The sequence below is a fragment of the Mercenaria mercenaria genome, chromosome 4 (assembly GCF_021730395.1).
Source record: "Mercenaria mercenaria strain notata chromosome 4, MADL_Memer_1, whole genome shotgun sequence".
Classification (NCBI taxonomy): Eukaryota; Metazoa; Mollusca; class Bivalvia; order Venerida; family Veneridae; genus Mercenaria; species Mercenaria mercenaria.
Window position 1 is genome coordinate 45,885,874 of NC_069364.1, and position 144,179 is coordinate 46,030,052.

Genomic DNA, 144,179 nt, shown 5'->3' on the forward strand with positions numbered 1-144,179 from the left:
CTGTGTTTCTACAGATTGTGTTATCATTTCACGAAGATATTTCCAACTTGTTGCTTTCATATATCTTTCAGAAATTAAATTAATTCCGTGTATATTAAAAATTAAACGCGGAACCCACAAAAATAATTTAGTTACAATTACCCTACCTGCATCAGCAGCATTAACACTGTAAATTAATTTATCATCATTTGTTAATTGTAATATAATCTGGATTTGACTTGGGGGTAACATGTTTTGTTCCAAACTTTGAAAAAATGAATAATTATTTAGCGGAATTTTAGCATTTACCTCATTACCACCCTGGATTAATCCTTTTCTAATAGCAAAACCTTTATTAAATCCGATTTGATCATCCCTAATCTCAGCACTATCGGTATTATCTAAATAAATAAATTCGTTTGTTCCAGTTGATCCTGCATAATCCTTAAATAGTTCAACTAAATGTTTTACATTTATTACCTTATATAAATTATTACAATCACAGACAATTTTTCCATTTTGTTTAATTATTAGCTGATCAATTATTGAAGCTGCGTTATTAATTAAAGCAATTTGATCATCACCACCATAATTATTACCATTAGCAAGTTTATTAACTTTAAAACTTACTTCAAAATAACCATTAAACCAATCAAACTGTGAACTTCTATCATTAATTGTAAAGTGATACCCACGTTTTTGTTGTTTAACATTATTTTTCGTCGTAATCATCAGCAGCAGCAGCATCATCACCATCATCATCATTTAATTATCATCCTCATCATCCAACAATCATAATTATAATGATTATCTTCTCTTCTTCATTATTATTAGCTTGATTTTTCGAAGGAAAAACGTAGAGCTATTGCACTTGATAGAGACAAATATCTATGTTACTATCAAAGCATTAACTATCAAAGTCTACACCAGAAGAATCAATCCACGTAACTCTTATTTGAATTTTGATAGACTTATGCCCCTTTTTGAACATCGATTGTTCTTTTTGTTTTTTTTTGTTTTGTTTTTTGGCAAAGCTCTGATTCACTGAGAAAAGTCGAGCGTGCTGTCTTACGGACAGCTCATGTTATCATGTATTTTCTTATAGTATAATAGATGCATGTGTAAAGCTTTGCAGACGATGACAATTGTTTGTAAGCCTAAGGCGAGATATATGTACGCTATGTGTATTTCTCCCTCGATCATTGCTGATAAAAATATGGCGATCCTAACTCAAATGTCAAAATAAACAATATATATTATACTTATTTAAGTAAGTATACAAAGTGTTGTAACTGATATTTATAAAACCAATTATATTTATGTTTTAATATTTGGTAGCTTGTAAAAACTGGAAGTTTTAAATAATTTGAGATATGGTCTTTTCTATAATACTAGCTTGAATATTTTAATATACGTGTACAAAAAAGGACAGATTTGCGAATCTAAGACAAGCTGAACGCCATTGTCACCTGCTTGAGGACGGGTCATTATTAGATTGTTTGGTCGACGATGACTTCGGAATAGATCTGAATTATCAAACCACAGCTAGCATTTGTGAACCGATTTTCTTAAAATTCAGTATATGACCAAAATGTATTTGACTAGTCGGCCAGCAGGGTGTCTGTGTCTCGATTGTAAAAGTAGTTTCGCCGAGGTACCATTTAATAATGCGCTATCTATCAAGTTTGTATAATTTCCCACCGGCGGAAAACCCTAATGATGTTCATGACGATAAACACAGACTGATACGGGTTAAACCAACTAATTGCAAATCTCAAATGGCACATAGATTATGCATGGCATCTGCCTAGATATAGTGTGTAAATTTCAGAACAGTGTCTGACCGGGTGATCCTTGTAATGTGTTTTAGAGCAGGAAACGATTTATTTAATAATTTTTTTGTTCGAGAAATAACCTTAGAATCTCAAAAAAGCAAAGTCAAACAAAAATGCTGTAATTTTGCATGTATATGTGCTTGTATCGATGGCAATAACTCGTCCACCCTTTCGATATTCTACACCTTCCTAATCAAACTCAAGTCTGAAAGAAAATATTACAAAATGATAGATCTGGATTCAATTCCAGTTATTATATTCTCACTTGAATCTTAAATATATTTTTCTGTTATGCTTATATTAATTATAAGTCTTGCATAATAACTATAGTTTCTCTAGGCTTCCATAGGAAGTTTAGAAATTAGACATCAGGTCCCCGTTTGTGTCTATATTACTAAATTCCTATATTGCAATTATGAAACTGATTATTCTGAGTTCATGCGTACTAGTTGAACGGAAGAATATGATCGGCAAATTCTTGCATTGCACATTCTTATTAGATTATATATAGTTTTAGTGAATGATTCATATTTCTGAAAATTAGTATAATTATGTAGAGTAAAACAATAAAATCTTAATATGTAAATTGAAGATCGTCAACACTCAAGTGAAAGATATTCCATGCAGGATATGTGTTAAAGTTTATCAGAACTATCAAACAGTTCAACCAGTGTCAAATCGAAAGATTACTACAAATTTTATAATGAAAAAGTCTGTTTCATTTAAACACGGCAATCTCTCTTACGTTAGAATGACGTTAACATGCGGTGATGTCAATGTTTTCGTTGCGACCAAGGATGAGCGCTACTGTATTTTATCTACTATTTTAAATTCAGAGCTTACTATAATCGAAATAATTCATATCAAAAGAGCGTTTTAAATTTTTTTATTCACTCGGGCGGTAATACGTCGAACAAATAATTTCACTTGGACTGCGCCCTCGTGAAATTATTACGCCCGACGTACACCCGTCGTGCATAAAAAGTGTTAAAACACTCTTTTGCTATTAATTATTTCTTATTCTAAGATGACTAACAATGCTTTAATCATCACAACGATATTATGTTGACGTCACGTCAACGTGATATTAGCGCCATGTACGCATCAAGAAATAGCGCTTTCAAATTTCATGAAATATTTTACTTAATAACATGTTTTAAACGAAATGTCACATTGCACAAATGTGTTGATTAATTTACACAAATACTGAGTTAGATATTCGCTTTGCTGAATATTTCGCAATAATTTTCGCCCGAACTGAACTCTGCTGCAAGACGTATTACCATTTCCGGTCCTGGCGTGTATAAACAAAGACCTACTATTGGCGCCATGCTTGCGCGAAAAAACAGTTCCATCATATTTGATATAACTTTTTCATAAAGAACATATTAGAATCGAAATAACTTATAGCAAAACAGTGTTTTATCACTATTTATACACTCTGGCGGTTATACGTCGTCCGTAATAAATTATTACGCTCAACATATAACAGCCCATCGTGTATAAATAGTGGTAAAGCACTGGTTTGCTATAAATTATTTCTTAAATGATTCTTCGTCATACAAACGTTTTCTATATAGGACATATCAGAGTCAAAATCATATTTAACAAAAATGGTGTTACATTTAACTGGTACACTCTGGCCCGCATATTATTCATAAGACTTTTACACACTCCCGCTCTGTTCTGATATCATTATAACTTCATAATGTTGATGTCACATCGACTTCTTTTTTGGGGCCATATATACGACAAGAACTAGTGATTCTCTGTTTTATTTACTTCTTTATACTTAAATCGAAACAATATATAGACCTTTTTACCCAAGCTAAGGTAACTATGCCAATTCCACAGATGTTTTGATTTTTTTCGCGCATGCGCTCTTTACGAGTGGCAAACAACTCTCAAAGATAAGAAAACCTACACAAAATCATCATTTTATTACGAATTGTTTTGCCACTATAAGGTTTATTTCAGTCAAGTAATTTATTATACAGTATGCTTTGATTAAAGACATGTATGTTTTTAATCATATCTTATCTGAAAAGCCTGCTTTGTTCATATTTTCGTCAGAAAAAAAAACAAGCATTTCCAGTCCATTTCTTCACATCATACTAATATAAAACTTGTTCCTTACTTTTAAAAATGTCATATTTTTCCATCATATCTATTTTTCCCACAACTCGTTGTTGTATATATTTTTCTCCGACCTGGAAGATATCTACATACTTGGGGGTCGCGGCTCCATGTCACCGAAGTTGCTGTTTTAAGTGATCTACCGGAAATCGTTACGTAACTATTATGCAAATGACATGATAAAACATAGATCATCGTGGTAATAAAGATCCTTTCAGGGGCGTCCCCTAATTAGAGCGGATCATAAAATGTACTGAAGCATATACGATGGCTTTTGATGTGATGTACTTTAATGCATTCGGTACGAAATCGCGTTGTCGCGTGTTGGCGAGGCGACAATTTAAGTGACACGAACAGGATTCCGTAATTCGTAATTCGGTAATCAATGCCATAATATAAGAACGCACTTGGATTAATATATCACGTGGCGGAGCCGTTTTGTGAATCAAAAATAAACATTTAACGAGGTACCTAGTATTTTAAGTTCTATAAGAATATATTTTGGAACTTTAATGGACATTTTCATTTAAAATTATAAAAGTGTAGTAACAAAAAATCTAGATTCGTAAGATATGAATTAAATCCAGGACTATAACAGGACTACACACTGAAGGAAAACACCTTAATATAAATCTCTAATTATTTTATTTCTTATGTTTACATGCTAGATCATTTTCATATCGAAAATGTGTCGTGAGCAGAAGTCATTATTCGTAATTCAATAGAATAATTATGATAAACTTGAATTCCGCAAAGAATAGAACAGATAAAGAATGGAAATGTAGAACGCCCTTCCCCGCTACACGCACCATCTGTATTTAATCTGACCGCGTCCTAACCAATTCGATAGTGTCATATAAAAACTTTTAAATTCGAAGAATCAAAAGAAATAAAAAATAACAGTTTTAAAATGATTGTTATTTTATTTATGATTTTTATTTATTTATTTTATTTTTTTTCTCTGAATTTCGGAATGAATTTATCAGTATGATTGAATAGGCTGAACTTTGTTACTTTCAACCTCGACATTAAATTATTTTTTAAGAATCATGTAAGCTTATTGCGACAGGTTGTAAGTTATGTGAGATCGTGTAAGGAAATAGAACAAAAACTTTATTAATTCATGGAAAATACCATTTGTTCTCATTTTTTCTTAACCTGAATTTGTCGAGAACAACCTTGCTGAAAACAATGTTTATTAATCCAAAACCATCAAAGCTAGATAATGCGCATTAGTTAAATTTATCAGCTGTGAGTTTGCAAAAAGTACATACATTTTTCTTTGTCTTTTAGTGGACATTTACTATAAAACAAATTCATTATTGATCGAATATATTGAAATACAGTATAACTCTAACGTAATTTATATTATGCAGTCATATCTTTTTGCCCTACGTAGATTGCGCATGCGCGAAAATTGTTTCCCGTTGCTAAGGAATTAGTACGGAGTAAAAAGGTCTATAGCGGACTTACCTGTTTTTTAATATGTTTAAACACTTAATCCATTATACACCACCTAAAATAATTGGCTTGTGTACGAAAGGACGGTGAAGTGACTTCACACCTAAAACCTCTCACTTCAAACTTCATACTTCACATTTCTTACTTCAAATTTTCACACTTCATATTTCTCGCATCACAATTCAGACTTAGACTTCAGACTTCAGACTGCGTACTTCGCGCTTCATAGATAAAACTTCGCGTTACTTGACGGCATTATGCTTATTGTGTATTGGCATATATGTGTATCTAAAATTTTAACATAGTATATGATAGAAATGAATCTTTACTTACAGCACTGTCTAAAACAAAAGCTCCAAATAAGTTTTTGTATGAAATGCAAATGAAGAAAAAAGGGAAACAAAAATTAAAAAATGAAGCCAAATGGGAAGATGTTTTAGATAAAGAAGAAATAAAATGGAAAAATATATACCGACAAGTATTCAAATCAACAATAGACTCAACTGAGAAGTTTTCAATACAAATATATTCACCGTCTTTTTTCCACTAATAAGTATCTGTTAAAGGTAAAACTAAGCAATTCAAGTCTATGCAATTTGTATTTTGTAACATGCATGTAGAAAGTCAAGAGCATTTATTTTGGGAATGCCAATATGCTCAACATATGTGGAATAGATTAACTGATTACCTAAGTGCCTTAAACATCTCAGCATACTTTAATCTAGAAATAATCAGTTTTGGTCATTTAGTAAGCGGACAAAATAGAAATGTAATAAACTTTCTGATCTTTTTAATGAAATCCTATATTTTTCAGGTGAAAAATAGAAAACTCTTACCTGTCTTTGACAATTTTATTTTATATTTGAAACTTCGAATTAAAATAGAACAGGAAATAGCCACAATACATAACAAAATAGAACAACACAGGCAAAAATGGTCAGTTTTTGATAGTATTGGAGAAATAATATGAACTGTCTTTTAATAACATTTTGTATTAGCTAAAAAATGCATTTTTTTTTCTATCAATAACAGTAAACAAATTCTATCGAGAACATCCAAATCTTCATTTTCTTTATTTTTTTCATTCTATTCCTTTCTCTCCTTTAATAATTATTGGGTTTTTTTTTACTCTCCTCCTTTTTTTATCACATTTTTCCAATAATATAGACATATATAATAAAAATAAAATGAATATTTGAAGATTAATTAAGAAAGTATTTTGTTTATATCAATATAGAAAAGAAATAAACTGTCACTAATGTACTTGTTGTAAATGTGCTGTATGTATTGGAAATAAAAATATATTACAAAAAAAAAAAAAAACATTTATCATTCAATTTAATATTTAGATGAAAGTGTTAAAAATTAATCATTTTTTTATTTTGGAAAAACAACTGAACTGTTTCTTTGACATTCTGAGAAGGTGAGCGGCAAATGTGCTATACATTCGACATGATGTTAGGGTCAGCGCCTGCTCCCTGCGAATACAAAATGCGAAGGTATGACGGTACGATGATAATAACACGGCAGTAAGATGGCGATTACATGACAGTTCGATGGCAATAGCACGACAGTACGATGGCGATAACACGACAGTACGATGGCGATAACACGGCAGTACGATGGCGATTATACGACAGCTCGATGACGATAACACGACAGCTCGATGACGATAACACGATAGTACGATGGCGATAGCACGACAGTAAGATGGTGAAGCGCGTCAGTACGATGGTAACACTCCGTTGTTCTGTCGCGCTTCGCCATCGTATTGTCACGCTTCGCCGTCATAGTGTTGTGCTCCGCCTTCGCATTGTCGCGCTTTATCATAGTAGTGTCACCATCGTACTGTCGTGTTTCGCTACCGTATTGTCGCGCTTTGCCATTCAAATCATACTGTAGCCTTCCTTTTCAAGCATGCTCAAAAGAATTCACGTCAGATGGGATTTAGTTACTAATAAGATCTACTTTTTTTTTAAATATTATTTTCCCGTTTCAATTAAAACTTAAGCATCAGGGTCGGTCGGATAAATGGAAACAGTCAACAGTATTCTGGACCTAATTAACACCTTTGTATAAATCTACCCAAAAGCTTTGATTTAAGCAAAATTCAAACAATTCTTATATTTATTTATTATTTTAAGCTGACACACAAAAATATTAAATGGTATGATATATTTTAAATCAAAATGCTAGAAGATATTCATTTGAGAGACGGGGATTTTCATTTGATAAACATCCAGATGATATTCGTTTGAATAACAGCTGCCGGGTGATATCAACAATGCATGTACGTATACTGTATAGATATGAAATAAAATGTTTCAGGGTCATATTACTATACGGTTCAAAGTACACATTTAAGTATGACTCTTATTAATTAGTATTATCATATTGTTTTGTTTTTTTTCAGTACCGTAAAATCCCGATATAATGCTTTCAGGAGCAGCATCAGTTCATTTTTTGTTGATGTTTTACATCTTTATTCTTTATCATAGTCTCTTCACTGCACATCAATATACAACACAGATCATAACAAACATTTTATCAGTGTACATGTACAATGTCGTTCATATATGAATTATAAGAGAGTACAACAGATAAAATTGATTTCTACTATAAAAAGCCCTACACAATTTTAAAACATACTCATATTTACTATTACCGGTATTATCATTAATTAAAACTCTATCCTTATTATATAAAATCTAGGAATTAAACATAAAAGTACTTAAGCAGTGGTATTTAAAAGTTTAAAACAGTCTTATTTACAGTGATCAAGAGATGGAATAATTGTTTGCAGACAATCCTAAATATCTATATTAGTACATATAAAAAGAACAGCTATTATTATTTCTGATGTTAAACATTCTTTAATAATTATATCTTTTAAATATATTTTAAGAAGAGCTGTCCGTAAGAGCTGCTAGTTCATATATAACATGTTCAAGACTATTGAACTATATACAGTTGTTTTAAATTGTTTAAATTCGCAATTAATAGGTCCGCATTTCAATCACCGACGTAACAATACATGCATTTTCTCTACAAATCATTACAGAATTTAACAGGAGTACTCGGGAACGGCAAGACCTTGGAATTTCTAGCCAAAACGCGTGAATCGATAGTATTTCTCAATCGTAACAACATTTCGACCGCAGGTTGTTTGAGACATATGTAAGAATTCTATCCGAGTGCGCAGACATATCACATCTATGACAAGTGAAATGTTCTAAACTTCTCAGTTCATTAACTTTTCATTAGAATTTATTACTGTAAAGCATAAAATGTCTAAATGCAAAAGATAATCGCTACCAAATCACGTGAGAAACCTGTACCATATTTCGCCGCGTTTAATACAATGATCATTATCTTTATATTTGACAAGTGTTCTTACACCTTCTCGAAAGCGTGATATGTGATCGGCTGTATGAGTAGATTTATTGGTAGTGGAAGTGCTGTCTAATGGCCATTAGCTTGCCATTAGGCAGAGTCTTAATTGCTATCTCGGTCAATCAGAGAACTGCTCGAACCCCAAAAAGCAGTTAAAGTTAAAATGACCAGTTACTATCAGTATTATTATTTATTTATATATTTTCCATGGATCAGATTCAAACGCTAATATTTATGAGAAAAAAAAAATCTATAGTATATATCAATAGATATTTTCTACATGGACTTTATGTATAATGCATGAATTTATCATGGGAATAGAAGATAATTCATTCAAAGTAATGCTCATAAAGTTATTTATTATTAAAGATAAAATGTGAGGGAAGATAATTATAATCCAATAATGAACCGTTCGACCAGCCGATAACTTGCATTATGTAGTTCGTCCATTCTTTAAAATTATTCACGATGATATACAAATCTAGTATCGTTAAAATAATTATGATCCTTACATCTTTTCAATAACTGAATTATACTTTTTAAAACATTTATAAATGTTATCACTAAGTCTGCTAACTTAAAAGACGTTTTGTTGCCAGACAGTTGTCAAAATTAAAAAGAAAAAGAATGGTAATACTCAGCGTTATGTATGTTATGTATGACAAATTTAAATAATATGACCCATGCTATTAGAAAACTTACATAGTTTTATCAAATTTAATAAATTCATTTAAATTTACATTCAAACTTCATCGGGTTGCATTTTAGATTTTCGCGTAAAAAACACAACATCAATATAATCAGATTATACATCGACAGAAACATTCTGCTATAGATGAAATGCCACCAGAATTCAAGTAAGTTACAAACTCGTATTATGTATAATATACAAGTACATTATTATACAGTGATATGTATCTTAAAACAAAATATTTTAAATGAATAATACCAAGCAGTTCTTATGTATCAGTATATATTGAATGTTTAGAATGGCATAGTTCTATTAAATGCTTGCACTGGATAAGATGAAAAAGATTTTCATGTGGTATTTCTTTCTTTTGTTCATGAAACCTGGCACCGTTGCATTGAACTGAACATTGGGATTTTTTTTTAAAAATCCTAATGATCACAAGATGTCATTCAGTGGGTTCTTGTTCAGTATAAAAGAAAATGGTATTTCTTTGTATTTACCTCACTGTCAGGTTAGGTCTCGATTCACTATTATTTTACTGTACTTATAGGTCAGATAGAGTACATAGGCTTGTTAAAGTTGTAGCTTATTCAATCATAATATATCTATAACTGGGTGCAATAGAGAAGGTGTTATTCGCAAGACTCCTGATCCGTAGGCTAAAAATGATATCAATCCGGGTGCAGGCCAAAACGTACTCGAATCAAAATGTAACAAAGAGGTAGAATGTACCCCCTTCCAAAAGAGAAACTGAAATGTAAACCTATTGATTTTAAGACAAAATGCATACAAGCATTTAAAATCAAGTTCAAATTCAATGATCTGACATCTCATCCTGTATGAAATTTTACAGCTGTAAAAGACCTGTATTTTTGTTCAAAATTACAGTCATGATTATTTCAAATTTACACCTGTAGATTTCATTATCAACATTGATTTTACAGCTGTAGATTTTAATTTACAGCTGTCAAACGACTGTAAAACAGTTCGAATTATGCAAATGAGATACAGCTGTAAAAAATCTTACAGCTGTAAAATGAAAAAGTTACAGCTGTAAAAATGAAATAGTTACAGCTGTAAAATGCCTCAAAGTTACAGCTGTAGAAATATTACAGGTGTTGAAAAGAAGACATTATTTTAAGGGACGAAAGCAGAGGTGCAAAAAGTTTTAGGATGAATTGTAATTTTCTAGAAAAGGTAGCAATTACTACAAAAATGGCAAAATAAATGATCTTGTAAGTAAAAAAAAAACAGTAATGAAATATGTTTACAGTATAGCATTTGCAAAATTCAAGAGTAGGATAGTCAAAGTAGATACTGTGCATCAGATCTTGTTTTCTTTCTTTGTCATGAAAACATATGACAATTTTGTAATTATTTCACTTAAACTTATCAGCTTCAAATATAGTGTCAATAGTTAATGCATGTACATATATATGTCCTTTTATAACTATATCAAATAATAATACAGTTGCACTTACTCAATAATGGTTAAAATTCCAATATTTTAGAACATGTGGTTTCTTTGTGAACTTCAGTTAGATATCCCGCCAAATTTAATTAAAGATGGCTGACAGTACTCATGTTTCCCTCCAAAGGAGTTACAGCTGTAAATTTGTGACATGAACATTTTACAGCTGTAACTTTCAACTGTAATTTTTTACAGCTGTATTTTTTGAGAACTGCATGTTTTACACCTGTAAATTTCAATTGTATTTCTGGTCATTTTCCACTTACAGGTCTTTTACAGCTGTAATTTCAAAATACAGTTCATTTACAGACATTTTACAGCTGTAAAACAGTTCCTTTTTTCGTACAGGATAGCAAAGTTACACAGTGTCAGGTATTGCGACTGGGAATTTCTTCAGTTTTCGCTTGCTGAGGCCCTATAAATTCTTTTCAGTGTCAATATCTTCAATCATTTGATATTTTGCATTTAATTATGATGACATTGTATATCACATGCATGTCTTGGTATACACAATGAAATTTGTTAAAACACGTCAGCTAAAAACAATAGTTACCACAATAATTACTGCAGTAGGTTAAACAGTAATAAAACATTTCTTTATTTCTTTCATGATAAACATGACCTCTTCAATGCTAATTCTTTTGTCTTTACATAGAATCACTTTTTGCTCAACCTTTTTTCCACAAAATTTAGGTACAGAAAATATCAAATGAGAAATGAAGGTGTGTAGCATCGCTAAACGGTATAATATAAACGTTATACACCAAAATGCTGCTAAAGGATATAAGATATCCGCTGTTTGTCATAATAACTCCACCTCTTATTTTCATACAAATGTATAAATTCTACTAAACATAAACCTGACGGCTAAATGTCTCGAAAACAACGAAATACTTTAAAAAGGGAACTCCTTGAAAAGTAATAATTTCACTTTAAAACGTAATAAAATGATCCACTAAACTGTTTAAACTACGTAAAATATTTTGGAACACTAACAGTCTTACATTTTGACTCGAAGGTATATACAAATAAAGCTATGCCAGAACTTCATTTAATTTGTTTCTATGATTGTTGTTACTGTTTCTTTCAGTGAGGTTCTCATAGTAGTACAATCGCAATGTACTTTTCCATCCTACTTTTCTCAAAACAGGTATACAAATCCAAACCCAAACTGTACAGTTTAAAACAAAACATCATGTTAATAGGGCAGGTGTTTTAATGGAAACAGTCGGACGAATCCTTGTCAGTTTTAAACATTTACAAATATTATAGATCAGTTCTAAGACAAATGGTAGCTGGAGAATCAATTTTGATTTTGAACTTTCAGGCTTGTTGTCTTCTATCATGATGTCCCATTAAGAATCAGCTGATGTAAATTAATGATACTGACCATCTGATAAGCTTGAAATTTGTTCTAATCGTGGTTTCAGAATTTAAGAACATGTTTAATGATTATAAAACGTTAATCAATGTTGTTTTTGTGTGTCGAAACAAGAATGAATACTAGAGATGCTTTTGAGAAAAGCGCATTTGAGTGTTTTTGGTAAATCAAGGGACATAATTCCGAAGTGCCAATGCCGATTTGGCTAGTTATCGAACTTGGCAGAGCACTTATTGGCAGACACATTTTGTTGAAGTTTGGTGAAGATCGGATAAGAAATGTTCGATTAAGAGTGCGGACACGCTTTGTGACAGACAGACAGACAGACAAACACACAGACTGGAGTAAATCAATATGTCTCCCACACCACTGTGTGGTGGGAGACATAATGATAACTCATAGTTGTTTAACTTTGAGACGTGTTTTATTCAACCCAACTCAACTCAATTCAAATAGTTTACTGCATTAAACTACTGAAATTAAGAGTAAAAAATGTAATCATTTTAGCTCGACTATTCGAAGAATAAGTAGAGCTATCCTACTCACCACGGCGTCGGCGTTGGCGTCGGCGCAACACCTTTGTTAAGGTTTTCGTACCACTCCACATTTTGACATAGTCTATTGAGATAAAGCTTTGAAACTTTCAACACGTGTTTTCCATCACTATGTCCAGTAATAGGCAAGAGCATATAACTCCATCAAGGATTTTGGCTGAATTATGGCCCCTTTTGATGTAGAAATCATGGTTAAGTTTTACGTATCAGTTCATATTTTGACAAAGTCTTTTGAGATAAAGCTCAATACTTGTTTACCACCACCATGTCCAGTTATAGGCAAGAGTACATAACTCCATCAATAATTTTGGCTGAATTATGGCCCCTTTTGACTTAGAAACCTTGGTTAAGTTTTGCGTACCAGTCCACATTTTGACAAAGTCTTTTGAAATAAAGCTTTGAAACTTTCAACACTTGTTTACCATCACCATGTCCAGTTAAAGGCAAGAGTACAAAATATGTTGCTTTCCGGCGAAATTCATATTTCAGGGGCGTAGCTATGCCAAAAAGGAAGTGTAAGCCTCTGTCCTAGGAGGGTTTGGGAGCATGCCCCCTGTAGAATTCTTACATTATAGATACAAAATGGTGCATTTTTTGGTGTATAACAGGACGTTAAAATTTTTCCTGATGAAGTGTAGGTCGGGGGAAACTACTGTATACCTGTGTCAGTATTGCTGGGCCAAAGTGGAAGTGTAAGCCATTGTTCTAGGGGTTAAGGGGCATGTTCACCAGGAAAAATATTAAATTCTGAGTTAATTTCTAGATGCAAAATGTTACGTTTTGGCATTTCCGGTGTATAAATTGTCGATACTGCAGACCAAAACACTACAAAGGGAATGCATGGCCAGTGTATAATAGTGATATATTTTTCGCACTGCCCCTTTTTAAAATTAAATGCGCCAATGTTATATTTAGTACACATATATTTTTCCTTTTTTGTATAAAACTGCATGTACATGTAGTGAAGAAATATCATGAGTACTTTAATATTCAATATATATTTTAACATTATGTACAATAAATAATTATCTAAAGGTCTTTAGAATTTACGTACAGAATATTACATTTTAGCTCGACTTTTCGAAGAAAAAGTAGAGCTATTGCACTCGCCCGGTAGTCGGCGTCGCCGTTGGTTAAAGTTTTTTTATAAAGTCAAATATCTCTGTAACTATTAAAGCTATTGATTTGAAACTTAAAATAGTTGTTTACTATCAAAGTCTACACCAGGAGAAACAGTTTTGATGGAGTTATGCCCCTTTTTTACTAAGAATGTTTGGTTAGAGTTTTTGATAAAGTCAAATATCTCTGTTACTAAGTACTATCAAAGCTATTGACTTGAAACTTAAGATAGTTGTTTACTATCAAAGTCTGATGGAGTTGTGCCCCTTAATAACTTAGAAACGTTTAGTTAAAAGTTTGATAAACGTTTTACTGGCAAAGCTCTAATTCAGGGTCAAGCACTGCGAAAAGTCGCACGCGCTGTCTTATGGACGGCTCTTGTTTATGACTCTACCTAACATTAATTCATAATGCCTATGCTCTTAAGACAATGAAAGCGGCGATCTTAAGTCAGAATGACTGAGAGACCTTCAGCCAGATTGACTAACCTTTATTCAGAATAACTTAGAATAATAATAATTTCAGAATGCCTACATTCTTACGTTAAAATGACTGTGATCACAAGTCAGAATGACTGTAACCTTTATGCAGAATGTGTTTGAATCAAGCTCAGAATGCCTATGCCCTTAAGTGAAAATGACTGCGATCACAAATCAGAATAACTGTAATCTTTGTTCGGAATGAGTTTGAATCAAGTAACTACAATGACAGTGACATTAATTCAGAATTAATCCAGAATGACTATGACAGTAATGCAGAAAGACATACTTTGTCTCAGAATGACTTTAATGAATGACTTATAAAAATGAGACTAAATTTCAGTGCAAAGATAACTCTAACGTTAAGTTTGCTAAATAAAATCGTTTTGACCATACAATAAAAAGGTTTGTAGCAGTTGTCCGTCTAAAGATGAGAAGACAGTGCAAACTGCTTTCAGTGCAAAGAATAACTCTCAGCTAAGTGTTGTAAACGATATTTACCTCCACAAACATGTAATTTCAAAGGAATAATTCAGGAAATCAGACACTGAACTTGTTTAAAAAGAGCCGTGTGATTTTCATTAATCATAAAAACAAATCAGTGTTTTGGCTGTATAAACTTACATTGTGAACATAGTTGAGATGCGTCACACATTTTCGATAGTAAAAATGCATTTCACTGCATTTAAACATTGATAAAAGTATGCAACATTGAGACTAGAATAGAAATAGAAAGCACAGCCGGTGGGTGAGAGTCTATGCTGTTGCCATATGCATATGCAGTAAGTTATACTTTGTAAATAATGTTAAAATTCTTTAGAAATAATGAGCATTTTACCAGAAACACTTGACTATTTATGGGTAAGCTTTATAATTACAGTAATATGTTTTATATTTCAAAAGATTGACTGTAAACATTATGCAGTACTGTTCCTTTAAAGTTTAAAACAATCCTGTGTTTATGTGTTCTAATGTTACATCAGTTTAAGAAATTACAATTATGTAATAAAAAAGTAGTATGTATATTTCCTTTTATCGTAATTTCAGAACTCAAAAATAATTGATTTAGTATCTGAGTTACACTTGAATCTATATGACAAGTTTTATGCTTCAAGTTCTTTTCTGTATATGTATTTCAAATTTATGGTTTACACTTTAAATGTATTTTAATTTATCATGCATATCATGATAACTTTGATTTTTTTTAAATAACTTCACTGATGCTTGAACAGAGTTGATTCAAATTCATGAGCTATGACATTTTAAACTGTATGGTATCACAATGTTTTTGTTTTACACATTCCTTCTTATCATTTCACACATTGTCCAGATTTGACCACTGTCTTAATCTATAGCCCCACTGTTGAGTGTTAATGTCCATTTTATTGACCTGAGGGCTACTGAAAATTACATGCATCATCTTAGCAATCTAGGAGAAATTCCCACTCTACCCTTGTCCTATAACTGTAGCGGAACATTACACTTCGTGATGCAAAAGTGCCAGCAAGCAAATGTGTATTAGAGTTAGATGAACTGACTTTAAAAACAAATTTTAATGTTGAGGGATATTTTTATCATGGAGGTTTATGTTAGTTTAGATCCGGACAAGGTACGTATTACAATTTTACTACTATTCAAATTAACAACTAAGCTTTAATGTCTCGTACCAAGTCATTATTAACGTGATGGGTATAAAAATTATGCTTTGCACATACGCATGCAGGTGCGTAGTCCAAAACAATAGGACAACTATAAAACATCAGATTATCAAATAAGTCATCCCGAAAATCAGATGTGTATGGCAAGCGGATATATGTGAAACTACTTGTTTTCGGGGCCGAATTGTATTTTAAGAGATGGTTGGAAGGTGGTGGTAGTTAAGGTGGGGGATGAGGGACTGGGACTATGTGACTTATGAAATGACATTCTGGGGTTATATAACATCTTAGAAAGCGATTATCACCAGCAACAGATTTGCGTTGGTTTAGTACTATAGCAGTGTAAGCATATATAAAGTGTATGTTGTCACTTGTTACATTTTAGTTAAACATTTTCTCAACATTTTACCCCTTAATTTGACATCTGCATTTGAAACAATGCACTGAAACATCAAAGGAAATGACTCACATCTATTTTTTAATCGAGTCAATATTCAGTGAATTTTTATAGATATGGTAGATTTTCATAATCGTTTCCATTTGTGACTGTGTTTCTATTTAACCATATATATCTATCGTTAACCAGAGTGAAAAGTCGAGACAATGTTTTGTAAAAATCCACATGCAGTCATTTGCAAATGGCATCGTAATTTTCCAACAATGTTTTACCCCTTTCTCTTCAATTACATTCGCTCTATAAAATTTTGTTCATTTTAGAAGCACATAATATATTATTTTCAATCAAATCAATCATGAAATGAGGGACTTCTTTTCGCTCGGATACACTTACTTTGGATAGCGTTGGTCATGTAACTTTACATTATTCCAGGCCATATTCGTTAAGAAAGTGTTGCAGTCCCAAAATGTCCAAGTTTTATTCAACATGCCCTTTAAGACTAATTACCATATCAATACGACCAGCAAATCAATCAGTGGTTATTTTACTAAGTAGTGAATGTATAGAATGATCCAGGTGCGTAGCACGAAGTGTAGTTCATGTGGTAAAAAGTAGTAACCATTTTCTAACACTGTTGACACTAGTATGTCGTGTTTGAATCGAAATAACAAGTTCCCAGTCTGATTTTTCGTTGAATTACCCGAGTGTGTTGTTATTTCTAAAATACAATTTGTTTTCAGCATTCTAAAGATCTCGAAAATAACAAAACACATCAAATTATATAGAAAGTTGCCTTTCTTTTATCTACTTTCTTTTTTTTTTCTTCATATATGAAATGTTTGAAACGCCAATATAAATGCATTGAAAGAAATCTTAGTGGCAATACTTTTATGAACTGGAATATCAAACCGATTTGGTATAGAATTGAAAGCAAAATTCTGGCTTACGAAAGGTCGATGGTTCTACCCAGGTGTCCCCACCCCCTGTTATGAAATACTGCACGGAGGGGCACATGGGGTCTTCCTCCACCATCAAAGCTGCTGGAAAATTGACCTAAGATTGTGCCAGTGCGACGTTAAACCCAACAAAATAAATAACTTTATATGAAGTTATTTTTATAAATTAAATTTTATTCGGTATAATAAAATAAATATCACATGGAAGCGTGTGTGACACTGATATTGTCAACCCTCAAAACAGAATGCCACCACTCGGCATTCGTCTCGTGTGTCATTCTGCCCTGGAGTTGACAATATGATATTTATAAAGCTGAATGGTCACTATTCAGTCTTATCATTAGGTCAAATTACATGATAAATAGCTGAGCGGTCAGCCATTCTGCATTTTGTCCTTAAAAATGACAATAAATCAAATAATGATCTGAAACTTGCCTGATAAACAACTGATAGAGGAATAAGATTTAAGTACTTTTTATGAACATTCCTGCCGAGTATTAATGGTAAGTTTATTGCCTCTGCCCTGTTATCAGTTACATGCTAGATCATTATTGTTTAGAAACATTAGTTTTGCGCGTGGAGTGTATTAACAATTAATGCAATCGAATTAATATTAGCCTACGATGTTTAAAAGGTGCTGCAACAACTGATTTTTTCAAAGAATTATGTCACGTCACTTGCTATAACTTACGCCAGAAGTTAAATAAAAAAAGAGGCCCGTCCAAGTATAATGTTCAATTAAAGGTGTTACGATTACATAATAAATGTATGTCTCTTATTCAAATCCGCAGTTTTCAAGTTTTTACATACCAGTTTTCAGGACGCCAATACCGCCAGAGCATTTTCCAAAACTTTACATGAAATAATTAATATTCGCTTTGAACCCGAGACGACACCAAATCAGATTTTTCTCCAGTCTAAATGTGTTTACTTAAGAAGTAATATCTATGTCCCTATATAGGCACAAGACCACAGTTATTTGCCCTTGGTTGACCGCAATACGGAAGTGGTCACGCGGAAAATAGTTCCTCTGTTTGATGGTGAATATTGGTGAATTTCTGAGTGAAAGACCTGCAATAAATGGCATGATTTAATAGAGGAGATATGAAATAGTAAGTACATGTACAATTTGACAGAATTGATTCAATTTGTCAATGATGTTATAGCTAGTCAAAATACTTGACGTTTAAGATTGCGCATGTGAAAGACCTTATCATGGAGGGTCTGTAAACAGTTTCATCTTGGTCTAGGTGTATTGACCAAGCAGAAATACTGGGAGTAAGACATTGCTATATATAGACGATCGTCCAGCACCTGTGATCATCGAGCTTAACTCGGATTCCAATACATCATGTGACTCGGAGACTGACACAGCTGAAGGGTCGCAAACAGACACAGCAAGTGAAGTTGAAATTATGTGACACGAATTACATTGAAATAAAATTAGCAAAATATATTAGAAATATAGAAAGAATGAAAAAAAGGTAAGTCAAAACACTATCATTAAAATATATAAAATGTTTATTTAAAGAGTCTTTAAAGATTCTTTATTAAAATAAAAAAAATGTATACGAGAAAACAATATGGCCGTCATCTGGGCTTGAACTAGCACCTCGGGGTTTTGAGAGTTCTAACGCTCTACCAATTGCACCAGCGATATAATCACATGCATGGCAAGCAAAACATACATATCAACTTACATGTGCTCTATAGAGATTTTTCAGCCACGTATGGACCGAATACCGATATAACCCAATTAAAAAAGTGTATCATTCCATCACGGCTCAAAACACGCGGTTGAACTATACATTTCAAGTCGCAAAGCAGATTCGGATCTATTCTATCATGTCAAGATTCCGGCGGCACAAATAGCAATACTGCCGATATATACTTACGGGTCATACCGCTTTAAACTATCATTTACTTGTAAGCATATTTATTCAACTGTGAGTTCTAGTAACTCTATCGTAGGAAAATAATATCTAAAACGAACAACCTGTAGTATAATCTCATGTATCGTAAAAGATATGCTTCATTTAATGATAAAAAACACCAGAAACTACATGTAACTGGAATATATCTATATGTTATAATATTAAGATGTCCCTTGACACATTGTAATGTAGATCTTTTAATTTGGAACCCTTCAAAATCAGTGTTTAGTTTCAGTATTCTATCATCAAAATGAGGCGTGTCAAAAAAGTAGAAAAATTCAGAGCGATCAATCACTGTGTTTCATAAACGGCAAACAGAGCCACACGATATTATTTCGGATTTTATAACCGGAAGCTGGATACACACTGGCCATAGCTTTGCAGAAGCGGTGGTTTCAACGCCGCGGCGGTAGAGGATTCGTCGCAGAAGCTGTGGAGATATATGGCCGGCTGACAAAATTTACGCTGTCATCGGTACTTTTAAAAATGAGTTTTTCACGTTTGACTGAAAACAACCAGTGAGACAGGAGCCCACATGTGTACTCTTCCAGCCACAAACACTTGTTCAGTGCTATTCTTTGTCATTAATGTAAACACGTCTGTACAGTGTGACAAGGGACTGCCATTTTTGTAGAATTTCCATCAAAAATGGTAAAATCATGTACAAAGCGACCCCTGAGCATGTTTGCATCAAATGTAAGTATGGCACTGTCAAGTAAAAACTATTTCTCCGTAATCGGTGAATTTTTATTGCAGGCATACAAAATAATCGACCATAAATGATTCCAACGCAGTTGTGCGGTAGGTACAATTGCAACGCATTACGGTGTATCTTGTTTCTTTAATGTTAATTAAGGACTTTTAACTTAACTATACAGCGCTTTTCCCGGGACTTTGATTGGGTATGGGCCATGAAATCACTTTGACATTAGACAACAACATAAACTGAAAGTTTAGAATAAATATAATAGTGAAGTGCACATCCGTAAATACAAAATATCAAGTGACAATATTGATTGTTTGATTAAATGCTGACCACACGCGACTTCTGCATCGTATGATATACCACCTTGACTAAAGTACAATACAATGACTAATGCGTAGCATACCATTACAAAATGCCATTGAGCAGCTGCGTTACAGGAGTAGACTTTTTACAGGGAGGCTGATTTACCTCTTCTTCTACAACATGCTTTTATTTTCAGACGTTTACCACAGGATCTCAAAGTGTCAAGGAAAAAGTTTAGATTTTTTACGTAGTGACAAGATGAGATTATGTGATCGCCCTTTGTTCGTCCGTCGTCCCTCCACTATTTATTGTGAACACGATAGAGACCACATTTTGCAAAAGTTTTTAATCCCTGACAGAGCCAAAATGTGTTAATGTTTACCTTATAAACACGATAGAAGTGACACTTTACTTTCGACTTTAACCACACGTACACACAAATTAAGTCACAATAAGATCTCAGTTCTATTTGAAAACCAGCTAGATTCCACCATAAGTTCTAGAGATACTACCCCTGAAAGGGGCAAATTTTCTATTCTGGCCCTTTCAGCCATAAGAGGTTTCATTTATGTTTTGATTTGATACAAACTTGCATGGAATGTGTATCTTCATAATCTCTAGGTCAGGTTCGAAACTGGGTCATGTGGGGTCAAAAACTAGGTCACCAGGTCAAATCAAAGGAAAAGCTTGTTAACACCGTAGAGGCCACATTCATGGCCTTATCTTCAGTAATGTTTATCTTGATGATTCCAAGGCTAGGTTTATCATTGAAAAATAAACAGAGAAATAGAGTACAAACAACTAACAACAGACAAACAGAAAGCAATGATACAACACATCAAAGACAAAAACTTCATTCTCCTCTGAAAACTGTCACAATGCCAATCAAACATAAGAGACCTTTAACTCCTTGTTCTAGTGCCAAGAGGACGGCAAAGAAACAACTAATTTCAGTTATTCTTATTATAACAACTGAATAGAAATTACAGCTGGTAACATCCATAAATATGTAAAATAAAATGATGAATAATGCTAATAAAATGACAAATGCTTGCAGCATGAGCAGTGTGTTGGAGAATACTCCCCCGCCCCCACCCCAATGCGTCACCAACTTCTATATTATGTTGCCAAAACAAATTAGAAACAACGGTAACCCTATCAATTTCTTCATTTTTTGATAAAAAGGTCTGTTATATGATGTAAAACTCGCATGGGTCAGCATTTTATCAAACAATCGGTATTGTCAGTTGATATTTTGTATACAATAAGGGAAGAGGAAGATGAAGAAAACCTTCTCTTGCGTTCATATGAATAATCATAACTGGGGTGTATTTGGTACGAAAGAACATGTCGTTATTATTTAGCAATAGATTTAGTAACACAACTATGGTTTAAAATTAAACTAACTTTACGTGTATGTATTCAACAGAACGGAAGTGCAAATCTAATGTCAAAGTGATTTCATGGACCTGCCCCAGTCAAAATCTTAGAAAAATGCTGTTTCTTAAATTAAAAGTCCATAATGAACATTAAAGAAACAAGAATCACCGTAATGCGTTGCAACTGTACCCACCGCACACTGCGTTGGAATCATTTTTGGTCAATCATTTCATATGCCTGCAATGAAAATTCACCAGTTACAGAGAAATAGTTGTTGCTTGACAGTGCCATACTTACGATTCGGTGCAAACGTGCTCAAGGGTAGCTTTGTAAAAGATTTTACCATTTTTGATGGGAATTCTACATAAACGGCAATCCCTCGTCACACTGTACAGAAGTGTTTACATTAATGACAAAGAATTGCACTGAGCAAGTGTTTGTGGCTGGAAGAATACATGATTGGGCTCCTGTCTAACCGCCGGTTTTCAGTCAAACGTGAAAAACTCATTGGAAAACTTACCGGTGACAGCGTAAATGTTGTCAGCCGGCCATATTTCTCCACAGCTTCTGCAACTAATCCTCCACCATCGCGGCGTTGGAACCACCGCTTCTGCGTAAGCTATGGCCAGTGTCATAACTTCTTTTGGATAAAATTTTGTTTTCCTATACATAATTTGACATCTAAGTTTTGGATATCCTTAGATCTTTCTATGCACAGAATTGGAAACAATCTGAAATTAAGATATCCATTTCTTTCTGTGGAGAGGCCTGTACGGGGGCGGGGCGGATATGCACTCTCAATCCTTTTCTGTTTGCCATATGATAAAAAGACAATAAACCATGGCTATAGCGTATGTATCATTTTAAACCTGAGTTGTTAGTTTGTTATGCCTACCACGACGAAGTTTATTATCTAAAGAAAAATGAAAAGTGATTTTGTTAAAAGGGATGTGGGGTGATGTTACCCTATCTATGGCTCTACTGAATGTGAAAAATGAAAAGTCATTTTGTTACATGGGACGAGGGGAGATGTTACCCTATCTATGACTGTACTGTCTGTGTTATTTGAAACTCGTTTTTTTTTTAAATTTTATATGCACACCCTGACATTGTATACTATTCAAAGAAAAATGAAAAGTGATTTTTGTGAAAAGGATGTGGGGGAATGTTCCCCTATCTACAGATAAAATGCATGTGACATCTAAAACCCGTGTTGTTAGTTTGTTATGCCTACCACGAGGTAGTTTAATATCCAAAGAAACATGAAAAGTGATTTTGTGAAAAGGGACTTGGGGTGATGTTACCCTGTATATGGCTCTACAGTATGTGAAACATGAAAAGTGATTTTGTTAAATGGGACGTGGGGTGATGTTACCCTATCTATGGCTCTACTGTATGTGAAAAATGAAAAATGATTGTGTTAAATGGGACGTAGGGTGATGTTACCCTATCTATGGCTCTACTGTATGTGAAAAATGAAAAGTGATTTTGTCAAATGGAACGTGGGGGGATGTTACCCTATCTATGGCTCTACTGAATGTTTTATTACACTCTCATTTTGTTAATTTAATATGCACACCCATTGAAAGAAAATTGATAAGGGAGTCTTTTAACGGGATGTGGTTGTGGTGGTGGTGGTGGGGGGTTGTTCCCCTATCTATGGCTCTACTGTATGTGTTATATATCTGTATATTTATTTTTCAATATCACCCTCATAAAAGGACAAATGGGATTTCCTTTTTTATTCTGGAAAGCCTGTTTCGTTTCCCATTTTAACATTTACAGTGTATTTTAACCTGTGAATAAAGACCACCTCCCAATAAAGACCACATTTTCGCTCTCCCAATGGTGGTCTTTGTAGACAGGTTTGACTGTATTTGTGTCGATCCTTGGACGTTAACAGCAGTTCAAGATTTTGAAGGCTCTGGTATATTTGACACTTTAGCCAAAACTAGGCAAACAAAAGATATGTCCATGTTCTGCCGTTAGAGTTGGAAAATAAAGCTTGAGACTGCTTGAAAATTGGCCCTTTGAAGTTGTACAATTGCAATTAGAATATTAGAATAGAAGCTGAAAATCCAGCTGAAGATAAAATTATTAATGTATTTAAAGAAAGCATGTAACACCTATCGGACCTAACAGACCTGTCGGTAATTTAAGTGTTTAGGGATAAACAAAAATAATGTTGATGATGATTTGATAAAAGAGCATACCTTTTTGTCTGACTGTATTTGTGTTGATCCTTGAACGTTAACAGCAGTTCAAGATTTTGAAGGCTCTGGTATATTTGACACTTTAGCCAAAACTAGGAAAACAAAAGATCTGTCCATGTTCTGCCGTTAGTGTTGGAAAAGAAAGCTTGTGACTGCTTGAAAACTGGCCCTTTGAAGTTGTACAATTGCAGTTAGAATAGAAGCTGAAAATCCAGCTAAATATAAAATGATTAATGTATTTAAAGAAAGCATGTAACACCTATCGGACCGACAGAAGTATAGGTCATATGGCGACTTTCCAGCTTTGATAATGGAGGAAGTCTCCAGATGCCCCTCCGTGCATTATTTTATCACACACGGGCTACATTCACCGATCTTCCGTAAACCATATGAATGGCTTTTTCACATGAAGAATACAACGTCTCGAGCAAGGCTCGAACCCAAATCGGTGAGAGGCAAGTGATTCGAAGTCTGAACTGTATTCTACATTAGAGCTACTTCATCATTTACAATACATAACAGTCTATATTGACTTTTATCCTATCTACAAATCAGCAGTAACGAATTAATATTTTAACTGATACCCACCAGAGAAACTATAATAATTTATAATTCGGCTTTTAAGAATCTAAGGTCGAAGTGCGATCTTCTGTGGACTTGACTTTGTATGCATGCTATCCGTTTAAATTTACACTAAATGTTCCTCTTTAAAATATATTAATTCCATCCTGTAATTATAGCCCCATTTCTGAAACGGTCTTAATGACATTGGTAATTAGACAAAATCCAAAGTTAATAAGCACAGATATAAACTGCATTATGAACCTTAAAACATGTGATTAGGCATCAGCAGCTACAATACAATTTATTTTGGCTATTATAGACATTAAATATTGTGCCGATCTGCTCACCGTATCATGGTATAAGCCACATTTCAAAGAATTTGTTTCAGCGCACATGTGATTGTAATTTTGGCACTGGGAACTAAACTGTATTAGGCATTTATTAGTTATGTCATTTTAAGAAATATGAGTGACTTATAGTGTTAGCTAAGCTTTACATTTATCTTAGAGTTATGTAAGAACAAAATTTAAATTGCTACATAGACACACTGTTTAGGCACTACGTATTGATCATTTCTTGAAAATATGCATCTCACCACAGCTAGTTTTATGAATAAGAAACTGAATTGATAATGCGGCTCAAAACTCTGTATTACAGCGTTTACAGAAATGAATGTGTTTTGTTCTTTGTTATATTCATTATATTTTTTTTGAATGGATAGCATCGCCTTCTGGTAAGTTTTAGGCAATATGCAAACAAAATGTTTTTGAGTTGATGAAATTTGACAATTAAAGATTAATTGCTTTAATTATTGTATAATTTATTTAATTAATAATACTTGCCATGATTTTTATTTCTTATCATTTATTATTCTTTATTGTAAACATTTACTGAAATGAAACGGTTAATTGTATAATATGCTTTTTGACTGATTCTTCAGTAAGTTCATCACACGTAGTTTCAGATGAAAAATGAATTATATATCATTTGAAACTTGATAATAACGAAATTGACAATTCTACAATTTTTTTATATATATATATTTCTATTCCTAAAGAGAAGGGGTGATTTACTTCCGTGAAATTAAAAGTCTATATGTGTTCTGACAACACACATTTTAATCCCTTATTGTAGAACACATTAAATGAGGACTAGACCATGTAAGATAACTACAATATAAAGCCTCTGATCATTTGTTTTAGATACGCTTATATGCTTACAAGTTATAGCATAACATTTAACGATAGTTGCGATATTTAACCGTAGTGCGACTTTTTACGGTGTCGCGTAAGTTAGCGTATCTTTTAGGCCGTAAATTCAATGCAGGATTCGTCAGTCCCTCCATGACAAAGCATACATATGTGGGACCGCTTTCATGCCACTCACATATTATTCACTTTATTGAATTAATTCTGCATTGTGGAGAATACACATTTCTTTCCTACAAAATGTACGTAAATACACATGTTTTGATACTTGTAAAAATATAAATATGGTCATTATATGACCTTTTAGTCAAATTTAACGTTTGTTCATTTCTACCATGTTATTTCATAAATATCTGTGCTTGTATCAAGAGTATATTTAGTAGGTCTCGGACAGATGTTGTTTGAAATCGGACCATTGATTTATATAAAGGTATTTCCATGCAGGAACTTTCGGTACGCACGCGCTGTCCAATGTATTCACATTCGTTATAGCACATTCTATCACGACCCGAATTATTTCCATAACAAACAAAGAAAACTGAAACTGTGTATTATATATACACAGTTTGTACGTCAGAATTATTACGTCAAAATATAAGTGCATGTTTAAAAATATAAGTGCACGTGTAAATATATACGTCAACATGTATATATTATACATGTATCGTAAAATATAAATGTATGCTTATATGGACCTGCGCGTGTATACATACATGCACTTGTCATAATGCATATTCGTATAAATCGAGGTGAGATATATTCAGTATTTACGAAAAACAAACAAATTTTCTTTTTATTTTATGCTCACTTTCGTTCAGATGTGCATTTTGCAAGTTTGTAATCTCAGCGTGGGACACAGACGCGCGTAAACAGACATGACGTAAGACGTGTTGTGACGTTAGAAAGATGCACACAACATAAAGTTACATTTTATTTTATATTTTGCTGCAAAGCGTTATGAAATTCTCATTAAGTCAAATAATTTGAATCGACAAATATACTACATAGAACAAAGTGCGACTACAATTTTCATCCTGTTTTAAGCAAATAGTTTAAAACTTATACACCATATATGAGGGGGCGAAGCTATATCTCTCACAGTGTGGAAATATAGATTTCATATTTTCAGAGTGTGAGTGATGAAATATAAAAATATTAAACAGATAGAATACAGTATTTCATTAGTTAGCATAAAAATACGTGGAAGTATAAATCTGTGCACGCACATTTTAGCTGCACTTAAATATACGCGTGTACCTATATATTTACAAGTGTACACGTAAATATACACGTAGACGTATACCAGTAATTTAAGACAGGCATGCGTAATTCTGGGTGTTCATATAGATACTTGTGCAGTATACATTTACCATTGTACGCTTATAATTTTACGCGTGCACGCTTATTTCCGGGTGCTTATATATGTACAAATATGCGTGCATGCGGAAATTTAAACGTGCGCTTGTAATTATAGGTGTACGTATATATACGCGATACACATATGTTTGGACGTGCGCACGTAAATTTATACGTGCACGCGCAATTAAAAGTGCATGTATAATCACACGCGCATATCCATATTAGCATGCATTTACATATTTACGCATGCACGTATATTTTTATACGTGCATGTACATTTTGAAAAGTGCGCACACGCAAAGTAAACTTTCGACCCAAATAGTGCACTATAGTTATGTATGGGGAGTCTCTTAACCTAGCTAGCCTCTCTTGTCATAGGACAAACAACTTAAAGGTAAAAGGCGAAATACGATATATATATATATGATTTTTATTGCCATATGCCTGTGTCATCAACTTCCTATCAATTTTCACAAGTTTGTTTAACTTGTTTTATGACTACTGTGAGTGTACAGTTGTAACTGGCGAGCACTCCAGGAAAATAAATTTGTTTAGTTAATAAAGAACATGCAAAGCTATATTTAACTTTTCGTGTGATAAAAAACAAAGACATGTATCAAACAGGGAATGCCACGTACCAAAGACGCAGCTGCAGCCTCCACAAACGAAACCCACAACATGTAGACGTGCACATCACTCATAAACATACACACACACATACTCGCACACAGGTCAAAATGAACAAACAATGGAACACAGTGGGGCACCGCCTTGGAACGGTCAGTGGCAAAAACACCACTGGGGAGCTTAAACCGGTTTATGGTGCGCACCCAACCTCACTCTTACCCCCACCATGTTCCAAAGATACGGGACAGTGTAAATACAAGTAATCCCCGCCAGGTGAATCTCTAACACACGTAATCGAAACAAAAAGGCATGGCATAAGTCGTGCATTAAATGAGATAATGATTTCGCAAAATAGTCTACAAATGTAGAAATTACCTATATACTCCTAGAAAATTTGTATATTTAGCGTCAAGTTTTGTAACTTTTAGCGGGCCTGAAAATATTGTATCATTTACCGTTAGTTTTCTAACTTTTGGAGAGCCTCGATTTTGTATCATTTAGCATTGGTTGTATCATTTAGCTCAGTTTTATATCATTTAACGTCGATTAAATCGTTTAGCGAAGTTGTATTATTAAGCGTACCCACAACCCTCCCATGCTATGACAGAACGACCGTTTTTGTATTTGCAAAGATGCAATTTGTCATCATTTGTAAGAATATTTGCCATGGCAATAATACGTTACCATGGACTTTCCATGGCAGATTTTTGCCATGGCAACATTAACAAAATTGAGATAAGGTTATAAAAAGTAATTCTACCTGTGCAGATGTCCAGAAAAGAAAACATAATTTTAGAAAATTTTAAGAAAAATAAACATTCTTGCCGTGCCATTGCAGTGCGTTTCGCCGTGAAAAATCGTTTGTGCCATAGTGAATGCACTCTTTCTATACAGATTTACAAAAAAACTGGTACTGATGTGAAATTAATTCATACTACCTTTGAAGCAAGTAAGTAAATACAACAATTTAAAGAAGTTTTCATTTCTGTGAAGAGCGTATAAATATAGACTGAATTTGCCAAATACCGGCAAAAAGAAACCAGCGGTTATTTATTATACAAGTAGACACATATTTATCTTAGAAATCAAGAAAGTATACTATGCAAAGTAATATTCAATGTAAATATACCAAGATCGAGTTCACATTATGGATAATAATTAAATTTTCGACCAATTTGTAGCATGTGTAGGTTACCTTTACATGTTGGTTTACCACTGTGTATATGCCACGAGAAAAAAAAATACATTCCGGCATACACTCTCGGCAGTACCGTGTACTCTTCCTTTGTCTCGAAAGATGCACCAGCCCTTCTGAAAGTAGTTTAAGCATGCCTTCAACTTAAGCCTGACATCGACGAACAGCAAAGACAAATTTTATGATGTCCGCTTAAGTCGATGATAAACTTAGTTGTTGCAAAACTTTGCTAATCGTGAAGTCGTATGTTGTACCTAGTCCAGTTTTGAGTACTGTTGTCTAAGAAAGGTCGAACAGCTTCTTCTAAGGGTGGTAATCCATAAGAGTCAAAGATGTATGTTCTCTAAAGTAAATAGCCAACCTATATTCTCTGATTTTTTTTTCTGAGTCGTGTGTGTTCACCATGTAAGCTTTTATGTCTCTAAGTTGCTTTTTGTACTTTTAGCATGTGTAAATGTTGAGTTCTGCTCAACCCGGGGCTAGAGGGCGTGGACGGTAGCATGCATTTCCACTACCGTCCATGAACAGGCTCAATCAAACCGAGCCTGCAACATTTTTGTTTTGTCGTGTTGAGCGACCTGTGAAGTTTCTACTTTTCTCTATTTTATATGACAGGGTTTCTGCTCTGGGGCACACTTCTCCTTCTCAATATAAACGATTTATCAAAGATATATTAAAGTTCATGGATATTCAGGATTCCAAGCGTCTTTCACTCGTTCTGCTCATATACTCATCCAGCTTCCCCTGGGTCTGATTGATGACGTTCTAATTTCCCCCTTATATCTAACCACATATGTAAGTGCTGTGTGGCGGCCGTAAAAAGGCGCCCCGACTTCATCTCAGTGTTGTTATATTTTCTGGTCCTTCGGGATCATTGATTTCAACTCGTTTAGATTTGAATAAGCCGGTGCTAGGGGGCGAATCAAACCGAGTCTGCAATTTTCACTGTTTGCCTTGTTCTCGGTGCTTCCGAGGGATCTACTTTTCAGATTTTTTTTGTACTTTCTCACTGTCACGGAGTTCCATGAGCTCTAGTTCTGGATACCACTTTTCAATGACATTGTAGAGATTCAGTTAACTAAGAGCTTTTTCATTGTACAACTCCATCTATTCGTCCGTAGATGTGAACAAACACAGATGATGCTGTAACTGACTGGGATGATCTACTTTAGATCCAAAACAGTTCTTATGTACTTCATTGTAGATGACTGTACAAGGTTTCTCGCATATTCTGAAATTTTCTTTTAAATATCGGTTCGTGATACTTTATTGACCTATTGGTAAAGGCATGACCATCCATGTTTAATAACTTTTGATGACTTGTATTAGCCTGTTGATTTTCAAATTCTGTGTACACTATCACGTTGACAACGGTAGGAAGTGCTTGTGCAAGCTAAAGATCTATCCTCAGGTTCCCCGTGTTTATCGGTTGAAGTTGACCTTCTTTGCAACCTTGATCTGCAGTTAGATCGAATCCCCAGAGAGTGTAACTTTTATATTTTGTCAAGGTCAATCTATAAGACCGATTTAGTCCAAGAGCTCCTGTTGTCTGATACAGTAACATGTAGGATTGCATACATTCTCCGACTGGAAGGGTTCGTTGTGAATGGTTTTACCGTCGAAACTGACATCTAGTTTGGAACAAATTAAAATGTCTGAGATCAAATGGATAAGTGCCTTGGTCTCCATTCATATATGCATTCCTCTCACCGTACCAATGAGGATTCGTTTTGGAAGTTGTCAAAGAAACAGGTGATCATCAATTTAAGATCTCTGCCCATCGGGCATCGAAAATGTTTTCACTGTTCTCACGTTGAATACCAACATTTCCTTCGGCGGTGCCCATGAGACAGGAGTTGTTGGCGGCCCTGTTTAACTTGAGGTGTATTTCAATTCCATTGGGGAGGTATTTCTCTTGTAGGAATAAATCCAGATGTAATCTTCCAATGAGTTCACAGGATTTGTTTCCGACAATATGAGCTCTTCGGCGTTTCCATCCTTCATTACCTGCACCTCGTGTATTATCCTACATATTGGTGAAGAAGACCACGATACACATGATACATTTTGATTATGTCGTGGTTTCTTCCAAAAATGCAACTTCACCATAGACTTGCCACTAAAAAATTGAACTGTTTGTCCAGTGTCCCTTATAGTTATACATATTTCATCAAAGCTGATTTTTTAGATTGAGACGTAATGTAAATTGAAAAATTTTCATGAGAATGATTTGGATCTTTCTTGCTTGGTTCAAATGGAATCGCCCCGAATGGATCGGTACCTCAGTATCTCCCAGAAAAGTAAAATCTGCCAGATCAGAATAAATGAAGAAATGATTGGTTCCTACATTCAGTTCAATATCGTAAGGAAAAGAATATTCTTCCTATACTTGGTTCGGATAAACCTACATGAAACACCATGGAATTCTTATGGAAAGTGTCTCCAAGTCAATTTCAGTAATGAGATGTTCTAGGGAAGAACACATCCTGGATTTAATGCATCAACTAAACGTGTACCGAACATTGATTCTCTTACACTTGTTGGAAGTAGGTTTACTAAAATCCTTGTCGAGTTTTGGATGGGTTGTAACAATTTGAAAGTGAGATTCCTCCTTTTTCACATTGCCAATCTGAGCAGGAATGATGAGTTCAACAAAAACCATTTCCCAGTCATATTTATTGGCATGAATGGGTTTCGATAGTTTTTGTCCTGAATTCACTCTTGATAATTTCAGAAAGCATACCCATAGAACTGTCACTTAACACCATCATGTAAAACGAATTAATCGCTGCTGAACAATAGATAGAGTCTGCGACGTAGTTTGTTTTATGAATTTTAAACCCGGGGTTAGTAAAATGTTACCAAGTGTGCTACTGAGAAGGATTAATAGACCCTTGTAACAAAGGTCTAGACCTAGGCTATACAATGCTAATATGTAATGAGGAAAATATTGATAATGAAACACACTGTATGAGAAAATGCAATAATGTTGTGTACCAAAACTGTAAAACAATCCTGTTAAACTATAATTATCATAAAGACTGATATCGTTTCCATCACAGGTAACATAATATTGATGTAGTCAAGCTCACATTCCTGGACTAAAGCTCCTGTCACAACGAACCCTTCCACTCATTGTTGATCAACCAATGAAAACATGTGATTCATCTGCATCATGGTTCTATGCAGGCTACATAAAGGGAGAGCATCCTACGTCCAGCTCGTTTTGGAAGGATGGAAGATATCAAAGATTATTTACCTCAACCAAAAGTCTACTTGAAGAAGTCATGGAGGCAACAAATATCATTGAACCGTATACACAACAGCACCAAAGATGAATACATATACGCTGAATCAATAGCCTGTGTATACATTGGTACCTAAACCACCTAGCAGTCAGGGATAGATTCAGATCACATGCCCTAGTACTTGGCAATACCTACTTAGCTTTGCTTCCTTGCTTAGAAAGGTGTTGATCTGCGTTGCATAGCCATAGCGTTCCTTACATTCTGGATCGGGTTGCCGATACCACCTACTGCTTGGAGTCAACCAGAGTAGATGGGTCGGCGATTTGATGCTGGAATATTGACCGATATTTCGCAGTTACATATGTATTTCACCTCTTAGCAAACAGTGGTCACTTTGCAAATCGATTTATACGTGGCTTGCCTTGCTGTTAGCTGTATGGTACTACCTTGCCTTGCCTTGCATTGCCTAGCCTTTTAATCGACGTGGGTTGTGGGTTCGACCCCTTAACGGAGTGACCCGTGGGGATCGGACTTATGACTTTTGCGTTGTTAGATTGGAATGATTGATGGCGGGGTTCGTTCTCCTTTCGGTCGACCGGATTTTGTCCTTTTAAATGACTTAACACGGCGAAACCTGTTTAGTCACGAGCGGCCAGAAAACTCCACCAACACTTTATTGAATACGATAGGGTTCATGTCATATAAATATTTTCAACTATTTATACTATTGAGAACTTGTTTTTATACTCAAATAAAAAGAGTATACTGAATAACGATTGTTTAGTTTTTATTTTGAGTAATAAAATAAAACTATCGTTTCTCAATTTGATCTTAAAAATGTCCTGGGATAGACAGAATATGTCTTACGACTTACATTGGCGTAACAGAAAATAAAGAGCAAAGCATTTTATGACGTGAAATCCCAACTGCCTGTGGCGGTCGCTCGGTTGCTAGTCCAATGCTCTAACCAATTAGCCAACGAGTCGACTCCCTGCCGTAGTTGGCAGAGATTGAGTTTAATCGTATAGGCTATGCGAAAGCGACCGTCACACACCCCCTCTTCAAAAATGTCATCATTTATGATGACATGTAAGCCATTTTGTCGTAGAAATTGCCATTTTGGCAAGAGCTAAAGTCCGTTTCTCGGATAAGCCCCCATCTTACGATGGTTAAAGCGTAACAAATCAAAGAGCATGGCATTGCGTAAGCGACCGTTACAATACAACCCCTAGAGTCTACCTGACTGCAGAGATTTCACAACTCAAGATATGACATCTATAATAAATAAAAACATACAAAGTGGTTTTTGTCCCGATACGCTAAAAGATGTTCACGTTATTCCATTGTTTTTCAATGAATAAGCAGAATCTAGGTAATAATAGACATATCTCAATTATACCTACCATATCTACGATATTTGAACGGCATACAACTCAACTTCACAGTTGCAATTATATTTCAAAAAGAAAAATATTTTACACAAGAATCAGTCAGGTTTTCGTCCTACTCGTTCATGCCATACTGCTTTTATACATTTACTTGACACATAGTTGAAAGATGTTGACAGTGGTAAATATGTAGGGGTAAGTATTTGTTGATCTTCAAAAAGCATTCGGTCTTGTCGGCCATGAAATATTACTACATAAACAAAAGCTTTATCACTTTACAACTCACTGCAATTATTTGAATCATATTTATCAAAGATACTAGTTAAAATAAGAAATTTTATTCTAAAAATACTGCTTGTAAAGTCAGACGAGTTCCACAAGGCACGATTTAGGAATTTTACTATTTATTCTATATAATGATATCACGCTTATTTCAAACATAATTAATATTGACATGTAGGCTGACGATTGTACTGTGTATAAATCTGACACTGATATTTCAGTTATAGCAGAAGAGCTTCAAAATAATCTTAGCCTCATTAGCACATGGTGCAAAATAAGTAATATGTCATTGAATCCGGGAAAAACTAAATGTCTAAATGTGAGCTTCTAAGTACAATTTGTAAAATGAAACAAGCAAGACATCTTGAAGTGTTTATCACCGATAATCTAAAATGTAACAAGTCAAAATATTTTTGGAATCTATATAGAAAAAAAATTAACGTGGCATACACAAGTTTACAATGTTGTGAATAAACTTAACTTAAAAATTGCACTTTCAAAAAGAATTTCGTACTTTTTGGCCGACGAAATAAAGATGTTATATTATAATGTATATATTATGTCGACCATGGACTATTGCAGTAAGTATTATTCTGATGATATTTTTCAAATCATCAGTTATCATGCATTTCTTGTGACAAATGTTAGCTTTAGAATTTTCTCATATTTATGGATGAGCGAATATGTATGAAAAATAAATTTTATTGATATATATAGTTCTGGTAAAAAAAATTGCAATCTGTTCAAATTGAGTTTTGTTTAGTGTTTTAGCGGTATCACTTGTGCTGTTTTTCTCTTATCCTCTTAATTTGTCACGTTCTCTAAACAAAGTTGTTGTTATTATTATTAAAATATTATATGTTAGTTATTTCACATTTATTTAACAAAATTACTCTATTAAATGGATACTTAAAGTGTTTGAATTTTTATTTTGTATATCATAAATAATTTAATAGTAGGTGTAAATCCTAAGGTACACATAAGCATATGGTAAAGCCAATTTAGTCATAAGTTAGCAGGCTGATCTAGTTTCATACAGGTGTATGTCTTTTACTAGAGCAGATGTAAATTAATGCATATCAACACAGTTTTACCTGATATATGTATTTCAAACTATGTATACGAGTTCATTTGTTTTATTTCCAAAAAAAATTATAGATACAAAGCATTTGTTGTTTTTGAAGTAATCATCAAAACTAGGGATACAAATACGATAACAATAGAAATTTGATCCTATGCTTTTCAATAATTAGAAAAAACAAAATTAATGGTTCAACTGGTATCATAATGTAATATAATGTAGTTTGACAGTGTACGTTTGTGTTCAACTCTGGAGATGTAAATAAGTCTAGTAATCTGCATTTATGCAGTTTTAGTCGAAGATTTATGCAGAATGTTTATCGCTTGGATGAATAAGCTATATTACGATGTTTTCTAGCGTGAAAGGCATTATAGCCGCAGAAATAACATACTATCTAGTGACTATTGATATTTTATATGATGTGAATAAGAAACACAATTGTATTTTGTGAAATAGATATTATCTATTGGGAACGACCAAGCAACCCTATAACCTTGAGAATAATAAAAGCACACAAACCAATATCATTTATGTAATTTTTAAAAGCGCAAAACCATTATTAGATATAAATTCGTTATCATCATAATGTAAAGACCGAGCCAAATTTTCAATATCATTACCTTTGCAGACCAAGAGAAAACAGACACAAGAAGAACGATTATGTGAACAAGTGATTGACAGAAATAGGCTATATCTGTTACCTTCTGATTATATCATAGACAGTATGGACAACGATACACTCTATCATATATTTGACAAGTGAGTATTTAGAAAACACTAAATTTACGACACAAACAACCATACAATTTATTGCATAGAACATTATACAATGCTTATAGCAAGTACAATTAGAAATTACAAAGTAGGCAAAAGGCATTTTACAAGAGCAAAATGTTATCAATATGATTTACATTTTTAACAAATTGGCGAAATAGATCAACTACACTTACAATTGATATAGTCAAAACAGCTGATAGGGCTAATACTTTTCATCAATATAAAAAATAGTTCTATACTTAAAGTGTGCCTCTTCCATAAAATAACTCAATAATTAGAAGCTAAACGGCTCATATTCTCTAAATTTCTCATAATGTTTGAGTGAAAAATAAATTCAGTTTAGTTAGGAGTAAAGTCTTCATGCAATCAATTGTGCGTCAATTGTCGCCGATGTGGTTTTGTATGATTTTGAAAGTGAGTTACTTGTTTTTCAAGGCTGTGTCTATCTGTTTACCGTAATGAATTTGTTTTGTCTGCCTTGTCTATTAATTTCACATTTCAGTGTGTTACGTATATATCTCTATCGTTTGCACATAAATATGCCTTGCAATTAATTGTCAAATGTAAAAATATGTCTTGGTCCAAATAATAAGGAATATAACTTAACAATTCGCCTGAAAGTCATTACAGTGTCACGTGACCAATGGAACACACACCGACTACAAATGAAACACGCATGCATACTACTACAGCTGTAACGCCCGTGCAATACTCAGTTGTTAAACACAGCGAAATTCGCAACCAAATTACAGATATTTGTAGCTCTGAAATCACTGTGTCAAAGGCATGTGTGTGTGTGTGTGTGTGTGTGTGTGTGTGTGTGTGTGTGTGTGTGTGTGTGTCTACGTGTGCGTGCGTTTGCATGTGCGTGAGGATATTTTGGAGGCTGCATTTTTGGAACGTGGCATTCCCTGTTGGATTTTTTACCCTTTTTGGGGACTGCATTCTAAGGTGCCGCAATAGCCTGACTGCAATGACAGACGTGTCCAGTGCTTCCTGTGTACGGCTTCTCAGAAGAGAACTAAGCAGTTGCTGAGAATCGATGTCCTGTGAGCAGACCGACTTTGAGAAGTGTTCAACATGTCTTTCATGATAGAATACTGATAGCCTTAAATTACTACCAGCAATGTTTGATTGTCGTAGGCCAGTTTCACAGCAACTGGTTAGTCTCTGCGTGTGAACATATGGCGTTTAAATTCTGTTTACTGAGCGAAAGGAAAATCATCCCTTTCGCACAACGTTATAAAGAGCAGTGGTCTAGTGTGATTCAAATTTGTCTGGCATGAGGAATAATCATGTAAGGGTCTGGTAACAAAAAGTTCTGTATGAAGCTTACGGAATTCAGCAAAGAGCCTATTGTATTCTGTCAGGGCTGGATAAGTATGGAGAGCATTTTCATGGGCACACAAACCATTGTTTACTATGTCAGTCGAGTAATATTGTTCATGAACCGATGTCGTATCAACTCGGACTTTAACCTCTGTGTGGTCATCTAGGATCACAGGTTCCAGTTCAGTTATCTGCGTACCATTGCACGCCTTAGCCATAACACTTTTAGGTTTTCAATTTGCTATTATGTTGTTAGATTTATGCCCACCACGTTCGCTGTCAATCGGTACTTAAATATAATAAATCTATAGCTGCAGAGCGGTCAGCCATCGCTCTCTCAGATCTTCGTTTTATCTCGAAGTTTTTTAGGAATTATTTCATATTTATTAGAAAGTGTAAAAAGTAAAGTTACAATCTTCAGCAGCTGATTTTCACACACTTTTCCATATATAATTTATATAAAAGTTTAGCAGATTATGAGTTAATCCAGGGTTTTCAGACAGTAAAACAGTACACCTCCGATTTGTACAGCGCGAACATTACTTAATATATAGTTATATCTTCATAAATGTTTGTTTGTAAAACAATCGTTGTTAATAAGATAATGCAAGTAAAATTTCAAGTCGATAAATCAGTACTGAGATATGGGGTTCGTAGTAAACCATTTGGATATCAAAACTAATTAAATGTGGCAGGTATAAAGTTAAATACGAACTATATCATATTAAAAGAATCATTAATGATTTAATAGCTAACATATCATAATTTAACACACACCTTGCCCGTGGCGTCAGGTCCTGACCTCTCGATGCTAAGTACTGTGCTCTACCTTCTGAATGAACTTTTTAAACTGTACATGTACATTTCCCATTATGCTTCACTTTGTTTTATTTTTGTACTTGTAACTCATTGTTTACTGTAAGATTAGAACGTCAAGGGGTCAAATAAGAAAGATTTGATTCCAATGTTTAAGTAGATAAATAATTCTACCCTAGATTCAAAGAAGATATGTATTCTGACCAGAGTCCTGCTTGCACGTCTAACATGTTCATAATCTGCGGTTTCCTTACCAAACCCAATTCTCAAAACAGATTTATAATATTTTGGTTTAAAATTTAAGAAAAATATTCTACATGAATATTTATTTAGAATATGCAAGCCAATCGAACAATAAAATTCCTTGTACCTTTTTATTATGTTATTACTGATGTATGTCATTTGAACAAGCTTACGGTGTTAAAATTTTATATGAGGTCAATAAATACTGTCACTCTTTTGTCAAAATAAGTGTTTAATAACCTGTCAATGTTTGAAGAAAAATGAGTAATCGGGTTTGATCGAAAACAGTAAGCACCCTGGTTGTCTCATTAAACAGGTGGAATTTTTGGATAACACCTGTCAGTACGTTTTCATGTAACATTCGGTCTTTAAAAGGAAAAAGTGTGAAGGTTTGTGCATAATTAACAGTTTTAAACTCCCGGAACCTTGTAACAGACGTGTCCACTGTATTTTTTTGCAATGTGAGTTATTTGGTTATTGTCTATGCGATAAAAGTTGTCCAAAATTTATTTTTTTTTGCATACACTTATCAAAGACATATATATAGGTGCACTGCGGTGTGATGGAACTGCGTTCTTGGAACATTCCTTTTCAAGAAAAATATTCTTTAAGAAACATACACTGATTTAATACGTACAGGTATGCAGGTAAAGCATTTATTGATTTTTATGTTCATGTCTTTGTTAAAACGTTGCTAGATTTGTAATAAAATATTTAATTAATACATCACTTACTCCATGTGCCAAAGACAGCTCACAATAAATGTTTGTTTCAACGAATATATTTTTCCACAGATATGTCAATAGTTACCAGTTCCACTGTTGTAATGTATCAAGACAAGGCCTGCGGGGTGGGTCCGGGAAAAACATTTGTGCAGATGACCGATTCAAGCCAAGTGATCCGTGTATAGTTTATTCTTTTGGGTAAGGAAAATGTATTTAAAAATCATTTAACACACTAGTTTAATATCATGACAAACACGTTTTTGTTTGATCGTAGGGACGTATTATACAATGCCGCAAGTTGTCCTTCTCTTAGCAATTTCAATAAAATTTGCCTGTTAAAAATTGTGTTTCCGCTTAATAATTTGAACAGTTTCCCTGTGATTCGCAAGATTAATAAGATATTGCACGTCTCTCATAGGCAGTTGACGACCCGTTTTGACAATGAGCAAATATCACAATGGTTGATAATACATGTACAAGAAAAGTTTCGGTTCATTATTATGAGAACGCCTTAACGTATGATTTTCACACTTCGTCAGCTCTATGATCATGATTATTAAATGACGCATAATATCTATGAAGTTAGAATGTCAAATGTCAAGGTAACTGTTAGTACAAAAGCCGTGTCCGCTCATTATCGTATTAACAATCCGTACACTGAATGTTCCCATTGTCCGTGAGCGCAGCTTTGCCGCTATCGATTTTTGGGGTAAATGTCAATGCCAAATTGACTGTTTGCACATTAATTGAGTCCGCTCAATATATAGTAAATCCATTGACCGACGATTCTCTTACTTGGAAGGCTAAATGTGTGTACTGTTCCAATATATTTGATGTCATTTGTCCGACGATCAAGGTCACATTAATTGTACGTAAACCCACCGTTGCCTCTCAGTATTTATGAAACACTATCACACACGACCCTCAAACCCTTCACGCTCATAGTGAGTATGACACAATCGATTAAACGATGCAAAACCGATTTATCGTTCTTTACTGTTTTAAATATATTTATCCATACATCAAAAAAAAAAAAAAAACACACTACAAATGTGAAATAAATGCTTACGTAAATGTATTTTAGGATACAAATTCAAATATCATTATCATATTACTTCCCTCTATCATATAAACGGTTTGAAGATGAGAATCCCTCTATAAAGTTAATATTGAAAAATAAAGATGGAGTTTGCAGTCATGTTTTTCAAGGAATTGACATTTTACTTCACGCATAGTAAACTTGAATTACGCTATAATGAATTATTTCCCGTTATGAACCAGGATCGTCATATGTTCATCTTCCCTAGGTAATCGCACATCACTGAAACAGAAAACGATTTTTAGATCTCTAGTTTTAGAAAGCTAATTCGAGGCTGTACATATTCTGTATGCTCTGACATAATCAACTTTAGCCACTTTTGAATGTTTTGCATCACTTGAAACTATAAATTCAATGAATCTTAGGAGAAATCTATATCAAAAATCATGTTTCAGCTTCTTGTATTTGAAGACATTCGTCCCACAATCGTTTTTGCAATGATGTATCTAAAAGGAAATTTAAACTAAGAAATGGTATCAAGAAATAATATATTGCCTAATATAAAATGGATTATGAAATTAAGATATTAAGACTGTTTGCAATCGAACGTTGCATATGCAATTGTTTTTTTTTATACTTAATGCGTTACAGAAATACTGTTTTCAATATCTGAAATAGCTGGAAAAGTCGGGATTGAAAGTTGCAATCGGCATTGTTAAAAATATCAAACTTTATATATCATACTAGATTGTATTTATTCGTTGCAAATCTGCTGTCAATTGTAAAAAAATATATATTTATGATTTATAGATTTTTGCACGTATCTATAATTTTGAAATTTCTGTACCCCATTAGACATTTGCGAACGTAGTGGTGTGTGAACACCTTGGACAAAATAGCTCTCAAGGGACTATAACAACATGATTTAATTACATTATGTTCGGTAGAAAAAATATGTCTGTAACGGTGAATATGTAAGGTTTTTTTGCCTCCCCTATACAATGGCGATACAGGTTTTGCCTTGTTAGTTCATCCTTCCGCCTGCCAAACAATCTGTCTAACTAAGATTGTGTCACACATATCGCCAAACGTATTGAACCACTGCTATGAAATTATATAAGAATGTTATTCAAAGAGTTGCGCATTTGCGTCTTCTTTTAGTTCAGTCGAGCAAAAAGTGTTCAAGTTGAGCTATTATGGTAGAACTTTGTGCGTAGTCCGTCGTCGTCCGTAGTTCACATTAACCTTTAACACGCTAAATGTTACCACTTTAGCCCAATCTTGATGACTCTTAATCTAAATGTTTGTTTTAAAAGTCTTAATGCAGTTTGGAACATCTTTGTCTAGATTCTAGATGATTAGGTCAAATCACAGAAATAAAATGTCCTCACACCAGAGGCAAAGATTTGTTTTCGATTTTTATGAAACCTTGTATGACTTTTGTCTTTATCAAATCTATATCTAGTTTAGAAATTGATTATTTGGGATTAAAAACTGAATCGCAAGGTTATATTACATAAAAATATAGATTGTTTTTTTTTTTTCGTCTTTTTTTTCTTTTCTCATATTTTGTTAACTTTGCAACCGGATCAAAAACTAGGTCACTAAACAAAATAATAGATATGGCCTGTTAGCATTCTAGAGACTAAATTTTTTAACTGATCTAAAGAAAACATAGTTGAATTGTTTATCTATATATAAATAAAGTTTGTAAGTTCGTCGTCCTCGGAAAAAAGAAGGGCAGTAAGTCATTTCGTAGAAAAAAACGTTTAACACCAGATGCCACTCTTCATAGATGCAGTGTAGTATGGATATTTATACTGTTGAAAAACGGCGTTAAACCCAAAACAAACAAACTCTATTTATCATCTTTAGAAAAAATGTAAACTTGATAGAGTTATCTTTGATATAAAACTAGGCCACTAGGATATAATCATGGAAAGATTATCTACATGCCTAGTTTCTACCTGATCTACATTAAAGTTGATCACGGGGGCCTCCGTGGCCGTGTGGTTGTGGTCACTGCCTTCAAATCACTTGCCCCTCGTCGATGTGGGTTCGAGCCGCACTCGGGGAGTTGAATTTTCCAGCTGGCTTACGGAAGGTCGATGGCTCTATCCAGGTGCCCGCTCGTGATGAAATAATGGCACCAGGGGCCTTCCTACACCATCAAAGCTGGAAAGTCGCCATATGACCTATAATTGTGTCGGTGCGACGTTACACCCAACAAAACAAATGAATAAATAAAGTTAATCACAAAGTTTGTTTATTCGATAAAATCTGGATCAAGTTTAAAACTATGTCATCTGGGGTCAGTAACTAGTAACTGGGATAAATTAAACAAAAGCCGTCTTAAAGTGCTATACAGCCATTATTTTGCTTTTGTTATACATGACATTTAGTCATATTACGTGTCTTTATGAATTTTGGATCTGTTTCAATATTGGAAGACCTTGGATAAAATTTTAGGATACTACGGAAAGATGTAGATAAAAACCATGCAGATGTATATGAAAAAAATATGCTTGTCTTTATATACAATCAAGGTGAAGTTTGAACTTGATTTTTCCAGGGATCAAATATGAGCAGAAATTAGAGAAAAGACCTCGGAGATTTTCCTTTTCAAATTGCCTATCCGATTAAGGAAAAAGTGACATAGGGCTAGACTTCTGAAATTGCATAGTTACGATAGTTGAAGACCATTTCTTGATAAATGCAACTTCATTTTACAAGTTTATGAACAAAAAAAGAAGGCTTTGTAGACATTTTTAATTCTCTTTTCTATTAAAATATGAACATAAATCATTTTTACGTTTTAAACATCTTTCCCCCAGTGACGCAACAAAATATTTCACATGCCTTTGTAAATAATTATTATATACGTATGCTGCAAAAATGGTACTTGGTCACAAGGGGGAAAGTGTTTAAAATTGAAAAAACTACGTACAGGGTGTCAGCAAATGAATTTTACATAAATATTTGACACATATTGCATGTGTTTCCTAAACCTTACATATCTACAGCTTTATTCATTTTTGTAAATATTTCAAGCACAGAAAACACTAAACTAAATAAATAGCGGACATAGAAAGTCAAGCTAGAAAGCAGACAGATCCTTCGAGGTATATCTTATGAATTTTTCAATCAGATCTGTTACCTCTTGACAGTCTAAGTCCGTCGATTGATTGTCATCAGGATTGAGACAACTGCGTCTGTCGTAAGTCAAGAACCAAGCAAGTGGCTTACTAGACATATTATATATATATATGTGTGTCTTCAACGTTAACATGACAAAGAGATATAGACGAACATCTATGGGAATAGTGCCACTTTAGTGCAATTTTTTTACCTTTTGTAGGACACAATTGAAGCGAACATAGAATGCATTTTAAGAACAACATTTGCTTTTATTCGATCCAGCATCCTATACCCTAACAGAACTAAACCAGACACCATCTTCTTAACTGACTCAGTTGCTTCCAGAACTAACACTGACACCCATAGAACTAATACTGACTCGCCCAGAACTTACACTGAGGCCCCCAGGATTAACATCAATTCGCTCACACATCCGAAACTTATTTTGAAGCCAATCGAAATACAAGTAAGGACCTCAAAGAACTAACACAGACACCCCAAGAATATCTACATAAATGTTGATACTAATTAGTAAAGTTCTGTTCGAATGATACAAAATGCTAAAAGTAAGGCATCCCTGAACCCACAGTTGAATAGGCAGTCTCCTGCACCACTCCGCTTCAACTGAAAAAGGCCAACTACGCCAATGTATGGCCAGCTACACCACTGCATGTATTCAGTAATAATCCTCCACATAATGCCCGGTCAGTATTGTACATGTGTATAAACACAGTATAGAAATAGATGTATAGAAAACAAACAATAGGCTATGATCAATGCATCAGTTATCATGGGCACTCTGGTGGAAATAACTAGAGTACAGTTATGGGACCAAAAGTTTTGTTCCACTTTTATTTTTTCCTTTACGTTTATTTTTAAAAAATGTCAATAAAACTGATAACCTGCATGGTATAAGTTTATTTATTGTGTTAAAATATTTCATAGTAGACATACCTTAAATGTCAATGCTTATTTTAACTAAAAATACACATTTTAAATTTTTCAAAAATACGACCCTTAGTTACAAACTGTTTGAATTTCAAGAAAACGAATATGAACTATTTTTGTGACAGTTTGATAGTAATATAACTTATTTATCAGTATTTGAAGCTATTATATAAAACTATCAGCTATTGAAGTCAAGAAATAGCATTGAACTGAGGGCAAAATCCCTAGCATAATGTCCGAAGTCCTTTAGTCTGGTTCTTAACGGGGTTATCGGGGTTTTTAAAAATATTTTTAAAAATATTTGCTGTCTCATAAAAAACAACAAAAAAACGAACATTGTTTAAACTACAGAGACATTATTTTCTACATGTTTTATTTATTTATTTATACCATATCAGATTGATTTCTTAAATAAATTACTTGTAAAACTAGGTTATCTCATGTCATATTAAAATAACTTGTTATCACTGTAGAGACAACATGATACATTTGATCTGTATGAAACCTTGTCAACATGCTTTTCTTTAGACAGGCAATATTTGATCCTAAACTCGGTTGGAGTCGAAAAGTAGGTCACATGGTAAAATCATAGACATTTCTAGTTTACATCAGATATTTACCATAAAGCTCCAGGTCACAGCTTGTACTTGGAATATATAGCCACCATTGCATAAAATGAAGGTCACTGAGCAGTGGTCAAATAATGGGAAAAATATCATTTCAAGTCAAAACTTAGATGTACCTTCATGAAACTTGCGTTTTCTATCTAGTTTTGTTTAAAAAAGAATTGCTAGTTTCCATGATACAGTTTGTCATGGCTTTTATTCAAGCCCAAAAAGTGTATTGTATGTAAGCTACTACGGATGATATGGCCATATTGTTGTGATTCGTTTAGGAGCATCAGCGTTCACCTTGACATTTTTGTCTCAAATGCACAACTTCTAATGTTTGCGATACGGACATCATACAATTACGTGTATTGTTATAGTTATTTTATATTGAGATGGTCCCCTGACATACCGATCGTCCTAGGTGTCTACAGTCCAGTTCGTCTTAATTTGCAAACGTCAAAGGTACGATCATGCTAGCACAGATGTAAACACTTTTAATCAATATTTTATAATACACATGTATTGACTGCCGAATACGAATATTTATTCGATGTATTAATGGAAACGCCAAAAAGCTATAAACGTAAAGTAACGAAACAACAGGTGTGGCACTTTGAGGCACCATCGTACCTAACAACTAACACTGTTTAAAATATATTCTAGAATTTCGAATTCGTCATTATCCTTGACAAAGTCATACATATAGTAGTGCCAAAATTAAAAATAGTCACAGGAGACTTTTGCAGAAGCATCGCATTGAAAAGCTACATTAATGGCATTATTCCTTGAATGCATTATCACAACACTCCTTATAGTACTCTGCAGCACCATTTAGTGATTTTCTGTAAAAGAAAACAACTTTGAAATACTTAGAACAATTTTAGAATAGTTTAGTATTCTTCAGATCAAAATTCGATTTTGCCTTCGAAGATGACGTTTGGAGATCATTCAAATGTGAAATACACACATTTGATCCAAGGTATGTACTTGTCCTTCAATCTGAAATACATAATGTTCTCGTCTTTCCATTTTGCTCGTCCCAAAACAAAGTCAATGATTAGTCAATAATGATGTTTCAGGTATTTGAATAAGAACCAGTCAAAAAGTTATCAAATATATTTTAATATATGTAATAATGCAAAAAAAATGTTTTCACCAAATCGGAATTTGTGCTCAATTATTCGAAAAATAAGGAGAGAATTGAACTTGCGCCAGATTTCGGCATCAGTGTTTCCTTTAAATAACAGTTTCACGACAGGCTTTTAAGTTTCACTAGAAACAAATATTTAGTATTTCTATTGCATTTCCTATCTCCTGTCATTTTCACTTCTCTGTTGAGAAAAAAGATAAAAATAGAAGAATAATCTAGCCCGCTGTCATATTGCAAGATCTTGTTTAGAATTGAAATTAAAATTAAAAAATATTTGGTAAATTGAAAAGAATTCTTAAGTTAACTCCGGGTGGCGTTATAGTATAGCCGAAAGGATCGTCTGTAGTATAATTTTATAACATACCTCAAATTTGTTCAAACGATTTCGCTTACTCTCTTTGAGTTGCGGTGAAATCTACGAACATGAAAAACATTTAAACAACTTCTTCTAATGAATTTATGGATAAATCGTTATAACACTTGTAACACTCTTATATCGATCACTTTTAGGTATCCACACATTAAAACACTTGGCGTGTAACATCATTGTATGGACCCTCGGTTTCGCCTGAGCTTTTATAGAACATATTCTAAATAGTTCTTTTTTACGACCAACTCAAGTGTCCCTCACTGAAATTGGTCCTAGCATCAGTGCTATCTAAATGTCTCGCTAATTTTAATAAAAAACCTTTGACTAATTGTTTTCTCATAATTAACTTGATGGAGATTTTTCTGAATAAAGTTTCTAACTTCCGTTGCAATAGATGGTCCAATATGTTAATTGTTGAAAGCTCGCATATTGTTTCGCTAACTGTCTGTCTGTATGTCCGTCGCTTTCTCGGTCGGTTGACAATTTGGTTTCCTATCAGTTAATAGACTATGTTGTTTTTTTCTCACAATAGCAATCTTATCTGAATAATCTTTGGATAACCTCTTTCGTTTTAAAGTCTGTGGGTCAAAGGTCAAGGTCACATTGCCAATGAATTTTCAAAACTCAATAACTATTAAAAGCTTTGACCTACAGTCATCAGGTTTACTAGGGTAATTGCATGTGTTCGATAAATCTCAAATGTCAGCTGGGCAAAACTCGTCAATATCACTGTCACGTATAGACTGAAAACAATTACGCTAAATAACTAGAGACAGTCTTGTCATACAGTCATCATAGTTTATGGAATGATTACCTGTTGGCAATAAAAGTAGGTGACATGCAAACAAGTAAGTGACCTCTAAACAGGAAACGTTTTCCGGTCAATAATTTAAGAATGCTTTAAGCTAATTTTATCACACTTAACAGTATGATTGCTTGTGGTCCGTCTGTTAGCGACATGGTATATTTCACAGTAACCTAGCAGTTTGGAACGGTTTCCAATCAGTCTCTAATGCTTTTGTTGGCTGACAAATGATTGTTTGTTGTAGGAGATGACACATATTCTTTTGGACCAGTGTTAAGATCACTGTAACATTTTGTGTAAAACAGTCTCAGATAAAGTGCAAAAGAAAGCTTGTGTTGATATATTTTCTGGTCCTTCGGGATCATTGATTTCAACTCATTTAGATTTGAAGATTGAATACTGCTTAAGCCGGTGCTAGGGGGCGTGGGCAGCGTTGCATTTTCCATTACTGCTCATGAACAGACTCAATCAAACCGAGTCTGCAATTTTTAATTTTTGCCTTGTTCTCGGTGCTTCCGAAGGATCTACTTTCCAGATATATTTGTACTTATAACTGTCAATCTTCATATGATTGTTGCGTGTAGTCAGCAAATGCCACTCTTGCTTTTGTTATAAAGATCACGACATTCAAAATTTCATACACAGATACCTAAAAGGGGTTTTCATGGTGGTGGGAGCACACGTGTTTAACAACACGTTAAAACAACCTGTTATCCAAACTAATCATTTTCTAGGAACTTTTTTACATGTATTCGACACAGTATGCGTTATCAGAAGCTGCCGTTCTATGCAAATTACATTTAAACATGTTTATCATAACAATTGGGCTGTTAAAATCTAGTGTAATATAATAATGATATAAAGTATTACATGTTAATGCTTTGATATTTACACATTTACAGTTAGCTCAATTTCGTTTTATGACTTTATCTCAGACTGTTTAGATAATTCAGAAACGTTATATGTTTTAACCTTTTACCCATAAATGGCATACTATTTATTAGGTAAACTTTATTTGATCGAAACAGTATATAATTCTATTTTCTTAGAAAAAAAATTCAGTCCTGTCAATACTAAACATTATACTCTTTTAATTCCAGTTTATCATTTGAGAAGTCACAAATTCCATATTTTGTAAATTTTCATCTTATTGGACTCTCTGGAAAGGATTTTAATCAAACAAAACCAGGAAATCGGAGATACCATAATACACTGTTTCGAAAGGTGTGGGAGATGCAAAGGCTTTCGACAATCCAAAAAGTACATTCGCATAAAAACGTAGGTGCACTTTTTATTATTTCGTACGTTAAGCTTCGGCATTTTAGTTACAGTGGAGCTCGCGATAAATTTCCATGCAATCGGGAAACAAGACGGTATTCATTCGATAAGCGTTCGTGAAACGATAATCGTGTAATAAACGAGAAACGTGTAAATGAAAATTCCTATCCAATTACGCATGCGCATCGTTAAACGAGAACCATGTAACGAGGGTTTATTGCGCCTGCGCAGCGAGAAATAAACGATAAGCGTAAAAAATATTATCGTTTCATTCGTGACGTCACGGCGATCTCTCCTCTAACGAAATAACTATAAACCGTAAAATTCCACAAATCTATCATTTACCGCATAAGAATTTAAATTTAAAGTGTAATTAACAATTTACTTTGGAATACCTGCTATTTTGCTAACAATTAAGGGGACGTAGATTTTATTTAAATGATCTGCTTCACATTTACTTTAAATAGCGTAAATTGTCCTATTGTACCCAGGCCGCCGCGGTAATTAAAGCTTTCTCGCTGTCACTAACAGCACACACCGGATGAACATGTATTAAACGATCGTTGAATATATATATATATTTTTAATTAAAGCCTTTTACCACAGGGAAAGCGTTCGAAAGGCTTTTGAATTTTCTATGTAAAATTAAGTAAAAACAAATAATCGTCATGTGTTTCCGTAACAATAGTGTGCCAGTAATTAAGTTTCTTGTAACATTAATTTCCTGATACCTTTTCATTTTCTTTTTTTTTTCTTTTTGCCATACGATATGGAGGCCGGTGCCTTTAAATTCCACTGTGCGATTACTGTCTATGAAAATATCTTAACATGAAATTACATGGGGATTATACGTAGTTTTGATATTTAGACTCTTTTACTAGAAAGCTACTTTGTTAATGAAAACTATCACTTCAGCGACATTGTATAGAATATAGTGGGAAGTGTTTGTACGGATAAATGTTCAAGTCGTACGTCACATGATCAGCATGATTAGGTATGTCAAAGAATGCGGATGCGTACAGAAAGCGTGCCACATGGGACACTAGACCTTGTGGCCGAAACTTTAATCAACAATCTTGACATCGCCTTTATATTGCGTAATCAGCAATTAATCTAATCTCTTAAACTTTTTCATCAAACATCTATATATACATGAGCCACGTCATGAGAAAGCCAGCATAGCGGTTTGCGACCAGCATGGATCCAGACCCGCCTGCGCTTCCGCGCAGTCTAGTCAAGATCCATGCTGTTCGCTAACGTTTTCCCTAATTGCAATAGGCTTTGAAAGCGAACAGTATGGAACCCGACCAGACTGCGCGGATGCGCAGGCTGGTCTGGATCCATGCTGGTTACAAAGCCACTAGATTTTCTCATGGCGCGGCTCAAATAGTAACACCACTTTTCTTCTTTAGCGTACTACACTTCAAACTGTTATATTCAAAATTCTAACACGACCGGCAAATAACCTACATACATGTAGAGCAAAATCTGTCTCGGGTTATTCTTCAATAATCGACACGCTTGCAATGAGTTCATCCGATCCAAGTGCATAGCACGGTTGTAAAAAGTAGTTACAATTCTTTCGTACAATGTTGATACTAGTATGTCGTGTTAAAATCGAAATAACAAGTTTTCAATGTGATTTATCGTAGAATAACCGTAGTTTTTCGTTCTAATGCGAAACCATATATCACTCAGGCCTACGATAAACCACGATTGGGAACTTATTATTTCTTAAATGTTAATTTACCAAAACAGACTTTCACAAAAATATACTACATTGAAACAGTATACACAGCCTTCATTTTCACGGCGATGGTCAGGGGCGGATCCAGTTTCCAGGCCCATGACCAACGGAGGTGGTTTATGCAGGTTTTATCTTCAAATAAGTACCCGTCAGTTAGTAGAGTAAAGTGTTACGTTTTGTGTTGCTCATTATGGAGGTTTGCTATGGAGCCGAAATAAACAAATACTAGGATGTTCCGACATTTTCCGTTTACATCATAACTTTACACACGGCATGTTGCTTCCAACGCTATTTTAAAATGCATGACTACACATTTTATCTGCAGTCATGGTAATAGAGTTATAACGAATCTGTTCATCTTGTAAGTGTTACATATGGCGAATGTAAATAACAAGAATGTAGATTTCGAAACTTTTCCGATGAATTAATTTAAGAAATACAGATTACAGGTTATTTGGAAAACGACTGGTCTTATTTTGCCGACATGAACCTCTGAGAGAAATGAGGAGGAATGAAATAAAACCTTGACTGGTATATCATTCGTTGAAAATTTACTGGAATACGGTTGTATCTTCAATTTGAACTGTTTGCATGAAAATAAAATAGTTAACCAAATTTACCTATTGTTCTTCACTTTCAAATGATAATGATAATTATGTCATATATTGCACAATCATATTCAAATGCACTTATATTACAGAATATGTAGTCACACTATTCCATGCAAACAGAGCACATATTATCCTTTGTGTATTTTATTGAAAAACAGTTATGGTAAAAATCTAAAACACTTTACACCCGTAGTATCAAGCGAAATTCTTTGAAGAAAGCAACTAAAGTAAATAGAGGCGATCAGCTGTTTAGAAGTCAAAAGTATAATAAGTCACTGGAAAAAATTGTCGCGTGCCAATTTTGTGTACTTGCAAATGTCCTAATTAATGGCTGTAATCGATAGGTGTGATAGTCAAACCAAATTCAATCACAAGTGATCGATACCTGTGTTTCTTAAATTGATCTTATCTTTTATCTGTCTTATGACACATAGTTAAGACTGTTGTGTGATTTGGTTAAAGTTGCATTTATTTACTTTATGTGTTTTATATGACTCATAAAAAAAATCAAATAAAGTGCAATAATAAATATATATCAGGTCATTTCCAATTATGTCCAGCCCCTTCCGATCAGCGTGTTTTATGCGCTTACTCACATTTTATCTTTCTTTCATTTTAAAACAGAAAATCATTTTTTATTTCCAACTGATAAATGAAATACGAAGAAATACTTAAATAATACCCAATAATAAATATATTAGAGATCCTTTCCGATATTCAAGCCTTTTTCGATAAGCGTGATTTATGCGCTGGTTTATAGGTATACATGATTCATTTAAAAATGAAGGAAGAAACTTTTGTTAATTTATTTTCTGTTTCAACTATTAAGTGAAATATGAGGTAATAATCAAATAAATCACAAAACAAACATGACAGACCATTTAGACCATTTCATGCCTCGACTCATATATTGACTTTTATTTGTAGAAACTTTAAGATCGGTATTTCGGCATTATGCATAATTTATTTTCTTTATAAATACAGAACAGAACATGATCTTTATTACACCCAAGTAGTTATACAATATAGGGATTAAAGATAATGTCAGTACATAATACCATGTTTACATGAACTTCCGACAGGCAAATATTATTTTGTTGGGGGAAATCATGAATGTATCAGAAATATTATACATCAAGTAGAAATCAGTATTTCAAAATGATGAAATGAAATATGAACAATATTTTAATAAGATCGAATAAAAATATGTGACAGACTCTTCCCGATAATCGGTCCACTTATTGGGAACGCCTATCGAACTTTTGATTGGCTGAACGGTTCTCGATTAACGCTTCCCGTTTAGATACCATTTGACTTGTTGGGAACGCCCACCAAGCTTTTGACTGGCTAATCGATTCTCGATTAACGCTTATCGTTTAGATATCATTTAATTAGAAGAATACTGAGATACCCGTTAGATAACGGGAAACGGGAAGCGTTTCAAAAGCGTTTACAAGCGAGATTGCTCGGAAATTTATCGCGAGCGCCACTGTATCATGTTCAAAATGTAGAATGTTAAAACGGTACAAAGCACAATCTAAGTTTTATGGTGATAAATAAATCTTACAAACTGCTACATGATGAAAGTTTACAATCTGTTAGCATACCATTATAGAATTGCATTGCTGACAAAAAGGCACAGATACTATAACATCGTTTTTAAAATTCTATTTCCTTTATTCTAATATCGCAACTGGATAAGAACAGAAACAAAACTTTTTGTTGTTTGTAAGTTGCATATTCGTCAGTTTGTTATGCCTCAAATATATTATAAGGGCACTTCTCAAAATCTTTCGATGCAAAAACAGATGATAAATTCGAACAGTTAACCTCCCTGTTAATCGAAACTATATCATCTTTCTTCGGTGATCGCATCGTCACTCTGAATGGAAAAATCCAGTTACGGAATTACTTCAACATTCTTTACAATCAAACTGACGCAGCACTCAATAATCTCTGCGGAACATGCTGCGTATTGTCGATGTTACAGAGATTTTGCCTCAATCTCAGCAGTCTGCCGCTTCCCATTGTGCTCACAAGTAATTTTCGGCCCCGAAAGATGGCCTAGCAACTCCTGCTTAAGGTATTAGACCCGTAATAGAGTACCTCCTTTCTAAAGAATATTTAATTCCTACCATAAACCTACTTTGACTGCAATTATCAGGAGGGCGTACATTCAAGCTCCACTGAGACCAACTTTTTTTCCTTATTTTCGTTTTCTTCTAGTAAGTTTTTACTTCTTTCAAAACATTTTTTTGTACAAAAGTGGAAAATTTTTATTTGATAAGCAATTTCTTGCTGCACAAAGTGAATTTACCTTAGAAACAGAAGGAGTAGAGTTAGACATCTGTTTTATAATTGTTTACCAATAGTTTAATGCTTCTTTTATCAAGATTGATTGTATAATGAATTATCTGCAAATTATTAAGTGGCCATCACTTTGAAATTTGTCTCTTCTTGAGTCTGAGGAAATATCATAAATTATTCAAAATTAATAAAAAAATACTGAACGGTAAAAGTTGTTTAAAAATTGCAACACAGCGTGGAACACAGTCAACTTTGTGAAAGGATGTGTACGTGGACATGTCCCTGTCTGATATCGACAGGTCTCACCATATTGGTGTAGGCACAAAGCATACTTGAGATATTCTTGCCACGTTCGCCTATATAAGGGTTGCACCAAGGCAAAGGAGATTGACGAATATGCACATATATACACGTTGAAAAAACCTTACCATGACATGTACCAGCTTGCTTGTCCTCATCAGAAAATTTGCTGAAGAAAAAAAGATCAATTGGGCATAGGCTTTTGAAAGTACCATTCTCTTGAACTTCCACGTAACAAGCTATTGCATCGTGCGAACACAAAGAAGACCTTTTCAAACTGCCATGCGATTCAAGAGACGTAAACAAATTTATTTTGTGTGTGTTTGTAGTTCCCTGCTAAATGTGTATCAGTCATGTGCATTCGACGTAATGCTCGTACTTTGAATATATAGCCGAATTATGAATTGACAAAACATGAAAATTCTACAATGTTGATCTACAACAGGCTTTGTCCGCTAAAATCAATATTCTACCTTGACTATATAGCATTCCACTGTGGAAAATATTTTTGTATCATCATGTACAAAATCTATGTTATTCTATCATTTACTACGCAGATATAAATTTTTCAGCGGATTATTCAAACGCTTTACCATATAGCAACATGTATATAGATAAGACATCTTACAAGAAACCTTCGACGCCTGTTTGTATTCCGATTAAAGGACTCTGTAAAGATAAAGTAGTAACACAGCAGTTAAGCGCTCTTTTTGTTATATTTATATTAAACACAAGTACCTTTTGAGGCTTCTTTATGAAAGCTGCTACCTTTGTATTACTTTCAGCTCAATTATCTATAACACAAAAAGCTTCTCATTCAACTTATATTTTCTCTTTTTGCTTCCACACTATCTTTAAACGTCAGCATACATACATTCAACCCATAACTTGTTCAATGACACGACAACATGTTATCTGTTTCTTTTTGTACTTTTAACGTACTAATAGTCCTTCGTAAATTGTCCATAACCGCTCTCACAAAATCTGTAAAACGATCCTTTGAAAGCAAAGAATGCAACCGAACAGAATAATAGCAAACTCGGTTTGATCGAGTCTGTTCATGAGACGTTATGAAATGTACAACACCTCTCACGCCCATAGCACCGGCAAGCGGAACTCTATTACACATCTATTGAATGTACTACATGATCCAAAAGGACCAGATATATAACAACACTGACTCCAAGAGAATTTTACAGCCGCAACACGGCACTTACAGATTGCTGTTGTGATAGGTAATTAAACATGTAAGGAGATCCTTTGGAAGCAAAGAATGCAGAAAAAGCAACCCAGAAGAAAGATGGTAGTCTCTGTTTGTTTGAATCTGTTGATAAGTGGTAATGCCTTATTATCACTTTCGCTCAGTATCTTTGCATCTTGTCAGTTGACTAAAATTTTTGCCAACTTTTGCATAATTCAGTAGTTATGCTCTGTTAAATCTAATATTCTTGTCTCATGCATTTCCGCGCTTATAATCAGATTTCCACATCGACTCTTGACAACAGAAAACAATAGGCAAACGTATTGCAGCCTTATTACAGGTGTATGTCTTTTCATAATTAGATTTGCCTCGTGAGTTGCCTTTCATTTGTTAGTCCCCGAATCCATGACCGATGATAGCAGTGTCGTCTTCATAAACAAGTTCTAGCAATGTGTCTAACATGGAAATTCTACATGTTACCAATCACTTATCGGTAGTCCATAGCTCGCATAATAAGGTTGACATTAAAGCAGCTGAGGTCTTTTGATGTCTTGAGCTTTTCTGAAATTTGATGAAGTGACACCATTTCCACTAACAACAAAATGTTCCAAGTTTTTCACAAAACCAGTTCATAAAAACTATTTCGGTAACAATCACGAAGGTGTAATTGCTTATGTCAAAGATCATGGACATCGTCGGAATACATAATCTAGAGATTCTCGATGTAGAATACATATGGTTGGAACTGTGTAACACCAAAAAAGTTATTTTTTGCATATTTTATTATCATCTTAACTCAAGTGTCAACTTCTTTATTCTTATTATTTAGTCTATAGGACATGCTGTTGATACAGGATTCAGATATGTTACCATAGCAGGCGATTTTGTATGTGAACACTAAAGCAATTATATGACAATGGATTCGCTACGTCAAGAATTTAGGCTAAATCAGTGCACCGGAGAACTGGCGATCCTATTCTCCAACAAAGTATTCAGTATCATTTCCTAAACTATTGCTTGTACATTGTTTCGAAACCCCATTTGCCAATAGCTTCAGCGAAATATTTGAAGATATAAGGTCGTCAATTTCGATCTGTTGAGACAGAAATTGGCGGAAGCCAATGTTTACTGTCTTAGAAACAAAAATATATAACTGTATGCATCCAATGTTACGTCCTCTCTTGTTGATATCTTTCACCAGAGTATCAAACTACGAAAATTAATATCCTCCGGAGAATCTTCCATGATAAATATTGATATCAAACGCAGTCAGACAGAGGCAATGTGCCTACCAAAGAGAATGTCTTCAAATTGCAACGCTCATTGGACAAAATTTGCGAACCGCGTAAGTTCATACTGCGTTTCGCTTCACTCAAAAAGTCTGAATAATCGTTCATCTTGTGATTCTTGGCGATGTTTCAAGTTTTTATATGTCTTTCTACGCCCTTGTCAATACCAATTTTTCTCCACCCAGTCACAGACGAGTTAGCTTTTGACGACTGTAAACATGTTTAGAACGATTTTATGCTTAGCAATCAAAGTTTGATAACTCAAACAATCAACTACCAGTTGATACAATTGAAGAGCCATAGCAGATTCTGGATTTATTTGTTATATATCCCTCTGAAGTGTTAGTGCTATTAAATGTTAATGTTTAGATGTAGCGAAAGTGTCTGGTCCTGATATCATTAGCAACCGGGTTCGTATCGAAGCCTGCTCTCTGTCTACCTTTGCGATCTCTCAAATGCCTCTTGGGGCTAAACGACGATGTCCTCTGCATGGAAAATGACAAATATGTGCAACATACTTATAAAGGGGGTCCTCTATTTTATCCAACTATCGTCCCATACCACTTCTAATACTAAGGAAAAATCTTCGAGAAGTCATATTCAGACATCTAAGGGGTTGCAAGTCTCGTTTCGTGCCAGACGACTCCACCATGAATCAACTAGTCTATATCTACAATACAGTATAGCTTTCTGAATTATCTTGATCTATTTGTATAAACGTTTAAGACACAGGAAGATATTAATTACAATTGATATTTTATAAATAATTTCCCGATTGATTATAATATCTGGTGAATTTCTATAATTTGCTCCATTGCTGGTTAACCTGCATCTAGTCCATTTATTGTGATACCGTGGCTATTCCTTTTGCAAGGTTACTAATATTTTTCTTGAGCATTAATTTATTCTTCACATCATTTCTTTGTTATCATGATAGGCATAATAACTTGTGCGACTGGTTGAATCGGTACATTTTTTATTTACTTTCTCACAAAATTTGTAACCTTGACAGCAGGTCAAAATGTTCGTACTCATACGTCCTGAAAAAAACTGTCCCCACTATAACTAATATGCAAAATTATTATTTTCGAAAATGTTTCCCTGTTTAATGAATTGCTCAGTGATTTACAGATATATGATTAATTTCATGTTTGTAATAACGAGAAATAACACTTATCGTTTGAAATAACTGAATATATGATTATAATAATGTTACTGACCCGCCCGCTTAGCTCAGTAGGTAGAGCGTTGGTCTACGGATCGCGAGGTCGTGAGTTCGATCCTCGGGTGGGGCGTATGTTCTCCGTGACTATTTGATAAACGACATTGTGTCTGAAATCATTAGACCTCCACCTCTGATTCATGTAGGGAAGTTGGCAGTTACTTGCGGAGAATAGGTTTGTACTGGTACAGAATCCAGGAACATTGGTTAGGTTAACTGCCCGCAGTTACATGACTGAAATACTGTTGAAAAACGGTGTTAAACCCAAAACAAACAAACAAAATAATGTTACTGATTTTTCCGGCCCAATACTGGATATCTATATTTGATGCAATAGTTAGCAAGAATACACGTTTGTTTTGTTAATTAGCATCCACAGATGCCCTTTGGATATGTTATTGACATCGAGCTTCGGTCTCGGTCACAAAGAAATAACGCGGGCTCCTGCTGACGTTGATGCAAAACAAAACTTGTGATATCCTTCAAAATGATTTGCAATACAGATATAAGGTGCAAGCTAAAATACATTGATGCACATATACATTTTGTAGGCCTCATCTGTTTAAATATTCAAAATTTACATTATTTCATTAATTTTCTTCCGAAAGTAATGATTGCACAACTGCATTAATATATAATGCAATGTGATGCAAGAATAATAAAATTAAAAGCTTTATGGATAAAATTAAAGCAACACTCTCGCAGACAAAACTTCCTACACCTAATTTTAAAAATATTTTCGACAAAGTACTTTTCTAAAGTAATGGTCGTTTGTAAACAATCAAATTAATTACACATAAATTTAAAAGAAATCCTCCATAATTCAAACACCCATTGAGATAACAGGTACCAATTGTACTTTTGTCCAGTCGGAATCCTAGCAGCCGAGGTCTGCTGGACACACACAAGTCCTAACACCCCCGGCCCTGAACATAAAAGATCCGACATTGGTCAATGTGCCCATGATCATTGCGTTTGTTATGGTCCGAGAGCTCACGGACATTTATTGCCACAATTGAAGCCAAAAGAAGTTTATACATTTTTTGGAAACAATATTTCATATCCTCAATGAAAACCTACCTCTGAAGTGTCACAGCCGTGCCTATCTATATTTTGTTCACTTATATTTGTAATAGCGGAAGTAAAACTCACTTGTGAAAATATAAGGAGGTAGGGTAAAGTTTACGTCTGTCTGCCAGTTTTTCACTGTATAATTACAGTAACAATCTGATTGTCAGTAAATGTCGAACAATGTCAGCAATAAGAATTTCATTAAAAAGGAATGAAGGGCTAACTTGATATTTAAGGTCAAAGGTCAAAGGTCAAATTTATGTAAAAATCACAAAAAAAATGGCATATTTGAAATTTATTTTTATTTTTTAAAAAAATTGTTTGTTATCATAAGTTACTCAGCTTTAATTATGTTATGCGATTATATCAGCCAAAGTCAGAAATGCAAATATTATTGCAAAACGTCAGGGTCAACGCTGATAGTTGAAGGTCAAAGTTCATTTTCATGTAAAAATATGAAAAAATATTACCTTTTCTTTTCCTCATCTGTTTAATATGTCTTTACATTATTAGTCACTGAAGTAAATTCATTTTAATGTTTGTATATCTGGCAAAGTTAGGAGTGCAGATGTAACCCAAAAACTGCCAAGGGTAAAGCTATTATCAAAGGTCAAAGGTCAAATTTGTTTGAAAAATCTCATGAATATCTCCCTGTTTGAAAAATAACAGGTTTTTAAAATTCATTTTAGTGTGCTCGTCATTTATTTTAATGTATATATGTCCCACAATGTCAGCAATAAAGATATTGTCTGAAATCAGGCATGTTCAAATATGATATTAAGGGCAAAAGTTCATTTTCAAGTAATAAAATGAAAAGATTAGCTCTTTAACTTTTCTCTTTGTTAAAATATCATGTCAATATTGGTCAATAATATCAGTTCATTTTAATGTATAAATGTTAGGCGATGTCTGGAATGCACATCTCTCTCTCTCTCTCTCTCTCTCTCTGTATATATATATATATATATATATATATATATATATATAAATTAGGGTCAACAAAAATATCAAAGGTCAAAGGTAAAAAAAGTGAGTAAAATGTTGCAGTAATATCACATATTTGTAATAATGTTTATTGTTTAAAAGTATTTGTTCGTCATTTTAGTAACTGATCGTTGTTCATTTTACTGTATAGTTTTCAAACTATGTCGATGTCAAACGATGGAAGAGGAAGTAAGTCAAGGACAAGCCTGGTGTGGATGATCAGGGGTCAATTCATATAAAAATCACAAAATGTAGCATACTTACTCATTACTTTGTTCAAAATTATCTTGTTGTTTTAATTCTTTGTTAGCAATGTACTGAAAATTAGCTTGTTGTTATAATACACTGTTAGCAATTTATTTTAATGTATTCATGCCAAGCAAGGCCAGCAATGTAGGTCTTATCCCAATAAGTCGGATGCAAAATTATTATCAAAAATGAAAAATATGTTTAAACATGCGCTGAAAAAGCAGTTTTGCAATTATTTTTCTTTATTGTTTTATGGTAGTTTGTCACTACTAGTAAAACTGATCATTATTCATTTTAAAGTATATAGAACAGACAGCATCACTGTTGAAATAATTATGAAAAATTTAGTCAAGGCCAAACCTAACATTAAAGGTCGAAGGTCATTTTCATGTAAACATTCAAATTACAGTATTTTAATTTCTTCGTTAAAAATTACCGTTTCATTTTTTTTCTTTGAAAATAATTATTTCATATGTATATTTGTAAGGCAATGTCGATCTAGTTTCCAAAATAGTGATTGGTAAAGCTTTATTCAAAGGTAAAAGGTCAAAGTTGCGTGAAAGATCGCAAAAATAGCACTTTTGCAATATTATTTTATTGTTTAAAGGTATTTTGTAATTATTAGTATCTTATAGTTATTCATAGAAGTTTCATATATATATATGGGTCAATGTCAACAATAAAGATATCATCAGACCTGAGTCTAGATCAGCCCTGATGTTAAAGGTTAAAACTAATTTTTGGGTAAAAATTCAAAAGATAGCACTTTTATTTTCTTTCGTTCTGAGAGAGCCTGAAGAGCGGACTTGGAGTCTGTAAGGAAGACTATATTTTGTCCCTTTTCTCCTAGCTCACACGGTTGTAGTGTGGCCGATGTTAGAGCTTGCAACTCGGATCTGTATTTGGAGCATCTCTTTCCGACTGGATGAGAGAGTGTGAGAGTGGAGCTGTCTGAAAATTTGATGTAGGCACCACTCCCAGGATTCTGAACTGCCTTTTCAACAGATCCATCGGTATATGCTTAGATCCAAGAGTGTGCTGGATAGCGGTTATTGATCATTTCTAGCGTAAGAGATTACTGGTGAGCCAGATGATGTTCCCCCTTTCTTCTACTCCTTGCACCTCGAATCTGATCTTTGGAGTACATAGTCTAGGAACCCATTCATCGGGCACAAGCGGCTCTACCTTTGTGTCCAGTACCGCTGCTTTCCCTTTTTTTCAGTTCTTTTACGATGTCGTTTCAGTCTGTTCTCAGTTCTGCTCTCGAGTTTTAAGTGGAGTGGGTGAAGTGGTAGTCTCTTTGCCTTCTCTGCCTGCACAAGGGCTTTGTCTCGTCTTGTCTCTAATGGCTCAAGGTTGGCTGTCTTTTCCATTTTTTCTTCTCGGAGTTGTTTCATTGCTCCGAGAGTTATACTCAGGCCTGAAGTTTAACATTGTCCAGTTTACATTTACTGGTTTTGGATGCAGTAAATTATGAGGTGGATGCGTACTCCTGTGTAGGCTTGCCGTAGGATCTTAGCATTTGCTCCCCAAATTAGTCTAGCCCATTTTTTCATAATGGCGAGTTTCTTGAAGGCCCTCTCCTTTGATATTTAATGTCAGGTTTGACCTTGACTAATATTTTATTGTTATTTCAAGAATGATATCATCTGTTATATTTACTTCAAAATGAATAATGATCAGTTACTAGTTTTCGACAAAAATAACCTAAAACAATAAAGAAAAATCATTGCATAAATGCTGTTATTGCGAAGTATCTTATGACTTTGACCCTTTACCTTTGATGAAAGGTCTGGCTTTGACTTATTGGAATAAGACCTAGATTGCTGACCTTGCTTGGCATGTATACATTAAAATAAATTGCTCACAGTGAATTATAACAACAAGCCATTTTGAACAAAGTAATGAGTAAGTATGCTACATTTTGACCTTTTACACAAAAATGGCCCCTGAACATTAATACCAGTTCGACCTTGACTTATTTTCTCTTCCATTACATGTCTGACATATAGACAGAACAAAATGAACAACGTTCAGTTACTTAAATGACAAAACTAATACTTTTAAACAATGGAAACTATTAAAAACAAGTGATATTATTACAACATATTTATCGCTTTTTCGACCTTTGACCTTTGATATTATGATTGACCTTAAGTGTTTTGAAGTTTTATGTGCATACCAGAAATCGCCTAACAATTAACATTAAAATGAACGGATATCATTGACTAATATCGACAAGATATTATTAACAAAGAGAAAAGTTAAAGAGATATTTTTTTTCATTCTTTTACTCGAAAATGACCTTTGACCCTTAATATTACATTTGAACTTGTCTGATTTCAGACAATATCTTTATTACTGACACTGTGGGACATATATACATTAAAATGAATCACAAGCCATTATTAATAATGATTAAAAGTATCTGTTATGTTTCAAACAATCAGTTATTCATGCGATTTTTCAAACAAATTTGACATTTAACATTTGATATCAGCTTTACCCTTCGCAGTTTTTAGGTTACATCTGCACTGCTGATTTTGCCTGACATACAAACATTTAAGGATAACATGGTGTAATAGCCATATGTGAATGAAATTTGGTCACTTTTAAGACATTCAAAATTGAAAACTTTTTACCGAGAGATTTTTCAAACTTTTCATTTTTTGGGGAAATAATCGGTATTGAAATTAACATTGATGCCTATGGGAAATATATAGTTTCTTTGATTATAAGAATCTGAACTTGAGTTTCGAGAAAATTTTGCGGTAGAAAACTGCATTATATGATTCTGATACAAATATCAAAAAGAAATCTAACATTCCCCATAGGGAAAAGGAGAAAATTATTTTTTTTTTTCTAGTTTTAAGGGGAGATAACTCATGAAAAAAGTTATCAGGGGAGGTAATCTAAAGGAAATTTGTGAGAACTTCTGTCACTATATAACTTGTCCGTATGCACCTTATATCTATCGTTTGACATTTTCAAAGCTTACATTATCAATTGTATGTACGCTTTTGGTGAAATTGAGGCCTATTACGGGTAGTCATCCTTAAACGAATTAACTTCAGAAACTAATAATGTGAATACATATTAAACAGATAAGGAAAAGTAAAGGTTACATTCTTCACATTTTTGCATGAAAATGCAAATGCAGATGCTTGAAGCACTGGTATTGGCAATAGAGGTAATTTAAAAATGACCTCAAGGGGAGGGGTGCGGTCAGGACTGTTTATTACAATAAGGCTATTATTATTATTATTGTCATTAATAATATTGTTATAATAACTATTATTATCATTATTATGTACAACGCCATTGAATATATCATGTTGTTTAAAAATAGGCGTTTAATCAAATTATTCATTTTCAGTTTTTCAGTTTAAAATGAACCTTGACCTTCAGTTATCAGGGTTGCCCTTGACTTTTTGCAATAAGAGTTGCATTTCTGTATTCGGCTAATATATACATATTACATAAATAAAGCTGGGTGACTTATGATAACAAACAAAATTTTAAGAATAAAAATAAATTTTAAATATGCCATTTTTTGTGACTTTTACATAAATTTGGCCTTAGACCTTGAATATCAAGTTTGCACTTCATACCTTTGTGAGAATTTTTTATTGCTGACATTGTTTGACATACATACATTTACCGACAATCAAATAGTAACTGTAATTAAACATTGAAAAAGCTTGTAGATGTGAACTTTACCCTACAACTTAACATTTTCACAAGTGAGTTTTACCTCCGCTATTATACAAACATAAGTGAAAAAATATAGATAAGCACGGATTTGACACTTAAGAAATGGGTTTTCGTGGAGGATATGAAATATTGTTTCCACAAGAAGAATAAACTTCTTTTGGCCTCAATCGTTGCAATAAAAGTCCGTGAGCTTTCGTACCATTTGGGATACACCTGCTGGTAATCATTTTATTTACACAGCGCTGTGACTTTGGCACATGTGAAGCTTACGTGCGAGTTTTGCTGCACTGTTTACTGGTTCGAAGCCTCAATTGCTGTTTCGTCGGTATCGTTCCAAGGCGGAACCCAAATGTGTTCCTTTGTATTGTCTAAGTTGTAACTTTACTTTTCTATGTCTATTTATCTTAAGTATTATTAACATTGTACCCTTTTATAGAAACACTGCGGAAGGGTTTTCCAATTCCTTGTTTTAGAAAACAACCTCGACTTTAAAATAAATAAACCACAAGTTATATGCTGGATGTAAAGATTCCATAAATTATCGAATAGATGCTCATATTAGAAATGTATTAATGTTTTACGAAATATATCTTTAAATAAAAGAAGAGTGATTCCGTTTTTTTTCTCTGTATGTGACAGAAAATCAATATGTTCTACTTTTGTCTAAACATATTCTGCAAATGACTTATAGATCTATCAGTGTAGATAAATGTTCTTTATTTTCAGAAAATTATTGACATTCTCAAGATTGACATAGAAGGATGGGAATGGGATGCCTTGCCGGATATCCTACTGACGGAGTCATTGAGAAATGTGAAACAAATTTGCCTTGAAGTTCATTTTGGATTTAGGCATAAGCATAGTAAAAACAATAGAAAATTGTCATTGAATTTTACGTCAAACACATGGGGCAATGTTCCGATACAGAATCAGTTAAAGATCCTGAAACGGTTATATGAAACTGGCTTCAGAATTTTTATGTCTCAAACATTTGAATGGAGATCACTCTATATTCAAGGTAGAAAAATCAGTACTCTAAACGAATTATCATTTATTAATATAAATTTCTAAACAAGAATTTAATTTTAGCGTTTTAATTGAATATTTTTATTGTTTTACATGTATGAAGACTGCAAAATTTATTTACTTTTTGTTTCTTAAAAAATATCTTTCTTTTATAAATGTGATTTTGCATTTTGTTACGCATCTTGATAATATATATCTGAATGTTTGAAATGGATTAAAATCAAAGTTGTTAATAGTGCTCATATTACACTTTAAATCTGAATGACCGTATCCTTCTTCTAAATATATTTCGACGTCAAATAAAAAACATAATGTCGTAACTGTTACTTATTAATTTTTATAACCCACACATTTTTGGAAATTCAATCTACAAAAGCCTTCACAACGTGGTTGCAATATGGAAACAAACAGTTTGAGAATTATGAAAAGGGTTTTTAGATTTTCTCAAAAGTACCATTTTCACTAAATACATTTTATTTCCCGGATGTCGATAATTTTGCTAATAACTTTACAAAATCAATGTAAAATTGCTTGAATATGGTACACGGCCTGACCAAGGAGTAGTCTCCCCCTAGTATGGTCTTAGGTAACTGAAAATTACTACCTTCAAATGCTTCATTCGATAAATATTTGCACCAAGCCAGTATAGTTTACAGCCTTGAAAATAGGAAAAGATCACAAAGACTGAATTACTGGTATTATTGATTTGCACCACCTTTATCTTACAGAAACTTTTAAACGCTGAAACATTTATATGAGTTGCAGCGTTTACATGAATCAACTGGAGACCGTGGATTTTTTGTTTTGTTTTGTAAATTCGTCTGACAACTATCAGAACTTTGTCTCTATAAGAATTCCGGTGACTGACTTTCCTGGCGGTGTAGGAATTTGTACAACATTATCCCTTGATTAAAGAAGACCTATTTCAAAACCTTTTTTTACACTTTTAGCTCTATTTGCAAGTACTTGTGTACGGTCACATTTTTTGCTGCCACTGTCTTGTAAAGATATTTCTAGGTCTCAGCTCCTGTTACGGGATCTGTTGGGGGATGTAACATTGTGTGATCATCAAAATTGGAGAACTTATTCGGCGTTTCTTTAGCACATTTGACCCTATTAGCCTTTTGCGCCTCTGTTAACATATGAGGTACTCATCAAACACAAACAAAACTTAAACGCAAATACTTGGTGGTAATTGCATTCTCCCCGTTGACATGCCCGGAAAGGACGCTATCTCGGACATCGTACATCTGGCGTATTCATCAGTCAGTCGTCTTACAGCAGCAATGCTCTTTTACGTCACTGATGAGTTGGGCCTGTAAGAACGAGCCCTGTCTTTTCAGAACTGCCTGATCATTTTTTAACTTTACGTACCCACCTGTAAACAGTTTTGTCTGATACTGCCGATTTTCCATAAGAAGAATGCAGTTCACTGTATGTATTTCTGATGAACGATTTACTTTCGTGTACGCTTTTTTTAGTTACATGTATTTTCCTTCACCTGATACAAAATTAAATATCTCCGAAACGTTATGATAGTTTTCAATACTTTCTTGCGTGTCAAACTTAATACATTTCATTATTATTATTATTATCTATACATTTACACGATATACAGTTGCTTCTTTAATATGTAACCAATGACTCTTAAATGGCTGAAACAATTAGCAAATACATCTAATTACAAATAAGGATGAGTAATCGCTCTATACCTGTGACCTTTGTCCTATAGGACAACTCCTTCTTTTAGCGGATTTCTAACTACTACAACAATCCTTTGAGTCTGTGGGCTATAACTCAACCCGATATTATCAAGAAGAGATTTGTACCTTTTAAACGCTCTATCACAAAACTGAAGACAATGCCCCTTACCACGATGATGCTTTTTCCATCTTCTATCCTGTATTTTACCTGCTTTGTACTAGTCTATCCGAGTCTAGGTAGTCATACTCCCTTAGAACGTCTAGTTTGTTTAAAGTCTCAGTGAATATTACATATCAATGCATTGATGACATTTCTGTATTTCAATTCCTCACCAACAAGACAAGGTATAGACTGTAATGTCCTTACGTATCTACAAGTGAATCTCTACTCGTCATAGACGTCATTGACTTTTACAATTAAGACCCTATTAATTCTAACCTTTAACATATTTCTGGAATTACTCTATTTGCACTCATTCTTGTTGTTGGAATTTTGTGTGCCCGATTTTCGATAAAATGTACATTACTCTAGTTAGCTTAGATGATAGGCCGTTAACACTGAACAGTTTTATGTTGATGCAAAATCGATTTTTGTATTAGGATATAATTTTAATAGTTTGAGGATCAAGTAGAAGTTTATTAAAGAATAACTGTTGCTGTTGGTACTGTTATACGTATGAGACCCGCTTATATCAAACATTTTTTGTGACTAACAACATGCAAATTAGACGAGGAGCATGTATATAGACAGATAAAATAACACAAAGCGCATCCTTTTTTTATCTTGCATCCTATCAATAACTTAGTTTTTATATAAAAATCTTCTAAATTTTCAATAATATGATATAATGCACGTTTATTGACTGTCGAAATGTCAGATATAGGAATGAACATGATACACTCGGAATGAAATGAATTATTTACATATCATTAATATTGTGTTCTTTTAATATTCATTTTTAAATAACTATATCTTGTACTTTTTATCATATGTTTGGTTTTTCATAAATCATAACTGAAAAGATGAAGATCCCTTTAAAACTGTTAGGTATTTCCATTTTCTTGGTAGAGATGCATTTCTCTCGGTATGGGTTAATTCCTTTTAAAAGCTTTATCCAGCATAACATTTTGGGACTAGTGAGCGAGTGAGTTGGGTTTTACAGCGAATCGACACAAAATGGTCATATTTCGCATAGAAGAAGTAAACGCCATTTGTAAAGCATACCTTAAACCATTTATGTAAAAATGTAAAGTTCATTATGTATAATTTAGAAACATGTCTAAAATCATTTATGTAAAAATGTAAAGCATCTCTAATATCAGTTATGTAAAAATATATATAAGTACGAAATGCAAACAAAATAATATTGCAAATGATGTTAATAAAACATGAAATGTCACAATTTTTGATAAATTCATATCTGCTTTAAAAACGATAAAATATTTCCGTCTGAAACTTTTTCAAATAACTCTTTCAAAGATTGAACGTCATAATATGTACTGCGTTATGGAGCACGCAGTCGATTAAAACATGTTTAATAATTAGCGGTGTTTGACATGGTACACATTCGGGTTGATCTCCTTTATTCAAAATATAAGAATGAGTCAAACGGGTATGACCTATTCGACAGCGAGAAAAAACAACTCCCTCCCTGTGAACAGATCTGTTGCCTTGGTGCCATTCCCCTAGAGCAGGTTTAATATCACGAAGTTTATTGAATGAAGCATTGTTCCATGACGATTGCCATTTAGATAAAATGTATTTGTTTATAGTGGGCCTTAAATCGGTATGTGGTTATTTCAAATTAGATTGTGATAATGAAAGGGATTTCTTTGCTGCAGTATCAGCATCCTCGTTTCCATGAATACCAACATGACTTGGAATCCAACAAAATATGATAGACTTTTTAAAGATAGTTCATGAACCCTGAGAAGAATATTTTGAATGAAAGGATTTTCCATATTTCGGTTATGAATTGACTGTAAAACAAAAAGCGAGTCGGAAAAGATAATAAATTTTTCTTCACTATATTTTGATATAAAATTTAGGGCTTAATCAATAGCTTTTGCCTCGGCTGAAAATATTGTTGCATTATTTGGCAAACGTAATTTTGACCGATGAAGGTGGCTGACAGCAGCACAGCCAACCTTTGATTCATCATTTGAACCGTCTGTGTAAATTGCAAACTTGTCCTTGTAAGTTGATTTGATTTCATGATATTTGGACTTGAATATTTCAGGGTTTGTTTCAGACTTTCTAAATGCAGTTTTCAAATCGAAAAGAACAACTAACTGACAGTCGAATATATACCTACCTGGTTCCCTTTTCCTGTGCAATTTTCTGTCGAAAGTAAACAATTTTAAAGCATAACAGAGAGAGAAAAACAATTTACCAAGAGCGTTTCATTCCTACCTACTAACAGTAGAAAGACTCAAGCAAACACACAAGCTTGCTTGAGTTCTATGCTTCGAAATGACCTTATGTAAAAAGTCTCCCGTGCTTGAACTCAGTATTATTATATTCTCTTATTCTTTGTGATAACTCAGTTCATGCATTTTTCCTCTGATATAATTCCGCTTAAGCCGGTGCTAGGAGCATGAGGGGTGTTTTACATTACATAACTTTTCATGAACAGACTCAAACAAACCGAGTCTGCATTTACGTTGCTTGCCATCGTTGTATGCTTCCAAACAATCTTAACTAAGGTTTAATTGTTAACATCCAGAACAAAATTTCTATGTGGGAACAATCAAAGATTATCTATGTCAACACTCATCAACTTTTGTAGATGCTTTTGAAAAATATATTGACGGGTAGCGCTGAACTATGTTGGCTGGTCCCATATTCACAAAACTACCTGAGAATGATTTTCAGTCAAAATCTGAGTCTGATCATGAAATTTTGACAACGATTGTAAGTTGGTGTTCACGAAAGAAAATCAAGTGAAAAGATTTACTTTCATCTGTGTTTGAGTTTAATTTTCCAAGACAGTATATTAAGTATCTCACAAATAATGATCATTCTCAGTGTCTATATCGACATTTTAAACATTAAAGACGGTGGACATTGAAAGAAGGGTGAGAAGAGTTCGGAATTTTAACCGATTTTGAAGAGTAGACAGACGAGTGATTAAAAATGAACCCGAGATAAATAGCGTTTAAAATGTCTATAATAGTGGCAACACAAAATAAAATTACCTCATTTTTTACAGCATTGGTAGAAACCTCCTGGTCGCAAAATCGATACAATGATGCAAGAAAATTTAACGTGTATAGAATGATTAACCTGTTAAGAGCAAGACATATTCAGCCTAAATTACGATGAAGGAGTTTTTATCAATATTTTATTTTAGATATTTCTTAAATGCATTAAAGGCATGCATGTTTCATTAAACGAATAAAATTAATTGAAGAACATGGGAAATATTTTTCGAAAACTTTGTAGGAGAAGTGAACTGATCTTGAATATTTTTAACATAAATGACAAAGAACCGATATGCTAAGATAATATTTTCATAAAAAGACGAATAATTTTGACTGAAATAATAAAATATAATAAAAAAGTAAATAGAAGTCCCCCAATCTATAACAAATCTGAAATAACTCTAAAAACGTTGTATAAAGAATGGTTGGAAACAGGTCTTAAATCTATACAGTACTTTTTACCATATGATAAATAATTTCAATTCCTTCCAGATCTTTGCGTTTGTTTCAACTCTTATCTAGTACCGCATGTTGTATTTATGCGTCGAAAGATAATAGACGTGTGCCGAGGATCGTGAACATGGGCTCTCCTCCTGATAGTACTGTATGCCGCGTGACGTGATTTTATTGTCAAAGTTTATTTGTTCTTTCTAGCAATTTCAACCAGTAAACATATTTTAGACAAAAGACTAATTAAACCCGGAAGCATTAAAAAATAATATTTATCATTTGTACATGTATTTTCAATCGATTCCTCACTAAATATCTGGAAAATCGGCAAATTTTCTTCTGGAATTATGGCGGATAGTAGTGAGGACGAGAGATTCGCGGATTTTGTCCCCGATGATCCAACACCGTTAGCAGAATTAGTGTCGTGTTATGAGAATGAAAATGAAGTGGATTTCATGGACTTAGAACCTGAGAATTTACTGATTTTAGAATCCAACGAGTGATTGTTGCTAAATAACAGAACTTCTATATAATAGTGAAACGACCAATAGGCCCGGTCCAGGATCTACTTGTTATGTAAGGCCAGAGCATTCAGAATTGGACTTCATGTTGTTGTGATTTCCCATGTTTTTAACAGAAATACTGGTGAATAAGACAACCGTTTTGCAGACCAGATGGTTCAACAAAAGCCCAATAATGCATGGCGATCTGTGACAATAGACGAGATAAAAGCATGGCTTGGAATAAGAATCTTTATGAGAATTCTAAATGTTCTAGCTTCATAAATATAGTTTCCAGCAAAAAGATCATTCTTAAATTGAAATAAATTTGTGTAACCTTTGCCGGTGTAAGGACAATATTTTAATATAATTTGAAGTTGTAAATGCTTTCAAAACATCGATATATTTGAAGGTATGAAATAAATTACAAAACTCTAAGCAACAAACAGTAAGGAAGAAAGATATTTTCAGTTTTGTTTTTTCTTGCGGCTAAAAGATTAGAGTATTATTGGTACAGAATTATTCCGGTTACATGCAGTTATAAATAAACATTTGAACTGCATCGCTTTTCTGTATTTTCGTAATCCAAGAAATAAAAACATGTTACAATATGAAATAAAAAAGCACTGAAATAATGAACAAACAGTAAGGAAGAAAGATATTTTCAGTTTTATTTTTCTTGCGGCTAAAAGATTAGAGTATTACTGGTACAGAATTATTCCGGTTACATGCAGTTATAAATAAACATTTGAACTTCATCGCTTTTCTGTATTTTCGTAATCAAAGAAATAAAAAAATGTAACAATATGAAATAAAAAAGCACTGAAATAATGAACATAAAATCTAGGCACCTCTTTGCGAAAAGTAAACATCAGTAATAAAACAATATGAAACAAACGGTACCAGCTCAACTCGTCTTAATTTTGCCGGTTGCGGTTATACCAAAATAAAAAAATGTAGGAATGATTTATTTCTACAAGTTTTCAAATACACGTTTCATGCTGCTAAAAATGTTTTTCGATATTTATCAGACAAAATTTACTGGTCAACGTGGACATGCTGACCACGATCGTTTGTTTTTAGTGAGGCCATTACTTGATGTTGTGCGTCAAAAATGTAAGGTTATGTACAATCCGCATCAAAACTGTAGTGTTGATGAAGCAATGCTTAAGTTCCGTGGGCGTTTTAGCTTCAGAAAATGTATGCCTACGAAGCCAGCGAAATATGGAATATAAGTGTGGGTCAGAGCGGATCCGGAGAATGGATAGATGAATGATTTCCAGGTGTATGCTGGCAGAGAACGAAATTCTGTTGAAGTAGGACTGGCTTCACGTGTGGTCAAGGACCTTTGCCGTGACATTTATGGACATAACCATATTGTAAATGTTGATATTTTGTCGTGCCAACAGTTATTTTAGGACTTACTTGAAGTTAATGCCAAAGAAATTATCCGGTCAAATGGTAATGGTTACCCTTGTAAGAAAATAGGCAAATTGAAAAATAAGTCCGACTTCCAAACAGCTCTGAAAGGAGAAATATTGGCGTCAGTTTGGATGGACAAAAAGCTGATATAACTCTTTCAACAGCTGAGAACTCTAAATACAACGTCTCATATTAGAGAATATGGGCCTTGACCTCTCAAACAAGGTGCTAAGACCCAAAATACCTAAATTTGATAAAGATCACGACAACACTGATGAATACCTTGAGAGGCTCGTAAAGTTCGCCAGCAGTCAGAGCTGGAAAAAATGTACATTGGCAATGAGTCTTAGTTCATTATTGACTGGACAAGGGTTAAGCATCTTGCCATAAAAAGTACCTTGTGATTAAACGTCAATAAAGACTGCAATATTAAAGAAGTACCATTTGACAGAAGAGAGCATTAGAGCTAAATTTCAAAAGAGCAGACAAGGAACAGGAAGAGAGTCTTCCAGTTCAAGACTAAAAAGATACTTTGATCCCTGGTCAGATCTGGCCGAAGAAATACCAACATCTCGCCTATCTGTTGATCAATTAAAAGTTTATCCAAGACTGCTCGACTGACTTAGAGACGATCTTAACAAAACAGCGGACATGAGTCCGTGACGGAATTAACAAGACTGGCAGAGGAATACCTCGAGGCCCATAGAGAAATGATTGATTTCATTAGCGTCTTACAAAGCGTCTTAGTGCAATCTTACAAAAAAAAAACGACCTAAGGCCAATATTAGCGGGAGACTAACTCACAGTTATGTTAATGAAAATACAAAGATGAAAAATGGAACACGGAACACATGTTTTTATTGCCAGATAGTAAATGAAAGACAAGATGACTTATTTGTTGTGTAAGAGAGTAGATCACCTAGCTAAAGAGTGCAGATAGATGAGGCAAGCAATAACTCATAAGACTGAGGATAAGATAACAACCGTATGTATGCAAAACATGCAAAATAACGGCCAGGTGAAGAATGGTACCGGAGATGGAAAACTGAAGTTTGTTAGCAAAAATGCCGTCCCATTTTTTCAGGGTACAACTTGATATGTTACCAGAAGTAAGGAACCGTGAGGTGCAAAAAGGAATTTTAGGCCAAGAAGAGGTGAAGGTGCTTAGAGGTACAGGGTAAGAACTAGCAGTAGTAAGGAATAGTATAGCTAGATAAATCGTATAACAGAGGAAAATTGATTCCACGGTGCCAAAGACTTTGATATTCGATTTTGTAATCGGAAATATACCAGGTGTATGACAAGCCGAATTCTGAGTGAACACGTGACGTCTCCAAATCAGTATCTGTAATGACAGGAGCACAATGTAAGAACACTGAGCAGCCAATGAAACAGTTAAATGTTCCCAACCCTAGAGACACGGAGGTCGTTGTGGAGACACAAAAAGAGACATAGTCTCTTTGAAGTGACCTTGTTATCTCTTGAAACTAGTATCTGGGGAAAAACGAAACGAGACGACAAGCGCTGTGTGTGATACAAATATGAGGCCAGTAATGATGAACTGTACAGTTTATCTGAACAGACGAAAGGACCATACAGCCAGGAAATCAAACAGACTTTGTCTCCAGTTTCCTGAGAAAAAGTGCGATGGAACTTGCGTACGAATCCATTGTTGGATGTCATCTCTCAGTAAAGAAAATCGAACATCTAGCTTTTATGGGCCTGGTATAACAGGATATATTACTTGATACTGCAGCTCTTGTGGTATGTGTCAAAAGACAATTCCAAAGGACAAAGTGAAGAAAGTACATTTAGGGGCAATGCCAAACATAGATGAACGTTTTCCTTAGAAAAGCTATCGACATAGTAAGACCTGATAAATAGTGGAAACAGATAAATACTAACTGTTGTTTATAATGTCTTACCAAGTTCTGACATCGAGAGAGTAACAGATGCTCAGTTAAAGGTATTTCCCAGAGTTGGATCCCCGAGCGAAGTACTAAGCGACAGAGGGAGCCAGTTGACCTCTGTTCTGATGAAAGAACTTAGAATTCTGTTTTAGATGAAGCAACTCTTCACAACGCAATATAACCCTAAGTGCAACGGGTAATGCGAACGTATGAACGGACGTCTAAAGAGTAGGATGAAAAAGATGTGTTAAGATAGAACAAAGATTGAAATAGATATTTTCCTGCAGTCTTGTTCGCATACAAATATGTTCGAAAGCCAGCACAGAATTTTCGACGTTTGAACTATTGTATGCTTAACGGTTAGAAAAACGATGCAAATTTTTAATCTTTAAGTGCCGTTTGGCGGCTGTAAAAAGTATCCTTGTACATGGATTCAGCGTTGTTATATTTTCTGGTCCTTTGGGATCATGGAGTCCATTCAATAGATGTGTAATAAAGTTCCCCTTAAGCCTGTGCCATGGGGAGTGAGAGGTGTTTTACATTTTATTACCTCTCATGAACAGACTCAGTCTAACCGTGTCTGCTTTTATTCATTTTTGGTTGCATTCTATGCTTCTAAGGATCCTTTTACAGATTCTGTTAAAAGGTTTATAAGCAGAGGGAAAGACTCTAGAGACACAGAACATTTACCAGTATGTTTTAGATTTAAAACATTGGTCAATTTGGCTTGCAACATTACAAAGGAGTGTCTGAACAAAGCCATAGTTCTGGCGTTCAGCTTTCTGAAGTCCACGGAAAAGAAGTCAAAAGATTGGATATTCTTCTACAAACAAACAAGAACAAAATGACCCTTTAACTGGGGAGTCCACATGAAGTTATTGATAACATTAATAACATGGATTTCAAGAGGGAGATGTCAGCAGTGTAACTGCTAAAATAGCTGTTACCAAGGGCCAAGCTGGAACAGTAGACGATAACGTTTTGCTTGAATTGCCATAAATGAAGTCATCGGAAATATATGAAGAAGCACGCATTTATGAAGATCTGTCCATGATACAGAAACAGCAAGTAGAAGACCTACTCCGAGAATTCAAGGACCTATGCACAGGTCGTCCAGAAACTACATCATTGACAGAACAAAACGTGCAGTTTACTAACCAAACTCCCGGAAGAGTGAATGTTGTTTTCAATGCCCTAAATGTAAAGATGTAGATTTAGAGATAGAAGACATGTTTCGAGCTTGAATAATTGAACCAGCTACCTCTGATTATAGTTCACCAATTGTAATAGTTAAAAAGATTAATGACAGTAACAAATTTTATGTGGACTTCAGAAAGCTGAACGCCAGAACTAAGTTTGACACAAATAACAAAGTTTGTAATCATACTAGTATAAATGTAAAAGTAACTTGTAGATTCTTGTCGTTGAAAAGTTCCACCTCTTCATAACCTTTTCGGCTTTCAATGGGACTTTCTAGTTTAAGAAAATGTGATTTGAAATAGTTAATTCAGGGGCGAAATTTGATCGAATGATGAGAACACTTTTGGCTAGTAGCACTAATGTCGAAAATTTTGAGGACATCATATTATGACACTGTTACTTGGTTAAACTGTTTTGATCTAATGCGGAAACAACATGGCAGAAAAAATGAAGCAGGTTTAGCCATTCGATCGTCCAAATGTATGATAGGTTTAAACAATGTGTGATTTCACAACTTATTCGTTTTGCAAGAGCTTGCACAAAGATAGATGATTTTAATGACAGAAATCTTCATATCACCAAGAAATTGTTACAACAGTGTTACCGTTATCATAAGCTACGAAAAGCTTTCAGTAAATTTTACTACAGATCGTCGGAACTGTTAGAAAAATACAATACGAACCTGAAAATACTTTTAAAACTTGGACTTACACACCCGGAACATTATGGAGATGTAGTTTATAAAATTCGGAATATTGAACATAGTCCTTAATTTAATCAAATCACGCTTTCCTATTTGATGGTGCGATGATTAATAAAGTGTAAGACTCCGCGATGCTTTTCTCCTAAATCCTACATACAATGGGCGGAGGGAGTTGATTTTTGTTTTGCAGTTTTCTTAGTCGTGCCCTTAAAAGTTAAGCTCTTGGTGCTCTGACATCAGACAAGTTGTTGAGTACATTGGTGTAATTATACCTAAGATTTACCTTAATTGTATCCTTTACTTTAAATTATTAATTTCTTTTTTTTTTTTTTTTTTTTTTTTTTTTTTTGCGCTAATGTTAGAGCCTTTCTCAGCGGGGATTTTATATACATTGTGTTGTCTAACTTGTTGAAAATAGGGTAAGTGCGAGGTTGGCATGCCCTAAACGCGTTTAAACCCCCAGTTTCCTTTATATAGGTTAAAGAACCGTTCCAAGGCGGTGTCCCTATTTTCAACTGGTTTTCTGTCTGTCTTGTATTGTCTGTTGCTTATGTTTTATTGTTTGTTGTATGCGTTTTTTCTCCTCCTTACTCCCCCTATTGTCCCCCACGTTTCCCCTTGCATTTGCGCTACTTTTTTTGCATCCTCCCACTTTACTTTGAGTTACTTTTCGAGGCTCCCCTTTATTCAGGCTGACGGAATCCTAAGGAGGTACACAATTGTTTTTTCCTGCTTATATGGGTGCGTTTGTGTGATTGTGAGTCTAAGACGGTGCCCAACTATGTTATTAAGTTGGGTATGGTTGTCTGTTTGATTCTGCGCTTTTGTTGTAGTGTGACAGTTATTAAGGAACGTAGCATTCCCTTTGTATTTTCATCCTTGTTCTTCTTTCCTCTTCAAATCCCCCCCCCCCCCCCCCCCCCCCCTACACCCCACCATTTTACCACTTCCTCACCCTCTATCTATATTTCACATAAAGTAATATGACTTGTTAGATGTTTGAAGCAACCCGTCTGTAATATTTTTCCATTACAGCTTCTTTTTGTTGTGGGCCTACTTTGCTAATGCGTGGCTCTGAGGCTGTGTTTTAGGTGCTCTGTGCTTCCGAGAAATCTACCCTTACCTATTATCTTTTATAGGCCATACAGTAGAAAATGGAGTTGAACAGATGAGGGATGAAAATATCGAACGCATTTAACAAGCCGAAATACATGAAACAAGTTTGTTTATCTTTTGGTCCAGCCGGTTGCTGCAGAAAGGTCAAACCGATGTTCGTAAAAACTGCTGCGCAACTGACTGATTTAACAATGGAAGGTCAACCTACCTTAGTAAAATGGAGTGATACAGATCCTTCTTGACATTTAAAGACCAAAAAAGACCAATCGAGCGTTTATCTTGAAATTACAAGACTTTACCGAGACGTCAGTTCTGCAGTAAGATGCCTCATATGTCGGAGTTGGATCTGCCTTACTACCGCAATACGACGAAGGATTGTTTCCAGTGAAACAGAATGTCTTTCAATAGTATTTGGAATAAAACATCCAGAAATATGTTTACGGCAAGGAACTTACAATATTCAGACGGACCATTGCGCACTTCCGTATATCAAGAAAAAGGAAGTTTGAGAATTGGGAATCATAAGATTGGCTTTATATCAACAAACGTAAAAGTTTTAATCGAATCAATCAAAGCATCAGATGGTGTTGAAGCCGATTACCTAAGCAAGGAAAACCATGATGATCTTATAAACGAAGCAATTTATCAGAAATTAGTCGACAAAATAACTTCGATTTTCTCATCCCCTTGACACAATTCAATGAAACTTCACCCAAGTGATCAGTAACAACAGTAGTTGTACATGGTAGACGTTAGATTCTTTCAGAAAAAAATGCAGATTTACGGGACTTTGTTTTTTGTTTTTTGTTACTATACTATACACATAGCATGTGTAATCTTGTGCGCGCCTAATCTCCTGAATCCATGAACAAAATTTAATGAAACTTAACACAAGTAACCCTAAATGTGCATGGTGCTTGTTAGATTCTTTCAGAAAAAAATTCTGCGCACTTATGGGACTTTGTGTTTTGTTACTATACTATAAACAAACAGTCCACATAATTATGCAATCTTCTGTGCGTCGAATTGCAATGTACTGTGTCAATGCGTGCGGGGGTACATTCATCGCCTTCAGTGAAAGCTCTAGTTTCTTGTGTATTGTCTCTGTGTTATACATTTTGCGTTATTCTCATATTTACAGAACATGCATTAATAAAAATTGGTTACTTTACGACGCCTGAAACATCTTTAATAGGATTTACTATAACCATCCACCTTGAAAGTTTTGACAACCTTACTATTCTGGTTTTACGTTGTCCGTGGACCACTACAAAGAAATAAGTCAATCACAATAAAAATGTAACGAGCATTGTCAAGACGTTCTACAAGTACAAAATGCATATTGTTGAGGATGCGTATATTCAGTGGCCTGGTGTTTCACGATTGTCTTGAAAGATATCTATTGGTTTAATATAAATATTCCAAAGGCAATTTAACACTTTTAAACCTTGGATATACACAACCAGAATACTATGGAGATGTAGTTTATAGAATTATAAAATTAAACATAGTCCTTTTTTGTCAAGACTGTTCTTCAAGTGCAAAATGCATATTGTTGAGGATGCGTAAATACAGTGGCCTGGTGTTTCACGATTGTCTTGAAAGATATATTGACTTAATTTAAATACAGTCAAACCTGTCTATAAATACCACCGTTGGGAGAGCCAGAATATAGTCTTTATTGGGAGGTGGTCTTTATTCACAGGTAACATATACTGTAAATGTTACATTTTTGTAAAATGGGAAACAAAACATGTGGTCTTAAGAGACAAGTGGTCTATGTTCAGAGGTGGTCTTTAACACAGGTTTGACTGTATTTAAAGGGAATTTAACACTTTTAAAACTTGGATGTACACACCCGGGATACTATGGAGATGTAGTTTATATAATTCGGAAAATTATACATAGCCCTTATTTTAATCAAATATTTGTAAAATGGCTTAAAAACTTTATCGAAAGAGTATTCGATGCGAAAATGGTAACGCACAGTGCATGTGTAGTGATTGACCCCTCTACAGTTAATCGCTACACTTTCCTATTTGATGGTGCGATGAATAATAAAGTGTAAGACTTCATGATGCTTTCTCCTAAATCCTACATACAATGGGCGGAGGGAGTTGATTTTTGTCTCGCAGTTTTCTTAGTCGTGCCCATTAAAAATTAAGCTCTTGGTGCTCCGACTTCAGACAAGTTTTTGCGTACATTGGTGTAATTATACATTAGATTTACCTTAATTTTAATGTTAGAGCCTTTCTCAGCGGAGATTTTATTTACATTGTTTTGTCTAACTTGTTGAAAATATGGTAAACGTGTTTAAACCCCCAGTTTCCTTTAGGTCACTGACCGTTCCAAGGCGGTGTCCCTATTTTCAACTGGTTTCCTGCCGATTTGTATTGTCTGTTGTGTATGTTTTCTTGTTTGTTGTAAGCGTTTTTCCTCCTCCTTACTCCCGCTATTGCCCCCTCCTTTTGCATTTGCGTTACTTTTGCATCCCCTCCCCCTTTACTTTGAGTTAGTTCATGGCTTCCCTTTATTCTGGCTGCCGGAGTCCTAGGGCGGTATACAATGGTTTTTTCCTGTTTATATGGGTGCATTTGTGTGATTGTGGGTCTAAAGCGGTGCCCTGCTCTTTTCTTGTGTCTTACTTGCTCGTTTTTCTGTGTTATTTAGTTTGGTGTGGTTGTGTGTTTAATTTCGGTGCATGAGTGTCTGCGCTTTTGCGGTTTACGTTGTAGTGTGACTGTTATTAAGGAACGTAGCATTCTCTTTGTTTATTCATTCTTGATCTTCTTACCCCTTCAAATTCCCACCTCCTCCCCCCGTCATTTTACCACTTCCTCCCCTCTATCTATATTTACATAAATTAATATGTACTTGTTAGATGTTTGAAGCAACCCGTCTATAATATTTTTCCATTACAGCTTCTTTTTTGTTGTGGACCTACTTTGCAAATGCGTGGCTCTGAGGCTGTGTTTTAGTCCTCTGTGCTTTCGAGAAATCTACCCTAACCTAACCTAACCTATTAGCGTTTGTGTGTATAGTTTATAAATATACAATCACGTTTTTTGTTCGTACATGTTTTTTTTTTTTTATAATTTATTTTTTCTCTTTTATGACATACATCGTACAAACACGTTACACTTGTTTTTGTACAATTCTGCAGACCTATCAAATAATAATAAAACAGAAATAATATCTTTGAGATACATAAAACAATTGCAATTATTTCCCGTTCAGCTTTCTTTATAAAATCGTTTTGTATGTCAGAAAAGATAAATAATTGTATCCACTTTGCATGATAAGACGCTTAAATTGAGAAGAAAGTCAACACTGTATAAGATAAAAGTAGAGAAAAAAACATAGAGTATACCCATGTGCGCTCTTGATTACCTTTAAATAGATTATTTCATTTTTTTTTCTTGTGTCTCAGTGAGTACGTTGTAAGGATGCATACTAAAGATTTAAGAAAGACCATTTCTTTGAATGATAATCAAGTTTATTTTGCCTGATTGCTATTTCTTTTTCTAGACAAATTCTGATATTTAAATAGGATAAAAACTGGTTGAATACGGGAACCTTTTGTCTATTTTTCATTTAAAAAATAAAATATTTCATCAAAAAATTCATGAAATGTATGATCTTGCTTTTTAACCCCGTTTGCACAATGCCAAAACTTATACATTCCAGATTGAACAGGCACGATATTCCCTTTTCTGCAAGAAAGTTACTTAGTCTATTCCACAAAATTTGAACATGATTACATTCCCAAAATAGATGTTCTATACTTTCCACTTCCATGTTACAAAAATCACATAAGTTTGTTCTGGACAATTTTATTTTGAAAAAGTACTTATTTGTTGGAACTATTCGCATTAAAAATTTATACTGGAAGTTTCTGAAGTTTCTAATTTTTGTGTCTATCGTTGCTTTAAAACTTTGTCCATAAATTTTGTTCCATTTTATGTTATTATTTTCAACAGTAGATTTCCATTTCTTTTCTGATTTTATTTCTGGTTTAAGTTTTACGTTTAATTGTTTGGTGTATAGTAATTTGTTTGGTGCTTTTGCTGCCTGAATTTTATTAAGCAGGTTGTCTGTACTAGTGTATATAATGTTTTTTTTTAAGTGATTCTTTTAGGTCCGGCTTAATGCTGGTGATAATTTGATAATATTTTAGGAATTCATTATCTTCCAGAATGTATAATTACTTGAAGTGTTCAAAAGAATAAAAATCCTTTTTCCTGTAATCAAATAAGTGTTGTAAATAGTTTATTCCTTTTTCATACCATTCTTTGTAATAAAACGTTTTATTCCCATTTCTTATGTCAGAGTTGTTCCAGATATCTGTTTTCCATTTATGTCATTTAATTTAACCTTCTTAATGGTATGCCATGCAATAAGAACATCTTTAAGAAATGCGTTGTTTTTACATATTTTTTCAATGTCTTTATCATTTATAACATTCAAATACTAACTTTCCCCCTGCTGTTTTGAGAATTGCATTATAGAATGTACCCCAAATCACACTTTCACTGTTACACATAAATTGTTTTATCCAACAGGCTTTTATCGAGTTCAAAAAAACACATAATACCTATCATTTTTAGTCCTCCTCTCTCGTAATCAAGTTGTAGTACATCTCTTTCGATTTAAATTTTTTATCATTACACAGTTTCGTATCTGTATTTACTAAAGATCCCGCTCTTAAAATTGTTGATTTATTGAAATTAAGTTTTAATCCTGATACTTATCCGAAATTAGTGATGACATCAATAAATTTTTCGAATGAGTTTCTTCATCCGTTGTTTAAGAAGGTTGCATCATCTGCAAAAAGTGTTTGTTTAATTTCTTTATCATTGATCGTCACTCCTTTAATAGAATTATCAGTGTTGATATAATTGCTAAAACTTCAATGCATATTATGAAAAGCGGAGATGACAGTGGACATCCTTGTCTTACACCCCTCTTTATTGGAAAGGGTTCGGACAAGTTTCCGTTATTTATAACTACGCTACTTATATCGTTGTAAAATAATTTTACCTAATAAATAAAAGAGACACCAAAATTTAAGTGGTGTAAGCACTGAAACATGAAAGTATGATCGATGCTGTCAAAAGCGTTTTACAAAATCTGCAAACAGTAGTAGGCCGGGTTTATTTTTAGTTTGTAAATATTTCATAGTTTCAAATAGTAACCTAATATTTTCACCGATGTATCTGTTTTTCAAAAATCTGGTTGTGCTTTATCTATTATGGAATTTATAACTTTTTTAAGACGATTCGCAATTGATTTAGTTGCAATTTTATAATCAACATTTGATAGACTTATAGGGCGCCAATTTGATAAAGACAATGTATCTTTCCGTCTTTTGGTAGTAATGTAATAATTCCTTGCTTTTGTAGGTCTGTTAGTTGTTTTGTTCTATAAGAATAGTTAATTGGTTTAACGTAGTGTGTTTTAATTGTTTCCCAAGTAACTTTATAAAATTCACTAGTAATCCCATCTGAACCAGGACTCTCTTGGTTTTTCATTTCTTTTAAAGTTTCTAAACACTCATATTCAGTTAAATACCCTTCACATGTTTCCTTTTCACTTTCATTTAGTTTTTTATACTGCTGATTGAAGAAGTCATAATCTGTTTTTATTTTTGGTCGTTCTGAATACAAATTTTTATAAAATTATTTTTCTGCCTTAAGAATTTCGACTTGATCATTTATTTCAGCTTCTCCAATTTTTATTTTGAATATGTTTTTCCTCTCTGCAATTTTCTTTTCTAAACTTGCGAAATATCTAGATTTTTTTTCATTTCCTTCAATGCTTATTGCTTTGCTTCTTACTAAAAATCCGTTTATTCTTGAATCATTCAACTTTTCAAGTTCTTTTTTTTTTGTTTCTAAACTAATTTTATTGTTTTCTGTGTCATCAGTCCCATCAACTACTTTGTCTTCTAGCTCTTCTATTTCTTTTGTAAGTTTTTCTTCTTTTTCCACGTCTGTTTTTTCTTATTTCTGGCATATTTTATTGTTTGGTTTCTAATTGTACCTTTTATGACTTCCCACAATGTATTTGGATTACATTCTTTATTTATTTCTACAACTTCGTTAATACTACTTCTTATAATTGTTTGATATTCATCTTCATTTAATAGACTGTTATTCATTTTAAAATAACCAGGGCCTCTTTTAATGTCTGTGAAGTCAATTTTAATCTCTACAACTGAATGATCCGATTTTATTTTGCAATTATGAGTTATATTTACTAGGGTATCAGAAATCAAAACAAAAGTCTAGTCTACTAAAAATAATTGGTTTTGTATTAGAGTGCCATGTGTATTTTAATTGAGTTGGATTATTTTTCCTCCAAATATCAATAAGGTTACAGGAATCTCACAAATCAATTATTTTTTTCCTACACATTTTATTGGTATCATTTCTTCCGTGTTTTTTGTCTAAGCTAATGTCTAAAATCGTATTAAAATCTCCCCCTAAAATGATGTTTGTGTCATATTGTTTTAATATTTCATTTTCAAGTTGACCAAATACTAATGCATTATCATCATTTGGACCATAAATGTTAAATATCGTTATTTTTCTAATATTGATAGTGAGTTCTACACTGGTTAGTCGACCTGTAATTAATTCCTTACAAGTCATATTATTGCTTGAATAAGAAAATGATTCGTCAAAAAGTATGGCTATTCCGGCTCTATTAGTTTTATTCCCGCTAAAGAAAGCTTCTCCCTTCCATTTACTTTTCCACGTATCAGTTATATCACTTGTTGAATGGGTTTCTTGCAACAAACGTACTTTATATTTCTTATCACTTAACCATTGAAATATTTGCTGTCTTTTTTTTATTCACCTAAACCACGCACATTAAGAGAGCACATATACAAAGTTTCCATGATATATTGATATAATACATTTTTTTATGAGAGCGTATACATGGGGATGATCTAATCACATTCTTCTTTTGTTATAAAAGAGATATCAGGGCAAAATATTGTGTCAAAACTACGGATTCCATATACCGATATATTCCTTCTTTATTGCTAAAGGTATTACTTAAGTTACATATAAAGCATCAACTAAATCGATATAACATTCCAAGTGCAAAAGAAAAAGAATACATGACCTTGATACTAAAAAAAGACAGGTACAAATTTTCCTGTTCTGAAAGTTTGCGTTCTCTTAGTTGTTTTTCAATCACCAGATATACTAAGAAAACGAAGTACAACACAGGGCTACATGGACGCTCCTTAGCAAAAATGATAATTTACATCTATATACCGTGTATATATCAAATAGTCCTTGAACAAACAAAATTTAATACAAAAACTAGTCTAAAACTTTTGATTTTCGGAAAAAAACGTATTAATTTAGATTAATAAACATATTTATATTATATATTTTTTTGTCTAATTAACGTTTCTGGACTGGTTTAACATCAATCAACATGCTTTCTGATACATATGTATAATAATCATTAATAACAGGCGTGTACATTCTCAAACACAGCATACATATATATACACACATATATATGTACATATATATATAAACTTGACAATGAAAGAACTCGGCACAAGATGGAAGTCTATAAATCAAATAAATAAAATGACTTCACATGCCTTTCCAACAGTATTCAATTATAAAAATACAAACTAGATTCGCCTATCGGCTCATCAGTGTACATACAATGTAACGTGACGTTACTATGGTAATGACGCGACGTCAATATAAAGAGACGTAATTCTGGCGTTATTTTCTCAAAGGAATTACGTCCCTTTATATTGACGTCGCGTCATTACCATAGTAATGTCACGTTACATTGTATGTACACTGATGAGCCGATAGGCGAAACTAGTTTGTATTTTTATAATTAAATACTGTTGGAAAGGCATGTGAAGTCATTTTATTTATTTGATTTATATATATATATATTCGACTTGTTCCGCATTTCACTTTAATATTAATTTAAACTTCATTCATGTACATCGTTTAGTAAACCGTCCGTCTGTAAATGCATCAGATAAAATTATAATGACCAAAGCTATTAGTTATCGATTCTCCCGACCCCCACCCCCGTGTTACTACAACAACAACACTTAGTACTGAAATCGACGAATTGAATTATTTGTTCTATTGACTTTTATGATAGGTAAAGCTGTCCCGCTTTATCGGTTTTAAAGATCATGTAACTAAAAGTTAGTAATGCAAAAGATCTAGAATATGTATGTATTTTTCCGTATTTTTAGCTAATATAAAATTCACTTTAACACTTTCAGATTAATAATCAAATTCTACATAATATGAAATTTTATTATAACCAGCCTTTTTGATATAATACTTTGAAAAAAATAATACACATCACAACCGCTTACATTTTAGTCTAGAAAAAGCGTTATTTTGTCAGTTAGATTACCAATTTTCTAAAGGTAAAAGATCGTAATTATTAACTTCATGAATGCTTTCCCGAGATTCCAGTTTTGATCGAATGAATTTTTGAATATACGTGCCGCCTTATTCATTCTTAAAGAAGCTAGCCTTGGCTACTTAGTTTCTACGAAATAAAACTTCTATCAGTAGCTGTTTTTTAATAAATGGACCATAAATATCACGATACGTTTGACAAAAAAGTGGTAAGTTTGCAAATAAAATTTTGGGGAAAAGGTATGGACAAAACTCGAACCCACTAACCTGATATTGGCAGCTAAACGCCTTTTCCGCTCAGCTACCTTCACATGCGACAGTATAATATCAACTAAGAATTGTATATGTAATATTTGTATCGCTATCTATGTTTGGACATTGAAAATAAATTTACGGAAAAATACGAAATATTCATGAGTGCTAGGTCAATACTAAAGGACACTACATCCACGAGAAATAAAATAGTCTTGGAACAGTGTATACTACGGAGGCATAGAGGGGACATAGGACACATTATATTTATCACGTGCGCACGTGTTAGCACCACATTCGCACATTTTAGCTACCACATGCGAATGTGTTGATTTACACGTGCGCACGTGATAACTACCTTAGCTAACACGTTTGCATGTGATAGCTATCACGTTCGCAGTAACTGTTGTTAGCTGACACGTGCGAACGTGATAAATGACCAACGAAACTAACCGAGATATCAGCCTTTTTTCAAAAACAAGAAACACTTACTTCATAAATTACAGGTAACTACTAAATAACATTTCCTTATGAAAGACATCTATTTAGAAAAAATGCAGATCTTTCACTCATTTTCATTGGTCAGCTAACACATGCGCACGTGTTAGCTATCACATACGCACATGGTAGTATATTTGCGAACGTGATAGCTGTCACTTGCGCACGTGATATTTATCACCCGCGCACGTGTGAATTACCACATTTGCACGTGGTAGCTAACACCTGCGCACGGGAAAAATAAAATATTTCCTATGTCCTCGCTATGCCACCGTACTATTCATAGAACATCTGCGGAATTACTTCGAAACAAAAGTCAACGGATATGAAAATATATTTTACTTAATAATTCATAATTAAGTAACAACTGAAATTGAACATTGAACAAAAAAGTATAAAATATATTTTATAGCTCTTTGAATTATATTAAACTGAACGACTTCGGTTAATTATGTGCTTTCTTTATAACCAAAATGCTATTTTATGTACATGTTAGTTTAAAGGTCCGACCTACCCGGATAGGGTCTCCGTGGCCGAGTAGTTTAGATCGATGACTTCAATCCAATAGCCCATCTACGGTATGGATTCGAGCCTCACTCAGGGTGTTGAATTCTTCATGTGAGGAAGACATGAAGCTCGGTAGTTCTACCCACGTGCTCGCTCGTGATAAAATAATGCACGTAGGGGCACCTGGGGTATTCCCTCACCAACAAAACTGGAAAGTCGCTAAAGGACCTATAAGTGTGTCAGCGCAACGTTAAACCCAACAAAAACACAAACGACCTACTCGGACGGTAGCAGACGATGCTATATTAAACTGAACAAAGGGTGTTTGTTCGAATCCTTGGACGCAGACACATCATATAGATTATTTTGCGTCTGTAGAAAGTATTCGAATCGATTTCATAAGTAAAGTATTAATACATGTCTTATATACTTTTTTATCAGTACAAAACAGAAATGAATTAGTTCATCTTTTTTCTATAAATATTTGCATTGTAAGCACAAGCGTTGGAAATGTGCAGAAAAAATAGTTAATTTATGCTTGCATTTGATTTTTACAATGGCGATGATCCACGGATGTATTTATCACTACAAATAAGTAAGGATGAATTAATTAATATTTTTTTCTCAATCGGATATTTAGATTAAATGTTAAAATAAATCGGAAACGCGCAAGATGAAATGATGGATTCATTCATGTCTTTGCTTTTATACCTATTTTGGTCCGTGAATGCTTTTTTTCCGTTCATGACATATTAGTATTAAACATTTCTTTCTTTCAATATTGGCATTCATTCTACATACATGTACAAGTTCGAAAACATGCAAAACATCTGACCTTTGAAATGGCCGGAGAATATAATTGATTGCATCCCGTATTTTCGAAATATATAAATTATTTAAATCCCGTATTTCGGGCATATACGGGAAATATACGAAGTTGTCTACAAAGAATATACGGGAAATATAAGTCCCGTATTTTCAAAATATACAAATTATTTAAATCCCGTATTTCTGGCATATACGGGAATAATACGGAGTTGTATACCAAGCATATACGGGACATATACGTCCCGTATTTTCGAAATATACAAATTATTTAAATCCCGTATTTTCGGCATATACGGGAAATATACGGAGTTGTATAGTTTTACGAAGAATATACGGGAAATTTAAGCCCTGTATTTTCGAAATATACAAACTATTCATATCCCGTATTTTCAGAATATACGGGTAATATACGGGGCTGTATATGAAACATATACGGGAAATATACGTCCCGTACTTTCGTAATATACGGATTTATGTATTCCCGTACACCAGACATATACGGGAAATATACAGTGTTGTATACGATCAGAATAATCCTTTTGAGAAATTGCCGTATTTCAATAATATACGGGATATCGTATACTAAGAATTCCGTATTTCATAGTAGACGGAAATCCGTATTTTATTAGTATACGGACTTTTAAATATACAAGCCCCGTACACGCCCGTATTTTAGTTTTCCCGTATATCTTCCCGTTTATGGGTAATATACGGGATCCCGTACACTCCTGTATATTAACTCTTTTTTTTTTCGCAGTGATATAATACATATGCATACAAGGAACAGCGACCATGAACAGCCTTCCCCCATCCCGGGATGCCATATGGGTAAGACTAGTTTTCGACTGATTCGTCAATAATTTGTTGTTGTTTTATTTAGCCCTATTCGCTCTGATTCCTGACGAATAGAAATAACTTAAGTGCTTTTTATAAAGGGTATAAAGATGTTAAAATTGATTTTAAAATTGGTAACCAATTTCTGGCAAGAATGTTCTTTTAAAGTTTCTACATACATGCATGTAAAAGTGACTATGTTTTTGGTGACCATGCTTTTTCGAAGTAAAGAATAATTTGAAAAATCTAATAAGAGAGTCATCAAAAAATTATTAACTAAATGAAATTGTTTTAAATCCAACCAGCAGTTTTATGATCCAGTTTTTCAATAATTTTACACAGATATTTATGTTGTTTCCCCCTCCCAAAACATTTGAATTATATTGATTCGTCAAAAGTCATGACCACAAGGGAACGTGGTCAAAATCACCACATGTTCATAGTGCGGACTATGCAATTTTCTCCTCAAAAACTGCTTGCCTGGTATCAAAGCAACTTGACAGGACTATTTTTTTCTCCTAAAATTATTCAAGTTACTTGGAATCGTCAGATATCGTGGCCGAAAAGGGGATGTTGTAAAAATCCCTATATGTATACAATGAGAACTTTGAAAACTTCTACTCAGACACTGCTGGCCCAATATCAATATAATTTCACAGGAATGTTCCTTGTGTAACCATTCACTAAGAGTTTTCATAACCAATTTGTGAATAAGCATGGGTGCCAGAGCTTAATATAAAAAACTCTTTAAAAGCCAACTCCTCCTAAACCGTGTGTTCTTTTTTTAATATCAATGTTCTTACTTTTTAATATCAATGTTCTTTTGGTGCCATATATCGTTAAATGTCATTCTAACTTGTCAAAAACAAAGACCATATACTGAAATTAAATCCTAATCATCCTCATCCGCGATGTCTTACCTTTGTTTATTTATGTCAGACAGGAAGGCGATAAAATGACAGCGTTAGCACTGTCGTGTTATTGCAATTAAACAAAACACGCGATGTCACGATATTATGATAGCACGTTGTTGATAACATGACATAGGGACGGTGATGGTACGATAGCATGATGGTGATGGATTAGATGCACGATGACGATGACACTTGGTCACCACTCTGCCATCGTGCCTTCACCCCATCGCCATCTTACCTTTGCTCTATTACCATCTTATCGTATTGTAGTGCCATCATCATTTTGCCATCGAATTGTTGTAGCATCGCGTATACCTATCGCAAAAACGACAGCACGATGATCCTTACGGTACAACGAATCAAATAGCTAATTTGTAACATACTATTTACTTATTATGTTTTTTTTTCTATAATGATAATCTAATTTCATTAACATCTGCATGACTTAATAAAGCGTTGTATAATAGAGCCATGCAAAATATTTAAAACAAAACTACAATTGACATTTACATTTTGCATTGCTTAACAGCATGAATCATAAAGCAGATTAAACACTGTTTTAAGCAGTTTAGATATTTCGACTCTTCAAGCAGGAAATTTATGTAGATACTGGAACTATCCTTTGTTTGATTACAATCATCTGTTCTGCGAAGTTTAAAAAGAATAGATTGTTATAAACTATTTTCCGTAAGAATAATTATAATTCCTTTATCGTAAAAGTGGTTTACAGCTATTGTGCCTTCCTTTTAATTCTTAAACATAAAATATTCTTTGCTCATTTAATCTAAATTTATTAAAACTATTATAATGTATCTTTACTAGATCTAATAAAAAAGATCTGCTTTGCCTAGAGATTAATCTTAAAAATACTACCAAAGACGAATCTTAGAATGACAGTTTCGTATTTCTACATCAGACTATTTTTGAAGTTTTTTGAATATAATTATTAGATAGCTTTATTTATGATGATTTTATCTGGGTTCCCGCGCATTGTTTATGTAAAAAGATCAACAGTCGGTCCAAAAGCTATTCATGTAAGTGCTTCACTACGGCGGCAAAATTCGATTATAATTGTAGTGAGATTAATTACATAAAACAAAATGAAATAAAACAGCACACTCTACACCAGAAGAAGCCGGGACTTGAACTCATAACCACTGGTTTCGTCTCACGGTGTTACCGCAGGACTACTGCATCCGCTGTTATATTGCACTGCAGAGCCTCGACATTAGAGTGTCTCGAAAACGGCATATATATATAGTGTTTTATGTACTAGTTATCACTTATATCAAATTGTACTATGGTTTCTTTGCCACAAATTTTGAGGCCTGCGACTGAGTAGAGATCTGACGTCATCAAAATGGCAGTCATTGCAACAGGTTTATTGTTCTTAATAACCATAATATGTAAGTTGCAAACGATAATATTTCATTTCTTCAAAACAATTAAAAAGGCTTACATAGTTACATTTAGTATGATCTGTATGTACAATAAGCCTGTTTACTAGGTGACTGCCAGAAGTTACAACATCATCTGCTCAGCAACGAAAGCCAGCAGTCGGGACGTATACATGATATGAAGATCCATATATATATATATATATATATATATATATATAATAGAGAGAATTTATACGAACTAAATCACCACAACAATATACCAGACCAATTACGACAAAGCGCCTAGCAGTACAAACGAACACGCACATGCCACAGCAAGTTCACTAACCCAATAAGATTAGTTTCGATGCTGCTTTATATACGAGCCCGAATTGTACTACACATTAGTACTGGTTCAACATTTGCATATATATATACTCAAATCTCTGTTTTCATGTCTCACAAATCAGTAGTGACATTTTAGTCTATTTAACTGATTGGGACCAGAGAAGCTATATTTTCTCTCTCTGAAAGTTAACTGGATCCCGAGGATACATTGAATATATAGAGATAGTTTGCATTAAGTGATACTATATATATATATATATAGGGAAAAAGAAGAAATTGAAAGAGATCCACCAATCCAGTGAAACCGGTTGAGGTTCTTTTATATTTATTATTGGACATAATCTGAATAAACTACATATGTAATATTAGTGGATCGTGAATCTCCGTCACTTTCTTCTTTTTTGTCCCTGTATTTATATCCATTTTGTTGAATTACAATATATATATTCCGCCAGTATCTAAAGTGAGAGATATTCACCCGTGGGAGAATATCAAATTGCGTCAAATTAAAGGGACCTAAAATGAAGTTTGGAACATTAAAGTTATAATACTGGCCAGATAAGATTGCGTAGCGAATGTAATAGGAAGGTCAATTTTCTACATCAACGCATAAAACGTCCCGTTACGAACACATTGGCTGGATAAATTTACATGTAAATTGATAGACTCCACCAATGGAGACTGATTAAAAAATGTTACTTTCGGTTTCAATGAAACAACCACCATCATTCGGATATGTCCGTAACTACGCTAAAGGAAGTGGCTAATCGTACGGTCCCGTATGAATAGTGAAATAAACAGTAGGTGGCTATTCGTATGGTAGTTTTATATTACATTGTACTGAAGTCATTCAACTTATATATTTTCAACAGATTTCTTTAATTTTCTTTAATTTTCAGTAGCACATAAACAGGAAATGATTTCGAATATAGAAAAGGGCTAATTTTATGTCTGCGTGCAATATTGTTGTCATCGTATGACATATATGGAATAAGTGTGAATAATAAAAATGTCATCTATAGAAGTTCACATCAGGGTTTGAATATCGTGTAATATGCTTACATTTTCATTCATATTTCGGTTGATGAAACTGGAACTAATTATTGACAATATTAAGAGTCCCTCCCACCCTCTCTCTCTCTCTCTCTCTCTCTCTCTCTCTCTCTAAAAAAACTAGAGACGCTGCTAAATACCTTAGCGTCACACTAAGTAAATATCTCATTTGGTCAGAACATATTGATAACATCAAATAAAAAACAAATAATTCACTTAGATTCATCAGAAGGACTGTAAAGAAACAACAGGAAAGTAAAATAAACAACTTACAACACAATGCCCGCCCAAAGCTTAAATACTGCTCCTCTGTAAAAATGGGACTAAAATTTACATGTCTTCACTTGGTATCGGCAGTGTTCCACAAGATTGGAGGACGAATATCTTTGTCCCTGTATACATAAAGGGCCCACGAAGCAAAGCCAGCAACCACAAACCTATTCTTTTACTTGCATACAAAATACTATTTCAAAAATATTCTTTTGCGCTTCTCACCGTCATAGGTTATTTACAAATTCAGTTATACACTCAGCAAAATTTCTAACTCCACACTTTTAAGATACGGATATTTTTCTTGCTATAGCCGGTAATATATCTATATCTCATCTGCTAAGTACCTACGTATCATCCTACAGATAACCGATATTATTTGAAACAAATACCCTCTCCTTCATTGATTTCCACCGCGCACAGACTGCCAGCTTAAAGGCAGTGTGCCCTAAGGCAGTTGCCTTGGTCCGTGGCTGTGTCTCACCTAAGTTGGAATTCTTTTTGATGGCATTCCCAAACCCGTATCAGTCTACGGTTCTGTCGATGTTCACATAGTAAATAAAATATTTCGTCCCAAATCTGCTTCCGCAGAATCACAAGCGGTCGGAGATCTCGAACGGTGCGCAGTTACAATCAATGACTGGATGAATAGAAACAAGCTGAAAATGAACACTTTGAAAGCTGAATTCATTTTGTTCAGTAGCAGACCTCAATTGAACAAATGTTTTTCTCGATTAACATTGCTGCAGATGATATCAAACGTGAGAGCACAATTAGATATCATGGTGCATTTCTTGATAAAACCTTGAATTGTAAAGATCATAAATCGAAAATATCTTACAGCCATGTCGAATTACCTACAACATTCGCAAACCACACACACAAACAAAATAAACACAAAAGGACAAAACAAACAAATACAGGAACACAGTGGGGCACCACTTTGGAACGGTCAGTGGCACAACCACCACTGGGGAGTTTAAACCGGTTTATGGTGCACCTAACCTCACTCTTGCCCCCACCATGTTCCAAAGTCACATGACAGTGTAAATAAAAGTTATCCCCGCCAGGTGAAACGAAACCCTAACATACGTAAAGGCAACAGAAGGCATGTAATGTAAAACACAAAAATGCTCTTGTATATAAGACACAGGAATGCTTTAGAACATGTTGCCTCATTTTCCTATTAGTGCGCTTTCTCTTTAAATCTAGAACTTTTAAAATCTGAGGTGTATTAGATGATAGTTTCCACTGTAGACGGGCAAAATGTATGTCCAGACAACTTACGCTTCCGGAAAGCATCTGAATCGTCATAATTGCTTGTCAACTGTCTTATAGTTTTACATATGTTAGAGCTAGTATAATGTCCTCCCAGGTGAAGAATGACAACACTTCGAACTGTTTAATATAATACTAACCTTAAAATACTTTTAAAACTTGGTCTTACACACTCGAAATACAATGGAGATTTGGAAAATTAAACATAGTCCTTATTTTAATCAGGTATTTGTAAAATGAGTTAAAAAGTTTATCTAAAGAGGATACAATGCAAAAATCGTAAAGCACAGTGCATGCTCTCTACAGTTAATTGCTACGCTTTCCTATTTGAAGGTGCGATGACTTATAAAGTTTAAGACTCTTTGGTGCTTTTTTCCTAATTCCTACATGAATTCCTAGAATGATTTTATTTACATTGTATTGTCTAACTTGTTAAAAATAGGGTAAGTGCGAGGTTAGCATGCCCTAACCGCGTTTAATCCCCCAGTTTCCTTTATATATGTTACTGACCGTTCCAAGGCGGTGCCCCTATTTTCAACTTGTTTTCTGCCCGTCTTGTATTTTGTTTTGCGTATGTTGTCTTGTTTGTTGTTAGCATTTCTTTCCCCTTTCTCCACACTCCCCCTATCGCCCCTCCCATCATTTTTTCTTTCATTTGCGCTCCCTTACTTTGGCATCCCCTCGCCTTTTACTATGAGTAAGTTATCGTGCCCAACTTAAGTTTGGCTGACGGAATCCTAAGGCGATACCTGATTTTTCCTACTGATGTGTATGCGTTTGTGTGCTTGTGCGTCTGTGTGTCTTGAGCGGTGTCCTACAGTGTTGATATATCTTACTTGTCTGTCTGTTTATCAATGTAAAATAGTGTGTGTGTGTGCGTGTGCGTGTGCGCGCGTGTGTGTGTGTGTGTGTGTGTTTTTTTATCTTTTGTACGCGATTTTCTGCGCTGCTGTGGTTTACGTTGTAGGGTAACTGTGATTCAGGAACGTAGCATTCCCTTTTCAATATTCATCCTTTTCCCACTTTCCCCTTCAACCTCCCTCTTTCTATATTTTGCATAAAATTAAAATGTTGGATTTTTGAAGCACCCTTCTATAATATTTTTCCGTTACAGCTTCTTTTTGTTGTGGGCCTACTTTTCAAATGTGTGGCTCTGTGGCTGTGTTTGTGGTGTTCTGTGCTTCCGAGAAATCTACGCTCACCTATTAACTTTTGGGTTCTTGCCTTGAATAAGACCTATTTAACGCATCCATGAAGTTGCTCAATTTTCATTCTCGAAATTTCGCTCCAGTGAATGCGCATATCTCTAACATTGCTCTTACCTCTTTATTTGCAGAAAAGTTACAATAAGCGCTAATTAGGGCTATTTACACTAATCCTGGAAGTCCTTCCTTATGACATGTACGGAGGCTTAATTTTTGTAATCGCATATATGCTTTGTAAGCCCCGAAAAACCAACGTCCTATCTGTTTTATAGTTTCCTCAGATACGCCTTGCATTGCAAATTCGCTAGCTTTGCCAGTACGAAAACTGTTCCAGCGATGCTTCTCGCATGTGGAACCCATAAACATAAATGCCTTAGATAGAACCCCCAAAAATTAAGCTCGCGTCACTGGAGAACATCAATATGGCAAAATAACAATTCACTACGGTTATTTTAAACTTGCATGCAACTGTGAAGCAATTCATAGCAAGAAATCTGGATCGACATTGATTTCAGTATACGAATAACAGTTGGTATGCCGTACTGAGGTACGCAGTGTAATTTGAATCGCAATTCTATTTTCGACCAGCAAATCACAGACCTTTAGTGCTTTTCCGACGGACTGTACCGTTGCTGCTACTTACTCACTTACTCAAAATATGGAGGACTATATACGGCTTGAAACAACTTGTTCTCATAGTCAGACTGACATATATGCGTCAGCGCTTGGCAAATACGTACTAATATAGATAGGGTTATTGGAGCACAGGCATCTTTCTTAGAACGCAATCGTTTTCAACCTTCCAGCATTTTTAAGACAATTAAGCATCCCGATGGATTTGGCCAGTTATGAATTTTATGTTCTGCTTTTTCCAGCCACATAAAAATCAATTGTTTTTGAGGCATATTCTGATTCAAAGCAGAAAGAAATATACAACACAATAGAGAGTTTGAGATTTCAACCTTCGCCTTCTCCTTCAACGTCTCTTGCGAAGTTAACGTATGAAGTTGAAGTTCGATTAAAATTCCTTGAGATTTCAAACTTTAGAATGAACCTTACTTCTTTTAATCCGCCCATTCAATTTATTCGTAATTATGATCGATTTTTTCGTGGATTTTGATATAAATTGTCCGAAAGGGCAGGACTTTTACAAGAGGTTTTTAAAAAAGAAAATTAAATAAAAACATTTCAATTAATATAATCATCGCATGGATATTAGAGCGATTACGATAATAAAAAAAAAACGAAACAATGGGAACAATGTAAAAACTCGTTGGTGTTGCTCCGAACATTTAGGTTTTATGTAAAATGATGTTAGTATACAATGCACGATTGTAAATCATACATGAGAGGAAAAAAACTGAATGATAATCATATCAACTTATTCTACTGTTGATGGTGTTTCTGAAAGAAAATACAGTTAATATTTTTAAAACAAAAACATGAGACACCAACTATTACAAATGCACATCTCGATATACTTTGATGTTAAGTTAAATATATGCGATAAAGCAAACACAAAAGGCATGGTCATAAAATATAAAGGACAGATTCATCTGTCATGCTGTTGACTAGAATTTCATAGTTTTTCTTAAAAGTTTTCTTACTTTGAATTGGTACTTTGTACATCGAATTGCTTAAAAGACGCGTTTTAATTGTAGACTCTTATAAACAATGTACCAGATGAAAATCTAACCTTTTAAATGATATGTTGATAACATGAGCCATTATACACAATTTATGAATACATTTAACAAGCGATTTGAAACAAATGTAAGATACTCTCATGATATCATAAGTTTTGGCATCATGACACACTGTATGACTCTGTATAATGCTAATCTCTCAGAAAGCACAATATAATCGTGCCAAGTCACCAATTGTCTAGGGAAACAGTCAAAAAATATTAGGTGGGGACGAAAATTGTCGCACAAAATAACATGTGGGCATATACACGTATTTGTTTGAATATACTATTTCATAAGTAAAGCATGTGCAGATCCAGGAATTTTGGTTAGAGGGACACCAATTTTAAAAAGGGGGTCACCCATTTCAGGGGTGGGGGGGGGGGGGGGCGGGTCACACCGAGTTTCAATACCGATTTTCTTTGTAAAATGTAAAAATCAAAGGGGATGGGGTTGACCCACAATTCCCTCTCTACCAGGCTCTGGGTCCGTGCAGGTAAAGAATGGAGTTATCCCATATGGCTAACAGGAAACTTCGCGCATCATGACATCATTTATCTGAAATTGCCTGATACTTCAGAAGAATTTTCCGTCTTACTAGTACCATTTTATGTTTATAATTAAAACACAATTGTTGTATTTAGCGTCCGAAAAAAACCGGATTGATTTAATTTGGAAGTGAAAATAAAATGTTCAACCAAATGATAATCGCGCGTTATTATTCATTTTTTCAAGTAAAATGACTGTCATGCCATGTGCCTCCATTCAGATTTCAGTCTTTGATGCCGAGTATGTGCACATAGTAGATGTAAATAGACTGAAGTTTTGACTTTCGTGAAATCACATCTTCGGACGTTCAAAACCTCAATTCATATGTCAAAAAGGCCCATCTGGTATAATCGATACCGCCTGGGGACACAAATATGCCGTAGAAGTTTAAGTTTGGACAAAATCTCAAAGTTTCTCAAAATCAGTTTATAGCTTCATACTTCCAGGTTCAATTCAATGTATTTAGTTAAAATCATTAGCCATACAAAACTTCATTATTCTTATACTTATTGATAGTGTTTTGCATCAAATTTAGTCTAATTATACATATGGATAATCGAATAACTTAATAAGCAGAAATCCTGAAGCTAAGTTTTTTATTTCACATAGTAATAAATATAAGTCTTAGGCTTACTTGATATTACATAAAAAACTTTAGTAGCAACGTCTGATATAAATAAAATACACGTATATCTGTGACGTTTTACTCCAAATATATATGAGAGACGTTGAAGGGGAAGGCGAAGGTTGAAATCTCAAACTCTCTATTATGAGACAATGGAGCCGGCCACTGATTACTCCCTAAACCTAATAAAACTTCTCACCGCGTTACTATAAGAAATGTATGTATTTATAGCCATGCTATTTCTTATGATACAGTTAACCCTTCCTTGAATACGTTCCAAAGATGGCTTGGGACCATTTTTGGTTCTTTGTCTGCTTCCGGTGCCAAAATTCGAAATTCCTCTATCTGTAAATGAGATAACACATCACATAAAACGTTACGAACACAACTTATATGCTAATCATGAGCCTTAATGACAAGATTATCCTTCATACATTTTATTGTTTAATTGCATTCAAGTACCGTCGCGTTATCTAATTTCGAGGTCATGCTATTTAAAATGCGCACTAGTGCAAAATTATCACTACTAAAAGAAATATTTTTATTCCTTAATTCCTTGCCCCAAATAAAAAGCGCCATGGGTATTGGGAACAATTCCAGTACAATAATATCCTGCGTAAAGCCTTCTGTAAATCATTCCTTTGGTCACTCCGCATATGCCCACTGATCAGAGAAATAAATACCAAAACCTAAGCCCCCACCTGCCGCAATGTCCGTGAACAAAGAAACTTCATCATTTGACATCCAAAACCTATCATGAAAACTTGCAACACCGTTAAACTCCTGGAAAATGTATTTCCACTTCCACATGATCTGTCTGACACCTTTATTTATACGTAAATGTTGATAAAGCTTGCTCAGACCGCAAATTTAATTAATAAGCCGTCTGCAAAAGGGTCTTCCAATAGCTCGACATTCGAAATTCAGTATCACGAACAAGCTCTGCATCTCTCTCAACGTGATCCGTTTGCTACTTTTATTTAGGATATGGTCAATACGCTTTAATATCTCCTTTACTTTATCTTAAGGAATTATGATAAGCATATTTTCAGAATAGAGCTCAAGACCAAGAAAACACAAAATTGTCGCTGGGCCTTCCGTTTTATTGTCTGCTATTAGAACATTCAGCTGACTAAGACATTTGTTAAATGTGCGCATAAGATAGAGACATTCGAAAGTAATGGTTCTACCACCTCCTCAGAAATCATCCAAATAATGAATTAAATGCTTACTCTGAGCTTTTCTGTGCCCGCAAAATTCTACAAATGTAGCAAATATCTCGAAAGTACGGTAGAGTTCGCAATAAATTTCAGTGCAATCTCGTTTGTAAACGCTTTTGAAACGGTTCTGAAACGTTTCCCGTTAAATAACGGTTATCCCAGTGATCTTTCAATCAAATGATATCTAAAGGATAAGCGTTAATCGAGAATCGTTCAGCCAATCAAAAGCTTGGCGGGAGTTCCCAATAAGTCAAATGATATCTAAACGGAAGCGTTAATCGAGAATCGTTCAGCCAATTAAATGCTTGGTGGGCGTTTCCAATAAGTGGATCGATTACCAAAAAAAAAAGAAACATCCACCAATGCCGCCGTCTATATCTTGAATTTACAATTCATTCTACTTTGAAATGATGAAAATGTAATTCACATTTTACATCCGGTATATCGAGATACTGGAAAAGTCTTAACATTATCGGGGAAGGGTCTGCCGCATGTTTATTATTCGATATTATTGAAATATGTCTTCATATTTAATTTAACTATTTAAAAAGAAAAACTAAATTATTAAAAAATAATATCGATCTTAGAGTTTTTATATTATGAATAAAATACAATATGATTCAGTGCATGAAATGGTCTAAAATGGTCTGCCATGTTTGTTTTGTGATTTCTTTGATTATTACCTCATATCTCACTAAACAATTGAAACAGAAAATAAATGATGAACAAAAGTTTCATTTTTCGTTTTTAAATGAATTACATCAGCGTATAAAACGCGCTGATCGGAAAGGGTTGAACATCGGAAAGGACCTGTAATATATTTATTATTGGGTATTATTTAAGTATTTCTTCGTACTTCATTTATCAATAGGAAATGATAAATAATTTTCTGTTTTTAAATGAAAGAAAGACAAAATTTTAATCAGTGATCCTAAAAGGCTGGACATAATAGGAAATGACCTGGTATATATTTATTATTGCACTTTATTTCATTATTCTTACATGAGTCATAAAAAACACATTAAGAAAACGAATGCAATTTTAGCCAAATCACACAACAGTTTAATTTATGCGTCGTAATACAGATAACAGATAAGATAAATTTAAGAAACACATGCATCCGATAAGTCGTTATTGAGTTTGACTGGATTATCACACTTATCGATTATAGCCATGAACTGGGATATTTGCTAGTACACAAAATTGGCACGCGACAAATTTTGTCGCATAATTTTATTATACCTTTGACTTCTGAACAACTGACGGCCTTTATTTACTTTAGTTGCTTTCGCTTGATACTATGGGTGTAAAGTGTTTTAGAGTTTTACCATACATGTTTTTCAATAATAAAAAATAACACGAAGGTTTATTTGTGCTCCGTTTGCATGGAACAGTGTGACACGAACTACATATTCTGTAAGGTAAGCACATATAGATATGACTGTGGAATATATATGACTTGCTGCCATAATTATCTATATCATTTGAAAGTGAAGAACACCAGGTAAATTTGGTATAATATTCTATTTTTACACAAACAGTTGAAAATGAAGGTACAACTGTATTCCTGTATATTTTGAACAAATGTTATACCAGTGCAAGGTTTTATTTCATTTCTTCTCTTTTCTCTCAGACGTTTATGTCGACAAAATAAGATCAGTCATTTTCCAAATAACCCACATCTCTATTTCTTACATCAATACATCGGAAAAGAAAATCGCTTCAAAATTTACATTTTTGTTATTTTCATTTGCCATAAGTAACGCTTTTATAAAGTCCTTACAAGATGAACAGTTTCAAATTGTAGATTCGTTATAACTCTGTTACGTGACCGCAGGTAAAATGTGTGTATTTCGTCAACGTAAGTCATTGTGTCGGCATAAATAAAGACGTCAAAATGTGTGTTGGAAGTAACATACCGTGTGTCAAGTTATTATGATGTAAACAGAAAATGTCGGAACATCCCAATAATAGTATCTGTTTACTTCGGCTGCTTAACGAAACTCCATATTGAGCAAGACGATACCCAACACTTAATTTTACTAATTGACAGGTACTTTTTAGAGGATAACAAACTTGCATCCCATCTATATACTACCTCCATGGGTCATGTCCCTGGAAACAGGATTCGCCCTTGATCATCACCGCTGAAATAAAGGGAGGGTATACTCATTTCGTGCAGTATATTTTTGTGAAAATCTGTTTTTAGTAAATTAATTTTTTTTAAATATAACAAGTTTGAAATAAAGTGCACTAAAGAAAAGTGGTGCCGCTTTATTACTATGTATATAGATATGTGATCAAAATGTTTAAGAGATTAGATTAATTGCTGATATACGCATTAGTAAGGCGACAATAAAATGATCAAGTTTTACAGCTATTTTTGTTTCGGCCACAGGGTCTTGTGTCCCATGTGTAATGCTTTCTGTACGCATCTGCATTCTTTGACATACCTAATCAAGCTAATCATGTGAAGTACGACTTGAACGTTTATCCGGACCAACTCTTCCCACTATATTCTAGACCATGTCGCTAAAGTGATAGTTGTCATAAACAAAGAAGCTCTCTAGTGAACGAATCTAAATATCAAAACTATGTATGAGAGAGGACAAAACTCCTTCCGATGAATTTTGAACCGCTTCATCCTCCGTTTTATATATAAGAGTGTTATTGCTTTTACTTGACACATCTAGAAATTGATGGATTGAGATTCCCTGGACACCACTGTGAGACGAAATTAATCTGGTGTTAATATATGTTAAATAAAAATGAAAAGGGTATTCTGTCTATCTTAATCAGATTAGGATAGGATGGGGGTAGTCATTGAGAATGTGCCACCCCCTCCCCCTACCCCCACGCCCGCTAAAAATCATTGTTTCATGGTGGAATTTTGCCAAGTTACATCAAAATCCCTCCATGCATGAAGAAGATATGGTCCAGACAAAGTCTGTGGACAACACCCGCCCTCCCGTCAGCCCTCCCGCCAGGGCGTTCTCATTAAACATCACGTTTTCAAACGGGCGTATGAAAAAGTATGTTAAGGTAAACAGTTGCCCGAGAACCGGAAATTTCCTTCTGCACTTACCACCAGTGATGGATAATTAACAGCAAACCAAATTCAAACGAATGACTTTCTTGTGGCACTTTTTTCTTTAGAGAACGCAATAACAAAGCGCGGGAACTTCTACAAACTGATAGTACGTCATGACGTTACAAAGACAAACGCAACGTAATAGTTCCGTTTTTATTCTTTCACGCGCAGTTAAATATTATGTATTTTTCCGTTAGATATGTTTTTTAATCGAAAAATATACTGCAAGAAACAAAGAGGAAATATCAAGGCATTTGATTTCTATCCGGGTTTGCCTAAAAGCATTACAACTACTGCACATATCTGTTACAAAGATGTAGATAGTTATACGTAATTTAAAGCACGAGATGGAGATTTCCAGCACCGGTGAAATCACCAGAAATCCCAGTATGGCATTCAAGAAAATAAGATCAATAAGATTTTTTCTTCGTTTAAGTGCTGTTAGAAAATAGTTCTAAAAAGAAAGTCGCTCGTTTGATTTTATTTCTACTATTATTTCTTGAATATGGTATGAAAGAAAACGATTCTTTCTACAGAGCCTCGTTACCGAAAAACACTGGAAATAAACGTCCGTAAACAGGAAAGACAAATAACGATGTTTGGTTCCAGTTTTGTTTCAACATTTGCAACGTAACGTTATGTTTTATTTTGATAAAATAACGTTGTGTGAATCGAGAAATATACTATGACGAACAAAGAAAAACTATCAAGGTATTTGAATTTTATCTCGTTTTAAGTGATAAAACATAAATAATATAAATAACTGCATAAGTCTGCTACATAGATGTAGTTTTTTACGTACTTTAAAGCACGAGAGTCATCAGAAGTGAAAACTGGTGTTTTCCAGTTCCGTTAAAATCACCAAAAAGAAAATAATCTTGGTATTCAAAAAGATTATCGTCAACCAAGCGAAATGTAACGGTAGCTGAGACATTCAGCGCTGTTGCGACATTTTCAACAGTATTTGAATTATGTAACGGTGGGATGTTGGATTAAACAGAATTTACTTCGAAGACAATACACAAATACAAGTAAACGACAAAGCACTGACGAAAAGTGTATTTTTAAAACCTGTTGAAAATGTAAATCAACCCGTTTTTATGACTCTCACCTATGCTATTACCTGTTGTAATGCTCAAAACATTGGCTTATAGTTGGCAGGAGCGAAGTAGGAAGCGTTTTTTCTGACCCAAAATATTTGTGACTCAGTGATAATATTGACTCAGTGATAATACGACACTATAATGGCCAAAACTGTATCCCTCCGCCTTCGGCTGGGGATAATAAATACAGGATATTCATATATTTTGCATGAACATGGTTTTTATTTTGGCAGTGGCTAGGGGTCAGGTAATCAGTACCAAAGTCCCGGAGGCTAGAGGTCCGGTTTTCGCACCCCTAGACAATCCGTGAAGGGCTGTCTGTAGGTCCGTTAATCAATATAAATACTTAAATTGTATTTGCAGAGAGGAAATTTTCTTTTAACTAGCACAAATAGGTGAAGATTTCGTTATCATCGTAGTTTTAAATACATCGCAAGTGGCTGGAAACAGAAATTCATAACCATTTAATCCCGATCGTTTTGAATGCGAATTTGAAAAAAAAAATACCAAACTATCATTCATGCTTAATAATGGATTCTTTTATCAATTTCATGTTTGGGCGGGACTGAAGGATTAAAATAATTACCTTATTACGGCTTTTGAGTTTTTAAGACATGGATTGTGCTCATGGACTGCTGGGTTCCTTTTACTGCTAAAGTAAATAACAATGACTAACAAAAATCGCCGATAAAAGTTGCTCATATTCAGTATGTCTCCAACCCGATTGAGAGCTGTTTCTAAAATGAATAACAATATTTACAAAAATAACAATATTATAATATGTGACAGAGCATTAGATTTTGGGTCCAAATGCAATTTTGGTCAAAAGTGGGGTTTTGGGCTAATCTGACAGACTGACCCGTTCTGAGTAAATATCTTCAATTTGACAACAAAAATCAGTCGTTGTCATGGAGATATTACCACTTTCCGGACACCATGTTTTTGTCTAACTGTATCAAAATTTAAGCAGTATATCTTAATAATGACACCATATTTAAATAATATCTTTTTGTTTCTTTCATGTAGTATAAAAATATTTATGTTCTAAAAATCGTTTCTATAGCAACACTGTTGTTTAACCTCTTATTTAACAGTCTCTTGATGGATCTAGCAATAAATTACATAGAATGTGAAATAAATACACAATTAACTTTTTCTAGTGTGCAAACAGTTTACAGACAACTGTTTTATGACATTCTTTTGAACAAGATGCAGAATTTATTTGATATCAAATTAGACAACATCCCAAGAACTAGGACATTAATCTTATTATTATAGACACCTTATCTATTAAACAGTAAGAAAGAAAATCAGGCAAGAAGATATAATTATTAGACTGTTATTATCATCTGTGAGTTTGCTAAAATTTCAAAAGACTTAGTTATACTGATCAGTGAATCATTACCATGGCAAGTATGTGGTATTTTCTTACAAAACTACTAACATTACCATGGCATTATGTGGTATTTTCTTACAAAAATACTAACATTTTTGGCAATTTCTTTGCAATAAATTGAATATTGGAAGTGTTTTTCCATATATTTGCATCAAAAGCTGTCTGTTTTCTTATCTAAAAGTAAGAGAGTAGACATCATTCCATGAAAATGAATGTAATATGGTTTGAAAAATACATAATTTTCAGATACACCTCTCTCAGTTACAACTATTGCCATTTTAAGGCAGACTTGTGTAATAACATAGTGCTTTGTTGATGCAATTATTACATATGAAAATAACATTCACTAACATAATGCAGCTTAACATATATAAACAAGAAAGATGTTGTTTACATATGATGATATCAAAAATAATTTAAAAGTTAAATTAATGTTACCATGGCAACAATGCACCATTTTCTTAAAAAAGTAGTTTTTTTTGTAAATTTTCCAGAAAGAATCAGAACATTCATTTAGCATCTGTTCAGTATACATTTGTTTTACACCACAAATGGTCAATTATGATCATTTATAAAAGCAAACATCATTTCATATAATATAACTTGTCTTTGAGAACTACATATTTTCCTGATATGCCTACCTGCATTACAGCTGTGCTATTTTATGGCAGATTTGTGTTATAACATGTTTTGTTGATGGTTACACAAAAAAGATATTTTTCTTGCAGAACATAGTCTGATTAGCAGAATATAAACAAGACACGTGCTGTTTACATAATCAAACAAATCTAAATTTAAGTCAAATTTGTGTTACCATGGTAACTCACAATGATTTGAAAAAAAAAATAGCTATTTCTGCAAAGGTCATGTCATGTAAAAATATCTTTTAACACAATTATAACCATGGATTAACACAATTATAACCATGGATTAACATGATTACTAGTAATTCTTGAAATAAGATATAATATATTCAGCCAGTAACAAATATTTTCTGCTATATTGGTAGTTTTCTGCCATTTCTGTAAAAATCCTTCCTACACTCACACTGGCAAGGCAGTTTTGATTGTAAAAATGTTTCCTCCAAGGGTTGTGCTTTAATGTCACACATGTTGTAGCTTTGAAACAACTAGGATTCATTCAACAGACATGTCTTAGTATTTCATGCATGCAGTTTTGGAAAATTTATAAGTTAAATTCTGTATTATTAGAACAATTAGGATAGTGCTTCTCAAACAACTTCACAGCTGTCATGACATCAAAACACTACTTTTTCCCAATATTTCTCACAGTTGACTAAGTTTTACTTTTTTTGAAACACATTTGTAATTTGAACTAGAATTTTTAACTTTTTCAGGTCATGAGGGCAGGAAACATGACCTTATTTGTGCAATATGGAGTTATTTGCTCATATCAGTATTTGTGACATGCATTCTATTCCACAGGCATGATTTCAGCTGGATGATCAGTAGAACATATTAATTCCTCTGTTTCATTCCCATTTACATATTCATAGTTCTTTCATCACTGCAAAACAAAAATTCATCAACATTAGAACTTCATTTTAATAAGATTAATATAAGGTTACAAAATATAAGACTGTAAAGCATCTTTTTAAGCTGAAGAGAGTCTTTTTGTTAAAAGCTGAATGAAAGCATATTTGATAAGTATAAACTCATCCAAGAATCTTACAGCATTCAAGCAGAAAAAAGTAGCTTTTCAAGAATACATAAACTAGCCAAGATTCCTACAGACTAGATATACAATTCATGCAATCAAACTTAATGTAAACACAAATACTGTAAAAATAATTTTGAAAATATGAAAAAATACATACATGATATATTCAATTATTGTATGTCATTACTTATTCACTTCTTAATATATTACACATATTTGTTGAATGAGTCTATAATAAAAACCATTTCTCTTAAAATGTTATGAATGAAATAGATCATTTATGTTTATGCTACTTTAATGTCTTTATCTTTCTTAGAATAGCAGTATAGTAACTGTAAAAATGTATGAAGAAATTTACAAACCCCCATAAAATCCAGCTTGTGGTGTATAGACCTTCCTGGAAAATCATTTCACTGTTTAGGGCAATTGCATCAAGCCAAACAATCCTCAGTGGTTGATCTGTGAAATGAAAACAATACTGAAAAAGGCTGAAATGTGAGATAAAAATGCCCTGGGCAGTTAGCTCAGTACATATTTAGCACAAAGACTTCTATAAAAAAGAGTAATATGTTTGAATTCCTGGCAAGGCTTTCAAAACAAAATGTATCTAAAGTTTATTTATTTTACTAAGTGGTTTTCAGTCACTTGCCAAGAACAGTACAAAATGGTGAGGAATCCAGAAATAATAGCCAAGTGAACAGTGTGCAAATTTAACATGAAAAGCTTTGGAAAAATCTGTCTCTTTCCAAGTAAAAACAATATTTTTGCCTTGTAGAAGTTTTATATATGGACTGATTTCACATTACATGTAAGAAATTTGTTGTTGAAGCTGAAAATAGATGTGTTTCAACTATTCCTGATCAGTCACTTTCATGGCATGGCTATATTTATAAAATGATCAGGGCTTTAACTTTAATATGTAATTAAACATTATGACTGACTGTTGTAATTTTGTCTGGCACCAGAGTCAAAAGGTCTTCATGTAATTGTCAAGTGCATACTGATTCTACTGAATACTTCTTGTAATTGTCATGCGTACAGATTCTACTGAATAAGAGTCAAAACCGATTAAAAAAGTTGAATTCATGGTAGATTTAGTAAATAAAATATAGTCTACAATATATTGACACTTGTAAATAAAATGTGACTGCGCTAAATCTACCTCGAATCTGTCATTAATGTCAAATCCGGGCTATTTTTGGAAAAGATATCGGACAAATCTGTCGATATGAACTCAAATAATATTTTTAACACTACATATCGCTTAAATACTTACTTACCTTGAGATTCGCTAACTGTCATTCTTTATACAATCGAAATAAATCATCAAATAATTGTTTTTGGTAGTTTCATTTTCTCCACGACCTTCGATGCTTACAAATGGCGTGTCGATACAAACGGCGATAAATTATCAATCATTTAAATTTTTTAAAGAAACGGAATTGCAAAACACGGAAATGTTTATAAATGTCACTTCATTTTTTTCTTGTGGCAAGGTAGAGTATCATTGAAAACAAGAAACGCATTAATTGCCGCGAACACGTGGTAACGTCCGCCATTTTTTTGTGACGTAACTTTAATCGATGTTTTCTCAAATGACGTAACCCGAATTTGGACCCAAAATGTCATGGTGCGTCACATATCGGCTACTTCATGACAACTAATAACAGCTTTTCTCGGTTATTATCATATATACACTGGTAACACAGTACATAACGGTACGAGCATATTGATTACCGGACCTCTAGACTCCGTGTCTAGAGGTCCGGTACCGGACCCCTTACCACTTCCTTTTATTTTCATTGAGAAATATGAAAACAAAAAACTTCGAAAGTGGGGTCGCCAGGAGTAAATCATGATTTTTGCATACCATGAGATGAAACAAAATACATATTCATGCAAAAACACTTATATTTCTGTTCATCATATACACAAACGATTGAAAACGACGATTCTTTACGGTGTCGGCACGGTATCATGTCTCCGTCTTTGTTGTATATTAAAACAAGCATTTTTGGACACGAACTGTGAATTTCACAACACAATTACATCAATGGCTCTATTCATGTCAATTATAACTAAAAAACAATGAACTTTCGTGCTACATTTTAATGTTTACAATCACTGAAAAAAACTTATCTGTCAAGGTCGTCTGGTCCGCAGTACTTCTTTAATCTTCCACACAGAAATGTGATCCTGTAGAAAACAGAGAAAACTTCTGTTAAAGACATCACTTCTCAATTTCAAAGAACTACATCCTAGGATACATAGACCATGGAATACATTAAAATACCTAAATTTAACCAATGTTGAATTTACCCAAAAATTTCCCTCAATGTCTTGTAAGGGTCTTGCAAGAAATGTTACAGAAGACATTCTAGTTATAAAAAACATTCTCATCGCAAACCAAATTCTGTACCAAAGAAACATTTCAAACATTAGGCCTCCTTTGCGGATAAATTGACTCGGAAAGTGGAATTTTGATGGTTAAGGGCACATAACAAGCCTTGTCTCTCTTTAAGAAATTCAATTAGATTTTTATGAAATCAACTGTGATGTCACCTGCTGGTCTTGTGGCATGTTTTACTTAACTTAAAATCTTTTTTTTTCTTTGTTTTTTGTAAAATGATGTATCAAAATAAGTATTTGCCTAAAAACATGCAATTTTAGTAAACAACTACCATTGCAGAAAAATGGACATTTAAATACTTTAAAGATCAGAGCCAACAAGCAAAGACACCTATTTGATTGTATCATAGACAATTACTGAAAATAAAACATATCCATACATCTCAGCCCATCTCAGAATGAATGATTTATCCGATTAAGCTAGACAAAGCCTGGTACGCGAAACGCCAAGCCGATCCATATCATCTTGGACGCAGGCAAGAAAGGAAGGAAAAGAATACTAACTTGTGCCAGAAACAGCTCAATGTACACTTAAAACAGTCAAGCAGTGAAAGACAACAACACGTAAAGCTTTTATAGAGAAACTTTGTCCTGAGGGAAATGCGCTAATGGATCGTGTAAATCGCTTGCCGAAAAGTTGCAGTCACTCTGTGGTGTTTCACAAGGAATCGAAGCTTCTGCCCAAACGATTGATAGATTTGGTTTATGGGTAGCTTGCAGACGGGTGGCATAATTTTAAATATAATTATAGATATGTACCGTAGTATGGAATTCATCGCATGCAAACGTCAAAATAATTATCGTGAACCAATGTCCTCGTATCTTGAGAAACAATTGAGTCAGTGTGTAGTTTTAAGTGTGATCAGCAACACCTCTAGAAAGAAATGTGACATATTCGACAGATTGATGCTATCTACCATACCTACATTTTACTGATATCAACAGGTTCATGAACTTTACAGGAAGCCTGGCATCAAGACACTGCAACTGAACAATTTTCTTCTACATTTGTCAGCTGAAATAGTGCATGGAATGAGCATTACCAGACAACATTTTTCAGAACAGACGATAAGGTATCTGAAATAGACATTAAAAAGGTCATAAAGACATAAATGGTATAAAAAAACAGCGTACGGATAAAAACACAAAAGCTTAACAGTAAAAGCCATATCCAAAGATTGCAGCAGAATCAATCGAGCAAAACTTACATACAAATAAAAATGATAATTTTCTTCATGAATTTACATCGGACATTATCTGTCGTTCACCTGTAAAGTATACCTACACTAGAGATCAATTATTGGATATCGGATATATGTTATCGAACAATAGCGAATTAGGAAAACTAGATCCTGCAGCATATTGGATTATAAACTTACACAATTTATCCTGTAAAATGAAAACGCATAGAAGTAAACGTGGTGGTAAATGTAAAATAATTCCTAAGCAAAATGGTGTCCACTAAAAATGTGATATACCCTAAGAAATACAATCAGTATAAATATATACGCGAACATGTATCTTGCATTGAACTGTAGATCTGTTGTGAACAAAGATGATTGTGTGGGTCAATACCTCAGGGATGAGAGAATAGATTTCGCTCTTTTGACTGAATCTTAGTTCTTGGACGAAAAACAGCATCAGTTTGAAACTTCCGACTTAAACCAGAATGGAAATAAATTATGAATAACTAATAGAAAAAAAATTAAAAAGGCGGTGGTGTTGCGATCACATTTAGAAAAACGACCAATATGCGAAGGGTAACTCACGGCACTACTCGAAGCTTTGAATATGGTATTTGGAAGCTCGTTTTCAAAAATTTAACCATACATTTAGACACCCGGCTCTATCGACTGGTAACCAGTTCGTTGCTGAATTTTTTTATTTCATCGAAAATATTTTACCACATTATGACAATTTACTTATAGTGGGTGATTTCAACTTGCATATAAACGACGACAACAGTTCTATTACAAACTTCAAGGACTCCCTAGTAGCAATGGGCCTGGAAGAACACGTTGATTTCACTACTCACACAACTCTATATCCATTGGGTGACTGATGTAATGAAATTACCGATAGTTATTGTTCTGATTGTCTGTAATCCTGAAACGTAAATGGCCTCAGTCACATTTGCTTAGTTGTTTTAATGAGTTGACTATTTCCAAAACTGAAATTCCGAACCGCATCATTCACGTGTATTTGCTTTAGTGTTGTAAAATCTATGTAATTCCGCAGATGTTCTATAAATAATAATATTTATGTATTAATACTTTACTTAATGAAATAGATTCTAATATTTTTTTTACAGACGCAAAATAATCGATATGATGTGTCTGCGTCCAAAGATTCGAACAAACGCCCTTCGTTCAGTTTAATACAGTATCGTCTGCTACCGTCCGAGTAGGTCGTTTCTTGTGCTTTTGTTGGGTTTAACGCTGCGCTGACACACTTATAGGTCCTTTAGCGACTTTCCAGTTTTGTTGGTGGAGGAATACCCCAGGTGCCCCTATATGCATTATTTCATCACGAGCGAGCGCCTGGGTAAAACTACCGTCTTCCTCACATGAAAAATTCAACACCCCGAGTGAGACTCGAACCCATATCGGTGATGGGCAATTGGTTTGAAGTCATCGATCTAAACCACTCGGCTACAGAGACCCCATCCGGGTAGGTCGGACCTTTAAACCAACATGTAGATAATATAGCATTTTGGTTATAAAGAAAGCACATAATTAACCGAAGTCATTCAGTTTAATATAATTCAAAGAGCTATAAAATGTATTTTATACTTTTTTGTTCAATGTTCAATTTCAGCTGTTACTTAAATATGAATTATTAAGTGAAATATATTTTCATATCTGTTGACTTTTGTTTCGAAGTAATTCCGCAGATGTTCTATAAATAGTACGGTGGCATAGCGAGGACATAGGAAATATTTTATTTTACCCGTGCGCAGGTGTTAGCTACCAAGTGCAAATGTGGTAATTCACACGTGTGCGGGTGATAACTATCACGTGCGCAAGTAACAGCTATCACGTTCGCAAATATACTACCATGTGCGCATGTGATAGCTAACACGTGCGCATGTGTTAGCTGACCAATGAAAAAGAGTGAAAGATCTGCATTTTTTCTAAATGGATGTCTTCCATAAGGAAGTGTTATTTAGTAGTTACCTGTAATTTATGAAGTAAGTGTTTCTTGTTTTTGAAAAAAGGCTGATATCTCGGTTAAAGTTTCGTTGGTCATTTTTCACGTTCGCACGTGTTATCTACCAACTGCGAACGTGAAAGCTGCCACATGCGAACGTGTTAGCTAAGATAGTTATCACGTGCGCACGTGTTAATCAACACATTCGCACGTGGTAGCTAACATGTGCGAATCTGGTGCTAACACGTGCGCACGTGATAAATATAATGTTTTCTATGTCCCCTCTATGCCAACGTAGTATACACTGCTCCAAGACTATTTTATTTCTCGTGGATGTAGTGTCCTTTAGTATTGACCTAGCACTCATGAATATTTCGTATATTTCCGTAGATTTATTTTCAATGTCCAAACAAAGATAGCGATACAAAAATTACATATATAATTCTTAGTTGATATTATACTGTCGCATGTGCAGGTAGCTGAGCGGACAAAACGTTTAGCTGCCAATATCAGGGTAGTGGGTTCGAGTTTTGTCCATAGCTTTTCCCCCAAATTTTATTTGCAAACCCACCACTTTTTTGTCAAACGTATCGTGATATTTATGGTCCATTTATTAAAAGTTATCATATTCACCCGTTCTTTTAAAGAAGGTGGATTATTAAAAATATTCTAGACAAAAAGACAAATTACCTGTCATAAGTGTACTAGAAAATAAATACCTTAAGAGAAAATAATTAAAATTGATAAAAATAAAACAGGTAGCGATAAAATTACATTACTTTACTTTACTTTAAAGAAATGATAACCGTGGTAACCTGGGTGGAAGTTAGACCCACCATGACACTGATTAACTGTATAAAGTACAAATATTGCGTAAATTAACGAAAACGCTCGGACAATATTGGCAAAGATTAATGAGTGCAAGGTCAATATTTACGCAAAATATGATTATTATGAAAACATAAACACAATCCGTCTAACATAAACCTTTCACAAATCAATATAAAGCAATTACACTGATATACCCATCTCCATCGAAAATAAACTGTACATAACAGTCCCTGATTAAGTTATGCAAATCCGGAATATTTTCGCAAACTCAGCTACCTTTTGCCTTGACTTTTCTCTGATTTTTTTACATAAACGATAGTACCTAGTCCCATAGAGTAATAATTGGTCATATTCTTCTTTATATGTTAAGAATGAATTCATTGGGAGGATTTCAAAGTTGGTCCTCCATGGGAAGTATTTTTTTCCTCCCATGGGTTTTTGCTAACCCATGGGAGGTCCCACGGGTGAATTTCTCCCACTTTAACCAATACGGGAGAAAAAAACCGTGGGTTTTTTTCTATAAATTTTCAATCAAAATATTTTAACTTCAAATAATAATTATACAAATAAAAATCTGTTCAGAACATGATTTCGCGTTGAAAATACGTCGACTTTTGAAAAAAACTCCCCATTTCGCGTTATGGATGGGGGGGTAAACCCCTCAATGGCGACTCGAGAATTTTTGAATTTGCATTTAATGTTATCACTTTTGCTAATAATTATTATTTTATCATATCAACTCAAATTTCGAGAACTTAAAGATGTCTTACTGTGCGAAATAAAAAATAATCGTAAACCCCGCTGGTGACAACCACCCCATTGTTTTAAATGGGAGCATAATCCTGATGGAGTTAGAAAATCAATAAAACATAATATTGTGACATTATGGACAGAAGAAAACATCAAGTATTTTATTTAATTACAATATTCCATCATAAAGTAACTTCTGGGTTTCTACCAGGCGAAAATATTATACATTGTAAAATTACTATGCCCCCGACACGATTAACACAGGCCGCCTTGCTGGTTATGACCGTATCATAGCAATCTCAACAATTCACTTAATTATCGTTCATAAAACTTACTGAAGCATATACGATATATTTGACCTGACAATAAGCACCGCGGGGAACTTTATAACCAAAAAATTAAAATAATTGCAGAGATCGATGAAACCTCTCCTTATTAAAAATTGAGTTCACAAAGAAAGAAACATATCCAAATCTAACCAACCCTATCTGGCCTCTGTCATAAGAATAGTTTAAATCATTATTAGAGTACTTCCATTCTTATTTGAAATGCCAAATATGCTCCATCAAATGTACTAGAGTGTAATGGAGTACTAATATTCTTCCATAATTGTTAAAAATCAACGATGCGAAAAATTCAATTATTTTCAGTATTAATGACATTATTAACAAATAAACTCGAATTCAAAACATAATGACCAACCTCCAAGAACCTAAACATGACCGCACTCTACTGGAAAAAATCTCCTCCGTAATTGACCAGTCAAGAACCATTATAGAAATTAACAGAAACGGACATATAATGCTAAGACCTGAGAAATGCCCCACCCAGTTTTGATAAGAATTGAAAAAATTAATACTGTAAACTTTAAAACTTTAACTGTTAAAAACTTAAGATATCATAACTGTATTTAATACTAGGATTAAAAAACTAAAATCAAGTCAGAATGCCATACAAAAAATCAACATTTTAAGAGATGTTTTTCAGCATACTTGAAGGAAAACCAGGATACCGCACTTACCTCTTTTAGCAACCGTACAAAAAAAGATACATAATGGGTGGTGGGGGTATAAGAAATTTAATAGTTACGAGTTGATGTCAAATGAGATTGAAAGTAACACTTTGAATGTTTTACCCAAGAATCAACTGCATTTCGCGTTATTTCAAGTTGATAGTGTTTAAGGCGCATTTTTCAAAGAAAAAAATGTTTTGGTCCTCACATGTTAAAAAGGCATGAAAGACACCTCTGAGCCCGCAACTACTAACAGTTAATAATATGTTTATGTAAGAGATTTATTTCTGCTTTGGAGACGCGAAACGGGTACGCTCGCAGGCATCAGAGGGTCTGAAGGTCAAATCCTAAAGGCATTAATGTCGTGTCCAAATACGAACGATGCATACACTTTGATGATTAAAAACACTTGGACATACGTACTATATTTTGTATTTTAGTATCGAGTTTAAATAATCGAACCCTTTATCTAGGCCTTATGTTCTTGCATTTACTGTATTGTCCGTTACATGTTATAAAATGTGTTTTGTACTAATGAAGCAGAAAGCCTCTACAATCTGTATGTATTTCACGTACCATTCGATAAGTGTTTTTTTCATTAATTGCAGATGAATGCCATGTTTTACTAGACCGTTTAAAAACTTTCTAGTTATGAAGTTTCATAAATAAGCGTCGAGATTGAACCCACGACCTCACATATAAGAAGCGGGTGCGGATTAGGCTGTCTGCTCTGTTAGTGATTACTTTTTGAAATAAATGTAGTGAGCGAAGGGGGGCACAGTTGCTAGCGCACGCGCGACTAATTGTATTATGATGATAAAATAGAGGGTGGATTGTTTTTAAAGCTGGGGTGCGCGTTGATTTTCGTTGTTAGGGGAGACACATGAACTTTATTAGCTTAAACAGTTACACGACAGTACTAATCTTAAATATCGGGGATATAGTGTTATTGTTACGTGGCAACAGAGGTCACATAATATAAATATCTATTGCTCGCGTACGTGTTTGAACATTGATATGTAACACCAGGGCAGAATGTTACCCGAGGAGAAAATAAAGATTATTGTATATTCATACAAATACGTGATCACATATAATATTTCGACGGCCGTATTAGATCTAAAACGCGCACATACTTGTATTGAAAGTAGCTGCGCAACATATCAATATAAAATATAATATGAGCAAATGCGACCACGAGAATACCAAATAGTGGGTTTGCGATCATAAGGATCCTGACCAGCTGCGCATCCATAAATCTAGGTTCCAAGAGTCTATGCAGTTCGGTTTTCAAACCCTATAAAGGCAATGAAGAGAAACCGTAAGGCGAATAACAACATGGATCCTGACCAACTGCGAGTAAATGTCGCAGGCGTGTCTGGATCCATGCAGGTTCGCAAAGCCACTAAGTTGGTGTTTCTCATGACGCGACTCATATATCCTCGCACATGTAAAAATGTATCACTCGCCATGTTGGAAAGTACCGTGTTATGGGCTTAATATTGTGTAAGCAATAACCAGCGTATTACCGCGAACATATTGCTTAATACGTGCGCAGTATGCTATCTTTCTATCAAGACGTACGCGCAGGTATTAGATGGTATTGTAGCACTGAATAATGAAAACATAAACAGGTAAAGAAACTCTCTGCCACATCAGTGCTACCGTGACTTTTTACAATTTTTTGACAATGTAGTGAATATACCTATGTTCTATATCGCACTGAAAAATCTCTCAAACAGACTGTCTTTTGTCTCCATGGAATAAATTCGAAAAAGGGAATGTAGACAGATAATCTATCATCAGTCAAGTGCTAGTCTATACATTTTAAGAATCATCAAGTGACCTATCGTCTGTCGTATGAAAAAATCAGTAATTTTATATATCCCAGGGCGGCCTTAAAAAACTAATTACCTTCCTGAAGCTTAATAACGCTTCATAGAAATCAACAGGAAATTTTCCCTTACTATAAGTTCCAGGTGCCTGTATATTAATTCTTACTGAATTAAAATTTACTAGATATCGCGTGAAAATTTTATTTTTTATTTAAAAGATCAGCTCCGCCACGTATTATATGAGCCGGCCATGAGAAAATCAACTCAAAGTGGCCTTTGCGAGCAGCATGGGTCCGGACCAGACTGCACATCCGCGCAGTCAGACAGATCCACGCTGTATCGCTTTAAAAGCCTATTGCAATTGAGAACCAAAGAGAACAGCATGGATCCTGACCAGCCTGCGCGAATGCACCCATGCTGGTCGAAAAGGCCACTGTGTTGGTTTTTCTCATGGTGCGGCTCATTTATTTTAGGATATTTCTGAAATATGTAGGTATGTAGCGCTCAAAATAAAAATTATCTGACATCAGAGGTAAATGCAAACACTTTAAGACCATATCAGAAAAGACTTTGGAAAGATTTGATGAATTTTGGTGTTATTTTTTTTTGTTTTTCCGAGTTGGCCAAAAACATTTATTTCGTAGATGAAAACTGGCATGTCTTACTAAAGCCCAGTTATTTTCAATCGTTAGAAGAACATTTACCCCATATTAACAAATAAAAAAAGAAAGTCGCAACTCTGAAACATTAGACGGCGTAGTACCCCTGCGCAAGACAAAATCTTTTCCGAGTTTAACCTATGTACTTTCAATTTCACTGCTTTCCCGCTAAAAGCGAAGGTCGTCTGACTACATTTCTTGTGTTTGTCATAGACGTATGAATAACCTGGCGAAACATTGTTTATAAAATAAAAATATGTCGTTCGTCCTAAGGATAACAGCCGTGAATATTGGCGGGTGTTGTAATTGTAACATTATACTGTTGTTAAAATTTGTTTTACAACAATAACCTCCAAAAGTCAAATAATTAAAAATCTCAAAATACTGAAGGTGGCCTTTTATACACGCAAACCCTTATAAAAAAACTGTAAATCTGATTCTATCCAAAAACCGCTGAAATTAAAATATAACAGAAAGGATGAAATCAAATTGTTATGTAATAAATAGTCAAGAATTCTTTGCAAGAAAATACAAATAAAGAAATAGCTCTTCGTTCATATAGAAATGTGCTACATCAGATCCAGTTGTTATTTTTTTGTTTTTTTTTTTTGGGGGGGGGCGGGGTGGGGGGGTGGGGGCGGGTTTAACGTTGCACCGACACATTATAGGTCATATGGCGACTTCAGAACCCAAATTTGAAGTATTTCTAAGAAGATCTATTTCAACAAAACATCGATCAAAGCATTTGCTACAAGAAAAAGAAAGAAAAAGGAGAAGTGTAGAATACGCAGTGAAGAAGTCAGATATCTTATGTAGCCGCTGTCCGTCCGAATAACAACCTTTTGTATCAAACAAACAACCGTAACGATGCAAAGTGTCTTATTTTATTAAAATACATTGAATTTCCACGTGTGAAAATAATGCCCATTTGGCTCCCGGTTTAATGCACCAATGCGCCTAAATGGGCAAATAGGATCTATATTATCATAATGGTCCTACTTCGAACTACACCACGGAGTATAAATTTGACCGAATTACTTCTTTATAACCTGCAAGGAAATAGGAGCATTTTAAAGTTTCATTTAGCCTGGCTACCGCTAGATAACCATCTTTTTATAAAAAGATTAATGTTTGAATATTTGTGACTTCATCAGTCCTTGTTCTCTGATTATACAGCGTTTTCTGAGAATGAAAAAGGACATAATTAATAAAAAGTTTGAGCAAACACATGAGTTATCTCCTGAGAACAAAAACATCAGGGTGTGGATCCCCCCCCCCCCACCCCCCGAAAACAACTGTAGATTCATACAAACATTATCGTGAAAAAACTAATCGCGCCTTTCTTGTCAGCCATTGCAATAATACTTAATCAAAAGTGCATGTGTATTTAATAATTCATATTTATGTAATAGAAACGGGTTCGTGTTTTTAGTCCATTCAGGTGTACACAAAATTACTACGAAAACATCGACACTGCTGCGTGCACCAAATGCCTCCTCACCGACTTCCTTGTATTATCTGCGAAATAAAGAATATACTATAACCCCCGTATTTTAATACATAATTTTTTTTTCTCTTTATTTCCCTCTTTTTAAGCATGTCCGACAGGAAGGCAATAATAAGATAGATATATGGCCACAGATCTATCGCTATCAATTAGGGGCATCAATGTTCACGCACACTTAATTGACTCAACAGACAGTAATGGTAACGAGTCTAAAATGTGGTGAATGGACCTGTCATGAAGTATAAAAAAACACTTCAAAACTCTAAATCATGAGAAGCATAAAATAATGTCTCCTGGATACATCTGAAAAAAAAATCATCCTCAAAATGTTCCTGTTGGTCAGTCCACTTTTTTCAACGAAACGAGCTTAATGATGTTAAGGTATCCAAGACACTGCCTTAGGTAGCAAAAAAGTTGCAATTATCAAATAAAACATAGATATGTATAACTTCATTATATTAGATTCATCTATTATATCACAAATTAAATAATAATTATTATCAATGAATTTAAATAAAATTTCATGTACACATTAATAATAAAAAATGTACAATGTATCCTCCTGATACATTTGCATAAAAACATACAGAATTTACATATGGTGGTTTTGTAGTTGTTGTCTGTTGTTGTATTTGGCTCAAATTTGAGAAAAATCTTAAGTTTTCAAACCCATAGATATATTTAAAGAAAAATTAGGCAAACGAAAAGGAGAATCCATATGCCGGTCCCAGTTTTGTGTTACATTTCCGGTTAAATTACGTCATGCTTTATTTCCAGTTTGTCAGACGTGTAGAATTTCCTATGTCAAAATAACTCTAGGTGAAACATTTTTTTATAAATCGTGATAAACATTGTACTTTATTGTATATGCTGATTCTGAATTCGGTTAACAGCAAAATCCCAACAACGATATCGGTCAATCAACTGATTTATCCTATTTTGTCAAGAAAAAATAGTATCAAAGTATCAATTTACGGATTCCGCAGAATACCAGTTATAAATCGAAAGAAACAATGATAAAATTTTTTAAAAAAAAAATGGGGGGCAATATCCGATCCGTTTTTACAGAGATGTAAAGCAGACTTAGAGTTCTGTTCTGGTCGTTCTGTTTCTGTCTGTTTCTCATCTCTTCCGTTTCTGTTCTAGATTAAAAATCCATTAAAGATAGAAGGTATTTCATCAGCTAAGAGGGAGAATATCCAAACGAAATAACATATCATGATGTAGAATTTCCAACGACTGACAACAATTTGTAGATTGGGTTCCTTTGGCTTAAACGTTGTTGTCTTTTGAATAACACGTATATGAAGTCAAAAGCGTGCTGTATTCCTGGTTTACCGCAATGGAGACGTCTATTTCTCTTTGACCTGAAATATTAAATTATTTAATTCGAACACGTATAGCAAATTACCAATTGTAAATCATCTAGCAAAACATCTTCTATTAAAACACACCAAACCTCACAAAGAGCAAACATTTTTATTTCGCACAACGCACTTTCGCGACACACGTGCAACGCACCTCCATATATATGATTATATTTTGTGGAATACAATTATTATCATCGTGATTTTATGACACAGGAACGTGTACCTTTTTGGTGTTCCAATATATTTTATCAACAAGTAGATTAATATTTAAAATATGGTATTTGTAAGCAAACGAAATACAATGTTAATTTTAACATTTCATTCAATAAAAACATCTAAACATGAATTGAAGACTCATGAAGTTCTCATTTTACAAGCAGGTTTTTGTTTTTGTTTTTGATTTTTGGGTTTTTAACGGCCATTTTGTCATCAGAATTTAGTCCTGTAAAACGGCGGGGGCAGTTAACCTAACCAATGTTCCTGGATTCTGTACCAGTACAAAGCCTGTTCTCCTGCAAGTAAACTGCCAAATCCCCACATGAATCTGAGGTGGAGGACTAAATGAATTTCAGACACAATGTCGTTTATCAAATAGTCCACGGAGAAACATACGCCACGCCCGAGGATCGAACTCGCGACCGCCCGCGATCCGTGAACCGACGCTCTAACCTACTGAGCTGGTGGGCTAGTCTTTTACAAGGCAGGTAGATCTACACGTTAGATAAACCGAAGTAATGTATAAAAGGTGATTAATATAGGAAAATACGCAGGGTCGGATAAAGTATTTGTGTGTTAGTAGGGACGTAATTATTTGTAGTGTAGAGCAACTAGTGAGGACAGGGGTCATGCTCCACTGAAAATTTTGAAAAACAATTGCCCCCATCTGGTGCATTCTGTCGTGTTCTAGGTTACTTTATCTGGTATTCACAAATCACAGTTTGTGACAAAATCAATACAAGTAACAAATTAAAATAAAGTAATGTATAATGAATTTTCAGACTAATTCTTTCGTAAGTATCTCGGAATTTTCTTAGCCAATTACTGAGAAGAAATTTATGGAGGTGTTTCCCTAGGACTAAATCAGTTTTAAATGTGCAAAGCAGAGCGTGCAATAAAAACAATTCACTTTTTTTTCACCCATAACAGTAAAACAAATTACCTATGTCGACAGAGAAAAAAATAATATGAGCCGCACCATGTGAAAACCACCCTAGTGCGTTTGCGACCTACATTGATCAAGACCATCCATTCGCAACCGACAGTCTGGTAAGGATACGAAGCTTTCGCTTTCACAGCCTATTGGAATCAGAGAACTGATTTAGCGAACATCCATGGATCCCTCAAGCCAACTGCAGATGCACAGGCCTGGTCTTTAATCAATGATTGTCGGAAACGCCCTATTGGTTTTTCTCATGGCGCGGCTCATATTTTATATTTCTAACCCAGAACAGAAGATAAAATACGAATTCGAGTGGTAGCAAGCAAGAAAAAAGCAATATATTTTCACCATGCGAAGCAAGCGAGCGTGAAAAAAATACTTTATTTATTTACATTCAGAACAAAAGACAAATAATTTACGTGAGCGTAGCGAGCGATAAACATGTATATTTTTTGGGCAGTAATTTTACCCAAACAAAAGACAAATTACGTATGCTCCGGCGATTTTAGAGGGGATGCGGCGCCGTGAATGCCCCCTCCACTGGATGCCGCTAGAGTAAACCTGGACTGAAAGAACAACCTTATAATTAAACGTAATCGGATGAGTAAATTTATCCAAAAGAGCAACGATTCTATCTTTCTAACCCCGTTAATCATTCCGAAAAAATGTTTAAAAATCAGAAATAAATTTGCGCTCTCCTATCGTGGACAGGATCGTGGTGAACAATGTCAAAGCCAACCGAAAGCGAAAGTTTGCAGATGGTCGAAACTTACTGTTGTTTACTAAGATGGACGAAACGGTTCACGTGACCCAAGATTATTCTTACTTTTTTGTAAAACAAAAAAGATAAAATATATAAACAAAAATATAATATTTAACATTTAAATAAAGTATTAGTGTATCACACACATCTACGAATAAAAAAAATCTGTACAGTATCGAAAAACCTGTCACGTGACTTGCTCCATGTCCCGCATAATAATAAACATTAAGACTTACCCTAATTTTAATATTTTGACACTTGTGGCCGGAAATTACCATCTCTTTCCCTTACTTACATCTTTTAAGTCGTGCTTTCACCAGTTGAAAGTAATTGTGCAATTATTGTCAATCGTAAGAAGCAGACATACCTGAAACAAACACAATTCATAATTTATCAATACGAATCGCTTAATAGTTTTCGATTCATAAAATCGAAATTCTTTATAAAACTATTTTTACGGCAAAAACTGATCTTAACAGATTATGAAATTAGTCGCACAAACATACTGTCAAATCGTTCATCATTTTCAAAATCACACTTCTAAAACCATTACAGCAACATAATTACAAGACACTGAAAACTTGGCAACATCGAAAGAGAAATGGGTTAACTAAATGTAACACAGCTGAAGTATAAAATTGCATGCTTTTTGGTACAGAAACTTAAGAGCAGGCCTTTTCGAGAACCGAGCTTTGCGTAAACGCACATGGTGCAGGATTTGAAAATATCCGCCGAAGCAAACAAGGCAAACCCTATCGGTGAGAACTTATTTTCTCTGCCCCAGTCGGAAGAGAGGACATCATTCTATTGCTTTACATATCACTCAAGTTTTCTAAATTCTCATATATCTTCCTATAGAAAAACTTTTAGAAAGATACCGGGAAATACTGCAATTAATATTCTAAAAGTCCATTAAAACGATGGCGAATAGGAAATAAAAAACGTCACCTGACAATCGTTTCTTTGGACAATTTACAAAAAAGGTGGAGTACATTGGTCTGAAAACACCAAATTCCACAAATCAGCGTTTCAACCAATTGCGAAAAACGTCATTAAAAATACATTTTGAGAATACTAGGAAGTCTAGAGCGGAAGTAGAGCATTATAATTAGTATACTTCATCTGACGACATATTAAGAAAACGTGCATTTATGTACACGATGATAATTGTCGGTAAGGTGTCTGCTTCTGAATACTTTTTTTTAAAAGGCAACTATACGTAAGTTCTAACTAAAAAAAAAAATATAGTGTATCGTTATTCTTAGTAAAGGTGTTCTGAAAGCATTTCACATCCTGATCAATAAAAAAGTCATACCACCTAACAAAATTTAATTTAAAAGTCAACTAACCCTTCATTCCTTATCGTCCGCGTATTAACATACTTAGTAGCAGTTGGAGTGTTTTGGCCATTTCGCAAGTCGCTGAAGATATTCGCATGCAGCATACAGATCTGAAAGAAATGAAGGAATAAAATAAAAAATGTAACGTTTTGTTTTAATTGCTAAGATATGGGTGGTTCAGTAAGCATTTATACAAATATGTACCATATAATAAAGATACTTCACTTAATCTTACAGATTGTTTCAGTAGAGCAACAGTCCGATAGTTTCTGTTTTTGAATTTTGACTCAAATTTTGAGCCGCTACATAATGTCAATTGAATTTTTTTTTCATGAATTATATACTAAAGCGAGCTCAAAGGAAATCGATCTTTACGGTAAGCGCAAGAGAGTATAGATTTTTTTATACAGATAGCTAAGCCCCAGCAACGGGAGACAATTTTTCGCGCAATGCGCAATTCTAAGTCGTGCAAAAACGACATGACCGCACACTTATAAATTTACGCTAGAGTTGTATTGTATTACTATCTATTCGATCATATGAATTTATATTATAGTAAAAATATTATTTTCCATCACAAGACAAAGAAAAATATCTTTGCAAAACCATCACCTGGAATAACTAATGCGAAAATTTGATCTCGACAAATTTAGAAAAAATATCTTAGAAAAACCACACCTGGTATAAAACTACTGCTAATTTTGATCCGACAAATTTAGGTATAGAAAAAAAAATGATATTTTCCCCATGAATTTATAAGTAATTATGAAGTTTTTATTTTATTCCAAACATGATCTCACAGAACATACCACCTATGGTAAAAGCCATACATGAAACATTGCAATATAAATTAAAAGATGAAGCTAAAAACGAAATGTTCGATAACAAAGTCCATTCTTGATTTTGTATCCAATATACTCAAATCGGGATCAATTCATTCCGTATTCAAAAATATTAATCCTCTTATAATTTATATTTTTGTTTTTTATTTTCTAATGAATCCATTGAATACGAAAAGTTTTATTTGGACAATATCAAAGTAGTTTCAGATGGTGAATGCAGAGGTATAGCTTTAATAGAGAGGGGGAGGGAGCGGGAGGGTGTTCTACACTTACATTCTTATCTGTTTTTAACACCTTGCCCTGCTAAATTTCTATAATGATCTCACCATCTCTTCAATTTGGACAGTACCATTAACTATTAAAAAGGTGCTTTACCTAAAAAGATACTGACTGAATGGCGAATAGTGCCGATCATGATCAACTGCACGGATGTGAATAATGTAAAAACCATAAAGTTCCAAAATACACAAAGTACATTATATAAAATCTGATTTTAAAAGTACTAAAATCGCGTGAAATTGTTTTATTTTTTTTATTTAAAATGTATATGGAATGAAAATGATGATTAATGATATTTAAGAGGCCGTACAATGAAAAAAACAACCTAGAGGCATTCCGACCAACCATCTTCCAGACCACGTGAACCGAGTGCGTTTTTTAAATTACATTGTCACATCCAAGTAATCACTTTATATGCTTCAGTAAATTTTTATGATCCATCCTAATTAGGGACGTTTCTCGAAATAAAGTTAGGGTCTTGATACCGGAAGTGACCTATGCTTTATCATGTCATATGCATAATTTTGTTACGTAATGATTTCCGGTATATGACTTAAACAGTCACTGTATTGACCAGAAGCCGCAATCCCGCTATGTATGTATATGTCATCTCAAGTCGGATAAAAATATATACAACAACTATTTGAAGTTTTTAGATAAAAAGATAAAATTGACAGAAAATATGTGAATACGGTAACGTTCCTCCCGCGAATTCATTTGAGTAGTGAATAGTTTCTGAATACATATAAATGACATGTTATATTATTTTTTTAGCTAAATCTATTTCTTTGAGCTCGCTTTGAGACTTTATTTATTTCATTTTTATTCACTCACATTATGGTACTTACCATAATTTAAAGTTTTTGGACCCTTGCAAAGTCACATCTGTGTCCGGAAAATTACGATTACCGTTCTGTTTACACCACATTATCTAGTAGACGTGTGCCTTCACCGTCCCGACATCAGCGTCCCTTATGAACCGCATACCTGAAATTTCACATATTATCATGAACAGTAAAATCATTAACTCACTGTTCGAAAGCATTAAATTGATAAATTTGTCAAAAAGAAAGACAAAAAAAAATACAATAATAATGAACACATCACAGCCGTCCATCTTACAGTTAAACACCGAAGAAAACCTGTATAGTAGTCTTAAAGTCTGAACGGTGCGCAATGTCCAACCAGAAGCAAACGTAAGAATATTCGATAACCAAAATGAGTTTTGTTAATTTATTTTATTTGATACTCTAATTTTGAAACCTGCCGAAATAATGAATAAATGACCTCAGAAACGCTAACACGACATTGTATGCGTTACAATGCCGCCACAGAACGCTCCAACGTATTATGTTTATAAACCAAAACAAAATTAAGCAAAATTTATAGAATTACATCTTGAAATCTGTTGTGAATTTGAAGCATTAACTATTTTTGATTCATAAAGCGAACTTTTAACAGTTTTAAAACGGCAAATACTACATTAACTTATAACAATGGTATACAGAAAAATGACATTGAAGCCGTCGAAAACCCGTTACCATAATTATATAAAAATGTAGGTGTTAAAAGTTAAAGAAAAATGCTTTACAATGGAAACATACCATCCACGCTACATGTAATAGAATTGTCAAATTCCGCAGACTCGGGTGTCAAACATAAGACAGATGAAAGTGTTACGGCCATGTGAATTTGTGTTAAATCTTAATATTTTTTCTCTACATTCATTAAGAAATACCTATAGGGTTATGTACTTCAAAACCTGGGAAAGATTTTTACTTGAAGAGGCAAAAAAAAACCAAAAAACAACATAAATAATAAAAATAAAACGTGCAATTTTAACAGCTAAATATTTAATTACACTAGTACAATGAATTGGCTATTGATTCTATTCTATAATTAAGAATCTAAACCAGTTTGACAAGATATAAATTATCATTAAAATACATATACATTTCAATATTCATGTATAATCAGTGTGTATTATAAATTATTCCTTTTAAGCAATTAACGAAACAACTAAACCTGTGTGGCCGACAGAAAAATAGAAAGCTTTTAAAGTATCATAAAACAAACCCCCTAACACTATCTGGGAATTTTTTATCATAATATAAGACATGTTCATTTCTAAAATGTTGAAAATCATATTATTTTTATTTGTGTAAAAATTTCTGGCATTATTTCAAGAGCTCAAAACGTTAACTACGTCTTCACAATATATTTTTGGTTATTTGTAAGTATGCATATTCAGAGTGCTTCAACTTTTTACAGTTTTAGAGACAAATTATTTTTCGCCAAAATATGTCGGGTATGCTTTTGCTATAAGCACTCTTTTTTTATGTATTACATTTAAACCAATAGATTACAACATGACTCCTTGCATAAATCGTCGGTTCATAGATTTTTTTTTTCATAGACCGGTCTATAGTTCAACATTAAAATTTGCATTCTTTCTCTCTGATCTTAATGGTGCTCGGGCAAATAGCTTTGACTAATACTTGTTTTAAACATATATTATTCCCAAAACAACCTATATTCATGATTCAGTTTCCGATCTTAAAATATCATACTAAACACATTTTAACGTGAAGCCCGTGGATTTCAAATTTTTCCTGTGTCCCTTTGTTAATTAAAACATCAATCAATAAAAATCTAAAAATTAAAATTAAAAAAGTTCTCGCTAATGGGCTCGAACCAGCAATTTCCCGCATATTAGCCACTGAGCCACAAATACGAACGACGAGTATGGGTTTCACTTGCAATACTTATTATGATATTTAGACATTTAACTAAAATTTATTTCCGTAAAACATACGGACAGCACCGAAGTTGGGCCGAATATTAAGATATCGTAATCACATTTGACGGGTTAAAAAATAGCACAACAGATGTTAAAGTTAAATATAATAAAATGTCTGTTCTGTACTTTCTTAACCCTGTTTCTCCGTTCTGCTTCGTTTTTAAAGTTTCTTGAAATACAATAAATATGCAACAAACGGTTAAAAACTACCAACCTGAATAAAGTCCTTAATCAGAGCCTGTATGTTCCCTCGCACTAATCCAATTTAAAGTCACTACGTCGTGACAGCGGGGGATTTATGACCTGATGCGCTTAATTGGACAGATCCATTGCAATTCGGACTGGTGTTAGATGAGCTATAACATGACATTTTTATTACATTGTTATATCACATGATAGATTAGGTTTTAAAGTCTCTTTAGACTCTTATACGTTGTACGTTGGTCTTGTAGGAATTGAGACAGAGAATAATAATAATAATAATAATAATAATAATAATAAAAGCACACCCAACGCACGTTAGAGCATATATTAATGTTCCTCTTAATGCAAAGTAATTCATGAAACAATTTTAGTCAATGTATATTCTGGTGGTCTGTGTAAAAATAACGGGAAAATTTTATATATTTTACAACATATCAGATTTTACATCTTGAAAGTTCGTTATATCTACCATTTAATTTATGTTTCTTTTTTATAATTCAAGGAACGAAATGAAGAACGACACCGAAACACCAGTTAAATTAAAATTTCCGCAGAAATTAAATAACGACCCTCCCTTCTTAAGTATGTTCGCAATAAGCACTTCTATAACAGACGGACTTTAGAAAAATAAGCAAGGATCCAAACAATTTAAAAGCAATAAACTTCTGACACACTTGAATATATCTTTAAAAGATCTGACCGCAGCATTTGTGTTAAAACGTATAACTGTTTCTTTTCTTTCCCTTTTTTTTTTTGCCTCAAGGAAAGCTGGATATAATAATACCAACACGTTCAACAAAATATTACTCCGGGTATTTTGATATAATAAATGATTTTTCTATTTACTTTGAAGTTTTTCATTGATTTCCCCAAATTTTGCATATCTGATACATTCTAATATGACAATTTCGTCTTGGTACTACCAAAACACATTTCGCTCAAATATTTCAATAATTCTCTGGATAAATATTACATAATATTTAATGTTTATTCTTATATTTATGATTGCCGCATTATTCTATATAAATTTACTTAAAGACAACATAACCTAGACAATAAACAAGATCATTTCGGAAAATTCCTGTCAAAAAGAATATTCTTTTATAGTTGAAACAATGCACAAGTATAAGAGGGTCTATTTTACATATTACGTCATGCCTGTAGGTGTGACTTACCTTTCTCCTTTGTATCTGATTGGCTGAAATAGAGGACCCTTTTAACTTTGTGCAAATGAATGGGAGTGGTATAATATAACGGGTCAAGCTGTGTTTTACTGGCGTTGAACCAATATCGTTTAATTATGTTTTCTACAATCTAAATGTTGATGAGATAGCTGTAAATATTACATTTTAATGGATTCGCAAAATTCACGCTGCTTTTAACACACTGGAATTATTTACGTCGTCAAACGCTTGGAGATGTTATATCTTTAGTAAATAGTAATGTTGCCGTTTTTATGATTTATTTACTCACTGTGTATCATGAATTATTAAAAATAATTTTCGTATTCAATGAGAACAGTCTGCAGAGTGAAACACATATTCACAAAATACATCAAAACATAGCTGACCGAAAAAAAGTCAGTTTCTGTTTGTAAATGTGTTTCAGTAACTATATGTAACTGATTGTTTCTTCTCTGCCTACCCCCGACCTCCAATCTCCCGTCCCTATGTACTCCGTGAACTTATTTTTTCATAAAAAGAGTAACAATATTCAAAAGGAGGTCAGCTCAATTTTAAGTCTCTCAAAATGTTGTAATATACAGTTTTACCCTTACTATGCTAAATTGCTATAATAAACTTGTCCCAATTTCAATTTGGACGGTACTATTCACTGTTACAAGGGAACGCTGACTGAATCGCGAACAGTGCAGATCTTGATCAAACTGCACTGATGTGCAGGCTGATCGTGATCTACACTGGTCACAAAGGCAGAATCAGCCGTGTCCAGCATTATATAGGTTAAGATGTATGATATATAGTTTTTCTTATTATCGGAGTAATGAAATTAAACTTTACTTTATTGGTATGTTTAAAAAAACCTGAATACGTTGAAAACATAAACGTAAGGTTGTGTAAATAAGACAGGATTTAGAAAGCGAAATATTCTATTTGCCGTGATGTTATATTTTATTACGTCGTATATTGGTCGGTGCTACACAGTCGGCCTGGTGTCGTATGATCACTAGGTAAGGAACGTAAAATCCCACAGTCATTGCGCAAGTGAAAGAAAATTATCTAAAGAGAAATAAAAGATTTTGACGTACTTAAAGTTTCCGGCTCATATTCCTTTCAAGAAACTAAGTTACGACTGTGATTGAAAGGAAATAAATTATGTTGAAATGAAAACAGATTATATTAAATCAATAGTAAATAATTATCTGCTCTTCTGATACCCGGTCCCATTTTAACTTGATAAATAATACTGTTGTTCGCGGCGTTGACTTGTCTCTTTTTTGTGCTGCACAAATATTCTGTTTTGATGAATGCGAAGCAGTAACATATAACATGGAGCTATGATATTTTTAAATCTTCTCTCCAACAAAACTATGGATTTCTTCTTTCTCTCACTTAACAAACATTATTCACATTCAAAGTATATATCAAAAATATATAAAAATATAAGACATAATATTCGATAGCATTTTGGGGCGATTAATCCAAATACTAGTACAATAAGGATTTATCTGAATCATATCAATATTATCATAATTTTTTTTTTTTACATAATTTTAAAAAATAAGAAAAGCTTACTTAGCCGTAAAAAGCGCAATTAAAACGTTAAATGTACGGAATTCCGTTATGGCCATCGCCTTTGAATGTGTTCATCTGAAACGCGATACTCGATGGTACGAAGATGAAAACACTAAATCACCAAACTACGATAACGAAAACACGACAACACGATGACGAAAACGCGATCATGCGATAGTACGATCGTACAGTCGCGTTTTCACCATCGTAATATCGTAGCATCGCGTTTTCGTTACCGTAGTATCGTGATTTCGCAATTTCATTACCGTACTATCACGTTATCACCGTCGTACTGTCGCGTTACCACTATCATATTGTCGTGTTATCATCATCGTACTATCGCATTATCAGCATCGTACTGTCACGCTATCACCATCGCAATGTTGCGTTATCATCATCGTATTGTCGCGTCATCATCATCTTACTGTCGCGTTATCACAATCGTCACTATCGTACTGTCGCGTTATCATCATCGTACTATCGCGTTATCACCATCATACTGTCGCGCTATCACCATCGCACTGTCGCGTTATCATCATCGTACAGTGGCGCCTGCGAGTTTGTTCCCCGAGTTTGCGTGATAACGCGAGCAACTCGCGTGTTGAAGGCGAAACGTGAAACGTGTTGCACGGTTAGAAACGCGTGCATAAACGAGAAATAGTTATTGCGCATGCTCAGCGTGCAGCGTGCACTGCCGCGCAAATAAATGTTCCCCTGCGCATGCCCAGCGTGCCAAACCGAGAAGGTTAAATGCGCATGCCCAGCGTGCAAAACCGAGCAGTTTAAATATGCATGCTCAGCGTGCAATGGATTTAAGTGTTCATCGGCTTACTGTTCTAGTTTGAAAGATATATGATATTTCTTTCAAATTTATTTTTGATTTGAAATTTATCTTTTGATCATTTCCGTAAAGATTTTTTTTTGTAAACAGTATACCCCGAAAGTAGTGTAGACAGGATATAGTAGATATTGTCTACGTCATAAAAAAGCGCAGTTCCACTGCTTATCAAAGCGGCGACCCTGAAATTCTATATCGCCTAGAATTTTTGGGTTCGCATTCCATCAGTAAGTGTTGAAATGTAACTAAAGTTACGCTTGATTTTATTGAGCACTATGTACAGTATGATAAACACAGATATAAAATATAGCTTCAGTGTATCTCACATAATTTCGCGCATTTGAAAGATTTTTAATACAAGCGCGCAAATGTAATTACAATCAAATTGACTAACAGTGGTGACTTCCCTTTAATAATTTTACACCATTTGCTGTCAACGAAGGTGTTGTCATCAGTTGTTGAAAATGTGAAACATTCATGTTGGTTTTACTAGTTCTGCGGAAGGTACTGTACCTCATTTTACTTTTTAAGTTATGTATTCCATTTTTCATGATGCTAAGCCTTCAAATAGTGATACCAGTGCAGGGGCGTAGATCTATATTACTCTAAACAGCTAAAGTGTCAACACTGGCCAAGGCAAGCTGTTTTACAGAACTTCACCCAGTAGAGCACACACAGTAGGCAGATCATATATAAAAAAAGTGTAAATTACGCTTTGAAGTAATGCACAGGTGCTAGACACATAACCAAATATTTTACTTATAGGCCTATATATGTAAAGGAAGTGTCTAGGGGTACGGATCCGTACCTCTAGAATCTGATTCTAGAGGTACGGATCCGTACCTCTAGACAAGCCTGTAAGGGGTTTTCTAGGGGTACGGACCTCCGATTTTCTAGAGATTAAGGGTCATTTACATTTCAAATTTTGTTGAAAATGAAATAACAAGTAAGACTTCATCATAATTCACCTTAAACTTAAACCTAAATGGTTTACAGACAACACCGTTCACCCGATTTGTTACATTTTCTTTCGAAACGTAAATAACCGAGGAACACCAAATAAATCATGAGGATTCGAACTGGCAGAAAAATATACAAAGATTAAACAAAATAATGTTAAATATGTTGGGGGAAAAAACTATTTTTAATGATAATTAACCTTTAGGGTATTTATGTTTTCCACACATTTGGTAGCCGTTACGAGATACAAGGGACGTTTTCACAAACAGTTTTCTTTACTTAATGTCGGTTAATTGATTAATAAACAATCAGTTCTGTGCCGATTATCATTATATCTTGTTAAATAACAAAATAAATAGGTGCATATTATTATGCTTAATTAATTTTTTTTCTGCTGAATTTCAAATAGATATCATTTAAGGGTTACATGCACTCACTTATATGTTATCAACAGTTTATTTTACAACAAACTGATCGGCACGGAACATTTTATTCATTTGGAGTTCCTCGGTTATTTTGGTTTTGAAATAGAAGGTAAACAATCGGATGAACGCTGGTATCTGTAAACCATTTAGATCCAAGTTTTAAGTGAACACTGGTTAAGTTTTATTTTTTTATTTCATTTTCAACAAAATTTAAGATATATATAACCCTAAATCTCTAGAAAAAGGAGGTCCGTACCCCTAGAAAACCCCTAACAGGTTTGTCTAGAGGTACGGATCCGTACCTCTAGAATCAGATTCTAGAGGTACGGATCCGTACCCCTAGACACTTCCATATGTAAAATATTTGGTTATGTGTCTAGCACCTGTGGAAATAATGCATATACGCATGTCTGATAATTTTTAAGCATATAAAAACGTAGATTTATATGAAATAACAGAAATGCACGCAATGACTTTTTATTGGCGTAAACAAAATCTGAATCGTCTGGATGCTTTATGTAACATGAGCACAGTCAGTATTATAATTATAATTCTCCCACATTGAACATGAACACGCATTGAATGGTACTCTATAAACCTAGGTTAAACTATTTTTTACAATCAATGTCTGTGTTTACAAATAGTTGGGAATTAATACTGAGGGTACGGTAGTGTTTTTAAAGTGGCGTTGATTTAAAATATCAACTTCCAGTGTGGAATAAACAAATATGTCTTTTTCAAAGAATGTATAAGTGAACAATTGGGTAGTGATGTGAAGCCAAAAGCAAGCCAAGGGAAAAAAAAGAAGCAAATTAACTTAAATGTTTGAATTGAAACTAAACTGCAAACAAATGCAGGGGTGTTACACCCATAAATATGTTATAAAACTGATTTCTGTTTTTTTTTCACATTTATAAATTTTTAAGAGAAAAATTACTTGTAGTCAATTTCAGATATTACCATTTACTCATTCACAATAAAATATGTTGAGTAAATACTCATTGGCCAAAAAAATTATCTAGAGCTCTGGTTTAGAAAAAAATCACAGTCAAATCAGCACCTTTAAACACACATCTGGGGTTTATTTTTGATTACACCAGCACAAAAATTGTGAAGTTTCATTTCGAACACTCGAATTTTGCCTTTGGGACATGTTTTCAAAGAACTATAAAAGTGACTACTTTAGGGTTATAATATACCTCAAAATAAGTCGACAATTCGTTTCTCTGCCTTTCTTTCAATTCACCGGAAGCATTTTGATGTTGACCGGTACTTTTCCAATCATTTATTTTAACAAGCTGCATGCTAATGAAATTGAATGACGATATTGTAAACCAGTCAATCGTGACCTTCCCCTCGGAAAAGAAAGGAAAAAAATTTCGACATTATTAGTTGAATAGTTTTTATTTTGACGTATTTATAGCATTTGAACTGTTAAACTGCGTATGTGGTTTAATACAGATTTGCTTAAATGCATTTTTAATTTTACAAACACTCATGGGGCTATTGGCATTCCTTTCCGCAGCCTTAACGAATAAAACATATTAGCGTCTGATGACCCTTTCCGCTTCCATAGAATCAACTTTATTACAAAAATTAATTTTGAAAATATTTCTGAAATGTTAGGTCTGCAGTTCTCAAATATGGTTATATCTTAAATCCAAGGCATACATGTATACAGACACTCTCAGACAACATCAAAAACAACCTTTTGAATGATTTGATGAAGTTCTAAAATTATCAGTGTACCCTTGGTCCGTGACGGACCCATTTGGGATTTGTGGGTATCTGAGCTCAACTATCATTTTGTAGATGAAAACTGACATGCCGTACTAAAGCCCAGTAATTTCAGTTTCAATTTGTTACCAGGGAGCGTCCAGATGGGTGACCCCTGCGCGGACCCTTACTATCTACGAATCAAATAGGCTTTCGTTTTAAAGCGTAGCATTTCTACTTTCATTTTCTTTTCTTCCGCAAAAAGCTTAAGGTCGAGTGACTCACTTTTTGTTTTTGTCAAAACTTATATATAAAATGCCGGGGAGATTGCATAAATATGTGCTGGCTGTCCTAAGGTTATGAAATAACTTTCTCAATATTCCTAGGATCACATCAAATTGGAGTAGCCCAGTCTCTACTCTAGACCGAATTCCGGTATTGTATGTTATGGTATAGGACTTGAATATTAAAACAGCAAGAAAGAATGTAGACGGCCGTGTAGCTCAGTCAGTAGAGCATCAGAACAGTATTATGAGGCCCCCAGGTTTGGCTGCACATTTTTCTCACCCTTTGACTTTTGGTGCCAGCTTTGGACGGTGATGGTATTACACTGGCTAGTCTCCTATGCCTGTAATTGCTTTTATATACTTAAGTACCTGCTAAAAAAAAAATAACGACAAATTTCAAATGGTGGGAAATATGTCACGGTATAGGACTTGAATATTAAACGGGGAGAAAGTGTGTAGGCGGCAGGTAGCTCAGTTGGTAGAATATCTAAAAGGATTCCGAGGCCCTGGGTTCGAACCCCGGTCTGACTGCACTTATTACTAACCTTGAAACATGTTTTCAAAAACCAGTGTTTTAAAGTAATTGCTCTACTATATTAGTTATGACTATTTGTCATAGGATTGTCATTAGGGGTTGTTTTTGAAAATTTATTTCATCATAACATTAGCTCTTGTGATGTTTAAAGTATTTTTAATATGTAATTGTACCCCCCGACAACAAATTTGTAAGGGGGGTATACTGGTTTCAGGTTGTCTGCCCGTCTGTCCGTCGGGCCCGTCTGTCCGTCTGTCCGTAGACGCAATCTTGTGTGCACCATATCCCCTTACCCCCTTGACAGAATTTAATGAAACTTCACACAAGGGGTTTCAGTACCAACAGTAGTTGTGCATGGGGCATGTTAGGTTCTTTTAGAAAAAAAATTGCAGAGTTAGGGACTTTTTTTTTTTTTTTGGACTATACTATATACATAGACACAATCTTGTGCGCACCATCTCTCCCATCCCCTTGACACAATTTAATGAAACTTCACACAATGATCAGTAACAACAGTAGTTGTGCATGGGGCATTTTAGGTTCTTTCAAAAAAAAAAATTTTGCAGAGTTAGGGGACTTTGTTTCTTGTTAACATACTATGTACTTTACAGTCTGCATATGCATCTTGTTCGGGCCTAATCTACCAAACCCTACACACAATTTAATGAAACTTCACACAAGTGATCAGTACCAACCCTAGTTGTGCATGGTGCATTTTACATTCTTTAGATAAATATTCTGCATATTTTTAGGGACTTTGTTTTTGTTACTATCTGTATACATACAGTCTATATACATTACAGTCCACATAATTATGCAATCTGTGTGCGTCAAATTGCAATGTACTGTGTCAGTGCATGCGGGGGGTACATTCATCACCTTTAGTGATAGCTCTAGTTTTTTTCTGAAGAAAATTTCTATTTTGAATTAAGAGAAAAAGTATCTCAGTGAAAATGAAAAAGATCTGTTTTAAAGCCTTATTTGATAACAGGCTGAAAAAAAAAAAATCTATAACTCAGTGAAAGTTCTGAAAACTACCATTTATTGTCATGAGTAAAATTTATTTGTTTTAAACTGAATATTAACATTTTGGTATTGACTAAAAAGTTTAAATTATCAGCTTTGTAGGTTAAATTTATATTTGATGCTTTTTCTTTTGTTACAGATGTGTGTGCAATTCCACAATCTGAGCACTGTAAGGTCTGGCAGAAAAATTTAAAGATTATTCAAATGATCTTGTGCGTGTCTCCAAATCTGACATCAACTAAAAAATTTGGTATAATCATATCTTTGTTACTATTGCTTATCATGCTTATATTTTACTGTAACTTCACTTTAACAGTGTCCAGCATACAAGCAAAGTAAAGTATGTGCAGGGGCAGGGACCATTATACATAAGGACAGGTCACCAAGGTGTTATTTTTAGGTTATTTTTAAGGCTAAAGTTTTTCGACAATCTTTGTTTTTCTGTCATATCTTTGTTACTATTGCTTATATCTTACTGTAACTTCACATAAACTTGTCCAGCACACAAGCAAATATGTGCAGGGCTGGGCCGGGTATACATAAGGACAAGTCACCAAGGTGTTATACTTGGGTTATTTTTAAGATTAAAGTTTTTCTGCAACCATTGTTTTTGTGTCATATCTTTGTAACTATTGCTTACATCTTACTGACTTCATATAATCATTGTCCAGCATACAAGCAAATATGTGCAGGTAATGGCCCCCATTATACTTAAGGTAAAGGTCACCAAGGTTTTTATACTTAGGTTTTTTTAAGGTTAAATGTTTTGACAGCCTTTGTTTTCCTGTCGTATTTTTGTTACGTTACTATATCTTACTGTATCTTCACATAACATATAGCATAGCACACAGCATACAAACCAGCGCGCCCTTATACCCAAAGTCAAGGCCCACCAAGGTGTTTATACATAGATTATTTTTAAGGTTAAAGGTTTTCGGCAACTTTTGTATTTTCTGTCATGTATTTGTTACTGTAACTTATATCTTACTGTAATTTCATATTAACATTGTCCAGCATACAAACAAAGACGAATAGTGGAGCGTGCTGTCTTACGGACAGCTCTTGTTTAAAATTCTATTTTAAATGTAATACTTTGTCACAAGCAAGATCTAATTAGGTCAAATTTTGCTTCAGTTGAGCGACTAAGGCCCACTTGGGCCTCTTGTTTTCTGAAGTATTGTTATAAAACTACTGAATGATTTTCTAGTCAATAGTCGTAAACAAACAACAGGTACAGTAAAACAGGTAAATTTTAACTTCTAAAAAATTCTTACGCGTTTTTAGGCGACGGTACACAGGATCGCGTGTAAAACATTTATTAATGCATAGATTTTTCCCCAAAATTTTCAGAATCGCTAAGAACATATATAGCTATATGGCCAGAGCATTTTTTTAGTAAGATAATATAATTAAAAAAAAGCAAAATCACATAAAACGGTCGAATTTTGATAAAACCAACCGCATAATTTCATACAGCGCGATCGAAAATTTATATTTTCTATACAAAAAAGTAAAGTAATTAATATTGATATAAAAATTAAACTTAGACTTTGGACTATAAAGTGCAAAAAACAGATCTGAAAAAACATCAAAAAATGACAAAATGACAGCACATAGAGTAAAGGGTATCAGTAAAGTACATTCAAATTTACGAGTATATAGAAATAAGCTATTTATCGATATGACACATTTATGCAGTAGGCGTGGCGTGTAATCTAAAATAAACCTGTGTACTGTCAACAACGGAGTATATAAATGCTTATGTTTTAGATGGTTTTTAAAGTTTTAAAGTTTTAAAAAGTTTACTGATAAAAAAATAAATTTAGTAGAGTGTGGCCAGTGGCAGTTCATCTCAGGCGTTTCAGGAGTGTAAGAAAAGGTACTCGCGGCTCTTACCTGGATGAAAAAATTTATAAATTAAATATATATCTCATATCTATTTATTATTTTGGCAATTTAGACACAATTTAGGGGGATATAACTTAAAAACATTACAATAACAATAAATACTCCACCAAGACCCAGACATGTTCCAAAACTAACCACCCGGGCCTTAAATTTAAAGGGCATCCTTTTTATTATATCGGAAAAATCAAATATTTTGGAAATAATCCAGACACCGACCTGTATCTGGCAACGGGTCTCAAAATTCAAATCTCACGGGGCCTACGTTTGATTAGTTTGACTGGAAACAGTCATAACTACGCGCGCAGCGTAAACAAATAAAATGATTAAAAAAAAACAAAACAATCCAGTAATAATCTAAGCGGGTGATCTTCAGTGCGCCCTCGGGCAAAACTTTTGCACACTGATCTTAAAACTGACTTTCAGTGACCTGAACGTGATTTACTGCCCAACTTTCTAATTCTTTAGCATCATTTTTGCCTAAACATGTGGCTATATTACTTAGGTGAGCGATTCAGAGTCGTATGACCATGTTTTTTGTAAAAAAGATTTTTAAATAATTCGTCCTATAACTGATTCTATTTTCTGGTGTAAGTTTGTATTCTACTTTATTTATTTTTTCTATTACTCATTACCAGGGCAGGTCATACAAATACAATATTTACGACATTATTGTTCTTTTTACAAGTCATGTAAACGTAACAAAAAGTCATGCGAATGGACATCAAACTGTTGACACAGATGGGGTATTTGGAAAACTTAAATATTCAGGATATAACTTCATAAAACTGGCGGATAAAACCAGACTGCGAAGGTGCTTTCGAATGGCAAGTAAAACATTTTGTGTCTCTTCTTTAGGAACGATGATACAATATTTACGTATGCATTCAAATGATGCTGTTCAAGGTAACAAGAAGAAGTTAACATTTGGCAGTGTGAGAAAGGAAACTTACTTCTGCATGACGGGAAAATGATATTTGCATGCATATTTTATCGGGGCGCTGCAAAACCACCACAGGAACTCTTTTTGATATTATGTTGTGATAGACTATTTGACTGTTTTCGGCCCGCTTTGGCGAGACGTATTACGATAGTTTTATAGAAATCTGCGATAAAGTCCCGAATCTCGCTTGGGAGAGAAGAAACTCGATTATGATGTTCCCGCTAAGGAAAAAAAAATCTTGCGTCGAACCAGGAGCTGTGTGAATACATCCCGAGAAGAAAGTCACTACGTCGGCCAGCTGCAGTTTTTTACCAAATCTGAAGATAGTATCTTTCAGGAATAAAGGCTTTTGGCGGGACCAGCTACTCTGCCTAACTGTGACCTCATTTCTCTGTCTCCCCTTTCCCGGTGGTGCTAAAATTTCCGGAGCTCTCGACCCTGGCAGACACCATACGACTGAATATCATGGCCACGATTCCGTTAACAGTGCTGTGATTGTGTCTAATTGTAGAGCGATGTTTAAAAATGTTAAAAATTATTTACGACGTTAAGTCAGCAACAGCCACATACTAGCGTTTTTATAAAGCTAAGCTTGTTTACAATTAATGTGCGAAGCCACTGCGCAGACGAAAATTTTATATTGGAAGCGAGACAAAAACGAATCAAACAAAATCACTTCGCGCAAAGGTAACCACGTAGACAGTTTGTTGGGGTATTGACTCATTAAAGCTATTTTGCCCTTGTCTGCACATAGCAGCTTCATTTATGATTTGCTCTAACTAAAATTTTGCGCACAACTTGTAACACACACAAGATCTTTGGTTCCATTCTTGAACTGGGCAGTTTTCCATCAGGATTCTATAGAGTTAGGGCCCCCCCAAAGGTCCCAAATTGGCTATGGGGCCCTTTTGGGCAACCATATAGAATTTCTTTTATGGTTTGACTTGTACGAACTTCCAAAATAGCTTCAAACAAAAAATCTTGGATTCCATGATTTTATTTTATATCTAAATTACCTCCCCCCCAGATTGTCATCAAAATGGTTTTATATCAGTAGTACTTATAGGACTTATTTGAAATTTCATTTTTGTCTTACTGGCTTACGGAAGGTCGGTGGTTCTACCAGGTGCCGCTCCTAAATGAAATAGTGCACGGGGGGGCACCTGGGTCTTCCTCCCACCCTTAAAAAGCTGGAAAGTCGTCAAATGACCTAAAATTGTGTCGGCGCGACGTTAAACCAACAAAATAAAAAAATAAAATCATTATTGTCATTAGTTGGATTGAGACAATCAGGTAGGTAACTATGGCTGATTTCGAATTACCTCCCTTTATTTGAAATTAAAATTTGGGTATATCTACGTAACCAACAAAGATAATGATTTGAAATTGCATTTATGTCAAAAGACAGACTTGGACAATCACTGAAGATACATATTGGCTGAATTTATGACAAATTACCTCCCTTTATTTTTTATCTAAATGAGGGGCACCTTAGCATCTTCAATTTAGATTTGTTTTGAAAATTATTTTGTCTTTTTATGGTAAGAAAAAATCGTATTAGGTAACTTTTGATAGAACATTTATCGATATAAATACTTTACTAATATATTGTTGTATAGGCTTGTACTCTGTATCTTCTACATGCATATACCAATGCATCATTACCTCCCTGAAATTTTAATAAAAGGATGTTTTAGAAACCCTTGGAATGTCATTATTGTTTTAGTTTGACTGAGGCAACCAGGGTAGATAGTGTGGACTGATTTTGTCAAATACCCCCCTTTGTAGCCCGCCCCTTAGCTCAGTAGGTAAGAGCGTTGGTTCTACGGATCTCGGGGGGCGCGAGTTCGATCCTCGGGGGGGGCTATATTCTCCGTGCTATTTGATAAACGATTTGTGTCGAAATCATTAGTCCTCCACCCCTGATTTTATGCGGGGAAGTTGGCAGTACTTGCGGAGAACAGGTATACTGGTTTCAGAATCCCGGAATACTGGGTTTGGTTAACTGGGTCGCCGTTACATGACTGAAAGTACTGTTGAAAACGGCGTTAACCCAAAAAAACAAACAAAAACCTCCCTTTGTTTCAAATTAAAATGGTTGTATCTCAGTAACCCAAAGAAGACACGATTTAAATTATTTGTTGGGCCATCAGATGGACTCGAACAATCAGGGTAGATAACTTTTGACTGAATTTTATGACAAATTACCTCCCTTTATTATTTGTAAACGAATATAAGTATGTTTAAAGGGAAAATCGTGTTAGTAAAAAAAAATGCAGCAATTGAGCCTAGGGCCCTCTATGTCAAAACTTGATCATATCAATTTTTAGCAATGGTACTCCGGGAGCGATACAGGGCCATCATGGCCCCTTTGGTTTATTTTTGTAAAATTTGGAAAACGCACCACGTAGAGGTTGCTTAATATTACGAAAATGATATTTTTGTTTTAAAAGATAATTACTTTAAAATATTTTGTGTTTTTAGGATAGATGATACATTGGTTTTTATCACATGACGTGTTTAAAACATGTAAAGGTATCTGTTCCTGTTTTATTTTGCTTCTTTTCTGTATTTTTTTTCGATATAAAAAAATATTTTAAGTATCAATAAAGTTGATGTTTTATGTTGAGATTTTAGATATTTATATCGTTTTTCTGTCCGTTCGACCTTTACTCACAAATTTTTCTACTGATGCATTTCCAACTTTTAGAAACATCCTAAACCAATAAAACGGGGCAGCTCTATCTATCACGACCATCAATATCCAAAAATCAGCGCTACCAATGCATTCGTCGATTTTCCCTATTAATTGTTGTTGTTGTAAAAACACGGGGAAGGGGGTCGATAATTAACAGCTTTGTCATTTTCTGATGCATTTTCTAGTGGGCGGGTTTTCGAAACTTGAATGGAGTTTTAATAATATTAAAGTGTCGAAAATTTATATTATACTTTATCAGTTGTCAATAAATGTGATATTTAAGAATACGAAAGTCATATGTTATCTAAAAAATTTTAGAAATCGTTAAATTTTATACATCAAACACATAAATTTAACGTTCTTTTCAATACATGAAAATCATGTTAAACATATTTCTATGTACAAAAAAAAAAAAAAAAATGTTTACAACAAGAAACAGTCTGTAAATAAAACAAATATTCAAGAATTTTTAATAGGCCATCTAAAAATTTTAAAAGCGTAACATTCTTTAAAAAAATCTAACACATAAATTTTCGATCAGTGTAGATCCGTGCAGATGATCATGATTCTACACTGTTTTGCCATTCAGCTAGTAACTTTTTGGTATGCACCTCATTTCATAATTTATGGGGACTGTCCAAATTGAAGATAGACACGTTCAAAAATAGAAATTTGCATAGTAAGGATTAATTTCTAATATCGTGTTAAATAGAAATATCAATTTGCGTGACTTGAATAAAATACTGCTGACAAATACTACTACCATAGTATATTTTAAAATATAAATACATTAAAAAAAATCAAAATTAAATAACAATAACTTAAACAATACTCAATTTTAGAATAGTAATTACTTAAGTTTTTTCATGAAATTTGGACCAGGATCTTTACTTAGTAAATATTTACGGAACAAATCTATTAACGATTTATGGTATAATCTAAATTCAATAGATGGACAAGTATAATATATTGCTGTGAATTCTAAATTTTCCCACTGTCATACGATTAATAAAATAAGGGTAAAAATCATAAAATAACTCCCGAAGGAAAGGGAAAAGACTATAGAAACGACAGAAGAAAGTGAAATTATACATTTTCAACGCAAAAAAACCCCTCAAAATACCTAACAGTATCACTTAAGGTAATGGGTACGTATTTTTATGCCCGATTGAAACAACCTGCGTATTGTTACCCCTAGGCAATATTGTAATCATTCTTCCATCGAGGTCCGTCAAATCCCGAGACGTTTCATAACCGGAAAACCACAAATATACCTCTGGGATGCGAGAAAGTATTAATACACGTAAATATCAAGGGTTAGTTTTAAAACATATGTTACAATTTTAAATTAAATTATGCTAATTTTGTGCAATCTTTGGACTAAAAAGAATAATAGATAACGCATTTTTAAACGAATTAATTTAAAAAATGTATCAAAATTACGCATTAATTTAAGAAAACAGAATAAAATATAGTTATATAGGCAAATTTATCGGTTTTCCGACGATCGATGTTGCAAAACGTTTTGTATGTACAGCCGATTTTTCATTGAAACTAAAAATGCACTAGATATCGTTGAGAAAAAAGTGCATCTTACAAGACCTCATGTCTGTGTTGAAGGGGTACTCGGATTATTTTTTCCATTTATGTAGCTAATTTTTTTCTTGTCCAAAAGTACTAAGAACATCTCGGACAGTTTAACTTTCATGAGATGCGGCAGTACACAAGAACAGTTTCTACGTTGAATGCATTTAAAATTATCTCTATTTTGTACTTAATTCTTCCCGGTCCAATGCGTCATTTTCGAAAATGGTAAGTTGAAATCGAATTGACAAGTAAATTGCACGAGAATCTTTATTCAATTTAGGTCATATTTGAAAATGTTTCCCTTTTTTCCAAAAGCGGAAGAATATTGTTTTTTTTCTTGCCCGTCCGGCTGTTTAGTCTGGGTGTTTATAATAATGATTGTATTTAAGCTAGAATCGCCACATTTTACATCACGTATTATCCCCTTGACCCGGTAAAATGAGTTTATGCCTGATTTGTTTAATAAACATGAAGAAATAGTATTCAAGTTAAAATCACCCGTGTCATATAAGTGATAATTTGCATAGTGCAACTACACATTGTTGATCATGATGTTGTGCGGGGCGGGGGTGGTGGGCTCTTTGGCCGAGTGGTTGTGTCGTTGAAGTCAAAAATATGCGCGTGCGTTTTCAAACTGTATGCTATTTCTAGGGGACGACCCTCGGAAAGAGATTTGATCAAAGAAATATAAAAATTTCATTTATTTATAGCCTTTGGTAGATATATCTCAAGTGGTGCAATCCCACGTACATATCATCTGATGAGCTTCCCTTTTGTCACAATATCATCTTGAAGTCTGTAAATTCTAATGAAATCTCAAAGAAAAATGAAACTATATAATCGAACCTTCGTTACTGGAGAAATTTCTCGTTCTGCCGCCAAACACGACCAAAATACACAGAACTATGAATAGCAATTTAGATGGAAAAGCAAATGGTAAAATTTGCTGTGGCCGAATTATTACGGGTTCCCCTCCTTTTTTTTTTGTATCAAAGAAATATACATTACCTGTATTGCAAAAATAGGTCTACAACTGTTTTGAAAAATTTTAGGAAATATATAAGTCAGGTATGTAATAGTCTTACTAATTTCGTTTATTTTTTTAGCCAGTAAAGCTTTTTGTCTGACGAGAAAATCATCCCCCCACCGCGTTTTTTCTAATGTTTGAACGTAATTACCGATTTGACAGTAAAACTTGAAACTTGATAATTATGTTAAAAACACTAAAACACATTTTTTTTAAGTTTAATGAATGACTTTTTCGGACCTCGGGCAATATTTTCCCACTTTTTTACCGGCAAGCGATCCATCAAGTTTCTAAATTTCATCAGGTCAGAAATAAATTTCCTTCAAGTTCGAGTTCAGTACAGGAAAATATACCGTTTTACTTTAGACCAGTTAATAGCATAACTGTGGACCGACGACTTAAATAAGGTGATATTTTATAAAAATTTTATCCTACACGAGAAAGAAAGGGTCCCCTATACGAAAAACATAGTCAAATTATTTGGTCCGTTTTGACATAACTTATCGCAAAATTTTCCATCTTTCACATAACTTGAATTCCTTTCCCCAAATATATGACAAAGTGCACCCGCATGAACACCCATGGTGTTTAATTACAAAAAAAGAGTGTTTTTTTTCTTTTTTTTTATTTAAATGATACAAATGTTTAATGGACTTAGTGCGTTTTCTATTAGAAGGGTTCGGTTTTTAACGGCATGAAGATAGTTTTAAACAGCTGTTCTTCTATTTACCCCAATATTTGCAAAATAGAGATATTGCCCGAAGCTATTCGAGACTAAAAGTACTAATTGTGAGACTCTCTTTCTGATTAGGTAGATCACAAACAACACGTAACGTTCGACAATGCGGTATTGCACTTTGATCCTTGACTGGCAGGATGGGTATTGTGTCATCGGTTTCCATTAATTTTTGCGGGAGTAGCATTCTCCGCATGTTTAAAAGTGTATAAGTTTTAGTAACTATGATAGTGTATGTACAATTTTGCGAAAAAACTTATGTTTCTTCTTTTTATTATGAAAGTTTTTAGAGACATTCCTTATGATATAATTTTCTGATTTCGTTGAATATTAGAGTTGAATAATAAATTACATATTATATAAAGTTACGCATTTCTCCGTTCTTTTTTGATTGATTTTTAGAAGATGAGAGTTTATAGTACATACTAGGAAGAAAAAAATGTATCTAGCTCCCGTATAAAAACTGTATTTTTTCCCTAATGTGAAAATCTAGCCTGTATTCTGTGACAGAGTTTAGTCCAGCGTAATTT

General features: G+C 34.0%; 1 protein-coding gene and 1 long non-coding RNA gene across 6 annotated transcripts; one reads left to right on the top strand and one right to left on the bottom strand.

Annotated features, from left to right (window-relative positions):
- Positions 1 to 15,154: 15,154 nt before the first annotated feature.
- LOC128556341 (probable methyltransferase-like protein 24) lies at positions 15,155 to 64,259 on the top strand. 5 transcript variants are annotated; one of them, XM_053541072.1, is made up of 7 exons: positions 15,158 to 15,281; positions 35,627 to 35,757; positions 38,958 to 39,086; positions 45,529 to 45,603; positions 48,050 to 48,227; positions 63,649 to 63,788; positions 63,822 to 64,259. In XM_053541072.1, the coding sequence occupies exons 1-7, from the start codon at positions 15,258 to 15,260 to the stop codon at positions 63,991 to 63,993; spliced, it is 849 nt and encodes a 282-aa protein (XP_053397047.1). In that variant the 5' UTR covers positions 15,158 to 15,257; the 3' UTR covers positions 63,994 to 64,259. The 5 variants fall into 5 exon arrangements, with proteins under 5 accessions (XP_053397050.1, XP_053397047.1, XP_053397046.1 ...); XM_053541071.1 differs by having other exon boundaries at positions 63,649 to 64,259; XM_053541074.1 differs by lacking the exon at positions 15,158 to 15,281 and adding an exon at positions 24,970 to 25,343 and having other exon boundaries at positions 63,649 to 64,259.
- Positions 64,260 to 102,819: 38,560 nt separating this feature from the next.
- On the bottom strand, positions 102,820 to 107,475 carry LOC128556749 (uncharacterized). The gene is made up of 3 exons (XR_008370814.1): positions 106,584 to 107,475; positions 105,666 to 105,762; positions 102,820 to 105,150 (listed from the first exon to the last, which is right to left on the bottom strand). It is a non-coding gene; the product is annotated as an uncharacterized LOC128556749 (long non-coding RNA).
- Between the last annotated feature and the right edge of the window lie 36,704 nt (positions 107,476 to 144,179).

Coding starts and splice junctions, on each gene's coding strand:
- LOC128556341 (XM_053541071.1), top strand. CDS start 15,258: ATGCTGTTGCCATATGCATATGCA. Junction 15,282..35,626: donor TGTTGCCATATGCATATGCA/GTAAGTTATACT, acceptor TTACCTTTGCAG/ACCAAGAGAAAACAGACACA. Junction 45,604..48,049: donor ATACACACATTTGATCCAAG/GTATGTACTTGT, acceptor TTTTAATTCCAG/TTTATCATTTGAGAAGTCAC.